The 137121-nt window shown below is 37.8% G+C and overlaps 18 protein-coding genes and 1 non-coding gene across 34 annotated transcripts; 11 read left to right on the top strand and 8 right to left on the bottom strand.

Annotated features, from left to right (window-relative positions):
- Positions 1–107: 107 nt before the first annotated feature.
- On the top strand, positions 108–3472 carry LOC137944703 (putative pentatricopeptide repeat-containing protein At1g69350, mitochondrial). 2 transcript variants are annotated; one of them, XM_068790424.1, is made up of 3 exons: positions 108–2504; positions 2722–2787; positions 3238–3472. In XM_068790424.1, exon 1 carries the CDS (start codon positions 233–235, stop codon positions 2003–2005), a length of 1773 nt encoding a protein of 590 aa, XP_068646525.1. In that variant the 5' UTR covers positions 108–232; the 3' UTR covers positions 2006–2504; positions 2722–2787; positions 3238–3472. The 2 variants fall into 2 exon arrangements, with proteins under 2 accessions (XP_068646525.1, XP_068646524.1); XM_068790423.1 differs by having other exon boundaries at positions 2710–2787.
- A 772-nt stretch (positions 3473–4244) lies between these two features.
- On the bottom strand, positions 4245–14890 carry LOC137944218 (pentatricopeptide repeat-containing protein At5g14770, mitochondrial). 10 transcript variants are annotated; one of them, XM_068789814.1, is made up of 10 exons: positions 14696–14890; positions 11057–14216; positions 10052–10158; positions 7289–7393; positions 5472–5686; positions 5324–5395; positions 5136–5213; positions 4953–5043; positions 4616–4682; positions 4245–4502 (listed from the first exon to the last, which is right to left on the bottom strand). In XM_068789814.1, the coding sequence occupies exon 2, from the start codon at positions 14163–14165 to the stop codon at positions 11121–11123; it is 3045 nt and encodes a 1014-aa protein (XP_068645915.1). In that variant the 5' UTR covers positions 14166–14216; positions 14696–14890; the 3' UTR covers positions 4245–4502; positions 4616–4682; positions 4953–5043; positions 5136–5213; positions 5324–5395; positions 5472–5686; positions 7289–7393; positions 10052–10158; positions 11057–11120. The 10 variants fall into 10 exon arrangements, with proteins under 10 accessions (XP_068645915.1, XP_068645916.1, XP_068645914.1 ...); XM_068789815.1 differs by having other exon boundaries at positions 5324–5392; XM_068789813.1 differs by having other exon boundaries at positions 5324–5427; positions 5543–5686.
- Positions 14891–16807: 1917 nt separating this feature from the next.
- LOC137944628 (serine decarboxylase 1-like) lies at positions 16808–20618 on the top strand. 2 transcript variants are annotated; one of them, XM_068790328.1, is made up of 6 exons: positions 16808–17114; positions 17199–17623; positions 18380–18611; positions 18738–18931; positions 19012–19148; positions 19571–20618. In XM_068790328.1, the coding sequence occupies exons 2-6, from the start codon at positions 17353–17355 to the stop codon at positions 20147–20149; spliced, it is 1413 nt and encodes a 470-aa protein (XP_068646429.1). In that variant the 5' UTR covers positions 16808–17114; positions 17199–17352; the 3' UTR covers positions 20150–20618. The 2 variants fall into 2 exon arrangements, with proteins under 2 accessions (XP_068646429.1, XP_068646428.1); XM_068790327.1 differs by having other exon boundaries at positions 16808–17623.
- Positions 20619–21198: 580 nt separating this feature from the next.
- LOC137944516 (pectin acetylesterase 9-like) lies at positions 21199–24919 on the top strand. Its single transcript, XM_068790201.1, has 12 exons — positions 21199–21343; positions 21471–21553; positions 21679–21808; positions 21914–21993; positions 23024–23110; positions 23199–23323; positions 23416–23476; positions 23571–23627; positions 23740–23817; positions 23928–23982; positions 24451–24596; positions 24824–24919. The coding sequence occupies exons 1-12, from the start codon at positions 21199–21201 to the stop codon at positions 24917–24919; spliced, it is 1143 nt and encodes a 380-aa protein (XP_068646302.1).
- A 1858-nt stretch (positions 24920–26777) lies between these two features.
- Positions 26778–30438, top strand: LOC137944514 (pectin acetylesterase 9-like). The gene is made up of 12 exons (XM_068790199.1): positions 26778–26922; positions 27009–27091; positions 27880–28009; positions 28103–28182; positions 28567–28653; positions 28719–28843; positions 28944–29004; positions 29086–29142; positions 29232–29309; positions 29634–29739; positions 29927–30072; positions 30249–30438. Exons 1-12 carry the CDS (start codon positions 26778–26780, stop codon positions 30321–30323), a joined length of 1173 nt encoding a protein of 390 aa, XP_068646300.1. The 3' UTR covers positions 30324–30438.
- Positions 30439–35025: 4587 nt separating this feature from the next.
- On the top strand, positions 35026–35585 carry LOC137944513 (major pollen allergen Ole e 10-like). The gene is made up of 3 exons (XM_068790198.1): positions 35026–35104; positions 35201–35437; positions 35548–35585. The coding sequence occupies exons 1-3, from the start codon at positions 35026–35028 to the stop codon at positions 35583–35585; spliced, it is 354 nt and encodes a 117-aa protein (XP_068646299.1).
- Positions 35586–37262: 1677 nt separating this feature from the next.
- Positions 37263–37823, top strand: LOC137944512 (cell wall / vacuolar inhibitor of fructosidase 2-like). The gene has a single exon (XM_068790196.1). It carries the CDS (start codon positions 37263–37265, stop codon positions 37821–37823), a length of 561 nt encoding a protein of 186 aa, XP_068646297.1.
- A 388-nt stretch (positions 37824–38211) lies between these two features.
- TRNAP-UGG (transfer RNA proline (anticodon UGG)) lies at positions 38212–38283 on the top strand. The gene has a single exon. It is a non-coding gene; the product is annotated as a tRNA-Pro (tRNA).
- An 814-nt stretch (positions 38284–39097) lies between these two features.
- On the bottom strand, positions 39098–42922 carry LOC137944266 (protein TIC 20-I, chloroplastic-like). The gene is made up of 3 exons (XM_068789896.1): positions 42677–42922; positions 40398–40587; positions 39098–39859 (listed from the first exon to the last, which is right to left on the bottom strand). The coding sequence occupies exons 1-3, from the start codon at positions 42677–42679 to the stop codon at positions 39210–39212; spliced, it is 843 nt and encodes a 280-aa protein (XP_068645997.1). The 5' UTR covers positions 42680–42922; the 3' UTR covers positions 39098–39209.
- Positions 42923–43409: 487 nt separating this feature from the next.
- Positions 43410–44155, top strand: LOC137944511 (uncharacterized). The gene is made up of 2 exons (XM_068790195.1): positions 43410–43765; positions 43909–44155. The coding sequence occupies exons 1-2, from the start codon at positions 43488–43490 to the stop codon at positions 44153–44155; spliced, it is 525 nt and encodes a 174-aa protein (XP_068646296.1). The 5' UTR covers positions 43410–43487.
- A 1726-nt stretch (positions 44156–45881) lies between these two features.
- On the bottom strand, positions 45882–48134 carry LOC137944709 (5-amino-6-(5-phospho-D-ribitylamino)uracil phosphatase, chloroplastic-like). Its single transcript, XM_068790431.1, has one exon. The coding sequence runs from the start codon at positions 47425–47427 to the stop codon at positions 46288–46290; it is 1140 nt and encodes a 379-aa protein (XP_068646532.1). The 5' UTR covers positions 47428–48134; the 3' UTR covers positions 45882–46287.
- Positions 48135–48358: 224 nt separating this feature from the next.
- LOC137944616 (uncharacterized) lies at positions 48359–51374 on the bottom strand. Its single transcript, XM_068790311.1, has 3 exons — positions 51078–51374; positions 49246–49300; positions 48359–48929 (listed from the first exon to the last, which is right to left on the bottom strand). The coding sequence occupies exons 1-3, from the start codon at positions 51321–51323 to the stop codon at positions 48577–48579; spliced, it is 654 nt and encodes a 217-aa protein (XP_068646412.1). The 5' UTR covers positions 51324–51374; the 3' UTR covers positions 48359–48576.
- Positions 51375–55143: 3769 nt separating this feature from the next.
- On the top strand, positions 55144–57032 carry LOC137944510 (cytokinin hydroxylase). Its single transcript, XM_068790194.1, has 4 exons — positions 55144–55438; positions 55574–55803; positions 55879–56496; positions 56604–57032. The coding sequence occupies exons 1-4, from the start codon at positions 55144–55146 to the stop codon at positions 57030–57032; spliced, it is 1572 nt and encodes a 523-aa protein (XP_068646295.1).
- A 4353-nt stretch (positions 57033–61385) lies between these two features.
- Positions 61386–68730, bottom strand: LOC137944107 (ASI1-immunoprecipitated protein 3-like). Of its 2 annotated transcripts, none has more exons than XM_068789637.1 (8): positions 68392–68730; positions 67195–67257; positions 66204–66947; positions 64674–64808; positions 63930–64013; positions 62882–62941; positions 62699–62788; positions 61386–62609 (listed from the first exon to the last, which is right to left on the bottom strand). In XM_068789637.1, exons 1-8 carry the CDS (start codon positions 68725–68727, stop codon positions 61536–61538), a joined length of 2586 nt encoding a protein of 861 aa, XP_068645738.1. In that variant the 5' UTR covers positions 68728–68730; the 3' UTR covers positions 61386–61535. The 2 variants fall into 2 exon arrangements, with proteins under 2 accessions (XP_068645738.1, XP_068645740.1); XM_068789639.1 differs by having other exon boundaries at positions 66213–66947.
- A 754-nt stretch (positions 68731–69484) lies between these two features.
- Positions 69485–100461, bottom strand: LOC137944002 (tripeptidyl-peptidase 2). 2 transcript variants are annotated; one of them, XM_068789491.1, is made up of 34 exons: positions 99915–100461; positions 99449–99527; positions 99238–99311; positions 98928–99046; positions 98754–98834; positions 98002–98088; positions 97766–97908; positions 97179–97329; positions 96962–97084; positions 90154–90237; positions 89849–90036; positions 83051–83225; positions 82792–82913; positions 82597–82676; positions 82275–82333; positions 81499–81653; positions 80081–80259; positions 79833–79945; positions 79576–79746; positions 78341–78469; positions 78145–78245; positions 77931–78048; positions 77728–77807; positions 76782–76854; positions 75228–75313; positions 75090–75141; positions 74880–75011; positions 73956–74024; positions 73766–73858; positions 73497–73592; positions 71228–71326; positions 70843–70935; positions 70380–70556; positions 69485–69750 (listed from the first exon to the last, which is right to left on the bottom strand). In XM_068789491.1, exons 1-34 carry the CDS (start codon positions 100294–100296, stop codon positions 69592–69594), a joined length of 4122 nt encoding a protein of 1373 aa, XP_068645592.1. In that variant the 5' UTR covers positions 100297–100461; the 3' UTR covers positions 69485–69591. The 2 variants fall into 2 exon arrangements, with proteins under 2 accessions (XP_068645592.1, XP_068645593.1); XM_068789492.1 differs by having other exon boundaries at positions 98937–99046.
- Positions 100462–102131: 1670 nt separating this feature from the next.
- Positions 102132–106517, top strand: LOC137944555 (photosystem II stability/assembly factor HCF136, chloroplastic-like). Its single transcript, XM_068790238.1, has 9 exons — positions 102132–102146; positions 102357–102749; positions 102999–103234; positions 103513–103643; positions 104140–104272; positions 104462–104584; positions 105242–105316; positions 105504–105619; positions 106328–106517. The coding sequence occupies exons 2-9, from the start codon at positions 102419–102421 to the stop codon at positions 106392–106394; spliced, it is 1212 nt and encodes a 403-aa protein (XP_068646339.1). The 5' UTR covers positions 102132–102146; positions 102357–102418; the 3' UTR covers positions 106395–106517.
- A 424-nt stretch (positions 106518–106941) lies between these two features.
- On the top strand, positions 106942–115484 carry LOC137943950 (lysophospholipid acyltransferase LPEAT1-like). The gene is made up of 9 exons (XM_068789400.1): positions 106942–107187; positions 108800–109409; positions 110303–110422; positions 110572–110587; positions 111233–111331; positions 112077–112145; positions 113975–114108; positions 114883–115023; positions 115210–115484. Exons 2-9 carry the CDS (start codon positions 108924–108926, stop codon positions 115312–115314), a joined length of 1170 nt encoding a protein of 389 aa, XP_068645501.1. The 5' UTR covers positions 106942–107187; positions 108800–108923; the 3' UTR covers positions 115315–115484.
- A 952-nt stretch (positions 115485–116436) lies between these two features.
- On the bottom strand, positions 116437–123778 carry LOC137944666 (uncharacterized). Of its 3 annotated transcripts, none has more exons than XM_068790380.1 (9): positions 123692–123778; positions 123422–123460; positions 122723–122814; positions 121877–121944; positions 121311–121383; positions 120182–120300; positions 119988–120092; positions 118998–119097; positions 116438–116751 (listed from the first exon to the last, which is right to left on the bottom strand). In XM_068790380.1, the coding sequence occupies exons 3-9, from the start codon at positions 122804–122806 to the stop codon at positions 116575–116577; spliced, it is 726 nt and encodes a 241-aa protein (XP_068646481.1). In that variant the 5' UTR covers positions 122807–122814; positions 123422–123460; positions 123692–123778; the 3' UTR covers positions 116438–116574. The 3 variants fall into 3 exon arrangements, with proteins under 3 accessions (XP_068646483.1, XP_068646481.1, XP_068646482.1); XM_068790381.1 differs by having other exon boundaries at positions 123706–123755; XM_068790382.1 differs by lacking the exons at positions 123422–123460; positions 123692–123778 and adding an exon at positions 123524–123610 and having other exon boundaries at positions 116437–116751.
- Positions 123779–134192: 10414 nt separating this feature from the next.
- On the bottom strand, positions 134193–136596 carry LOC137943987 (probable acyl-activating enzyme 6). Its single transcript, XM_068789465.1, has 2 exons — positions 135974–136596; positions 134193–135841 (listed from the first exon to the last, which is right to left on the bottom strand). The coding sequence occupies exons 1-2, from the start codon at positions 136172–136174 to the stop codon at positions 134360–134362; spliced, it is 1683 nt and encodes a 560-aa protein (XP_068645566.1). The 5' UTR covers positions 136175–136596; the 3' UTR covers positions 134193–134359.
- Positions 136597–137121: the final 525 nt, after the last annotated feature.

The raw sequence follows: 137121 nt of genomic DNA, 5'->3' as shown, positions 1-137121 counted from the left end.
TAGGAGCCAGAAGTAAAATTCATGGTTTTTACTTTTTCTTTTATCACTTTCAAAGTAGTCAGGACTCGGAATCCGTGGCTTCTTCAAATCCGATATTACCGATTTGATGAACTCCCCGTGGTGAGACTCACGGCTGCTGCCATTGTTCGACAATATGCCTCAAAGAAATTTGGCATTTCAAGCAGTACCCACTTGACGAAATTTTGGCAATCTACAACGACCCATCCATAGCATGACTGCAAGAAATGTTATCTCTTGGACTTCGACTATTTCTAGCTTGGTGAACAGTCGTAGATATGTTGAAGCAATTGGGTCATTCAAATCGATGCTTTTAGCAGGGAAAAGACCTAATTATGTGACGATTGTTAGCGTTGCTCGAGCAATCAGCTTGGTGGATTCAGAATATCTTACACGTGAAGTTCATAGCTTTGTGATCAAAACGGGGTTGGATTTAGAAGCTTCTGTAGTTACTGCTATCTTGGGGCTTTACTCTGTTAATGCAATAACAGATGCAGTTCGGCTGTTTTATGAAACCCCCAGAAAAGATTTGATCTTGTGGAGTGCTATGGTCTCAGCATGTACAAAGAGCATGAGCTTTAAACAAGCAATTGAGAAATTTCGGGAGATGCAATATTTTGGTATGCTACCCAATAATGTGACTGTTGTTAGTGTTCTTCCTGCCTGTGCTCATCTTGGGGCTCTAATGTCTGGCAAAGAGTTGCATGCATTCTCCATCAAGCAAGAATTTTATTCAGATACTAATCTTCAAAATGCCCTAGTAGATTTCTACTCAAAATGTGGAAATTTGTACAGTTCAGTTTTTGTTTTTGATAGGATACCACAGAAGGACTTGGTGTCATGGAACACCATCACTCGTGCGTGTTTGGAAAATCAAAATCCAAGAAAGGTATTGCATATTTTCAAAAGAATTGGAACTTCTGATGTAAAACCTAATGAAATCACAATTCTGAATGTGTTGCTGGCTTGCCCAAAAACGAAAGAAGTTCATTTTGGATTGGGTTTGCATTGCTTTATAGTTAAAAGTGGATTATCTTCTTCCATATCTGTTGGAACTACACTTTTAATGATGTACTCAGGTTTTGGAGAGGTAGATTCATGTCGACATTTGTTTGATATTCTCCATCCCAAAGATGTTGTTGCATGGAGTGCAATGGTTTCAGTTTATGCTCAAGCAGGAAAACCAAAGATAGCACTGAACACTTTCAAACAGATGCAGTCAGCTAATGAGAAGCCAAATGAGATCACCTTTGTAGGCTTATTACAAGCCTGTTCATTGATGGGAGCTGAGGAACATGGCAAAAGCATTCACGGCCATGTTTATAGAAAGGAGTACAGCAAACATCTCTTTTTGAACTCAGCTCTGATTGACTTCTACAGCAAACTTGGGCGGCTAAGTCAAGCGAAAGCAGTGTTTGATCACATGGACTCAAAAGATCTCATCTGTTGGAGTTCAATGATTAATGGCTATGGTATAAATGGGTGTGGTAGAGAAGCCCTTGAAGCTTTTTATAGCATGTTACAGCAGGGTTGGAAACCAAATGATGTTGTTTTTGTCTCAGTTCTCTCTGCTTGTAGTCACTGTGGTATGCTAGATGAAGGATGGAAGTGGTTTAGTTGCATGAAAGAGTATGGTGTTACTCATAATTTGGCACATTACTCTTGCATGGTGGGTTTGCTTAGCCGCCAAGGATCAATCAATGAAGCTATGCAAATGATCAAATGTATGCCCATGGAGCCTGATGCCACTGTATGGGGAGCATTACTTGCAGGTTGTAGAGCAGGAAATGTTGAAACTGAGGTTATGGAACTAGCAGCAAAAGAACTTATAAGATTAGACCCTAATAACATGAGTTACTATGTAATTTTATCAAACTTATATGCTGATCGTGGCCTTTGGGAAGATGTTGAGAGGCTGAGGAAGTTGATGATGGAGAAGAAACTGAAAAAGACTTCTGGGTATAGCTTGGTTGAAATCAATTACTAAAGTGGTTCTCTGCTGTTTTATGTTTATTCATAACTTAATTGTAACAAAATGGGTCATCATTGAAATTCTTTGTTGGGGTGAAGGGACCCAAAGATCCATGGCATTGCCCATGGTCATAATCTTCTGTGTTGCTCACTGTGGGTTTAGTAGGTCTCATAAAACTGTATTCTAATTGAAGTTCTTGAAAAAGATTGAAACTGTAACGTGTGAGTTAAATTCCCATTAGTCTAAGCACTGTAAAGTGTAACTTGTTTCCATTAGTTCCATTCAATGGGAGAAAGCAGTTCTTTCTAGTTTATTGGAACTGAGAAACAGTAACTGTAGGATTTAAAGATATTTGAAAGCCCCACCTTACCTGTCTTTTTATATTCTCCTCTCTGCATTATGTCCTCTCCAGCTCCTCTCTCCCTCTCTCTCTCTCTCTGGTTCATAATGAAAGGGGGAGTCCTGGAAGTGCTTCTGGTGAATGCTGAAGGCCTCAAACACACCAGCTTCTTGGGTACTCTCTCTACCACTTTTAACTGTTGAATTATCTTTATATGTTCTAACACAAGTTTTTGAATTATCACTAATTAATTATAATATTTAGACACTTTTGATTCACAGAAGTGCTCATTTTGGAACAGCTTAGGCTATTCTCTGTTGTATCTTCTTTCGGTTCTTAATTCTAAATCAAAAGGCTAATGAGTGATTCTGATTGAAAGATCTGTTATTAGGGAGCTCGGGCTACTATGTGGTTCTGCAACTTGGGAAGGAGACCCGCACAAGCAAAATCACCTCAGGTTTGTTTCCTTTTCTTTTTCTTTCAAGCAATGTGCAGAAATCATAATGATGCCATGAAAACTAGGAGCTCCGTTTGGAAGACACAGGGGAGTGAATATTTGAAATGGGTGTTTTTGTCATCAATACTCGCTTAGAGTTATCTCAAGACAATGTTTTCAGAACCAAAAGAAATTCTAAACACAGCTTCTCCTCCATTTCTGTTGATTCATATCAAATAGGCCATACATTCATGGTGATTCATATCGTATTTTGAGGCCGATTACAAATACTTGGGTGTAATTTTCAATCACAATCCTTTTCATCCTTCTTTTTCTGTGCAATCAATTGATTTGGGAGGCCTTAATCATCCAAAATAATTTTTTCCAATCTATTGCTGGTTCATATTGACAAATCAGAGCAATATAACCTATAATATTGAGAGATTTATTGATGGAAAATTTCAAATACAGGTAATGGAAAGCAAACTTGCTGGAATGAGAAATTCTCATTCAACTTATCATTGCCGGATCGGCGGTGGAGTTCGACGCAGTTGAGCTTGAGGATCTTGGAAAGGCATAGGTTTGGGGAGGATGAAGTCTTTGGAGAAACCATGTAGGCATCTCCTTGAGTAACCTTACTTGCATTTGCTCCTTACTGTGCAGTATTGTTTCACTGCATATGAACTGTTTCATCATTTTTTCTCAATTTTGGACAAGACTTTCAGTTTCAGGTGAAACATCATTTCTTAAAATTTAATCTGATTTTCATGTGATTTTACCAAACTCTAGTAAAAAATAAAATTGAAGAAAAGTAAAATCCTTTTTACTGATAAAAACATAATAATTTACAAAAAAAAAAAAAATGGATGATTACCATTAAAAGATTAATTCAAATACCTGTTTTTTGCCCACCGGTCTTAATTATCAGTTGTAACAAGGTCTAAATGCATTATTTTTTGTGTTAATGTGTTCAATGAAAAGTACAGTGTAAAAAACTTTCTTGTGTTAGTGCGCATAATAAAAACTTTAGTAAAAAGTGAAGAATGAGTTTATTAATAAAATACTTTGATAGGATTTAACTTTATTAACATAGTTTTATATAAATTTTTAATTATCAAAATAAGATAAATAATTTAAATTTGTTAAATAAAAATTAAATTAATTAAATATAAAAATAATATACCTAACTAAACATGGTTACTTTTATAATGTCTAGACACTTGATCAAATTCTTAATTTTAGAATATCTAAATTATCACTCTTACATTAATAATTTAATTCAATAATTACTAAGTAAAATAAAAAAAATTAATTTAATTCATTATAAAAATAGAATACTTAAACAAAAATGTTTACCTTAAATACTCGATCAAATTCTTACTTTTACAATATCTTAATTTATCATTCTTAAATTAGTAATTTAATATAGTATTAAAAGTCATAAAAACAATAAATAAATAAATAAATGAGGTATTTTATCAATAAAATAATATGAATATTTCCATTAAAATGTTCAAATGTACTAACAGGCCCTAAAGGCTGAAATGTTCTGTTGGTATTTGCAAATTAGGGTTCATCTTGGAGGGCTCCTGATTGAAGGACATGAAAGAGGTCACCTCGAACAAATGCCAGCTCCCTACAACATTGTGGTTGAGGATGGTGCCTATGAAGGAGAAGTCAAAGTTGGTCTCAGATTCATAGCAGAAGTATGTATACCTCCAGATATGCATCTACACCTGCAGGTATTGCAACTTGCAGGTTCACTAATTCTGTAGTTTTGCAGGGTGAAGAGACACAAATGGAGAGAAAAGAAAAGCCTAGGGCAGAAAACCCTCCAAACTCTATTTACCGCACCATCTTCAGTTTGGTGCAAGTCCCATGGCTGAAACTCTATTTTTTCCCAAATGTAGCAAAAGCTGCAGAGACCCAGAAACAAAAGTAGAACCAGAAGATTAGGTTAAGCTTTGGTTGATTTGATCTACTATGAATCCATGCACAATTCTACACTGCGCATACCAATATTGAGGTCAGCTTAAGAATGTAAAAGGGCATGCAGAATATGAGGAGATCAATCCAATTTTGCTCTTCAAGTACTTTGCATAAATATAATATGTTAACTAAAAAGTCCTGCATGCAATCGGGTCCTACTGAAAATTTTCAAGTAGTAAAAGTAATGATCAATGTACTTCCACGTTTTGGTTCTTCAGGATGTTAGATTTCTGCAGCAACTCCTATGATATGGCTTTCTTTTCTTCTTTCTCAAGTTTTTTCTGTATTCTGGAGAAATTCGAAGGATCAAGAAATGATTTCATTAAATAGATTAATACAATGTACTGAAACAAATGAAAGAATCTCTATAAACCACTTACCCGGCCATAAAGCTATTCCCTCCCTTTCAAGGAAGAGATAACTTCACATTGACACCCTATCTCAACCAATAAAGGTGTCTGCAACAAGAACCAATCATCATTAGAAGCAATCCTGCCAGAAAAAAAGGGTTGAGATATTAAGAGCTCATCCACATGCATCTAGATCTGCATTCACTTGAAAGGCCTACCTGATATGTATGTACCGAGTACATCAAGCACGTATCTGCTTATTGATTTTTCTGTTCTCCGTTCACGGCCTTCTGCAAACATTGTAGTCAACCCCGACCATGACCTATTGAACGTGTGGGTAAGGAGGTGCTCAGATCAACCTACTACCTTCATAGATCATTCCGCCAGAGAAAGCGACTTTTTGTACATTTGGGTACGGAGGAAACGTCATTTACCACCTCTAGGAACTCAGCATGCAACCTCTGGTAGTGGCCTAAAGAATGTGAGAGTTCAAGTGAACCATTGCTTACCATACCCCGTAGGCAACTGCAGAGATGCTGAAGACCATGCAGTAGTGAACTTGCGATTCAGACGGTGTCTTCCTGCATCATCAAGAAATGGCTTTCTCAGCTCAGACTGCAATCTAGGTAACTCAAGAGAGAAGTGATTCACCTCAACTAGTTCTTCAATAATGCTTCTTCAGTTTTTTCTCGTTCTGATTTTCACTTAAAAGTGTCTAGAACTTGGGAAGATAAGTTGCACTTGCTTCCAGCAGAGCCATGCAATTTCTCTTCACTTACTTTTTTAGCAACTATACATTTTCTGACCTGTACATCTTTAATACAGATCTTGCAGCAATTACATAATAACTATGAAACCGATTTTTTTTTTTTACACTATCCCCACTTTGGCTCCTAAGAAAATGAGAGATAGGAACAAACGAGAAATGGCCCATTGTTTTAAGGTTTTTATGATGTTGAAGGACATTGTCAAAACACACTAAGTTTTTCTTTTTCCTTTTCTTTTGTACTGACTCAATTCCTCCATTACACCCACTAGGTTCAGTAAAGTGCAAGAGGCAACTTTACTCTCAGAGATACCAAGCTTCAATAAGTTGAGAGAACAGAGTTAAAGAAAAAAAATGCACTAAGCAGTGCATAAACAGGCAGATCAGAAACAAACAAAGGCTTACAAATTCTAATACAATAATAAGATGGCCGGTTCTGCTGCTGTTATATGCATCTCTCAACCTTAACTTCATGCACTAAAATTGGTTCTAATGATGGTATTCAAGTACAAAAAGAACCCACATGATTAAGGATATGCATTTGTTTAATCAGCTTGGATCAGGTGAGTACATGGATTAGTGCATAAAGGCCTATTCACTATCATCTTGGTAGAAAAATATGCCTAGTGTAAAGTATGAAAACATTTGACATATAACGCTGCCACATATTTACTATATTTCAGAGACTAGAGAAGTGAAAACTACTCACTGACTACAGAAAGGTCTGGTAAACTTGCACCCTAGTATTTTAGATGCAGCTAGACCCAATAGAAACCCAAAACACCAGCTAATTTTCCATTTTCACACTTGGCCATTTTAAATCTCAATCTTCCCAATATAGAGCTCCATCCTTTTTATGATCATTATAGATGAAGCCCTATCTGCCCAACATGGTAAGATTTTTTGTGAAATGCTTGACCTCAAGATTAAGCAGATGATTAAATATGAATAGTATCTTCCATACATACTAAATTCCATAGTTCATTCTTAACTAGACAAACTTAACCTTTCAAACCACGTTTTGTCTTATCACTGATGCATATCCAATTTTGGGAATGCTGGTAAAGTACATATGAATATATCTGATGTTCAAGTAGCTGAAACAAATATGCAATTCATTACTTGAACTGCTCAAAGCAACACATACCTTTCCACATACAAAAAGTCAAGGACCTGACTGACAGGCCATTATTCTGAAACCGACTATCACCATAATGAAAATATGCAAGTCTTAATGTCTTAAACTGTTTGCAGAAATGGCACACAAGATAACAAGAATGAAAGACTGTGCCACCAAGGTACTAATATCTGGAAGTTGGATGGATTTTTGCAAAGAAGAAAATCAAGCACGGGAAAAGGGACGGAAAGAAGAGTAAAAATATTAGTCTCTACTCAGCAGAGAAGTAAAAAAATTTACCTCGCTCACTTAAGTTTGTGTATGTCAATTGCCTAAGCAGATGTCCTCATTCCTTTAGATAGTGTCCGCATCCCACAGCTGAAACCTACTCATCAGGAAGGATTTCTGCACCAGTGTTGGAGTTAATCAGAGCCAATTAGACATAGGAATCTTAAAAGAAAAGTTAACTTCAAAACAAACAATACATACTTTATATGATGCATTTAGAGCAGTGCAAAACAAAGTGGACTTCAACATCAGGAGGACAAAAAAAAAAAGACAAACAGATTTTTTTTTCTTTTTTATGAGGGGAGAGGGGGATTAATTTTACTAAACTAGAAGAGGGCATGGTCGTAAAATTACTCAGTGCCACCACCTTCTGTGCATGATCTCTCGTAGAATGTTTTCTATTCCATTCTTGTTAAATACCACAAAAATGGCTAGAATGACTAAATTTCGAACGAACTACCCCTTCTTTAGGAACTGGCCACCATGGAAGAAGAAGCAATAGCCAAAATTTGTCACAAAGACAGCAAACATCAAGCCTGAAGGAGCAGCAGAAAAAATGAAGTCACAACAAGAAATCTCTAGGACACTAGTAAGCATGTCAACTCAAACATGCAGGGGTACTAGAGTCATTAAAAATATACTCTTTAGAAGAATTGGGGCCTCCATTTCAAAAAAGAAAAAGAAAAAAAGGAATTAAAGCCTGTCCATGACAAGTTTGAAGGAAATACTTTTAAGGAGTTTGTTACGGTCCCAGATCTGACACAAGGATTCGTAGAAGAAGACGAAGATCAAGCCAAAGGGAAGCTTGAAAACTCTGGAGCTTGTTGAGGAGAACTCTAAGCCTGTTTACACTAGAATTAACCTAATTCTCAATACTTCAATGCTTCAATGCTTGTGTTTCTCATTACTCTTACCCCTTAAATAGGGTTCACCATATTAGGGTTTACAATAAAATATTCTAAAAATACCCCTATAAATAAAATATTAAAAAAATATCCCTATAAATAAAATATTCCTAAAATACCCCTGTAACCTAAAACTGAAATAAAATAAAGTAAATTAAAGAAAACAACTAAAATAATAATGTTATTGCATGCATAACATTACACCCCTTGGAAGACGAGTTTGTCCTCAAGCTCGAAAGCAGTGTCTGCGCAAGTGTCAACCGCGGTATCGGAGAGCCTCCAGCCAGAGAAAGATTTTTTTTTCCCGAGTTGGCCTGGGTTGACTCGGTTCTGGAAGCCCGGTCCCACGCGCGACTCAGCTTCCTGCGCTGATCAAATTTTCCTAACTTAGGAAAATTTGAATCGGGAGTCATCTTCCTCCTTCGGCGGAAATTTCGCCAACGGGTCTTCTGGGGAAATCGGAAATCTTCCTCATCCTCATGCCGATCCTCGGCTCCTTCCCTCACGGCACCGACTAAGGCGGGCGACAGTCATATGCCGTCCTCACGGCACCGCATAGTGTGGAAATTTCGCCGACGGAGTCTCCTGCTGCTCCGGCGGTGAACAACAGCCCTTGGAGGCTTCGCCGCTTGGAAATTTGCCGAGACAGAGTGCTCGCAGAAATATTTCCTGGTCGGAATGGCCGAAAAATTTTCCCTCTCCGGTTCGGAACGGAGTGTGGTTTGCCGTGAGCAGGGGAGGTTTGATTTCGGCTTTCCCATATCCTTCTCGGCGATTTCCATGGTTTCCAGTGTCGGATTTGAGGTCGCCCCCAAACCTTCGGCAGGTGCTTCGGCCGGTAAACAGGACGAAAATTTTGATTTTTCCAGCCCGTGGTTTGTTTCCCCGTCCGAGACTTTTGCTGCTTTCCCAATTGTGCTTACGTTCTCCGGAAATCAAATTTGACGGGGCCGTCGCTGGAGTTTCCTGCTCGGCCGGGACAGCTTCTTGATCGACTTTGGCAGCGAGATCCCTATTAAATGTAGAAACTTCAATTGCAGTGGAAGATTCATACGATGCGTGTATTTCTCCCATATCTTTGCATATTTTTTCCATTCTTTGCAAAGATTTTTCCAGTAAATTGCGTACCTTGTCCGGAACAATCCATTCTTATGGGGAAATTGAATAGCCCATTGTGTTCCTGCTCTGATACCAATTGTTACGGTCCCAGATCTGACACAAGGATTCGTAGAAGAAGACGAAGATCAAGCCAAAAGGAAGTTTGAAAACCCTAGAGCTCGTTGAGGAGAACTTTAAGCCTGTTTACACTAGAATTAACCTAATTCTCAATACTTCAATTCTTCAATGTTTGTGTTTCTCATTACTCTTACCCCTTAAATAGGATTCACAATAAAATATTTTAAAAATACCCCTATAAATAAAATATTTCTAAAATACCCCTGTAACCTAAAACTGAAATAAAATAAAGTAAATTAAAGAAAAAAAATAAAATAATAATGTTATTGCATGCATAATATTTAATGTTATTGCGTGCATAACAGAGTTTAGACTATTTGTGTCAGAAACTTCCAAAAGAGTTAGTAAATGTGTATGCTGAGCTTGCCTATGAACTGGAGTTAACATGGTGGAGATGCTCAAAGCAGAAATACAAGAAACGAAAGATGGCCATTTTTTTTAAAGGTTAATACTCTGGCAGATAGCTCAAGAAAATGAAAACATAGGCAATTAGAATCCAAGTGAGAAGCATTGGATTACTCTGACCATCGTTGAGGATACATTAACCAAAAGCAATATCAATTTCATTTATGTGAGAATCAACAACAAACAGAATAGACCATTAATGAATTTTTTTAAGAGAAAACAAAATTACTTGGTTCAATGTTGGATCAAATAACCTAGAGTCCATCCAAGCAAACCTGACAAAGAAAACTTCACTGTAATGCCCGCTTGTACTAATTGCCGTTCTTGCTTTCCAAGCTGTGAATGAAAAGGCAGAAATTTCAGAACCAGAAAATTATCTGATTGTGCTATTCCACAGAATATATCAGCAGCTCAGTGTAACCAAGAGAGAATAATGTCCTTCAAGGTTAGAAATGCCAAAGTAAAATGGATAAAAAAATAGAGAGTAACCAAATACAGCCATATTTTTTTGGCTAATCCTGAGGACAGCAACAAGTTTGGGCCTAATTCCAGATATGTCTAGTTTGTTGTATTTCCAATAATAGGCAACAGAACCCTATCCGAACTATTTATAAGAGCATCACACCCTTCGTCACTCCTATTTTCTCAACTTTTTTAAAATAAATAATTTTATTTTAAAAAAGTTTATAAATGCCAAGAGAGATAACTGAGGGGGGGGGGGGGGGGGGGGGGGGGGGGGGGGGGGGGCATCCTTGCCCTTCTTCATAGCATGGACAGAGAGCTCTTTTCATGGAGGGGGAAGTCATGAGAGAGGAAGCAAAAGCAGGGGCCTTGCCCACTTTTTTCTCTTAGAGTGGAAGAGAACTAAAATGCAGGGAGAGCATGATGCTCTTCCCTTCTCTCTCTATGCAGGAAGAGTAGTCAGAAGGGGGCAGGAAATTGAACCCTCCTCTTTTTCTTTTTCTTTTTGATAAAAACTCTCCTCTTTTCCAAAAATATGATGAACAAAGAAGTGGACCCCCCTCTCTTTAATTATATGACTTTTCTAAAAATTTATATAAACGAAAAAATAGACATTCTACACAACTTCTAGTCTCGCTAATTTTATCCATTACATAGAACTAACAACAATTTCATTTCATACAGAAAATTTAAATAATGGCCAAAACTTAGACTTATATTTGGAAATCCACTTAAAATGGAAGAGTAATTAAAGATGTCAAAAAACATATACCACAAATTGAGCAAAAATGGGTCAGACATCTTCGTGATTCGATATAAGTCCAATCAAACATAATTCATTTGAATGGCTGTCTCTTTCTTTCTTCATAAGTAGACCACCTTCTCAATAATTTCCGTGCCTCCGCCTTCTTCCCAGGTTTTGCAAAGGCAAAACCAAGACAATCAAGGGTGCTTTGACATGGAGCATATCCCTTCGCATTCATTTCTCCCAACAACCTCTTCACCTCTACTTCATTTGATAATGCACACCAGCCGCAAATCAAAATATCATATGTTGAGGAATTAGGTAGAACCCCTCGTCTCTGCATCTCATTCATAAATTCTCTAGCTTGTTTCATCATACCCGCTCTGGCAAAACAACCAATGAGTGCATTATAAGTTCCTACTCTAGGTACAAATCCTTTTCTCACCATTTCACAGTATAAGCTGACAGATTCCTTCTTATTACTCTTCTTAGCATGGCCTGAAACCAAAGCTTCATAACTGACAGCATTTGGGAGGACATCTCTGCTTTCCATTTCTCTGATCATTTCACTAGCCTCATCCATTGACCCTGAATCTGAAAGCCCCCAAAGTTGCGAGTTGTAGGTCATGACATCTGGAGAAATTCCTTCAACCAACATCTTTCTATAGAAAATATGGGCCCTCTTCAGAAATCCACACTTGCAAAATCCGTGAATAAAAGCATTATACGTAATTATATCTGCTCTAATTCCTCTTTCTATCATCTCCTCCAACATATTTGTAGCCTGTCTAGTCAACCCAAATCCACATAAGAATTTAATTACACAATTATAAATTGTTACATCAGGTTTAAGGCCCATCTTGAGCAGCCTCTCATACATTTGAAGGACATTAACTGCCTGATTGACCTCAGAACCCCCACGAAACACTGCTTTTAATGTAGAAGAATTTGGACAAAGCCCAGATACTTCCATTTCATTCAACACATCAGCAGCCTTTTGCCACTCCCCTGCCTCACATAGACCACCAATTAGTATGTTGTATGTGATTATATCAGGGGACAACCCGTTAGTTTTCATTTCATTTTTCAATTCAAAAGCCTTGTCCAGATTCCCCTCTCTTAGATGAGCATTAATCATTGTGCTGTATGTAACTTGGTCAGGATCAAAGCCTCTGCCTCTCATCTCTAAATAGACTGCCTCAACTTCTGACAGCTTCCCAGATTTACAAAGACAATTAATGAACACATTATAAGCTACACCATCAACTAAGTTTCTTTCCATCATTTCTTTACCAACTTTGAAAGCTTTGGATGTCTCACCCATTTTGAAGAGGCCATCCATAAGGGAAGTGTAGTTTACACAATCTGGTGACAACCCTCTTTGTTTCATATCTCTAAATAAGCTCTCTGCATCCTCCATCCTTCCATTTTTTCTCAATCCATTTACAAGAAAATCAAGTACATAATTGTTTGGCTCTATGTTTTTCCTCTTTGTCATTTCCTCATATACATCAAAAGCCACATCTATTTTACCTTCTCTAAGGTAGCCATTAATTAAACTACCATATGTAACAACATTTGGTGAAATATGTTTAGCTTCCATCTTCTTTACAACATCAATAGCTTCAACAAACATACCCTTTCTTATATACCCATTAACAATGGAGGTATATGAAACAACATTGGGATCCACACTGATCCTCTGCATTTCATCTAAAGCAAATTCAGCACCTCTCAAGTCTCCTGCCTTGCTGCGGCCATCAATTAATGCAGAGTAAGTGATATGATTTGGAACTAAAGGAAGATTTGAGATTGTTTTAAATACATCCTCTGCTTCACCAACCTTTCCTGCCTTGAAAAAACCATCCATCAAAGCTGTGTATGAAACCAAATCAAAGACAATGCCCCGAACAACCACTTCCTTCAAAACAAGTAGTGAACAAATTTCTTTCTGTGCTTTAAAATAAGTGTCCATCAAGACAGAGTAGCAGACATGGTTAGGACATACGCCCTTGTTCTTCATCTCCGCAAAAAGCTTTAGACCTTCAGCTACCTTACCACTCTTGCACAGACCAGCCATAAGAGATGTATAAGTAACAACATCTGGCAGTAAGCCACTCTTAATCAACTCATCATACAATAAAAATGCTCCTTCCAGTTGGTTCTGCTTGCAATATCCACTTATAAAGGTAGTGTATGTGATAAGATTGGGGTTCAGATCTGAACTACCTACAGCATTCTGACCAGAAATAGGGTCAACCTTTCCATGACCCAATGTCTCACCCATCAAATATTGAGCTGCAGTAAAGTCACCAACTTTACAAAAGCCACTGATCAGACTATTATAACTAACTGTATCTGGAGAAATGCCTTCCTTTTTCATCTGTTCCAGTAAGTGAAGTGCCTCATTCATCTTCCCTACTTTAGAATATCCATCAATTAAAATATTATAACTGAAGTGATCTCGACAAGGCACACCAGCATGAACCATAGATTCCAACAGTGAATTTGCAGCTTCCAACAATCCTTTCCGACAGAACCCCAAAATTAAAATATTACAACTAATCGTATCAAACCCAACCCCTCTCTTCACCATCTCTGACAAAAACCCATAAGCCGTTTCCACCATTAAATACTCACAAAAACCCCTCATTATTGTATTGTAAGTAACTGTCTCAGTTTCTATTTTTCTGATCAAGTACAAAGCAAATTTGAGATTGCCTATTTTACATAATGCATCAATGAACACTGTATGAGTGAAAATATTGGGAATTCTGTTGCGAAGATGCATTTGTGTGTAGATAAACTGCACTTCAGAGACCAAACCTGAGCTGTTGAAACCGTACAAAATTCGATTCCATAAGTACAAATTTGGGTTGAGATCATGTCTCATCATTGATACAAATGCCTTTGAAGCATCTGAAAATCTCTTGCAATTTAAGTAGAGCTCTATTAACGTACAAAAGAAGGAAGAGTACAGTTGGGCCTTTGACGGAGGGATTTTTTGGTGGGTTTCAAATACATATTGGGACGTAAACATAGAGGGAGGTTCTGGCGGGAGATTTAAGATGGAAAAGAAAGACTTAATGCACAAGAAGGGACTGAACTTTGAGGGCCGTGTCTGGACTTTCAACATTTTCAGCGGAGAGATATGAGAATGGTTTTTCGTAGTGGCATTAGGCTCCACCTAAACAATCATGACAGTTGTTCACATGAGAGATCAATTTTGAGCATAACACAAAATAAATAAATGAATAAACTAAAAAAAAGAAGAAGACCCAGCAGGAATGCAGTTCAGGAAAACTTCCAAAGTCAACCATAGAAGAATCATGGAATCCAAACTTAACGACTGTAAAACAGAGAACACATAACGACAAATAGCTCCAAATACCAGGCCTCCCCACAATATAATAGAAACAACAGAAAGCACTCAACCACCGCTCAGTAAATTCTTCGCTACAAACGAAGAGAAAGTCCCAATTGAGGTGTGAAATTAACAAGTCACAAAAGTTTTTCAGAGTAAGTAAGAATTAAACAAACAAAATAAAAATCAAATTAAGCTCATGGAAACCCCAAACAAAATAAGACAGAGAACGCATGCGCGCATTTGAAATTGAGAAGCAGAAACCCAAAATAAGACATGAAGAGAAGGAAATGAACAAGTACCCGCCATCAAGGCCAGGAAGAAGTTAAAATATCCGATACAAGAAACGAATAAGATGCGGCACTTTCGGATCAGTTTTCCATTCTCACTCTCGTTTCTACCTATCTATTGGAAATTTCTCCAAAATTTCACTTTTTTCTCTCGGCCAATTCCTCGACATTGGTGAGAAAGAAGATGGAGGGATCAAGATTAGCATAAAGAAGCCACACGACTGACTAGAGCATCAGAGATTCAGAGCAAGGAGCTGAAATAGCAGTCGATCGTTTTCTCTTTCTTAATCGCTCCCACCCACAACAGATATTTTAATTATTCGTACACCCCTAAGAAATAATAAATTATTTAAACCCCCAAATTTTAATTTTAATTTTCTCTCACTTGTTCTCTTCTTTCTTGTATATCCTTAGAAAATTTAAAATTTTTCTAGGGAGTTTAATTGAGGGAGCCAACAAAGCAAAATAATCCCATGTAATTTTAAAATATGGAGCCAACAAAAAAATAATTTCATCCAATTTTAAAATAAGGTCCATGTCGGATTAGATGTGGTATTTTCATTTTAAAATTAAAATTTATAATAAAATTATTAAATTAAATTAATTTGAATATATAAAAATAATAATGATGATGAAAACAATAATCACAATAATAATAAGAAAGAGTTAGGACATGCATCGGGGCCTCTCCCCTCCCCTGCCCTCCCCATCACTCTAGGATGAAGTCCTCCATTATGCAAAAAGGTGGGAGGACACCACCCCTTCCTCTCAAAGGAAGAGGATTTTTGGACATAAAAGGGGCTATCCCTCCCTTACTTTGGATAAAAGGAGGAGTTTTAGTCCCCCTCCTATCCATTATGGGAAGAAGAATGAGCTACCCCCACCCATCTTCAGTCTCTGATCAATGTCGCAACCCTTATCATCTGGCTACTCTTGAAGATGGAAGAGGACTTAAAGAGGGGATTAGTGCCTTCTCATTTCTAAAAAGAAGTCCAATTATAGGTTTATTATTTGAATCAACATTTTAGTTAAAATTTGATCGAATACCAACTCGAGAAAGTGATTGAATATTGAATCTTAAATCTTATGCCCTAGGTGAAATGACAAACTACCCCGACTGAACTCAATTGGGTTACAACAAATTCCCTTAATCTATGGTTATAGATGTAGTTTTGGTTGTTGAGAAACTCCACTAAATAATATATTATATTTCACTAAATGGGTGAGAAATTTCCTAAGTGGTTGACCACTTCTTAACCCTAAGATGACATCATTGAATGTCATCGATTCTTTCTTTAAAAAAATTAAAAAAATTTGGGGAAGCCCTCTCCTTCCTCCTTTTGGTATTGTTAGGGAGGAGTATTTGCCCTTGCTTGTTGTCAGGGAGAGTGAGGATAGTTGAACCAATAAACCCGACTTAGTTTTGGGTCCATTTTTTAGGTCTTGTCGAGTATTCGACTCTATGGAGGCAATGGATTTAGTTGCATCTAAAGTATAACTCCTATTTGAATCTATATCTTTTTTAATACTAGATAAATAAAATAATTTTTTAATAATTTTAATATTTTTTCTCTTTGGATTTACTAGACAGAGATTTGGAGAGGACAAAAGTATTTAAATAAGGTATCTTACACGCCTAAACGCAAACAACAACAATTTGTTCAGTGGCCAAAAGACTAACTATTTGCGAACAAGAAAAAAATTAAAAATCCAAAATTGTAATCCCACCATAAATGTTAGTAACATATTGTTGCACCAAAGAAATTGATGTGTCCATTTACCTAAATCTTCTCTCACTTTGTGTTCTTGTGAATTTTTTTAGAATGTTTGAAATTAAAGTTGTGCCACTCTTATAAAGAAGGCATCAAACCATTGAATGTGGCACAACTTTTTTTGTTAGAAGTGGTAATACATAAAACTCAAGGTGTCCAATTGAGGATAAGATTTAATTTCTTTGAAAATTTTATGTTTTGTTGTAGTTTATATTCCAATCAATATTCAATAGGACACACAAACACATACACACTAAGACACGAACACAGAGACTACTACCATGATTGTGACTCCTTGCTCAAAGACAAAATGAAGCTTTAGGATGATTGGATCCAATAAAAGGGAGGAAAGGAAAAATCCTCCAAAAAAAAATCAAGAATCTCGAATGGAGCCCATGGAATCGTTATCCTCCTCGACCCGCCAATCTCCACTTCACCACGTTGTTCTCTTCTTCTTCGTTTTCTCAATTATTTGCTCGTGGTGTATCAGAGAGCCTGGAAGACACGTGACCTCTGAGCAAGAGAACTAGGAGAAAAAGAAGGGAGAGACCCACGTTGTTCTGTCTCTTTGTCTCTTTCTCTGCTTTCATTTCTGCGAAGAGAAAAGTGTATCAGACATCTGGGGGAGAAGACAGAAGGGGAGGATTTGGCGCTTGGTGGTAGATATTTGCCTGTGATATTAATTATACTTGTTTGCTGTTGTGGAAAGAGCGACCAAATCCAGTTGTTTTTGTGATTTTCAGCTCGCTCTTTGATCTGGGGTGGCGAACCCTTGATCTTTATGCGTTTAGAAGCGAGGTGAAAGAGGGGTGGTACGATTATTGCGTGTAAGGGGGAGGAAAGGTCGGTGGTGAAGGAGATCTAGAGTGAGGGATAAGGTGCGACGGTGAAGCGATCATGGTGAGAAGTGTGGATGTTGTTCCGAGCGGGTTGAATGAGAAGGTGGAGCAGTTGCCGGAGGAGTTCAGTCCACAGGATAATGGTGGTGCTGCGGGGGAGGAAAAGGGGAAGAGGGAGATTGTTTTGGGGAGAAATGTACATACAATGTCGCTTGCTATCACAGAACCGGAGGTGGATGATGAGTTTACCGGGGACAGGGAAGCTTATATGGCTAGTGTTTTGGCGAGATATAGGAAATCTCTGATTGAAAGAACCAAACACCACTTGGGTATGCTTTTGGAAACTTAATTTACTCAATTATGTTTCTTGTTTTCTTGTATAAATTTCTGCACTTTTTATTTTTGCATGGACTTCCTGTGAGATGTGTGGCTGTTAAGGGTGTTACGGATTCGAAACTACTGTTTTATACACCTTCAAACTGGTTTGTGCTTTTAAGTGGGAGATGAATCTGAGAAAATGTCGTTGAAACAAGACTCAGATATTTGCAGAGTCATCGTCAGGAACCGGAAGTCTTCCTCACAGTCATTTGAAGTTGTCTTTTCTACTTTGTATATACCATCTGAGCTGTTCTGTCGCTATTGTTATCCACTTATCCTTCATCTCGTGTAGTCTTGTTTTGCCACACTTAGTGAACCTGTAAAACGATCAATGCTAGTTTCTCATGATTGAGCAGAGAAGGGGCTCTTCGTAGCTTCAAAACGAGTCAGTTATCTTGCTCTGGAAAATTCTTTTTCTTAGTAATATTAAGAAACTTCTTCTGTTAGTTATTGATGCAGGATTATTCTTGTAAATCTTAGGTCTTAACCTGTTGATCACTGATTTGTTGTGACCAGTTTTGAATTAAACTAAGCATGGAAGACTTATCAACATCTTTTCGTGAGGTGATTTTATTATATGCTATCTTGTGCTTCATCTTTTATGACTGGTGTAGCATCTCCTAATAACTTTTTATTATTTGCACACATATGATAGTGTTGAAATTTGCCAGTCTGAGATCCGTGAGTTTCCTGTGGATGTGTTACAGGTTACCCTTATAATTTGGACTTTGATTATGGTGCTCTGGCACAGCTTCAGCTTTTTTCTATTAACAATCTAGGTGATCCCTTTATTGAAAGCAATTATGGAGTCCACTCCAGACAGTTTGAAGTTGGTGTGTTAGATTGGTTTGCTCGTCTTTGGGAACTAGAGAAGAATGAATACTGGGGTTACATAACAAATTGTGGTACTGAGGGCAACCTACATGGTATCTTGATTGGGTAAGCTGAATTACCTTGTTTTACTTTATATTTTACGTCATGTGATTTTTCTTTGTTTTTGTTTTTGGCACTGAGCTTCGTGTACTCATGTAACACAATTGATCTCTTTATATTTTCTTAGAGCAGGAGGGAAGTGTTTCCAGATGGAATCTTGTATGCTTCAAGGGAGTCCCATTATTCTATCTTCAAAGCAACACGGATGTTCAGAATGAAATGTGTAAAAGTTGAGACACTCAGCTCTGGTGAGATAGATTGTGCTGATTTCAAATCTAAACTTCTTCAGAACAAAGAAAAACCTGCAATCATAAATGTGAACATTGGTGCGTACCCATCCCCTTTCCCTCTCTTGCTTATTTTCTCACAGGATTGAATTCAGCTTACCTTCTAAATTATGTTGCAGGAACCACGGTCAAGGGAGCTGTTGATGATCTTGATCTGGTCTTAGAAACCCTTAAAGAAACTGGATTTAACGAAGATAGATTTTACATTCACTGTGATGGTGCCCTATTTGGGCTTATGATGCCTTTTGTCAAATGTGTAAGCTTCTCATTTTCTTTTATATATTTTTTTCTACCAAACTCTTTTTGAAAAATTATTCCTGCATGTAGAGATTGATTGGTGTATTGGCAAACTTTAGTTGTTGATAGGCCCATCCAGTTTTTCCATGTTTCATGATGCCCATGATTAATTACGCCCCATGGGGGAGTTTCTTCTGTAAGGTCTAGGGTTCAAGTCTCACCAGGGGATATCGGAGGTGTGTGTCTGTATAGTTAACATTCAGAAATGAAAAAATCCCCCCATTAAATGATATTTGCCCATATAGTTTGTGTGGAACAATTGATATTCAGAATAAAAAAACCAATTTAACCGTTTTTGTAGCTTGCATGCTTTGTTGCTTAAACTTTTCATCAGTTGGAGTTCAAAGTTTAAATGTTTCTACTTGGTTTTTTTATTAACAGGCGCCAAAAGTTTCTTTTAAGAAGCCTATAGGAAGTGTAAGCGTTTCTGGGCACAAGTTTGTAGGATGCCCGATGCCTTGTGGTGTACAAATAACACGGTTGAAACACATAAATGCCTTGTCAAGGAATGTTGAGTATCTAGCATCCAGAGATGCAACCATCATGGGCAGCAGAAATGGTCATGCCCCAATCTTCCTCTGGTACACCCTGAACCGCAAAGGATACAGGGGCTTCCAAAAAGAAGTTCAAAAGTGCCTGAGAAATGCCCATTACCTAAAAGACAGGCTTCAAGCAGCAGGGATCGGAGTCATGCTGAATGAGCTCAGCAGCACAGTCGTGTTTGAGCGGCCACAGGATGAGGAGTTCATTAGGCGGTGGCAGCTCGCTTGCCAGGGGAACATAGCCCATGTGGTGGTGATGCCGAACATCACCATTGATAAGCTTGATGACTTCATGAATGAATTGATCGAGAAACGACCCAGTTGGTTCCCAGATGGAACTGTGCGGAGCACCTGCGTTGCAGAGGAGATAGGGAAGGAGAGCTGTGCCTGTCCTCAGCATAAATGTGCCACCCCTTAAATTTTGATGTTTGTTGTCGTATGATACCACTTATTACACAGACTGAGCAGCAAAGACAGGAGATTTCTGTCTTTGATTTCTCTTTGTTCTTTAAGCATTAAGACATCAGTGGAAGGTCGAGCTAGGAAATAATAGAAGTGGTAAGGTGTCAATTCCAGTTTACCAATTGTGTTGCATTACTCAAGACTCTACCTGCAAATTTGAGAAAGATGAAAAAGTAAATAGAAGCTGCAGTATGAAGTATACTCTGATTCATTTCAGTTGTCACTGAACCAAACTTCCTACCAAAACTGCCTCACAACTCCAAAGCTTGACAGGTGACCAAAGCTTCAAAAATCAAGTAGAAGAACAAAAGCTTGACAATTGGAGGCTTTGGCTTTGGAGATCCAATCCTCCCTTCTCCTCCCCCCCTTTACTGACTTGAGAAATTTTAATCAATAATATTTATGAAGTTGTCATTATTTCTGTTTTTCCTTCTCCCCTTTAGAAAATTCCAGGTAATCCATTCGGAATAGCAAATTGTTTTGCGCATTTGTTTCAGAAATGGAAAACCAGCTCAGTGAATGGCTAAAACAAGCAAAACCCATTGAAAGCTTATATCTTCACACGCTCAATCCAGTCGTTGTCTCTCCAAAATATAAAATTCTGGATCAAAACAGCGGGGCTTTCAGATGAAAGTCTTGATCCATCAGAACCCAGAAGATGTTTTCTGTAAATGACACGGGTTTCAAGATTCATCTTCTGAATCAGAACTGTAAAGGGTGTAAAGGTTCTTTAATAGCTACTCCACTGCAAAAATAGCAAAACCACCATGAAAGGTCGTGTCATGCCCGTGACAGATTATTAAATCCCCTTGCAAAGCTTTGATTGGTAAGATAATCTCCAGACGGAGAAGATTGACTGTCCTTCCCTCAAACCCAATTTAAGAAAATTAATGTCTTGATACCACCCATTCATCTCCAGATTCTTTCATATCATATATATACGAGCTCGTGTTTCTCTGCATGCATGTATCGAGCCCAGTCTCCTCTTGACACGTAGGTGAGATCATGGTGAAGCTCTCACAGATGAGGAGATACTTCACCGGGATTTGGATAGCTTCGGTGGCTTTCGCCGGCGGTCTTGCTGGAGTTTCGTCGCAAAGTCAGTACGTGAAGATGACTCTAGTCGAGGGAGCTGCGAAGATGGGTGCAGGCAAGTATCTAATATCGTGTTGGGATCTGCTACGAACATCTGACAAACTACAAATCGTCTCTTTATAATCTTTTCGATGTTATAATGTAGATTTGAAATTGATTTTGTTCAATTTTTTTTTTTACAGTTTGCTTAGATGGAAGCTTGCCTGGGTATTATCTGGGTAGTGGTTCTGGTTCTGGAGCCGACAACTGGATTCTTGATCTTGAGGTAATATTAAAGGACTCATTGACCAACTCTGTGATCTGATAAATAAAACAAAAACTTCGTAAACAGATTCCATTAAGATTAATTTTGCCTGTTATTGTTTAATGAATGCTTATGATGTGTTGAAGGGTGGAGGATGGTGCAATGATCTAAACTCTTGCTTGGAAAGGGCTAAAACTCACGGAGGATCCACCACTTACAAGAAAAAGAGGGGAGGATTGTCTGGTATATTAAGCAACATGTCTTATCTAAATCCTGGTATTACTCTCTCTCTCTCTCTCTCTCTTTTGTGATTTGGACTCAATTAACTTTGAAACAATGTAATTAGATGTTAAATTGCTTTTCTATCTCCTTCTTGAGCAGATTTCTACAATTGGAATCGTGTGAAGGTTTTGTATTGTGATGGGGCTTCTTTTGGTGGAGACTCGGTGTTTACAGATGGGGTTTGTTGGTTCCTCTCCTTTTTTCGGTGTTGGCATTATTTTTCGATATATGTTATGTACAATATTTGGATGTGAACAACATCATACTTGATATCGTTATTTATTAGATATAAATAGTTTTTATTTTAACTTTAATCGTCACTTGCTTGATGTGGTTCTGATACATGAATCACATATCAAGGTTGATTTGTGTCATTTGATTCATATCGAAACGACAATTGGTTCTACTCTCACAAATTTCAAAATAAAAAGTGAAAAATTAATTTTGTTTGATTCTCATTAAACATTAGTGCCTTTGTCTGGAAATTTTTATGATTGAATAAGTTAGAAATATTTTTCTTGATTAAATTTTTTGAAAAAGTCTTTAATTACTTTGATATCTTGTTAGTTCGTTCATATAAAATTACTATGAATAATATGAAAATTTTTATAGCATTTATAAGCATGATTTTAAAAATAGTTAAAAATATCTTTTAATATCAACTCAAACAATTTAGGTTGTAGGACCAACTCAATTAACAACAATCACTCTGCTTGATTTGGCTCTCACTCAAACAATTTGAGCAAACTGGATTTGACTTAGTTAAACCTTGTCATAGTTGCTCGACTCCATCGAACCAACATGTTGATCAAGTTAATACGGGTTTTGAAGGCTCCAGTACAAGGTGAAATTTGAGCCAAACAACACCGAAAAAATAAGATATAATAAAATATTAATAAAATACTCAAAATGTATAAAAATTAGGGTTTGATCATTTTCTAGGATGAGGATTAAAATGACCTAATTTTTTGGAGGTTTTTAAGGTGACATTCCATTGTTGAAAATGAAGGGGCACTAATGATCCCTATTAATGAAGTATTAATAGAGCACTAAGTGGAAATGGAATTCAGTCTTTTTTAAAGGGCAATAATAGACTTCGAATTTTTGTAAAATAATAATAGCTTCCAAAACTAAGCTGGCACAAGCCTACATCTTTCATCTCTCTAACTGTGTATGAACTTTTTTGTTTTTGTTTTTGTTGTTAACCAGACAACTACACTACATTTCAGAGGAAAAAGAATTTGGGATGCTATTATTCTTGATCTTCTTTCCAAGGGACTAAATGTTGCCCAAAAGGTGATACTCTTCTTAGAACATTAATGGTTTCTCCTTTCATAACCATGAAATTGCATGCAACTCCATTCTTCTTCTTCTTCTTCCTCAGGTTTTGCTTTCAGGAACCTCAGCTGGAGGTCTGGCAACCTTTTTGCATTGTGACAATCTCAAGCACCTTCTTCCTAGTACTACCACTCTAAAATGCTTGAGTGATGCTGGCCTTTTCCTTGATATGTAATCTTCATTATCAAAAGAAAAAAAACAGAATTTTATTTTTAAAAATTATTGAGCATTGATATAAGCTAGTGTTTGATATTTACTTTCAGAGAAGATGTTTCAAGGATGAACACGGTAAGGCCAATTTTTGAAGGTGTAGTTGCTCTTCAGGTAGCTCTTTTGCTTATCTCATTCATTTACAAAAGAAACTAATTCTTTCTGTACAAAAACCTAAGAAGAGATTCAATTCTTGTAACTATTGCAGGCTGTAGAGAAAAATTTGGATAGAAGATGCACTACATCTCTTCAGAACCCTTCTTTGGTATGACAACAATACCAAGACATTCTCTAAAGTCTACCTAGTTATTTTGGCATGTTTCATATATTTTAAACTTCTTAATCTTGTGATACCGGAGTTCTTCACTTTCATGCAGTGTTTCTTCCCCCAATATGCATTGCAATATATTCAAACTCCTTACTTTATTTTAAATGCTGCATATGATGCATACCAGGTGAGATTTCTAGTGTTTTCACCTATACAAATCTTGAATCAATCAAGACTTCCATGAAGGCCTTTTTATCTATATTTTTTTATAATGTAGATTTTTTTTTTCTTTTGCAGTTTAATCACATATTAGTTCCTCCGTCAACGGACATTAACAGAACATGGCTATCATGTAAGCAAAACCTGGTTGCATGCACTCAACAACAACTTACGAAATTGGAAGGTTGTATTTTCCTAATCCTTTAGTTTCTGTTTAGAATAATAATGGTCAAATTCTCTTTTTCACTAACAATTTTTGGGAACAATAATGGTCGAATTCTCATTTTTGATTTTCTTTTCTTTTCCATGGGGTTCTAAATAGACCCTTAGAATAGATTGTCCTCCTTACTTCTCGGTTTAAATACATTCGGTTTGGTTCGACTTTTGAAGGTTTTTTAAGTAATTTTTTAGTCTTTGGTGTCAAATGAAAAAAAAAACCTAAATTTTTCTTTAAAATTTTAATAAAAAAATGTTTAAGTTTAACCAAACATGCCCCATGGTACAAATAGCTAGTAGAGTTTGGCAAGTTGTATATTCATCTTAAACTTTCGAGTTTGGAGTCTCAAGACAACTAATACTAAGGTTTTGTACTTTGTTATAGTTTTTAGAGGAAAAATGCTTGCAACTCTTGAACCTCTAAGAGGCTCAAGTAGTGGTGGTTTCTTTATAAACTCAGGCACCAGACATGGCCAAAGTGAACGACAAGCTGCTTGGTTTTCACCTTCCTCCCCAAGGCTACACAATAGGGTGAATTTCTAACCCACAATTATAATGGATTTTGTTCTTCTTTTGAGGAGGTTTCAATTAAACAACCCTTTGTTGTAATCTTGAACTTCAATTATTTTAATCCTTTCTAGAATGAAAAATCTTAAGTTTTTGATGGATTTAATTTTGCAAACAATTGTTAATTTTCTAAAAAAAATATTTTTGTCCATTGAAGATGTTTGATGTTATTGTGTGGTTCTTTCTTTCAGACAATTGCAGAAGTTGTAGGTGATTGGTACTTTGATAGGAAAACAGCCAAGGAAGTTGAGTGTCAATATTCTTCTTTAAACAGCTTCATACATTAAAGGGTCTTGAAGGACAAAATAAACTTTGTCATTTTGATATTTCTTCTCTGAATATTTTAGAACTATAGCCTAATGTAATCAGTGATTTAATACTAGTTTTTTTTAAAAAAAATTATATCGATATTGGGCATCAGAAAAATATAATAGGGGATGGCCATTACAAGTAGTACTACACAACCATTTTTTCTTTTAAACCCGACTTGGAAAAGACCAATTTTTTCTCCACAAAACCCTAAATTAGTTAGTCTGGAAAACAAGATGAGTTCTATAATAATTTCTATAATATTAACTGAGAAAGAATAGGGTTGCAATTGGTTTTGATTGGTTTGGGGGACTATTTGATCCACATGCAAGTGACGAACTAACCATGGGTTGAGTATAAAAGATAGATCCAAATGCAAAAATGAACTAGAAATTAATAGTTTTTATTTATCCGCCGCTACTACATATTGGAATCGGTTCATATTTTATTGGGGGACTATAAAAATCTGTATACAACCCTTTTGGGACGATAAACCAAACATTATTGTAGATTCTTTGTTCTTGATTTAATACAATTGATATTATAATTTTTTCTGTCTTCGTTACTGTTAAAAGATACCCACGTGTATAGGGTGACATTATGGTAAAGAGGGTAGCTTTCTAATAAAATGTTGCATGACTTTGTAATTATATAAGTCGGTTTATATCTCTTTGTATTTTTTTTCTTTTAAGAGATATAACCCTAATGGTATTAATGTAGTGTACATCATTCTACAACTATAAATAAAACTAAGGGGCATGGGGATTATTCTCTTTTTTCCTAGTTCCTTTCTTGTGATTATTCTCCCTTCTCTCTCTTTCTCTTTTCTTTTCCTTCTCTCATGTTCTCATCTTCTTAGAGCATGCCCACCTTATGAAACTTAACAGAAACTAAGTCACATTCATTCGTATATAAAAAACGAGACATATACAACATACCCTGTTATGTTGAAAGGAAAAACTGAATCCAATATAAATAAAAAGTAACAAAAAAAATTTGCCAGCCCCTTTGAAATATTTGGTATGATATAAGATATGAACCATAGAATAATATATATAAAATAAAAATATATATATTTATAAAATATTTATAGATCAGTATCTGATATCTATATATCAAGTAGTTATAATTTAAGCCATTTGAAGTAGCAAATCTGATCGATTTGGGTTAAGTTTTCCTTGGAATGCATGGTAATACTAATCTATATGAACTCACCTTGCCTTTCAGAGCTTCACTCTTATAATCTTTGCTCATGAAAGACTCTAAAATAAAGAAGTTCTTAGCTTATTCTGAATAAATCTCCTGCCTACATTCATAAGACTCATTCCTTACTTCTAAATGATTGAGTCATCTCTTCTTCGTTCTCCTGACTTGCAAAACTATGGATCGAACCAGCAGGATTAGTGGGTTCTGCTGTTTGCACTGATGTTCATCTCCTCGTAACCGAATTTCTTGACAGCTCTGGGCATTGGATGCTTAAACGGTTTTATTAGCACCCACAATTAATTAACGTGTCTTCTGTAAATGAATCGGTTGCAACTTTTCATCTTCTCCATTAATGTTTTCGGACAGCTTTTCCACTACAGAAAAATCTTTCTGGAATGGCAAGCCAGCCATGATAGTCAATCACATGGTTATTACGGATTATTTAATTCCCATGCAAAGCTCTGAATGGTAACAATATTATCGTCAGACAGAAAAAAATTAACTGTTCTTTGCTGCAGCCAATTTAAAGAAATTTATGACATTCGGTTTCAGATTCCTTCATATGTAAACGAGTTTGTTTTCTGTTCAGGTATCGAGCTTGTTCCCCTCTTGAAACTCCGTTGAGAGATGATGGCGAAGCTCTCACAGATGAGGAGAAGCTTCGTGGGGATTTGGATGGTTTTGGTGGCTTTGTCCGGCAGTCTCGCCGGAGTTTGCTCGCTAAATCATTATGTGGAGATGACTCTCGTCGATGGAGCTGCGGAGTCGGGTGCAGGCGAGTATCTTCTATCGATTGACCAGGGATGAAAAAAAAATCCAAAAAAAAATGTCTTTAATCAATTTATGGAATTTTTTTATCAGTTTGCTTGGATGGAAGCTTGCCTGGGTATCATCTGGATAGAGGCTTTGATTCTGGAGCCAACAACTGGATCCTTGATTTTGAGGTAATGAAAGGAAACAAAAACATACAATTTTAGTAAATGAATAATACTTTTTTTGAAAAACTTAGAGAAGGAAATGTGTTTTTACTAAGATTATAAAAGAAAGAATTATATCAAGGGTAGTGTAGTGTACTGTTTCAATACAATCTTCAAATAGAATTCCATTCTTTCATATTTTCAAGTATGATCTTGTAATAAAACTAGGTAGAGATGATAGAACCCAGTTTGTTGTTAATGACTAAGGAGAACAAGAAACCTTCCAAAAGTTCTTATGTCTGTGTAGATTTGAGTAGGGAGTAAACTTGGAGGAGGAAGAACAGACAAAGTATACCTGCAAGTGAAAGGTTCCTAGTATAAAACTCATTGTTCCTCATTGCAAAAGGATACCATTTAATAGACCAGAGAGCTCATCCAATTTGAAAAGCCATTTGGTACGAAACACTATCTCAGCTCTCCGATCATGACTATCTCAACCGTCCACTATCTCAGCCGTTCGATCATAATCGAACGGTTAGGATAACCATTTCATATGTTTCGTACCTAATAGTTTTTCGTATTGAATCAGCCCTAAACATTCACTTATGCAGGTTTCTGCTGCAAACAAATCTTGGATTTCATCGAATCCCTGCTAAAAATCTTAGCCATATTCAGAAATACAGCAAAAACTTGCAGTGTTTATATATAACCCAGAATTTAAGGTTCCAGATTTGAAAATCATCTTGCTATATCTTTTCAGTGGTTTTATAATCTTCACAGCAAAATGGGTTTAATGAATCTTTAATCTGCTGAAGGGTGGAGGATGGTGCAACGATTTAAACTCTTGCATAGAAAGAGCTAAAACTCGACGAGGATCCACCACTTTGAAGAATAAGTTTGCTGTCTTCTCTGGTGTTTTAAGCAACGATTCGTCTCAAAATCCTGGTCTCTCTCCCTCTCTCTCAGACACAGACACAGACACACACCATTGAATCAAAATAATCAGATTTTATGTTTCTTTTACGTCTCCTTGAGCAGATTTCTTCAACTGGAATCGGGTGAAGCTTCTGTATTGTGATGGAGCCTCCTTTGTTGGAGACTCCGAGTATAAGAATGAGGTTTGTTCATTCCTCTCTTTTTCTGTTTTGGTTTCTGCAAGCTTCTGTATTGTGTTATGGCCTCTCTTTTTCATTATCCTTTCAGATTTTAGAGGCTCGATATAGCACCTGATACTGATCTGGGCACTCGGAAGAAGAAGGCTGACTTGTCTTTTTATTCATATAAAAATGAAAAAATAAATTATTTGCATTCTCCTGCTAACAAAATTAATTAAATTCAAAGAAAAAAGAAAAGTGAGAAATTTTTTTTTTTGGCTCCCATGATTAAAATTTTAATTTTCTTTAAATAGATTAACTTTCAAAAATCAACATAAAATTCTACTTCTTTTTATTGGCTTAATTACAATTCAACTATTTATATTTATTTTTTTATTTTTTAATCAGACAACTTCAATACAATTCAGAGGGAAAAGAATTTGGGAAGCCATCATTCTTGATCTTCAATCCAAGGGACTAAATGTTTCCCAAAAGGTAACACCCATTTTATAACATTTTGGCATCGCCATGCGAAACCCTAAATCCTTCTTCTTCTCCAGGTTTTACTTATGGGGGTCTCAGCAGGAGGTCTTTCAACTTTTCTTCACTGTGACAATCTCAAGCAACTTCTTCCCAACACCACTATTGTTAAATGCTTTAGTGATGCAGGCTTTTTTCTCGACGAGTAATCTTTGTATTTCACCAAAATATTTATGAATATTTTTCAAATTTTATTGAGAGGTCACAAAGATTAACCTTACCTGATATTTGGCATTTGTTTTTAGAGATGATATTACTGGGGCAAACTCCATAAGGCCAATTTTTGAAGGTGTGGTTGCTCTTCAGGTAGATCTTTTGCTCATCTCATTCATTAAAAATAGTTTTTTCCCTTTCTGCTACTAAAAGAGTTTTGATTTACAATTATAGGGTGCAGAGAAAATTTTGGATAGAAGATGTACTAGTTCTCTTCAAAACCCTGCTTTGGTATGAAATAAGTAACAAGATATTCTCTAAAATACCTAGTTCTTTAACTTCCCAATCTCATGACATTTGCGCTTTTCATTTGAATGTAGTGCTTCTTCCCCCAGTATGCATTGCAATATATTCAAACCCCATTTTTCATTTTAAACGCTGCCTATGATATATTCCAGGTGAGGTTTCTTTACATTTTTATCACCTTTAGAAGTCTCAAATTATCCAAGGGGTTGTTTGGAACCCCATAGAAAAGAAAAGAAAAGAAAAGAAAATAAGAATTTGACCATTATTGTTCCTAAAAATAATTAGTGAAAAGGAAAATTTGATCTTTATCTTATTTTTTATAACTATTTTTTAGAATAATAATGGTAAAATTCTCATTTTCTTTTCTTTTCTAGGGTTTCCAAATAGACCCTATGACTTCCACGACAACTTTATTTATTTCTATGACAAATGTAGAAAACCAACAGTAGCAATAAGATTTTTTTGTTTTTCTTCAGTTAAATCACATACTCGTTCCACCCTCGACGGATAAAAAGGGAAGGTGGTTGCCTTGCAAGCGAGACCTAGCTGTATGCACTAAGCAAGAGCTTCTAGAATTGAATGGTTGTGTTTACTCTTTACTCTAATATACCCAAACGTTTACATATCCAACTTGTATTCACTAAACCCCACTTAATACTCTGATTTGTAATTCAAGATAGGGCTGGAAGGTTGTATATTTATCTTTAGAGTTTAGAGTTAGGAGTTTCTCAAGAACTGATTTAAGAATTTTTTTCTTTCCTTATTGCAGTTTACAGAGGAAAGATGCTTGCTGCTCTAGGAAATCTAAGAGGCTCAATTACTGGGGGCTTTTTCATAAACTCCGTGACTACTCATGGCCAAAGTGAACTGCAAGAAGCCTGGTTTGCTCCTTCCTCTCCAAGGTTGCACAATAGGGTAAATTTCTAAACCACAATGATAATTAATTGGATGAGTATATCTACTGATTTTAATCTTCAAGTTCTCAACCAGTCACAACCATTGATTTTATCTTGGTTCTAAGTTATTCTAGTCATTTTGTAGAAATTATAATCTTAAGACCCAATTATGCTAATGACTGTTGTTTCTTTCAGACAATTGCAAAAGTTGTTGGTGATTGGTACTTTGAAAGGCAAGCAGGCAAGGAAGTTGGATGTCCTTATTCTTGATAATTGAAACAACTTTATAACTTAAAGAATTCTTGGAGATCAAGACTAGTTTTGTCATTTTGATAGTCTTCTTTTTTTTATAGATACTATATATATATATTACTTATTGGGTGAATTTACTTATTAGGTGAGATGGTTGACCCAATTCTTTAATATATGTGTGAGAGCTTGATGTTCACTTCATCACTCTAACATATTTCAATTCTTAATTCTATGAGGCTATGCCTATATGCTTTAGAATTCATGAAGTAAGTTGGAGTAGGCCTGTGTAAATAGTCATAACTAGACGTTTACCTATGATTTAAGTGATTGACTACATGAAGAGTAGTCGATTACTTTTTGGTCAATTCACTTTATAACTCTAGTGTATTTCAATTCTTAATTCTATGAGCCTATGCATATATGCATTAAAATTCATGAAGTTGGAGTAGGCTTGTGTAAGTAGTCTTAACGAGACAAGTACAATTTGACATTACACTGAAACTCTTGTTTATGTACACATTTCAAGATTTCTAGATCTTGTCCTAGAACCAATATACTTTGTAAAGATCTACATAGATTCAACTGTCTAATCAGGATCTTCCTTAACACTACCTAGTAGTCATTTTCACTTTATAGGTTTTCATATAGATGCTTGACCTAACTAGGATAAGTCTAACTCAAACTTACTGGTTGAAGAAATGATTATCGATATGACAATCTTCTTTTGATAATGGATATGACATTTTGAATTCAGAGTCAGAGGTTCATAGCATACAACCATATCCACATTTCAAGCATATGATTTCATTTCATTTCGATTTGTCAAAATTAACAATAACTAAAACTTAGTGCTACATGTGTTATTCAATATGGATTATGATTATTATAGTTCCACAAGATAACTCGGTAAGCTCACATCTTATTGATTTTTGAATTTAGATAACCTATGTCAAGCTTGTAGTAATTTTTTCTCCAAGTTGACCATCGGCTCACAGTCAAATTTCTCAAGCTTAAGAGTATCAAAATCAAAGAACTGATCTTTGAGCTTCAAGATGCTACTTACCATGGAATATTTCAACCCTTCAAAGATTACTATTAATGATTCTTCACTTTAAAATTTTCATCACTCTTCGATTTGCATTTGCCAATCAACTAGAGTAAAAATGAAACATAAGTCTATGTTGAAGAGATTTTTAAGATTTGTAAGGTATAAAACCTTAAATCTTCCCATGATCACTTCAATCCATGATCTAAAACATAGAGGATTAGTCAATGTATCTCACATTGACTTATTTACACTTGTAAGTCAAACACCCCAAACTAAGTAGTTTGAAAATATGTCACATAGCTTCGGTTGGAGACAAGTTCTCCACTTTAGAAGATTATGTGATCCTGGGCACCAAAATTTATTTGGGTTTCACAAACTTCATACTTGAAGTCAAGTTTAGTTTACTTTTGGGTATCCAAACTTGCTTCACCCCTTTAAGCTCATATTTTCTTAGTAAGCAATCAAATGCATAGTTTGACGTTTGCACCTACAATAATAACATGCATGTCTATTCAATTGCTCTTTAACTTAAAAAATATTTTTCATTTTTTCTTTCTTTGTTGTTTTTCAAGGTAGATTCTTCTTCAAGAATGGGTTTTGCAAGAGTCCTTTTTCTCTAAGATAGGGGACACTCTGTGGTTGTTCTTTCAACCAACAACTTTTGTGACCAAGAGGGGGGTGAATAAATTTTTTAATTTTTTATGCCAATTTTTAACTTCTTTTGGTTTATCTTAGTGTGTTTATTTATTTTATCAATTACTATAAGAGTAAGGTCAATATTAAAATTTATGTGTATACACAATAATCAAAATATGAATGGAAACAATTAGATATCACGTACACATAAGATTTTTAGGTGGTTCACAATCTTTCTATGAATTGCTAGTCTACTCCCGAAGATGTTTTAACACCTTAAGGTTTCACTAAGTTCGGGTTACACTGGAACATCTACAACAAATTTCCACATACCAATTAAAATGTTTCCCACACAAGGATTTACACCACTCAATGGACGACAACAACCAATTAACAATATAACACTTTCAGATTATAACAACTAATTAGGCACACTAGCTTAGACCCACAAAGGAATTTTCCAATAGCTCACTAGGCTATACAAACCTAAACCCACTCAAATATTTTTACCAGCTGACTAGGCACACCGACCTAGACCCACAAAGGGTTTTTAGCATCACCTACCTACACAAGGTCTTACACCTTTCATAACTGCAAACTCAATTAGCCCACCCATACTGCTCAACCACAATAATTTTTCTCAAATTCCATAGGGTGTAAAGCCTACTCAAAACTTGACCCAAATTACAAGGATTACTTGCTTAATGTAACCTAGTGTAATATGTCTCTCAATAGACAAATTAGTTATCTAAGATCAAACAAATAAGTACACCAATCCTAAGTACCTACTCAATGTAATCAACAACATAAAATATTCCCCAATGACTTAATATGAAAGTGTATGCAACTCAAGATGAATTCATTTGAAAATATGGACTCAACGAAAACCTAGGATTTGTTTTTCAAGTTAGGGAATGCGCACAAATCAACTCAATGTAATATTTAATTTCAAAGTATAGCCCACGAGTAGTAATCTAAACATAAACGAATGATTTCAAAATGTTAAGGCTCTAGTAAAGTGTACATGATCTAGTATAATCAATCTATCTCAAAGTATGAGCATGTAAATACTTGGATTTGAAATCTTATCCCCAAATATCAATGGTTTGTAAAATTTCTTTTTTCAAATCCCCTAATAAAACATTATATGAATATGTGAGAAATGATTTGAAAAATGAAGAAGGCATCAATGCAGATTTTGAGTAGTAAATGATCACACAACTACTCACAATACAATGATTGAATCAAATTTGATCTTAAAAACTCTTGGCCCACGTTTAACAAACTAATATCTAAATAATATTCAATCAATATTTCAAAGGATAATCACCGAAAAACTTAACTTAATGAAGAAAGCCTTCGAAGTTGGTTGTCTTTCAAAGTTTGAAGGGTTGTAAAACTTCTCAAAACGAATGTTAGGCCTTGGGAGTCTTGTATTTCACTGTGGCAAGGGGAGGATTTCGTTTGGGGCTAGTTTGGGTTAACTATAGGATTTTCAACGTGAAAAAATTAGCTATTATGAATAGATAAGGCTATTTTATCCTTTTGTAGTTAAAACCTAGTTCTAAAAATTATAAAAAAAATCAATAAATTTTATTTTTCATGTTGAACATTTTGGTAGGTTACTTACAAGATTTGGAGACCTACAACTTCCGAATGTAAGTCTTATATTTTAAAGTTTGAATTTTTTGTAGAGAGTGGTTGACTTCTTTCCAAGTGGCCAACTCCTTTTTTGTTCACATAGCTTGATTCTATAAGAAAATGAAGTCAACTACTCCAAAGTGGTCAACAATTTTTCTTTTTCTCCCTAGTTCTTGTAATAATAGTGGTTCACTGCTTCTTTTCTACTATTTCTTCATGTGGTTGACTGTTTTGTAAAAAGATTTTGTTTTATTGTTTCTTCATGTGGTCGACTGTTTTCCTTGTGATCAACTACTCTTCTTCCTTGTATCACAGGTAGTAGACTATTTTCAAAATGTAGTCAACTACTTTCCTAGTGGTTGACTGTTTTCTTCTCAATATCTCATGTAGTAGACTGTTTTCAAAATGTAGTCGACTACTTTCCTAGTGGTAGACTTTTTTTTCTTTTAATCTCAATTAGTCGACTCCTATTTTCTTTATATTATAACAAAATCAACTCCTTTTACTCTTCTTGCCTCTCCAGGCTAGTTGTTTATTTCATTTTCTTCTCATGTCGTCAAACGGTATTGTTAGACATCTTGGATGGTGAGTTTTATGACACAAACTAATTGTTCCCTTCTTGAGTTAAGCGCAAGAATTTTGTTATGGGGGTTTATGGAGTTGCACAATATACTTTAATGCACGTCTAGTAACTTAAATATTGTTCTTATCAAAACTATCTCAATGAGAATTTTTAAACCAACATATCAACACACTAGAAGGTGTTTGTTCTGTTGTAGTTTGAGTAATGAATTCTTAATTTTGAGGTATTTACACCACATTTCGTCGTCCCATGGCAACAATGATTAAGGTTGCCTTTCATTTACATAAGACCACTCCAATTGTGGTTTCGCCCTACATAATCGGGGGAAAACAACAACATTACTACTTCCTTTTTGTGTAGTACATTGGGTTATACCCAACTACCCCTAGAAACTTGAATTGGAGACCTCTATCTTAAAAGAGACTCCTCATGAGACCATTAAACCAATGCTTAAGCCTTATTAAGGAGCTGACTTTGCAAAGTAAATTAAAATATCATCATCTTGTCATAATACATTAATCTAAATCTATTTTCCTTTTTTTAGGTAATCCCTAGGCTTGGCTACTACACTAGAATGAATCAAGATACCTTATAAAAAAACCCACTTAGAAACCCACTTAGAAAACCCAAGTTATTTTTTCAAATTCCAAAACGTTTTCATCTGAGTTTAATATAGATTCCATTCACAGCTAAACACTCACCCATGACAAAAGATACAGCCAAGAAGCTCGATTTGCTAGTTTTGCATTAAAGCCTCTTGCATACAAATACCTGTAACCCATCTCTCCTTCAGCAAGAACTCACTCAAAGCCATGGCCACTCTTCACAGTGCTTTCCCCATCTTTTTCCTCTTCCTCTGTCTCGCCTGTCAGTCGCTCTGCCACTCTGCAAGTAAGTATCAACCCAAAGACCGAGTTTCCGCAAGTATTCGACGAAATGCCCAAGTGAACTAACTGTGTAAATCAATCTCTTGCTTGGTGTCGACAGGGGCTAGCTGGTGCATAGCCAAAAAGGGCGCTTCAGAAACACAGCTTCAATTTGATATCGATTACGTGTGCCAAACTGTGGACTGTGGACCGATTGAACCAGGGGGGACTTGCTTCATCCCTAACAATGTCGTCTCCCACGCCTCCTATGCTGTGAATGGGTATTATCAGACTCATGGCAGGCATGCGACTGACTGTGATTTCTTTGGTTCAGCTACCCTCACTAAAACTGATCCAAGTACGTTCTTCTTTATGATTTCTTTATCCAAATGTTCGAGTGGATCTCAGTGGGAAAGGTTTCATTTCTATGCTTCGATCTAAACTTCATCTTTGTCCACCCTTTTGCAGGCTATGGTCCGTGCTATTATCCTGGGATTAAAAGCTGAGAAAGGGAACTCAAGCCTCATTGAAACTACTTAAGAAGGACTTTTCCTGTGGCATCTTGCAAATCATTTAATCATCAAAATAAATATTCTACCTCTCATGAAATTCCATTTTTGCTTAGTAAATTTTATCCATCGGTTCGACTGTCAAGAACTAATCTTGGTATTATTGGTACTAATCAATTTTTCTCTATTCATCCATGAACAATTTCGATATGGTTCGATTGTTTCATTCCCAAACTACATTCTATTTAGTTGACTTATTTAACTAAGTTATTCGTATTAAGGCGAATTTCGGAAGATATTCGGAAGATATCCAGGGACGTAAACGATCTTGAATCCATCTCATGCTACGTAAAAAGAAAAATAGGGTCTGTTAGATTACTCAACCTTAGAGCAAATTTGATTCCCACACACAAACGCGCTGTCTTTCCAGAAATGAGCATAGAATAACACTGGGGAGACCATGCTCCTTGTACAGACTACAGAACGCGAAACAAATAGCCCCAGTTATGCATGAAAAAACCCAGAAGAGGAGAAGAACATTAATCATCCAAGGAGGTGACTGATGAAATTATACTGTTGTAAATGATTCAGATTATGAACTACTATGGACAAATAAATTATATTTTGTTCTTGTGAATTGGAATTTGGTTAGATAACCACAATTTATCAAACCATCAGCTTGATGATTTTTGGATTCAATCCATATGAGCCTTGCAGTTTAGAAACTAATATTGCATTAAGCAATTTAATCACCAATTTCAACACCAAACATATAAACTTATAAGAACTTTTCAATCAAATCATTCTTACTGATATCAACCAGTTACTCTATGGGTTTACAGTTCTTCATTCCATTTTTAAAACTCCAATTTGTTTAGACAAGTTTAAGGAAACCGATGCTTATAACACCGGTTAGAGTTTGGTCTTAGGTATGATTCTTGTTTTAAGTGCGAGCAGTATTTTATTGCAGCTTAAGTGTTTGTTATCATCCAAATTATATGTACAATATCAAATTTTAAATATTCTGGTACTAGGCTCAATACAGATACAGACCACCAAGGTTTTCAGGTCCTAGGAAAAGGAGGAAGGAGAAAGCCAGCCCTCCCCTTCTCCATTGAGTTCTATTGAACTTAGTTTAACTGGCTATGTTGGATAGTTAAATGAACCATCCTAATGCCCAGGAAATCTCTAGGGCAACTAGGCTTGGAAGCACCCAATTCCATATTTAGTGCCCTCTGGCACAAACAATAAACCTTTATTTCATCTCATACTAAGGAAAACTAAGGGCACCCAGTTACACACTCAGTGCTCTCTAATAATAGCAAGTATTCAGTTTGCTTGTTCCCATAAAAGACCCTGATTTTGTGCCATGCTGAGACAAATAAAAGACCCTTATTCTGTAGAATGTAAGGAGGGGTGCCCTCTAATAATAACAAGTATTCAGTTTTATCTGTTCCTATAGCTGAGTAATGTATGGTTGTGAGGCACTTTTGGGCAAGCCAAAACAGGCTTGCTACAACAAAAGATCAACCAAACTGCTGATTTGCCCATTTGGGTAAGCCAACTCCAATTTATAGAAGGTATAAATAGATGGCACAAATGAAGTTCTGCACAAGGAAGAAGAGGAGGAATAGAAAAAGGAAGAAGAGAAGGAAAGAGATATTCTTTACCAAAATGGCCAAATCCTTCGTCCCCACCTTGTCTCTCCTGTGCTTCTCCCTCTGCATCCTCAACTTCCCCACCAACTCGCTCGGGCTTTCCAGCATACAACAGGCCTGCAACAACACTGCCGATTACAACGACCTCATCAGTTACGAGTTCTGTGTCAGCGCCTTCCAATCCGTCCCCGAAAGCGGCGTAGCAGACACAGCAGGGCTGTTGTCGGTCGCCACCCAGTTGGCCAGGGACCATACGACGGCCGCCATTTACGCGACCAAGGAGCTGAAGGGCGCGGCAAGCGACGAGAAGCTGAAGGCGAAACTGCTAGTCTGCGAAACCCAATTCGCCAAGGCGGTGCTTTCGCTTTCCATCTTCAATATGGAGCGCCAGGAACAGGAATACGAATTTGCCGAAGATCTGGAGGGGATCATCCAAGGCAGCTGGAAGTGCGAGCGGGCGTTGCAGGAGAGCGGCAACAAGGATCGAGAACTTTTGGCGAATGAACAGAACACTGTGCAGCAGCTTGTCTCCATCGTCCAAGCTTTGGCCCATTTTGTCGCCACGAGCAAGCAGTAATGGCCCATAGGTGGATTTTTTATCTTTCTTTCTTCTCTTCTCCTTTCTTTCTCCTTCCTTTCTTCTTCCTTGAGCAAATAAAATTGGAAACCTGCATGTTGTTCAATTTTTGGATTTTCGAAATTTAACAATCCAAAATTTCAAAATGATCCAGAGGTTGGATGCCCAATACGACAGGAACTTTAGATTCAACACAAAAGAACCTATATATAATAGAGATGTAATCTGGTAAAATACAGTAAAATAATGGTGCTTCGCCGTCCATTTGCTTAAGCTCCACATGATTGAAAAATGCTGACTCTATTAAGAAATCTCAAGTGTAATTAAGAAATGAGAAAGAACTTAAGATACCAACCTTGAACTTCTCTTTTTTATCAGAGTACATATAGGGCGTTTGGTCTAGTGGCATGATTCTCGCTTTGGGTGCGAGAGGTCGCGAGTTCGATTCTCGCAACGCCCCTTATCCCTTAGTCTGGTCTTTCATATGAATACTAGGCCAAGGGATGAGAATTTTATTTTTTCTCATACTGAAAGAATTTCAGCTTCTGTAAGTGAAAGGATCTCATTCACAAGACCAACCAGTGAACACAGTTTCAAAAGCTTCCTTCTTTTTTTTCCCCCAACATATCTAGTCTGTGAGGTGCACAAAATGCTGCTATAATCAAATAACTTCTCCAGTCTCCAGCAGCTTCTCCTCCATACATGAATGACCAGATCAGTTTATGGGGTGTGTATGCCTTGTGCAAGGCTCAGTTACTGTGAAATTAAAAGAAGAATCCTGGAACTTGGTGAACAGCCTTACTTTCACTTCTGATGCTTGCTTCTCCATACACCTATGAACCATATATATAAGGAAAAAGAAGAGCATTGCCAAGGTAAGCACAATCAATCAGATTCCACAGAATGGTGCTTTTATGGGGTTAAGCATTGGCCTTAACATTCTTGTGTCCTCTATGGCTAATGTCAAATGTTGCACCAATACAAAAGGAATTTTGCATTGACAAACCTCACCACCAGTGTTCCATACCCTCAATCAAATTGTCTTGGCATGACTATGAAGATGAAGATGTGCCGTTTTTCGGCAAAAGATACACATCCAGGTGCCATCAAAACAATAATAGGTCCAGCAGAATGCCTTCAAAACCCAGACAATAAGAAACATGGAGAAGTGTACCTGCCCAACATAATGCTTCCTTCTACCTCAACAAACACATTGTACAAAATCTACTGGAACACAAGCTAGAAGTTTTAAAATAGCTGGCCTCAATGATAAATGGAAATTCAAACACTGAACTTGACATTGAAACAAGGTAAAAGTCAACTCGAGAATCAAATACATCTTAAAATTCACATCCGACAAAAACTTGCCCTTATTTCTCTGTATGATTAATCATACGGAATCTGAATATAGGCAGCATCACATACAAATGGAATGTCTGCATACATGCCCCCAAGTGCACATCTAATACACTCTAACACAGTAAACAAGTATGCAAATGCCACAGCTGTCCAAAAATGCATCCCTATCTTGCCCCAGTAAACTGACAAAGGCATCCAACGGCTCACTGTGCCAATCACCTGGAGTGCAATTTCAAGAAGCATTCCCATCACAACATGAAACCGGAAAAAATGAGGCCACTCTTTCTTCCTTACCACTCCTAGGTATGCAGCAAAGAAATAAGCCATCAAGAACCAGCTTGGTAGCCTTCCAATGGATCCTAGAAAAGGATAAGTGAGAAACTCAAAGTCTTCTAAGAAGGGGTGAAGATGGTATGCTGTTTCAGCATACATCCATGTCTCATGAAGAGGCATAAGATAGGGGATGCAGGCTAAGGTTCTCCACCACCATCTTGGTTTTTTAGTCATTGGGGGATAGCGAAAGCTGAATGGAACGTCCTTGGATGCTCTAGGGGTTCTGAAAGACCTATTCCCGCCAGAGGGAAGCCGAGGTAGAGATGGAATTGTATGAACAAGGCTCCCATGATCACCACATAGCAAGGGAGTCAATTTGGTAGACAGCGCCAGGTTTTTTTCTTCTGCAATTTGAACAAACACAAATATGTTATAACGATTTTAATTTTTAAAAATCCCAACAAGTGATCTTCCTAGAAAAGTCTGTATCTGATAGATTCAACAAGTGCAACTGAAATATATTATTTTTCTTCATTGAGAAGATGAGACAAAATCATGCAAAGAAGGCCTCTATTCATAGTTGTAAGCTGCTCCACCATGTGATCCTCCTTTGGAACACCGACAACTCCAATTTTCTCAGACAAGACAGCTTTTTTTCAAGAGTTGTTGTCGCATGTTATTGTTAGAACTATCTATCAAATATTATTACATGGAAATTAAAGCTGAGAATTGTCGTGTGGATTTTCAAGCTTCATGCAAGCTTTCAGACCAATTGTAGGCTTGCCTTCATAAGAAGTAAAAATCTAAATAAACATATCCAATACAATAACCTCGAATTTATCTCCCTATGGGCCACTCATAATATTTTAATTCTAATTTCCTTCTGGCCTAAATCAATCATCACTTCAAATGAATTAAAGCTACAGAGAACCTTGAGCCTACCTCTCAAAGGCCAGTGCCTCCCTATTTCATGAGCTCGCCAACAACTTCTGATAACTGGAGATGAACCAGTAATGGGCACATGAGAAAACCATGTGTGTGAAGATACTTTTGAGTAGGGCTTACGCAGGCCAGGTCTCACAAACATATTTCCTGGGGTCATGGTGCATGTCTGCAGAATGACATCCAAACCCTGCACAAAAATATGCTATTAATGAAAAACTGCACCCAAAGGCAAGGGGTATAATGAAAAGCTTGGAAGAAATCTTATCTCCACAATTTTTTTCTAAATTAGCAACTAGAACTTTTGATCATTTTCCAGAGAGGATTTTCAACTAACTGGTTGTAGCATGAAATAGAGTAAAAGGGAGCTCCTTCTCTACACATTTTACTCAAACATGAAATTCCTAGTAACTGGAATATGCATGCATAGTCATAGAAGTTCTAGAAATACAAGTTTGCAACATTATAGAACAACAACGTTAATCAATTTAAAATTCATGAAAACATAACTACAGGTTGTGAGACCTACATCATAAAGTTATAACACTTGATCCAACCTATGTAAAACAGACTCCAGAAAATACAGAAACTGTCAGTGCAAAGAATCCCGAAATGAAATGATTAAATGACAAGACAAATTTCAAAAATAATGTACATCAATCAATTTTACAGAAAACTTCTTGTCTACTTCCAACTTTACAAATTGGTCAAGAGCCCAAAATAGTAATCTATTACAATAAAAGAAAAAAATGATAGTTATTTTTCCTGTTATAGTGTCAACTAGTTCTTTCAACTAAGCACACTAGTGATGCTTCCATTAAGCCTCCCTTCAACTCAAATCTACTGCGATCTAAAACATTGCGTCTCCTCAATCTTTCCTGAAAGATCTACAACAAGGCTTCTACAAATCCGAAGGGCAGACCCACTGATGGAATCCAGTAACAGCTTCTCACCAATTTGCCCAATCACGAATCCATGCTAGCCACTAAAGATCAAGAACAACAATTGGTGAAGAAACACTCGAAATTCATCACTTGCCAAATTTACATCAGGATTAAGAGACCAATGAGAAAAAGGAGAGTGATGATAAAGAGAAGGAAAAGAAAGAAGAGGAGGGCATGCTGAGTATGCACAAAAGGAGAAAGATACCAATTCTACAAAAAAGGAGGAAGAAATATCTCGTGAATGGTCTTTGATTCACAAGACAAAACCAGTCTAGCTGCACAAACCCCGAGTGGTCACCAAGGACGAGTATGCCTCTTGCTACAAGAACCTGATCAATGACAAGGAGTACCTCCTTGCAGTGAACCACTTCTCTGTTGAGGGGCAACTAGGGTTTAAGGCAATCATATTTTCCCAAGACAATCTTCATTTAATTTTTTTTAACACAAGGAAGAGCTGGCTATCTTAATGGACAATTATGTGAGCTAATTCCAGAGTGTCAACCTTGTTGCTTCATTTTTTTATTTTCCCTTACTTGAACTTTACTATCCTCTATGGCCGCCTCCACCATGGCCATGAGAACATGGTGTCTCGAATGGAAAGGGAATGTTACAGTTGCTGACAAAGCCTTGTAAAGACCCCTCATCAAGTTTGTTACAGCCAACACCCTCCTTGCAACAGATGACAATAGATATTGTGACGAATGGACAGAAGTTTGTGCATAAAGAGCTGTAAGTAGCAACAGAACCATGAGAGGAGGTAGACGAGTATGAAGTCATCTTTCAAGTTTTCATTTAACCTTTTTCTACATCTTGTTATTGTATAAAGAAATGCTGAGAGGAGATCAAACATGAGCAGCTTCATAGTGTTCTTTCTCTATTTTGCGATGCTCTCTTTGCGTGATGTGTAATTCTTTTTCTGCAGAGTAGTTAATCTGTTAATTTTCCTAACTTTCTTCCTTTCGGATGTTTTTTTCTCTACAATTCCTCTGAGAGTCTATAAACAAGCAGCAGCATCAGCAGCACCTATTTTTATCTTAAGATCATATCAGAGAACCAATGAAATCGACAAAGAAAAGGCACAAATTTGCAAATCAACGAAGGTGTGATTACCTTATCCTCATCGAATGACTACCAGAGTAACACAACACACTCTGACAAATCACAATTCGAAGAGTCATAAAAATTGTCTCAATAAGAAGGGAAAATAAGAGATTTTCTCAAATTATTCACCATACACAACATCAAACATTTATCCCAAAATGCAACAACCAAAACCGAGAGCATCATGCATCAGCTAGTACAAAAGGGACACTGGATTAATTCGTAGTGGATTACCATTGATGAGCTAAGGAGCCACTCTGGTTTCCCAACTCGCACTACAGAAGAGACAAGTCCTTCCTAAAGGTTTCCCACCGTCAACAGCAAATACGCCCTAGAAACGAACCAGCATGGGTCATACTTCTTCAGCGCTGCAACGACCGTCGTCCTCTTCGTGGATAAAAACGCAGTTGGAGCGAGAGAATGAGCGAGAGCTCAGGGTTATCGACCAGTCCTTCACCAGGCAAAATGGCAAAATGGGATGTTCGGATAGGGGTTTGGAACGAAAACTTCGATATCTTAATTATCACTCTTACATTAGAAATTTATTAAAATATATTAACATAATAAATAATTAAATAGGGTATTTTATTAATAAAATAAGATAAATTTTAGCTTTGTCTAAATTAATATAATAATTACAAGTTAAAATTAAATTATTAATTTAATTCATTATAAAATATAGAATACTTAAACAAAAATATTTATTTTTATAATATCTTAATTATCACTCTTAAATTAGTAATTTAATATAGAATTAATATTAATAAATATAATAAATAAATATGATATTTTATTAATAATATAAGATAGATTTTAATGTAATATAAATTAATAAAATAATCACGAAGTAATTAGATTGAACTAAAAGAGGGAAATCGAAGTCGGAAGGGGAAATTGAAGAAGAGAAAGAGAGGGCAGCTGAGAGGAAGGTGTTGAGAGCAAGGCCAAGCACGAGAGAAGGAATACGACAACACGTCGATACGGTAGAGAGCGTAACGTTGAGAGAGACGAGGGTTGGGAAGCAAAGAGCGTTCAAGAGAGATGGATGCAGAGAGTATTGAGAGAGAAGAGGAAACAAAGAGCGCAGAGAATCATGGACATCTTCTTCATCATCTCCAAAGACGAGCGGTTTTCCATCGAAGTGGGGTACTTCGACACAGTCCTGGCTATCAAAGAGAAGATCCAGAAATACCAAGGTGTCCCCGTCGCCTGCCAGACCCTCATCTTCAATGGCCAAGTCATGTCCGACCAGCGCGATACCAAGTTCTACGAAGTCCTCAAGTCCAGAGCTCCGAGGAATCATCCCTCGCCCTGTAGGTTCAAGTGATGATAGAATCGTCGAAGCGGCAGTTCACGCTGACACTGGAGCCCGAGACAACTGCAGCCGGTTGAAGGAGCGGATTCAGGAAGCCGAGGGAATACCCACGAACAGATTCTCGGTTTTTCTAGGAAACGTCGAGTGGCAGGATCCGTCTCTCTTGGTCGGCGAATGTGGGGTGTTCGAACAGTCGGAGATCACGGCTGCAGCGAGGCTGTTGGGGGCCTGGACGGCGAACGGTGCACCGCCATCTACTCCTTCATCTTCCCTATGATGGGTACTACGTCATCTACAAACAGAACGTCATGGAGGACGATCAGACCTTCCGTTGGCATGTGGTGCGGCAAGGGGATACGGTCGAGATATTCAACGGAAGAGTGACCGGTGAATCGTGACTGCTCTGGGATTCATCCTTCATTGATTTTCGTTCGAAATTATTTCCTGTAACGAATTTTTTCTTAACATGCAAATAACAACGAGCACAGTCGCCTTTTAGCAAATTTAGTTATTGAAATTTTCTTCTTATTGATCAATCAGCTTGCTAGTGGCCATTAAAGCTTAATAAGAGTTTTTTGAGACATCTCAGCAAAACGCCCATCCTGACCGCAATACTGGTATTTGAGCAATGCACGAAGTCCATGGAGGCAAACTCCCTTACCATCACCGTTGTGATAAACAAAAAAAAAAAAAAAAAACCGGCAGCCATCACAAAGGTAATTGAAGCCACAAGCTCAAAATTGTTTCAAAACTGATTCATGAAAGTCATTAGGTTCTGCTGCTAATTGTTGTTCAAAAAGCACACAAGCTGTCAATGAATCCATGCCCACACAACAGACTTCTTTCCGGAACTAAACCCCAGGAGCTCATCTTCTTTCATGGGGCTGGTTGTTGAAGATACTGTTAAAGATACGTCGCCTTGATTCAAGGCTGTTGAAGATATATCGCCTTGATTCAAGGTTCCATTTTTGTATATTCCGTTGAGGATAATTAGCCCTAATTACAGGTTAATTTTTTGTATAATTTCTGTTTCAGATTGATTGTAATATTGTGTATATGGCATTGTAAAGATTATAAATTCATCATCAACACCACCTTCGAGGTGTGGTGGTTTTTATCAAATCTTCTCATGGTATCAAAGCAAGCGTTCTACCCTATCTCTGCCGAGCGATTCTATTTTTTTTTTCTTTCTCCGTCGAGCTTCACTACCCCTTTATTTTTTCCGTGGCGTCGCTGTTCATCGCCTCTGTCATCGTCGCCGTTGAAGGAAGACGACAACTTCGCTTTCTTGGAGGTGCATCCCGTCGCTATTCATCTCCTCTGTTCGTCGTCTGCTCTCTGCCATAGCCGCTTGCTGTCAGAGATCACGTCCGACGCAAACCTACAACTAGAGACATTATCTCTATCGTCGTTCGTCCTTCACTCGTCGCCGCTTGCTGTCGCAATCTGCCGTCGATCGTTGTTCGATCGTCGTTTTCCGGTTTCTCCTCCACCGGTTTATTTTTAGCTTTGCTGCTTCTCGCTTTGGTCTTTACAGAAGACGTCGCCGCGCATCCTGGTGAGTCAGCTATCGTCCCTTCGGGACCCATCTTCGCCTTCGGACTGAAGCCCAACTTTTTCTAGTTTATCTCTTAGATCAAAGTCAAAGTCAAAGTCAAAGTCAAAGTAAAAAAAAATCACTTTGCGTCTCCCATGGCTTCCGAATCTTCTTCTCATCTTCTCCCTTTTAACACTCTAATCTACATGATCACCATCAAACTTTCTTTATCTAATTATCTTCTCTGGAAAAGTCAATTTCTTACTCTCCTAGAGTCAAGAACTATTAGCTTACGTCGATGGTACTCTACTTTAGTTATTGTACCACTCTTGTCAAATGAATCCATGCCCACTCTACAGATTTCTTTCCAGAACTAGAACCCCATAGAGCTCATCTTCTTTCATGAGGCTGGTTAATACCACTTCTGCTTTGGTTATTTACTACCCCTGTCAAATGAATCCATGCCCACACTACAGATTTCTTTCCAGAACTAGAACCCCATAGAGCTCATCTTCTTTCATGGAGCTGGTTAATACCACTTCTGCTTTAGTTATTTACTACCCCTGTCAAATGAATGCATGCCCACACTACAGATTTCTTTCCAGAACTACAACCCCATAATGCTCATCTTCTTTCATGGGGCTGTTTGATACCACTTCTCCCCTGTCACATTAATCCATGCCCACATTACAGATTTCTTTCCAGAACTGGAACCCATAAAGCTCATTTTTTTCATGGGGCTGGTTAATATCACTTCTGCACAAGTTTCCAGCAATGGACACTGTTAAGAGGTTCCAATGCAGACTACTTGGTGTCTCTTGTACATGGATAACAGCAAATAAAGATTAAAGGCTTTTTTGTAGGGATGAAAACATATACATCAGGTTAAATGGTTAAACGATGACCATTGAACCCTAACTACATGCCATGAGCTGAAGATAGTCAACTGTATCACTGTACACATATACTACATATAATTGGCAGGGCAGCAGCTCACCAGAAATTATCATCTAATCCTACTGAGCTAGATGGAAATGAGTCCCTTTCGTCCTCTTCTTCCACTTCCATCTCAGGTTCTGGAGACTCAAACTCTGCTGAATCAATGACCGCGAGATTCTTTAAATCAACCACTGAAAGCTCATCGAGTGCCCGAACCACCATGTCTGCTGCCCCAAGCTCGTATATCGGATGCTTGCTTGCAACAGCTACACACTTCATTCGAGCATCATGAGCTGCCTCCACACTGGAATTTGAGTTCCCAAACACAATACACCTTTCAGGTATAAAATTCAGTTGTTGTGATGCGCAAATAAACATCTCTGGGTCAGGTTTACCCCTATAAACATCTTCTGCTGCCACAATTACATTAAAGAATCCTTCAAATCCAATCATCGATATTGCTGTTTCAAGATTTTTCCTCAGCCTGGTTGAAACTAAAGCCATTGGAATTTTGTAGTTTATCAAAGTGGTCACAAATTCTTGTGAACCAGTTCTTACTCTATAGAATCCCCCTAACAAAGACTGGTAGATCTCCTCTTTTCGATCAGCCATTCTTCTCAACTGTCCCTGATCCCTTGACCAGCAAAGCACTTCAGAGATTGCTTGTTCGTTCTTCATTCCTTCGATTCTTCTCAAGATGAAGGTGGGTGGTGGGGATTTTCCTTCCTCTTGGGATAAGACCAACCAAGCTTGTTTTTCAAGTTCAGGACGATCTTCAACAATTACTCCTTCCCATTCAAAAATTGCACCCAACCACCCACAACCCATTCGTTCTTGTCTGAGCAAAGGGTTGTGTAGCTTGGGATTATCAGCCTTGTTTGCCGGCGGCCAAGAACTGGAAATCTGGAAACCAGTATCGATAGAGTAATTTAGGCCCCTGGGTATTTTATCTTCTTCACTATAAGAAGGGGTTTCTTTCGTGATCTCCATGGCAAAAGCTCGGATTGGAGAAACCATAAACTGATGAAATTGACTTCTGGCTCTTGATGGAGTCGAGCAGACTTGACGACCCTTGAATTCATTTGCCAGGAATCTGCAAGACCCGAGTTTTGGCCTTTGAGTCCTGCCTCCGTAACAGGAGAACTGGTATGATGGCACATGGCTGAGAAGAAACGTGGAAATCGAATCTACCATTTTGCACAATCGAATTCTCAATTAAAATTTTGCACACACTTGCTTTTTAGCAGAAATCTTTCGAGTGTGGCCAAGTAATCCAAAAACCTAAAAAAACAAGCGGATTCCCTCCAATATCCCCCAAATCCACAACTAGAAATTCCCTCTTCTCAAACCAGAATTTCAAGAGTTAGCGATACCTGTTTCGTACTCATCCGAGTATCCCTCCCCACCGAAACCAACCCCCTCCGAGTAGAAAAACAACAAAAAGGGAAAGGAAAAAAAATTACAGCTTCAAGTCATCAAATTCTCCACAACAGGAACAGAAACTCTGAAATTTCCCTGCTAATCTCCAATTCCAAGACAAAAAATTCCCATCCACCTTCCCGAACACACACACACACACAAAAAACACGAAAAAGCCCAACGAAAATTACCTTATACAGCTCCAATCCCTCTCCAAATTCCTTCCAAACAAAAAATCGCCAAACTCAGAAACCGATTACAGAACCGGAAGTGAAAAAACTGTTCCTTGTGTGTATCGGATTACGCAGGAAAATAGATACGCATGAGGAGATATATCTATCCACGTAAACTATTGGACAAAGAGAAGGAAGGAAGGAACCCGGACAATTCGACCGTGTAAAAGGATCTGGCGGCCAGAAGAGGGCTACGTCGAACACGTAACCAGCACAGAAGCCAACCGAGGAGACGCACGCTAGATTCTTCGGAAGGATCTTTGGAATGACTTTCCTTTTCAATATGTATTTACTTGATTTATATGTAATACAGATAACATACTCTTCAAACAAAATCAAGGTCATCCATTCATATAAGACCAACATAATCATTACTTGTTTATCGCAGAATTTGCTTATTTCGGCAGTAATTTCATTCATGAGATGTTAACGAGTTTTCCCATCAACATTTTCTGTGGACTAACAGAAACCATTCAAAGAAATTAGATCAGATAGCCCCATAAAACTGATGCATATTAGTTGGAAAAACTATTAATGGCTCAACAAAACAATTGCTAAAAGATAGCAAATATCACCAGTGAGTTCACAGATAAGACCACAAAAATATTGATATATGTAAAGGACTAGCACAGAAGGAACCTCTCCCAGCCTGTATCAACTCCTTCCTGCTCTCTGTATACAATTGATTATGTTAACCTTTCACAGACTTCACTGCTTGGCGAGATCTAAACCTCGCTTTCGATTCACCATAATAGACTGAAAAAGTTCCAGGAAACATGGTGAAGTTCCATCCAAGTGGGGAACCACCAATGACATACGTTCCCCCAAGCGCAGCTGCCTCAACCTTCAACTCCTTGTCTGGTTTCTGTGCGGATTTCTCATGTAATGGTGGACGCGTTTGTTTGTCTTCTTGTTTCCTCTCCATGGATTCTGTATTGCTTTCACCAGCAAGAGGATGCTGATGCTCTGTTGGTTTCTTGGAATTTTCTATCTCCTTCAGTTCCATCTGTAGTTGCTTTGTCAGCTCCATCATATTTTGCATCTCTGGATGTGCAGCAACAAATGAGAAAGCCCTTTAGCAGCTTGATTAGCATCTGTTGTTTATTATCTAATCTAGTTTGTTATATGAATCATTTGCAAAGGATTGGGTCTGAGTCATATGGACCAGCAATTTGGTCCATTTACAGGCTCAAGTCAGATTTTAACATCAAGCAATTTGAGTCATATACAATGATCAGAGAAACTATCTTATTCAGGCACTTAATCACCAGAACTGAACAAGACACACAGAGTGGGTCAAGTGCAGGAATGGGAGTCCGATGAGTGACAGAAACCTATGTTACCCCACTAGAAAGCTTACGTTTTAGAATCTCGTCAGCAGCTTTGCTCTCTTGAAAATTTGGGGCATGCATAACCTTCAACAAATACAATTTTTCACTATTGTCATAACTCAAGCAAATTCAATATCTGAAAAGATGAAGACGGAAAAGATGACATGCTCCCAATGTTTGAATATGGTTGAAATATGCTAAACAAACTCCAAAGCAAATGATTTTTTTATATGTTTATGGTTCGAACTCATCTTATACATTTCAGCAGCTATGTTGTCTCTGGATGAATTCCCACAAACTCATTCATAAATGATTAATGTCTTCATGTGTTCAACTGAAGTACTTCCTTTACTTCCAGTTGTGAATAATTTATTACTGCAGAGAGCTAATAATGCACAAAGTAGGGCAAGACTAGTTAATACATACAGATAACCTCCGGAAAACATTTCATCAGATCCAAAACTTTCTGTCAGTGCAGAAACATTTTCTTCCTCATAATCACCAGCATTTGCGTAATACAGACCTGTGGCATCGGATCAGTAATGATTCCAATTTCGGAAACTAAAATCCATGAATACAGGAAGTTTCAGTAAGCTGCAAGCTCCTGAATATGGAGACATTTGTGGAAGCTAGAAGATGGACTCTTGAACAAGAAAAGAAACTGAAATTTCCTTCTAGTTAATTAATTTTTTATACCTAGTCATCAGACCAGAAAACTGGGATATAGATGACGATTTCTGCGAATTCTTCTGACCTTGTTCTTTGCTTCAAATGAATTCCTTGATGAGAAAAAAGCAAACATACCAGAGAGCTTCCGGAAAGAAAGTATCCACCTAAATCTATCAGACAATTCTTTGATTCCCCCCAAAACTTCCTACCTAGACCACTTTAAAAAATCCTTATTTTTCATCTAAGAAAAAGGACTTTAACCACCTGAAGCTCCATTGATGCTAAAAAAATGAGAATATTTACCCACCCAATCTCCACACAAACTACTATCTGCCTCATCAAGCCACAACATCAACGTCGATTTAAACTGAATTTCTATAGTTGAAGGAGCATACCCAACCAAGTGTCGAAATGAAGAAAAAACTGAAAAATCAAATCAAAGTAGCATGGAGCAGTTGGGATCAGACACCCCAGATAAATAAATACAAGTAGTAAAAACCCATTAATCGTGCATAGTTTCTTTTATTGCCCAGTAGAAAGTACTGCCTCAGAACCATATTGAAGAAACCCAATTTCCACTCAATGAATCGTGGGCGAGCTGAGACTAACAATATTTTGAGGATTGAATCATCCAACCAGAATGAAGAAAATCGGTGTTACATTATATTAAACAGAACAATAATGATGATGAAAATTAGAAAAAAAAGTCCTGAGTTTTGAAGTTCCAACTGGGTAAAAGAATGCGTAAGTCAGTCACTCAACAGAGAAGGTAATATAATGCAGCAATTTGAATCATTTTAAACAAGACCCAGTAAATCACAGGGGGCATGAGAAGTCGACCACACCGATAGAGACAAATCACCAGAAATGCGAAGGCCTACTAGCCAAATCCCTGCAGGTATAAAATACGTACGGTTGCCCATGAAAAAATAGAGAAACTTGCGAAGCAATTGACTGCTTTATTGTTATTAAACACGATCAAATAGCTCAAATCGCAGTTACCCATAAAGGAATTACAAGAAAATTGGAACTTCCACATGGAAAGAACTTTTCTTCAACCAAAAAACCACCCGCACTACTGAAAGTTACAAAAACCCAGAAATCAAATCACACCAAATTTGAAAATCATAAAAGAAAGCGGGAAACCCAGAAGGAACCTCCACCTCCAGATGATATCTGTCATCAGTGTTACCTCGATGAAATACGGCCGGAGGTCCTTGACAATTTTCCGGATCTTGAAGAAGGTGGAGTTTCGATAACCCCCATTCTCGACCTTTCTCTTCTTGGTGGTTTGGGGGCCTGAGGATGGAGGCACCGCTGCAGTCTCTGTGGGTTCTAAAGCTGGGGGTTTTTGGGTTTCGGCTGCAGGTTCGGTTCCGGGGTTTGTTAGGGTTGGTTTCTCGGCATGGTTCTCGGACAGAGAGGGGGCTTCTTCCATGAGGCCGGCCTGGAAGAACGGAGCAGTTTCCCTCCCTCACTCGAGCGGAGATCTGCCACCCCACAGGAAAATCTACGGTTTTCAAGTTTTTCAAACCTTTCTTCGAGTCAAGGTGTCAATTTTTTTATTCACTATTTATTAAATTGGATAAAAATATTAAAACATTATAAAATTTTAGGGTATTTAAGTAATTTTACTTAGTTGTTAGTTCAATAAAAACAAATATAGTCTAAACCCTAAACCCTTATATGCTTTCTCGAGATTTTTTTAAGATTTTTCTTTGAGTCAGGGTGACAATTTTATTTGTTTATCTAATTTTTATTTATTATTTATTAAAAATAATAAAAATAAAATAAAAAATTTATAAGATTTGTATTCCAACAATTTTGCTCAATTATCTTGTTAAATAAAAATAAGTAAAGGTTATTTTGTACACAATTACATGATTTTCTATTTATATGTAAAGGATAATATAGCAAATTTGATATAAGAGGCATAAAAGATCACAAAATCTTTATTTTTTTTCCCTCCTTCACTTTAGTTTGTCATTGAGATTATTGACCCCCTAGATTGATCCCTATTATCTACTTTGTCATGGCATTTTTAACCTCGATGGCTAATCCAACAAGCGATCGACCACAATATTCTTGTCTTTGTTACTTTCCCATTGAAATAGCATGTTTCACAATTCAATTTTGGTGTCACGATTTCAAATTACAAGAGACATTTAACCAAAATTTACATATTGTAGACCAAAGTAGGTCTCCAACTCAAGTTGGGAGGTAACGATAGTGATCCCAGCTTGAACATAAAAAATAATAATCATTTCCTCTATCTCTTTCTTGATAATCTCGAGGTATCCCAAGAATAAGCACTAAAGCTGACATGGACTCTTAAAAACCCTAGCTAGAAGTAAAAACCAAGAAAATGGGAAAGTAGCAAAAAATAAAGGTAACAAATAAGAGGTCTCAAAATAAAAAAAAAAAATTGGTATAAAAAAAAAAAAAAAACTAAGAGAGAGTCCATAATAAAATGAGATGGTAAGGGGAAAAGGTAGAGAAAAAAAGTTATGGGAGCATAAAACATCAAAAGTGATAGAAATATGACAATTTAAATTAATGAACAATGAGAATCACTAGTTTGCCATAAAAGGGAATGAATTGGCTTAGAGACCAAATTTTATATGGCATTTGAAATTTTCTCAAAGGAAAGAAGACATATTAGCTATGTTCACTAGTAAGAGGAGACACAAGAAAGATTTTGTTGCAAACACTGAGTATGATTGATGAGATATAATGTAGTAGACAAGGTTTAAATATAAAGTATGATCGATTGGTTAGTGTAGTTTGATAGATAATAGACCGAGTTCTAAAGGTACGATCAATTAGACAAACTGATTTGGAATAAAAAAAATTATGATTTTGGATTCCATTGTTAAACATAGTTATGGATTGGCTAAAGGAGGTTCCGAAATCCATGAAATAGTAGGAAAACCTGAATTTGCATGAATAAAAAGGAATTTTAAGCAAAAAAGCTTAGTGGCAAAGTAGGGGTTAATAAACCAAAGAACCTGTTTGTCCTCCTGATCTAAAACTGTAATCATCCCATTTGTTTTTGGATCCTAATCTCTGGATTCTAAGTCTAATCACAGAGATTCAAACTAGTGATAAAAAATGACTTTTCATGGACTTAGGTTTGGGCTACAAGCCACAACTGAATTGAACTCCTTATTCAGATACAGTGACTTGATTTGAAATCACTTGTCATTTGTTGTAATCTGATGAGAGTGATGTTAATCTCGGTTTGAAGTAGTAGCAGAGTTTCTTTAAGCTTGATCAGAGTTTTTCTTCTTTTGGAAAGTTTTCCTCCTATCTGTAGAGAGTTTCCTTCCTGGTTGCCCTAAAACTCAACCCTATCTGTAAAGAGTTTCCTCCATGGTTGCCCTAAAACTCAACCCTAACTGTAGAGAGTTTCCTTCATGGCTGCAATAATGTGATCTCTGAAGCAATTCCCAGTGTTTGCTTGAAAGACCTTTGTATGAGTAATTTCTCATGAGTCCTGATTTCATATGACAAAAATTTGAATCTGCTAAGCATAAAATGGTTCTTCACAGGAAAAAAAAAGTACTGTTACTACTGAAACCCATTACTTGAACTTAATCCATTGCTGCAACCCTTTCTTTGTTTTACTGTTGCTACTGAAAGTCAGAAACTCCATTGCTTCAATTTGTCTGGTTCATGAACCCCCAATACTTCCCTAACAGAGAAGAGAGACCTTCTGCTGCTGAAAGTTAGAAATCACCAAATACTTGTTTAAACCCATGGCAGCAACTTTTTTCTTTCCTGTTATTACTCCTGAAAGTTATAAACCCATTACTCCATTTTCTGTGATTCCTTGAACACAGAAGAGAGCGCTACTGCTGCTAAAAGTTAGAAACCACCCATTACTTCATTTATAGCCATGGTCACGACCCTTTTCCTCTCCTGCTGTTACTGCTGAAAGTTAAAAACCCGTTTGTTGGATTCGTCCATGGATGGGACCTGCTTGTTTCCCAACAGAGAATGCATCATCCGGTACTCATCCCACCGACTGGCCGGTGGTTGACGGTTTCAGCGCCCAAAATCCTTTCATGTAACACGCGACGTCTTCAACAAACCAACCCTATTCCTTTCCTCTCTCTGTCGAGGGTTGAACTCATGGCTGCCCTCTGGTTATCATCTCCACCGCGTTTCTGGTATTTCTGCACGTCTTTTCCAGATACACGGCCGATCATAGAAAGGAGGTAAACTTTGACTGCTATTGGGGAACTGCCAAAATGCCTCAGAGAGCTGCGCAGTCGAACTGCCAAATGACAAACACGTTTGGCATGTGGGATCGGAAGTCCGAGTTTGGGATCTTGCATCGAACACGGGCCATGAACTGCGATGTTTTATTTATCATTTTCTTCCGCAGATAAGGTGAGCTTCACTGGGCCCTCAAGAGCAAGCTCATGTGTGATGGAGACTTGGAGAATGTCTCATGGTGTTTGCTTATTTGCCTTTTCCTTGTCTGCCCAAGAAAGACCATAACTACCCACTTCAGCCAGTCCTCTATTGACCACAAGAATCATTTTCTCCATATTATCAGGAACGGATTCCTTGAGATTCATGTGGTTTCATCCAAAGATTTTTTTCTTTTATTTTATTCATGTTCTTGTGATGTTTGAGGATCCTTTAACGTATATATGTGTGTTATATTTATAAGAATATCGTTCTATGTTCTTCATCCAAGCTCGTAAGAAACTAAAAATTACAGTGAATGGATTGTAAAATCACAACTGGTCAATAACGTACTCCTTGCCTGGTAGACTCACTGCCAACCCCAGCCGAGTAACAGGAAAAGAAACGACATACGTCTCCAATGAAAGAATGGGAAAAGGAATTAGAAGCTTCTCTTTAGAATGAGACCAAGGAACAAAGCGTGTTGAAAACTAATAGAAAACTAATAGAAAACTAAGTACGATTTTGTTGACGAAAAGGAGAAACACATCCAACTTGAATAAAGAAGGAATTGACAAGCAGATATTTCAGATTCACGACTGTTTTCGTCCTGAATCCAACCTTTAATTAGAAAAATGATAGTGGGTCTTTTTTTACAATCGTGGAATGTGAGGGAAAAAATGAGTTTCCCTTGAATTCCCACTTCCGTCCTCCTGACAGAAACTACAAGCTGAACATTTTTGAGAAACTTGTGAGTTGAATGCTTCAGTTATAAATATCCATTTCATCCCCTTCGTTTCTGCACCAAGAGTCTCAGCAGTCAGAAATATACTTCTCTGATGATGGGGCTTGTTCCGTTTCTGCATCAGGTGAGCCTCCTCACGGCAGTTCTTCTCCTTTTGGCTGCTATGGCTGTTGTCTTCCAGTGCTGGATACGACCGATTTGTGCGAATCGGAAGCTTAAGAAGAATGGATACTCTGGGCCACCTCCGGTTTTCCCTTTAGGAAACATGAACGAGATGATGAACAAGAGGAAGAAGATGAAGGGTGGCGGTGGGTCTGACCTGTCTTTGAACATCAGCCACGACATTCATTCGACTGTCTTCCCCTTCTTTGCTGAGTGGCGACAGATATATGGTTAGTGGGAGCTCATTACCTGGTTGAACCATAAACTGGGTTTGCATTAACGATGGCTTCTGTGCCGAGGATGCATGTCTGAGAGCTTTAATGTCGTTGTCATTGAGATCTAACGCAGGAAGATGTGATTTGCAGGGAAAGTCTTCGTTTACTGGCTTGGCACAGAGCCATTTCTGTACATTGGAGAGCCGGAATTTCTGAAGCAAGTGGCCTCTGGTGTCGTGAGCAAGACATGGGGTAAGCCTAATGTGTTCAAGTGTGACAGGGAACCCTTGTTTGGTAAGGGTTTGGTCATGGTTGAAGGAGACGAGTGGGCTCGCCACAGGCACATCATTGCACCTGCATTTTCTCCAAACAACTTGAAGGTGACCCCTCTCTTTTTCTAATCTTCTCTCTCTTTAATAATGACCGTCGCCATTAACGATTTTCTTTTGATGCAGGCTATGATGAGCATCATGGTGGACTCAACAAACCAAATGCTGGACAAATGGAGCAGCCTAGTGGCGGCCAACAGAGCAGAGATCAATGTGGAGAGAGGACTCACAGACAATGCAGCACAGATCATAGCCAAGACCAGTTTTGGCATGAGCAACCAACATGGGCAAAAGGTTTCTGAGAAGCTGCAAGCCATGCAGCTCGTGCTGTTCAACTCCAACCGCTGGGTGGGGGTCCCCTTCAGCAAGTACATTCACCCTCTGAACACCCTGGAATCAAAAAGGTTGGGGAAGGAGATAGATGATCTTTTGCTCTCTATCATCACCTCTCGAAAGGCAGAGGCAGGTCAGGGCAGCAGACTGTCCGGGAACGATCTGTTGAGCCTTCTCATGGCTGAGAATGAGAGAGATGGAAGGGTAGGGAAGAAACTGACTGAGAGTGAGCTTGTGGATGAGTGCAAAACCTTCTTCTTTGGAGGGCATGAGACCACTGCTTTGGCTCTCTCCTGGACTCTGCTTGTTCTAGCTCTACACCCAGATTGGCAGAACAGATTGAGGGAAGAGATCAAGGAAGTAACTGGAGGACAATCTCTGGATTACAGCAAGCTCTCAAAGCTCCAAAAGGTGAGTCTCTGTCTAGTGCTTACACCTTTTCTTCTGAAAGGAAGACAAGTACGATAAAAATCTTCCAAAGGTGACTCGTAAAACTTAATCTAATCTCTCTTGCACAGATGGGTTGGGTCTTCAACGAAATCCTCCGACTGTACCCGTCTTCACCAAACGTTCAACGGCAAGCAAGGGAGGAAATCCAAGTCGGCGATCGAATCATCCCCAAGGGAACCAACATATGGATTGATCTGGTTGGTCTCCACCATGATCCAGGTCTTTGGGGGAAGGATGTGAACGAATTCAAACCAGAGAGGTTTGAGAAGGATCTCCATGGAGGGTGCAAGCACAGGATGGGGTATCTTCCTTTTGGGTTTGGGGGAAGGATGTGTATAGGCAGGAACTTGTCCATTATGGAGTACAAGATCGCATTAGCTTCAATCCTTACTAGGTTTTCCCTCTCAGTTTCTCCAAATTACTGTCACTCCCCAGCCATTAAGCTCACCACTAGACCCTCTCATGGTGTGCTTCTGATCCTTGAACCTCTTCAGTGAAACAAATATGTGATGGGGCCTCTCGATCAAACAGTCTAGGCTGGTTGATCATTAAGGTTTTTGATATGGCCGCACGCAGAAAGACCACGAAGGTAGTGGCAATACGTGGCTAATACAGTTGTTGTTTGTAGGTTGTTCAGGTAGTTATTATCAGTTGTTAATTAGTGGTTAGTTTTCCTGTAATTATATGGTTTAATTATTATCAGTTGTTAATTCGTGGTTAGTTCCTGTAATTGTATGGCTATATATAGCCGGGATGAAATGGAATGTAGGGAGGGGTTTTAATTTTGAGTTAATCTCGTCTTACTCTATTCTCTTCTTCTTCTCCTAAACTCTTCGTTCTCTTCTTCCTCTAATCCTCACTTTTCTTAAATTCATCGTATCAGTGGTATCAGAGCGCGGTTACGCCACCGGGAAGATATTCCATTCCGTGACCTCTCGTTCCGTCGCTGAAGAAAGAATTCCTCTTCCTCTGTTGTCGCTACAGACCTTCTTCCATCCTTCCCATCTCTCTGTTTCTCTCTGCCGTGAAATAATTTCTTTTCCATATCTTCCGTGAAGCAATTCTGAAATTAAAGTCACATCAAACCTTCCTCTATCGCCGAGAAGAAATTCCGAAAAAATGTATCGGAAATCTCTGTTCGGGAAGAAAACAGAGCCACCGACTACCTCAACGTTGTCGTTGCTGCTGCCGGGACTCGAGCTCTGCCACCGAAGCCATCATCGCCTCCTCGCCGCTGCCGTTGCCGCTGCGAATCAGACCCGCAGATCTTCCTCAACGCTGCTGGAATCGACTTCCTTCTTTCTGTCGCCGGGAATCAGAGAAAATCTCTATTCGGAAAGGAATCAGAACCATCGCCTCCTTGCTGCTGCCGTTGCACTTGTCGCTAGATCACCCCCACTCTCTGCTCTGCGCTCTCATCTACCTGCGCTCGGCGCTAATCTACTCTCCGTTAGTGGCCTCTCTTCTTCCTGTTAACTCTCTCCGATTGTCCTATGTGTCTTCGTCCCTCTTCGACTTCTCTTCCTCTCTGTTTCAACCATCTCTCTTTCTCTGTGTTTTAACACCTCCCTATCTTCGCTGCTGCCATTTTTTTCTATTTTCTGCAACCACCGCCTTCCCCTTTCTCACATAACTAGACCCGAAAATTCTATCAGCTCACCTCGTTCTAACTCGAATTTCTCTCATCCCATTCTGGTTGCTCCTTATCTTGAACCTTAACCCTAAATCTCTCTCAATTTCTCTTTATCCTACACAGAGCTCGATCAATTTTTTCGGAACTCGTCGCTGCAGAAACAGAGGTCTCTGTTTACATTTGTCGTCGCTGCTAAGTCGCCCATTTGAGTTTTGAGTGTCACTGATCCTCCCAAAAAAAAAAAAAAAAAACTGGTTCCGTCCATGGATACTCGCGGCAAAACGAATGCAGAGTTCCGCAATGAGGTTAACAAAATCTTGGCACGACACGAGTCAAGTTTCGATCAAGTGAACGCAGCCTTACAAGCCGTGTTAACCGAGCTCCAGGCTCTTCGAGCCTTCCGTAGCCAAAACACTAGCCCTTTTGAAACCAACCCATTTGCACGTGATGAATCCTCACACCCACATATTTCTCGCTCAAACACTATAAATGACCACTCTCATCAACACCTCAAGTTTTCCTTTCCAAAGTTTAACGGAGATGACCCAATTGGATAGATTTACAAGGTTGAGCAATACTTTGAATTCAAACACATTGCACCAGAACTACAAGTTCAGCTAGTCTCCTTCCATTTAGAGGGCATCGCCTTGCAATGGCACAGGTGGTTGACGAAATTTCGCGGACCATTCGCATGGGATGAGTTTACCAAGGCTATACAACTTCGATTTGGTCCAACCGACTACGAGGACTCTTCAAAAGCTTTGAATCGCCTTAAACAAACCACAACCGTAGCAGCTTATCAAGAAGCTTTTGAAATGCTTTCCCACCGAGTGGACGGCCTACCGGAAATGTTTCTAATTGGTTATTTTATTGCAGGACTTCGAGACAACATTCGCATCGACGTTAAAATTAAACAACCTAGAACCTTGGCAGATACAATAGGAGTGGCTCGGCTCATTGAGGAACACAATCAACTGCAGAGGCAACCAAATCACCAACTACTTTCCCAACCAACTTTTGAGACACCAAAGGTCTCAGCCAACCCAATAGCTGGGGTGTTAGGACCTCCACCAACCCAGCACATAAACCAAAGCTCTAATACTCAACCAACAACCTTCTGCTGAATAACCAACCAAGAGGCACGAGAACGTCTAGAGAAGGGGTTATGCTATTATTGTGATGAGAAGTTCGTTCCAGGCCATCGTTGCGAACGACCACAATTATTTATGATCGAGAATTTTCCCCCTACGGGCATCGGGGATATTGAGGGCAATCAACCAGAACCAGACCCTCCATGAAGTTTGCCCAACATTTCTTGGTTCCATACAAAGTCATTACGAAAGTTGGTCTGGTGGCTTATATACTAGCTTAAGGACAAGGATCTTATCCTGATTTCATCCTTGAGGACAAGGATCTTAAGGGGTGGGGAATGATATGGCCACACGCAGAAAGACCACGAAGGTAGTGGCAATAAGTGGCTAATACAGTTGCTGTTTGTGGGTTGTTCAGGTAGTTATTATCAGTTGTTAATTAGTGGTTAGTTTTCCTGTAATTATATGGTTTAGTTATTATCAGTTGTTAATTCTTGGTTAGTTCCTGTAATTGTATGGCTATATATGGTCGGGATGAAATGGAATGTAGGGAGGGGTTTTAATTTTGAGTTAATCTCGTCTTACTCTATTTTCTTCTTCTTCTCCTAAACTCTTTGTCGTCTCTCCTTCCTCTAATCCTCACTTTTCTTAAATTCATCGTATCAATTTTCTTCTTCCAAATGGAGTTGTTGTACCAGTTTTTGGGGGTTCTCTGTATGCATTTATGCCTAGTTGAAGATGAACTCCTATAGAGTAAAATTGAATTTATTTCTTTCAATTTTTTCTCTATCTTGAAGTTTTGAGATTTTTTTTCTCCAATTAAAGAGAGAAGAAAATCAAGTGTCACTAAGAGCCTTGTAGTAATAGGAAGCTGATCAAAATGATTTCGAACGGCAAATACTACCACTGCTGCTACTATTATTTGTATTGAATGTTTAAAAAATATTATTTATAATAATTTTATTTACTTTATTAAAACTATGTTATTATCCTTAATTTATCAATATAAATTAATAAAAATATAAATTGAACGTATATTAACCATGAATGCATGCTATAATAAATAAATTCAGAATTAGAAGATGTAAAAAATTTAATCGTTTAATTTAAAATTAATCACCTTGTTTGCACCAATTTTTTTTTTTTTTTGGAAAAATTACATAATTTATAACAATGTTAATTAATTTATTATATTTATGAATATAAGAGGTTAATCCAATTTGAAAAACTATTTGGTGTGAAACATATGGAACACTATCTTAGCCGTTTGATTATGGGAAACGACTATCTTAGCCGTTCGATCAATGGCATGATCGAACGATTGATATAGCCCTTTCCCTTGTTTCGAACCAAATGATTTTCTATATTGAATTAGTCGTGTATGACTGTATCATTATCTTTATTTTATCAATAAAATTAATAAAAATAAACATATAATCAAATGAATGCATAGGATAAAACACAAATACAAAACAAGAACAAAGAGATAGACTTTTTAGTCATTTGATTCAAAATTAATAATTAAATTAATAATTAGATATACCTAACTTATATGGAATTAGTTCAATATTTTATTATTTTATTTGTCATTAAAATAATACAATAATTATTTTATTATTTCGTCATTCATAAAAATATTATTAATGCATAGGATGATTATTATTGTATTTACTATAAAGAGGCACAATACCTAGGGAAGGGGAAGTGGAAATAGACGGGTGGGTTTTCAATTAACGTTAGTCCCACATCGTCTGTGTTCATCGTTCGTTCCACTCTATAAAGGATTCCTGATTGATATACACCACGAGAGCAGCAAGACTAAGTGGTTTGGACATTATGAGTCCAAGGAAAGTCCCCGGGTCAAACTCTGTAGAGATACAGCCCCCGCGAGGGAAACCTTCGTGTGCTCATCTGGTTCGCTTTATTGCGAGGGCTGAGACGCGAGCGGAGCCTAATCACCAGATGGTCACCGAAAACTTTGGCCGATTTCACAGATATCCACTTGATCCTCAAAGAGGTATTAACAGAACGGGGCTTATGTTCTCTAGCTGCTCTTCTTTTTTGGATGTTCAGAGAGAAACTTGTAACTTTCATTGATCTGTCGGACGTTCATACGGTAAAGAGACCGCTTGTTGGAGCCAAACAAGCCGCAGATATGAAGCAAATGGAAAGCGAAACACCATGATGAGATACAGGATTGATGTACAAAGATGAATTTTTTTATCTAACTGTACATGATTGATTACAAATGCGTATCTGGATACGTCAGGTTCAACTCAGTTTTCGGCTGTAGAGATTGATGGTTCTTCTGCTTTGATTCTGTCTAAATGGGCTCCTGCGGATTTCTGGTAACTGTCAGTTGATGGTTCTTCTGCTTTTGCTCTGTTAAAAGACTTCTGGGTTTCCAACACGGCGAGCTTATGGGCGGATTTCTGGTAACTGTCAGTTGATGGTTCTTCTGCTTTTACTCTCTTAAAAGACTTCTGGGTTTCCAACACGGCAAGCTTATGGGCTGTTGTCGATTTCTGAACATTCTCTGTTGTTGGTTCTTCTGGTTTTATTCTGTTTAAAGACTTTTGAGTTTCCAACACGGCTGGCTTCTGGGCTCTTGCAGATGATGGTTCTTCTGGTTTTATTCTGTTTAAAGACTTTTGAGTTTCCAACACGGCTGGCTTCTGGGCTCTTGCAGATGATGGTTCTTCTGGTTTTATTCTGTTTAAAGACTTCTGAGTTTCCAACACGGCTGGCTTCTGGGCTCTTGCAGTTGATGGTTCTTCTGGTTTTATTCTGTTTAAAGACTTTTGAGTTTCCAACACGGCTGGCTTCTGGGCTCTTGCAGATGATGGTTCTTCTGGTTTTATTCTGTTTAACGACTTCTGAGTTTCCATCACGGCTGGCTTCTGGGCTCCTGCAGATGATGGTTCTTCTCGTTTTATTCTGTTTAAAGACTTTTGAGTTTCCAACACAGCTGGCTTCTGGGCTCCTGCACATGATGGTTCTTCTCGTTTTGCTCTATTAAAAGACTTCTGGGATTCCAACACGGGTTGCTTCTGGGCTGTTGTCGATTTCTGAACATTGTCTGTTGTTGGTTCTTCTGTTTTTACTCTGGTAAAAGACTTTTGAGTTTCCAACACGGGTTGCTTCTGGGATGTTGTAGATTTCTGGACATTCTCAGTTGATGGTTTTTCAGAATCTCGGGGACTCAGCATCCTCTTCTCAACATTTTCGAACTTGTCAGTTGCCCACGGTGCGGTCCCGACATTGCTAACAGCATTTGGTGTGTCAACAGTCAGCGACGAGATGACATCTCGAGAGGCGTACCATGAATTGCCGCATGCAATACACTTCAACTAATTCGTGTAGAAAATAAGAACAGCAACAGTAAGCACAGTGTTGTAACAAAGCTTTAAGTATTCAATGAAATAAAACAAAAACATACCAGATAACGATCAGCAGATCCACCTGCCTGAATGATATCCGCAACACCCACTTTTCTCTCGGTGCATCTTGTGCAGACAACATCAGTCATCTGTTTCATGAAACATCAATATAAACAATCTAGGAACTATACTTGCAACGAGATACATATACATGAATGGAAATATAAATGAAGATAATTAACCTGCATGCTTTCTGCCTCCTCAGGTTCCTTTGCCGATTTCTCCTCAGCAGTTAGGCCATCCTTCAGCACCACAGATATAAATTTTGGTCAGACATGCTCATAGTTTTTTGCCTAGGATACCCAATCAGAACAGATAGTTGTTTCTCCAAAAGGCCATATTCCTGGATACTTGATAAATAGTGATCTTTTGTTTTGGGAATGAATTCGTTAAGCAAGGCAAGGTGAAAATAGTGAGAGGGATAAAAAAACTACAAAACTAATCAAATACAACGGAAAAGGAAAGAGTTGTCCAATAGGCATTAATTGAAAGTTCCTTCTCTACCAAGCAAGTCTGCAACCAAGTTTGCAGGTTTCAAGTGATGAAACCAAAAGATGCTATAGAGGCAGAAATTCCTCTTTCAATAATCAATAACATAGTTAAAGGTCACACTCTATGTTGCAGTCTTCTTGATTGGAAAATAATTTCTATGGTTAAAAGTGGAACAGGGTGTTGAGAGGAAATAATTCTACATTGATAAGTGCCAAGAAGTGTTATTGGTTTTAAAAAAGTGAACAATAGGCTTCCAGGAGGTTAGTCATTTAGGAATGGAACCAAGCACAATCTCAGGGCCGCTAACGTTGAAGGTTAGGGGAGAGTTAAGTGGGAATAACCTCTCACAGATAAGTGTTAGAAAGTGTTATTGGTTGAAAAAAGTTATAAAATAGGCATCTAAAGTAGCTAATTATTTTGGGAGGAAATTGAGTTTGATATAACACAAGACGAGCCCTGACTCCTTATAATTCCCATTCACAATACTTCTAAATTTACCAAGTAAAGCCCTCAGCTCCATCCACCATCCACCATCACACCAACCAAATAAAATCAAAAGCATAAATTTTATATAAGGAAAAGGGCACAAATTTCTATAAAGTACAGAAAGAACATCAAGCCCAACACCACAAAACCGCATTTCTTTTCACTGGCTCTAGACAGTAAAAATGTGCAGCTAATTGAGATAGGATACCAGAGAGAGAGAGAGAGAGAGAGAGAGAGAGAGAGAGAGCATACCTTTAGTTCAATTGGTGACATGTTCAAAACAACTGACGGCTCCAACTCTTTATTCAGTAGGCGCCGAGCTAATAACTCATTCTTCTGCAATAATATTACAAAAAAAATTATTAGCTAACAGTGATGTAGGCACACAAAAAGAGTTGGACAAGTGATGTACCGGGTCTTAGAAAAGTTACAGAAGAAAGTTTCATCTGTCCACATCTTTCAAAAAAAAAAAAAGCACACAAATTAAATAATAAGAAGTGTCAGGTATGTGAAAAATTAAACCAAGAATGTTGTGACACTTTGTGGGTGCTGATCGATCATTTCTACTTATCCATACAAATATTAGCAAATTCATATGCAAATTAAGAACTGGTCGCTCATCTTGCTAATTCCTTTAACTAGAAATACAAACTTCCCACCAACATCCTGTAGTTGTGGACTCCCTCCAATTAGAATAAATTGTTATTTGTTTACAGGTTTTTTCCCCTACTCCTTTGGGAACCCCACAAACTTCTCTATTTTAGTCTACTTTGTTTCTTGCAATATTCATTAAAAAATGATTGATCCTTTTTTTTTATACTTCATAACCTGTAAAACCAATGGAAGATACAAAACTTAATGAGTGGTGCTGATTTCCATAAAAAATGGGACTCAAAACAGAAAACAGCCAAAGCATATAGACAACATGCCTTTGCAGGTTACATAAGCCGTTTTGCATTAGCTGGTAAAATTTAAATTACTTATAACAAGGACAACCTTGAGGTTAAAGCACATTTGTCTCATCTTCTGGTTATACTTCTGAAAGTCAGAACCAAGAGCATCATGAGAAGCTTGTTCAAGTGCAGTAACTGCTGGCACAACACTATCAGGCCAAAGAATGCCACCACCACCCTAGTACAAAAGGCGTAATATTAGAAAGGTGAGAGTGAAGAGATAGAGAAGCATAAACCAATTACACTAATGATAAAACCTAACATTATTATTATTATTACTATTAATATTTGAGCATGCTACCATAAAATGTTACCGTTATATTCATAAGACTAGAATTACTAACTAATTATAGAAAATAAAATCAAAACTACCATAATGACAAACAGTGCAACGAATGATATTTGAATTATTAGGCCATAAATTCAGATAAGAAGAAAAACTATGAACTACTAATGAAGCAATCATGTTTATCTGTACATAAAAAGAAATTATGCTTCGGTTAGTTCCAGCTGAAAGAATACCATATCTGGGTTAGCAAAAGACAATTCAGACAGTTGAACCCTAAATTACTTTTTTTTTTTTTTTTGAAATAAGGCCAAATTTTATTATCATATGCAAACCCTAAAATCCTTTTTTTTTTAATATGGAATTTTTTTATTAACATAGGCAAAGTACAAAGGGTCAAGCCTCAAGGGGATAGAGTCCCCAATACAATGCCTAGATTTTGCTAGATCACACAGACCATGTTCAGGTCAAACCAACCCATTTGGAACAGACTGAAAATAAAACATCAAAGTTGAGTTATGAATTTCCTTTATCCAAAGATGAAAGGAATGAGTTTTCACTCAAAACTTTTTTATTTTGAGTAAAAAAGAAGTTTTGAGTGTATGCCCAACATATTTGCATTAACTTGACATTTAATCTTAAGACGAAACTTGATCAGTTTTTTATCTTAACATGAGTTTTCTTTTAATATCTTATTTTTTAATGGCAGAAGACATTATATAATTCTATAAAGTTTTTTTAAGGACAGTATATTTATGTGTACAGTAAATAAATGTTGATATATTTTTTATTTCATGTTATGTTGTTATAGGTTTTTTTGTGTTATTCTTCTTTTTTTTAAGGCGGTGATTTTATGTTATGTTGTCATATTTTTTTGTTAGAAGTTTTTTCTTCATAAAAAGTTTAAGTTGTTAAAAAAAATTTTAAAATTATTAAATATTTTTTTTATTAACCTGTTTGTTTGCCATTTATCATTTACCCACTTACTAAAAAAATTATTAAATATTTTTTTATTAACCTGTTTGTTTGCCATTTATCATTTACCACTTACTAACACGAAAGAGGGTAGATAAAAGAAAATGGAATACTCATACAGAATAATTGGATGGAATGAAAACAGAATAGACAATTGGCAATCAAAACAGCAAATGGAACATTTTACTTGCATTCTGTTGTTACCCACTTCCATGTTTAAAAGCAAATAAAGCATTAGGAAAGAAAGCAATGAAAACACTGTGCATCTCAATGCTTTCAAGAGGATCACATAATTCAAGAGAGAGAACATACCCCACTAACCTTAAAGCTTCTTTGAGATTCCTCAGCTGTTTCTGAGTTGTTCTTGGCAGCGGGATTCTGATCAACATGAACTGCTTCATTCTTTTCTGCATCATCAGCCTTCAAATTACATGCAACCTGGATGGCCTCCAGAAGCTTCTCCACCCATTTATCCCTATGCAAATCCCCAGTTAATGCTTTAAAACTTGCCAGAATTTGGTAAAATTCACTTGAACAGCTTCCAGGTGTTTCAGCCTTTAATTGCTGCTCAGATCTATTAGTTCCATTTTCATGCCTTGTAACATCTATTGGTGTAACTGTTTTCTTTCTTAGGGTTCTTTTACTCTTTAATTGCTCCTCCTGCTCAACAACACCATCTTCAGGCTCAACATCAGCAAGCTCTCCCAATCTTTCCCGAGTTTTTTGAACAAGCAGATCAATTTCATGTTGTTTACTGTCCTCGTAATCTTTATCAGTTAGTTTCCAAAGTTTTCTCTCCACGGTATCATAAACCTTTTGCACAATGAAACCTGGATGTTCTGAACGAACTGGAAGCTTTTTGTTTAGGGGAACAAAATGGACAACACATCTGTGCATTACAGATTCGGCTGGGACGTCATCACGGTGAAAACTGTAAAAAAGCTCCCTGGTGTCATGAGCTTCCCAGTTACCTCCTCCTTTTTTCTCTGCTTCCTCAGGGCGGTAAAACCACTGACCAGTGACCATCATACTGCCATCTCTGGATTGTGTAATATCCTGGTCAAAGGAAAAAAACATTTACAAATAATCAATGGCAAAAAACTAACCAACACGAGGACAACAAGCAAACAACAACAAAGTGAAAAAGGTTATGACAGGTTCAGTTACTCTTGAAAAGTCTTCCTACTAGTGGCAATGACACCTCATGACTGGAATAACGAGTACGCTCATGAATAAACAACAACAACATGTAAAGAAATTGGGGAATAAATCATCGAATAGGAAAACTGCACAAAGAGATCACCTTGATAATTGCTACATATGGTTTCTGTGCCTTCTCTTCTGGAGTTAACAGCACAGGGTCCTCCTGCTTGACAACAATAAATACCAAAATATGAAAAGTAGAAGCTAAAGTTAAATGTTCAAAGCATATTATTAAGATTTAAATAAAGATAATAAGAAATACAATAATAAAAAAACAAAGAGACGACAAAAATAGTCAAGGAAGGAAAAAAAGCCAAATGTAAACGATAAGCACTCATGGTAACATAAACCACAGAACTTTGCAATAAATTTCAGGTACGAACCAATTCTCAGGTCAAGGGGTAAAACTAAATAAAATAAGAAAACAGAAACCAATGAGCAATTAACCGAAGAAGAGAGAAACCAACAGACGTAGAATTCTCTTCTGATACACTCTCAATGCCATAATTAAGCCATATAAAAGAGAGCTACCTTCACAGACGTAGAATCACTTTAAATCCAACAACTAGATACAAACCAAAGATTCCCAGATATTGGTAACAGAGAGAAACCAAGAGGAACAAACTTTGAGAGAGTCTGCGTGCAACGAAACTATGTTCGAAGATACTGTGCCACATTCAGATCCAATAAGAAGATGCGTACTAATGATGAAACCTTTGTTTCATGTAAGAATGAGATCAAATCGTGCGAAAATCAGTATGTCATCAGAAACGAAACATAGTTAAAAGACAGTATGTCACATTTAGTTACACCAAGTAGATTAGAACGTGAAATTTGTAGCAACGATGACAAGCAGACAAAACCAAAAGAAGCCAATTTCGAGAAAACATGCATGGAAAGAACAATTTTACAATAGAAACAACAGCTCCTCTGATAGACATCAATCCAAAAATAATTAAAAAACCCTAAAGCATCTCAAAATAGACCAGAGACCGAACAAAACTTCCGAAGGAAATGAGTAAACGGTGAGTAACAGCAAACGGAAGTCTGAACACCAAGCAAACTTCAGAATTCACCAACTTATTCACTAACAGGGAAACAAAGAAAATGCAGAAAAAGATATAAACCCAAAACAAGTCCAACGACAACCAAGCGAAGCAGAAATTCCCAATTCCTCATTCCTAATTTCTAACCATTGACATCAAAGTGAACGAAAAAGAGAAAGAGAACAGAATTACCACCACGAGAAAGAATAAAAAGAATCCAAAAAAAGGAGGATAGGAGAAGAAACACTCACGAGATCAAACCGGTTCCCGTCGTACTCAAACGAGGCAAAGTGACCCTTCTTCCATTTCCCTTTACCAGTCGTCCTTAAAACCTCCCCAATTGGTTTCGCATCCTCCTGCGGCGTCTCTTCCTCCTCGGCTTCTTCTCCTTCGTCAGCACCATTTGCCTTCCCATTCTCTTCTCGTTTTTGCCGGGTCTCGGCCTCCTCTCGCCGGAGACTCTTCCTCTTCGACCTCCGCTCGTCGAAGTTGGACGATGACGACAGCCGCGCCGGAGGAGGTGGTGGCGGAGGCGGCGCTTCCTCCTCTTCGTCTTCGCTCGTCGAAATGAACCGCCTTTTGCCCATCGTTGGTCGCGGCGCGTGGTAGCTTCAAGAACGTCCGTTCCCCGCCAACACGAGTGCATTTTATAGGGGAAAAATGCAGAATAAAATGGGCTCGTCTTTTGCCATATATTACGGTTATGACACTACTCACTAGAATCTGGTGAAGCCACCATGAAGGTAGAAGTGTAATTTTATCAATTAATTATATCTTTTATTTATTTTTTATTACACAAAAATATAAATAGAATCAACATTTTTACTTGATTATTGTATTCAGATAATTTTATCCAATTGTCTATTTATTATTTCATTAAATAGAAAAAAATTAATTAAAGTGAATAGCCTATTTAACTTAATGATTTTTAATTTTAAATATATATATGGGATAATATTTTTTTATTTTTTACATTTTCTATAATTTTTTCTTAAATTAATCTATAATTCCATTTACTTACCTAATTGCAGAAATAGAACGGAGTTGGCTGAAATAAATTTAATTTTAAAATTTTTACAAATTTTAAAAATTGAATAGGGAGTTGTGACCATTTTTTCAATCGATGAATCCATGACATCATTTGAATCGGTTCAAAAAAAGAGATTCGTTTACTAGTTTCTCTGTGGTTGAATCAATCAGACTTGCCATCGTTTTGAGAAGGCACAGAAACTCTAATTATGATGCTGTTCTAATTACCTATTTGACAAGAATGTGGCTAGTTAAAAAGCCTCTACGTTGATGACTTGATCTTCTGCTAGTTTTATTAAACGACAAGTTGCGAAGTTTGAAAGGGAAACTTACAGCTATTTATTTGACTTTAACTGAGCATCCTGCTTAACATAAATAGAGATGTGATGGAATGTCATGATCCACATAAGGAGTTGAGGATATCAGAAGAGAGGCAGGGAGGAGGGAAACCGCACTTGCATCCACTGCTTCTCATAAGCCACAATGTGTGGCCAACCAATCTCTTCAACTAAACTAATCTTCAAGTTGTACAACTTCGTCTTTGGGAGGTCTGAATCGTTTTGAATGACATCATTTAGCACCTGTTCAGGAAACATCTGAATTAGAACTGAAATGGTGTTGGACTAAAACCAAGTCTAAATCTCAAAGTGTAATGGCAATGATGGACAACCATGGAGAATGAAAAAGCTGTTTGGCAAAGAAGTGAATTTTTTCTCCTATATTTTGATGGGTTAGTAGGAAACAGTAAGAGTAGATAGGTGAGTTTTTTCTTCCTATATTTTGATGGGTTAGAAGGAAACAGTAAGAGTAGATAGATAAGCAGTACATAAAATAATACCCATTATGTAATTTTAATCTAGATAGAAAAGCTATTGTGTATTATTAGTGGGAAAAAACACACATACATTAATGTTAGGAAAATCCTGAAGCTATTAGTTAAGGAAAGACCTCCTAACTTCTATTAATCATATTGGTATAGACCTAGACCCAACTTTAACATTAAGTAATGTGAAGTATTATCACAATAAACCAGCAATCAGAGCCCAAGTAGCTGTGGTTTTTAGAAACTTCCATCCATTTCTTCGTAACTACAATCTTTTCTCAGAAATAACTTTGAAGAAATGTGTTTCAAAAAAAAAAAAAAAAAAACTCTTAAGAAGTGAAAGAACACATCATAGTACTTCGATCTGTGCAATGAAAGATTTTTTACCTTGAGAGCTGTTCCAAATCGTCCACAGCGTTTTTCACGCAACACCAGGAGTAATCCATGCTTAGAAGATTTCACATCAACCCATTTTTGTAGTTCTTTGAAATTCTCTTCAAACAAATCTGAGTCTTTTGAGGGCTCAGATGTAGAATCTCCAGTTAGTGCCTCAACATCTTGCTGCTGTTAGAAAGTTGAATTAGAAGTTGACATCATAGAAAATTGAGCCTCAGCATCCCAAATTCCATGCAAGACATGTAAAAGAGAAATTCCCTTATTTTTTAAAAAAATTGGAAATTTCTAAACAAGAAAATGGGCGAAGAGCATGGCAATAAAAAAGAGATCCAACAGAAGTCATATTGAATGAAATTCCAGAGTTATTCATCATCACATGCTGCAGAGGTTACTTGATGAGGATTTCATTGTGATGCAGATCACGTATGCCAACATAAATCAAAACTAATGTAACCTTTAAGGATTCAATTTCAGCCAGCGCTAGTCCCTTCCTGTACAATGCCTCCACCAACTGGTCTCTAGTTGACTCCATCTTCTTCTTGATTTTCTACAAAATAGACGACAAATATTTAAGAATTTAGATAGGGGTCATTTGAGCATTTGGATATCTTCTCAGATTCCAACCAAGAGAATTTAAGAAAGGATACTTTTTTTTTAAAATACTCCAAAGTCATCAAAGTGAAACGTATTTTGAGCAACAGTGAATAAGAGATAGCAGAGGGCTTAACGCAAAAAGACAATTTCATCATTACATTTATCCAGTGATGACCTGAGCTACATCAAATATACATTGTGACATGTAAATCCCATATTTAAACACTAACTATAGAGGTCCATACCTCAGATTCTGGATCCTCAGGATCAACATTCACCGAGAAATACTTTGCCAATTCATCTTTGTCAACACTGCCAATTACCTCATCAGCTGCTTTTACAATCTGCATGATTTGAAATTGAAGGAAGCATTAAAAGAAACAAATGATGATTAATAATGCACCAACATACAGGACAAATACTTATTAAACAAGAAATTCCAGAATGAATACTTGGCTAATGGGATTAAAAGTGAATCTCAAATAAATAAATAAGATCTTAAAAATGTAGAAGAACCTCCAAGCATCACCACATAAGTTTGCAACAACCTCGTCTCTTAATGCTTCTCGTGTTATTTTAAATCTTGTTAAAAGTACATCTAAGTTTATAGGTGTGTCAGTTAACAGTTCATTATCCGGGCTAAGTGCTGTGCAAGGTTCTACTTTTGATTTTTTTAAATTTCAATTTAAGCCAATGATATAGCGAGTGATGGGGTCAACAACCTGATTTCAGCCAAACATTTCTCACACCTCTCTTCTTTCTTGTTGTTGTTGTTGTTGTTGTTGTTCTGCTTCTTCTAGCTCTCATTGCTGACTTCTCCTTTTCATACCTTTCTTTCACTTTAATGGCCTAAAATAATAAACTGCACAGGTATTGTTGTTTTGCATGAAGCTAAGGTGTGCTCTCTGGCTAGTTGGAAGAATATTTGACTTTAAATCTGTTTTGTCAGCAGAATAATTATGGATTGGAACTTAATAGATAGAAGTTAATTGAATTTGAAATATGGCCAATATTAAAGAAGACAAAATGTTGAGTCAGACACCTCAATCAACTCATGACTCTGTCAACCTTTTGATCATATCAATAAAATTAAATGGCAACCACATTTTAATTTTAAAGAACTGTGTCCATGTACTTTATTAATCATGATTGTTGGTGCAGTACTTTAAGTTACTTAAAGAGAAATAAAATTTAGAACCATGCATCTTAACACAAAACAGAGTATGGTCTGCAAGACCAAAAAAGAGGTATCAATAGATCAGAAGAAGGCCTGTTCCCTGATATAAAGACCCTTTCTCTTGCCTAAAACATGTACTTAGAGAAAAGATCAGACCAAAAGCCACATATATGAAGGAAAAATCGAATCTCAAAGAGAATTACAATGTCTCAGGTCAATGCAGTCAAAATCAATCTACTGCCAAATCGACCAGTTGCAATGGAACCCTAAAACCCTGCTCTGATACCATGTTGATGTAGGACTTGAACTTGAAGTACTACATCAACAATGGTAAAGCTATAGTTTGGAGGATGCATCTGCTAATAGATTAAATATGGGGCCAGAACTTTATGTATCATGAAACTGCTAGTCCATGTGGAAAGTTGTTTGTGAGACAAGTTCATGAAAAGAATATGGCAAGGATCTATAATTTGTATCAGCATGCTATCATTTCCCAACAAGGTGAAAAGGGGAAGAATAGACAATGTTCCCATTCTGCTAAGACAAGCTCAGGAACCCAGATTGGGCTAATATAACAAGTGATGGTTTCGGGATGTCCTCTCAGCCTTATAGAGTTGTATAATTCATGTGAAATCAACGGCTCCAATGCCCAAGTTTCTCACAGCCTATAACATCAATGAAATTGAATAACATATGAAAAGATATAAGCATACCCTCATTGTACAACATGAGAAAAGACGAGTAATCTAACCAACTAAACCAACCCCACATTTATACATTACTATTCACTTATTGTAACTCAAAGTTCTCAGCACTTCAGTTGATGTTTGCCTATCATAAAAAAAAAAAATTAAGAAGGCTATTTAAATGAAGAACTAGAAGACCTTTAAACTTATAGACATCTAGTTTTTTTTTTTTTTTTTTTTCCGAGGGTAGGAGGGCCGGGGCTTCTGAACAATCTCCAGATGCTCAGTACCACCAGATCTACTCTTCTTCTTGCTTTTCTTTCCGGCCTTTGTATCTTTTAGCCTCACCTTACCCTCTTCTTTCCCTAGTTGACAGGGTAAGATGCCCATCTTCCCCCCACGAACTCAAATTAAGTTGCTTTCCCTTCTTTCCAGATGACAAGTTTTCTCTTCACACATGACATTATCATATTAAGTAGTTCTCACTCAAAATTCTCACCAGGGGATTCTAAGTTATCAAAATTAGTTACTTTCCGTACATTGTTCTACTGTCTCACCACCCATCTTAACTTTCATCATCTCGGCAACCTGAACAAGTGGCTTATATACGAATAAAATAAGGAAATTTTTTTGAGAAGATGGAAACATCACCTCTTCATTATAGCTGATCTTATCTCCATCAGAATTCCTAGAAAGCAATCCTTCCAATATCTTAGCAAGCAAAGGAGTATACTTAGGATATTCAGACTGCAAAAACACACAAAGTAGGGTCAAGTTTTGATTATTAAAACAAATAACAAATACTTTCATGGGATCAACATCTTGGTCTTAATCCATGTTAGACTTGTACCGTTCCTTGTTAGACAATCTCAATGTAGTTAAAAGCTTGCTCCTACAGTAGCAAAAAACAAAAGATTTACCTTCAGAGAAGTACACAGCTCCTTCCAAGCTGCAATTTCCTCATCCGTTCCTTGCTTCAGGCTTGAAAGCAGCCTTATCTTGGCATCTCGAACCTGTAAGTACAATGAGAATGATGGCAATAGAAACTTTAAGGCATATTTGCAAAAAGAAGTACAACGAAGAACATGGGTCTAAAGTTAACTGTAGCACCTCTTCTTCCAAACGTTGAGGGACACTTTCAGTGCAACCAGGACTATCATTCCCTTTGTCCTCATCAAGCTGCCACAAGAAAATTAAAATTGTTTAGTTAAGACATAATTAAGATGTTCTGAAAATCTGTTTCATAAAAACATGCTGTTGCCCTTTTGCACTTGAGGTACGTAACCACTTCGCTAACAGTAGACTTGATGGGTCCAACCAGATCATGGTGCTTGTGGTTAGACACCAGCAAACACTTTACTGAAAACAGCTTTATCTGTCTCAAATAATATAAAAAATTTACAAGATAATCATCTTAAGTGCAGCAGTAAACTTAGAGCTGTTGAGTTGCCCATTGCTTCTGTAAGAAATCTTTGGCAATCCACTGTGAAGAGGAAGGCAGATCACACTGAAAAGAAATAATGTTCTCTTCCAATTTCACCTGGGGTGTAGCTCTCAAGAAAATTCAGGTGCTTCAGATTTTCAGACTCCTTTAACCACATACAGGCAACACGAGCAGAAGCCTTATCTTCATTATGGCACTAAGATTGAACATAATCCATTAAGGGCAGATAGGTAGAATTAGACTGTTCTCACTCGTTGCACTTATCATATATATTTAAGGTAGCCATGGACTCAGCTGACTTCCCACAGAACCTGCTTGCAAGTCTGTATATTGGCCAAAATTGAAGGTTTATTTCCTATCTACTGAGGGGTCTATTAGAGAGAAGTCGTTCTACCACCTTCTCTCATCTGAGGATTTTTCTTGTCTTTGTATCATTACAAATTTTGGTGCTTTTTTTCGTCCTTCTAATGAGCTTATCCTTGTCCCCCGTAGGATCTATAATTGGTTTCCCTCTTACATAAAGCAGTGTTATTCAAGAATGTAAGAGAAAAAAAATATCCAAAGGATGAAAAGGGAGTTATTCCTCTGACCTTGGCTGGTGGCACCAAAAATGAAATTTCGTACGATACAGGTCGATCTTTTGGATTATGGCCCTCCTTTATTCCAATAAATGGCTTCCCGTAAGAAATTTCCCCAACTAACAAGGAGCCGGTTGGACAACTCTGCAAATGTCAGGACCAAACTTATTAGACAAGAAATTAAGAAATGCTTCAATGTACTAGAGAGAGAGAGAGAGAGACCTTTGGGAGTTTGTCCTTAGGTGGTGGAGCCACATAAAATGCTTCCATTTCCCTAAAAATGCACATAAAATCGTATCATTATCACTATGAATAATCACATGAAACATAATAAGTTCATGATCAGAATGTTCAGCCTACCCAGGAAGCAAGATTGTGGATTTAAAGCCACCATTTCCTATTATGGGTCCATCTGGTTGAGAGAAAAAACTCAAACGAATGACTTCCTGCATCAAAATCACAACCAAAATTCTTATTCCACATAATGTTTTATTTGAAAACAGTTAAAAGATAGGTAGAGGGAATGCCCCAAAACCTCAAGCTTACAACAAAAGGGAATTCCCAACAACAAGTGCTGCTGGGCATCTCCCTCTTTGGCAAGGTGGTCTTTAAGTCATTTGTTATAATAGCACAAAGAAACATCAAGAACGGTCCCCTCAGAAAATGAAGAAAATACCTTGAAAACTGGCTTAACTATCAAGATGTGACTTATGACTTGATGAACGAACATTTTTTTTAAAAAGAGAAGATAAGGATAAATAATAGATCATACAAGCAGGAGAATGTTTGGTCTGGTTTAATGCGTAAACCATCCCATTGTATAACAACTTGCTGCTCTCCAACTCTACATCTCTTAGTCTGGTTTGAAAGATAAATATTTTTCTTGTATTTATTTGAAATTATCAACATAAAACCAAAGGAAGTGTCAAGTAGATAGCCTACCTCAACAAGAACTCTCTTTCCTTCTATCTCTCGACTCCTCATCCTTTCATTTTTCTCTCCTCTTCTTCACATCATACCTCCTCTCTAAAGTACAAAATCTTAGTTATTTGCCCTCGTTCTGTCCTAAGTTCTGCATCCCAGTTTCTCTTTTTTGACATCATAAAGCCTTAATCTTTATAATCAAATCAACATGGTACCAGAGCAGAAACTTACAATGGACAAGTGCTGGGCAGTTATACAAGAAGCCAGATTAGTCAAAGGCATATCAAGCTTCTGTAATACAAAACTAAATCGGATGTTCTAACTTCATCATTCCTAGATTCCTTAAAATAGAAACATATTCTGGCAAATGATGAATATGGGGCATTTCTAGAACTAAAGAGAATATTTACTTCTAGGCCATATTGCCTGCTTACAATCTAAGATTACTTACTTATGCTTTTATCATGAATTCGGAATTTGTAATAACCAAATCCGTTGATTTATAATCTTGTGAGAATAGGACAGGCTAAAAATTCCTTCAAATCGCAAAGGAGGAAAAAATGTAACTTCTAGCAAATATAAATATATATAGGGATGATCCAATACAAAAAGCCATTTGGTGCGAAATATTCAAAACGCTATCTCAGCCATCCGATCAATGGCTATCTCAACTGTCCGATCAATGGCTATCTCAGCCGGCCGATGATGATAGGACGGCAGAGATAGCCGTTTCGCATCAAATGGCTTTTCGTATTGGATTAGCTGTGTATATGAGGGCTGATCCAATACGAAAAACCATTTGGTGCAAAACATGCGAAACACTATCTCCGTCTGATCATGATCGGATATATATATATATATATATATATATATATATATATATATATATATATTTGAAAAATTCAAGTTTAAGCAATGATCCTTGGGGTTGCAAAACTTGCAATAAATCTCCGCGTTATCCATGTGCCAATTGAAAGGATTGAAGTCTACCTTATCCTCCAAACTACGATCAATGAACAAGACTAATTGCTTCATCTTCTCCAAGTACTGTACATTATCATGCCTGAAATGGAAGACAGTCAACTAAAGAGCTTCATGAAGAAAACAATGATCATATAGTAAATCACATTTGTACATTAACAATTAACTTTCTGCCTGCAGAATCCTTTTTGTTTTTTGTCTTCATTTTCTTTCAACAATAGTAGCTTGAAACAATGGTAAAATCCTAAAAGGTTTTCATCTAAATGATTTGACATATAGACAAATCCTTTCTTAAACAGCTTCTTCAACAGCTATGTTCAGAATAATTCCACTTGGATCCAGGATTAGAAAAATTTTGTGCATATTACTTGGGAAGAGACCAACTAACTGTGGCTAGTCATTTTGGAATACACCTAAACCCAATTTTAACATAGTATCAGAGTGAATACTTGTACATGGGCTTCGACCCAAAAATTATCGACATATAGGAGCCAAAGAAGACCCACATGTGAGGGGGAGAGTTCAAAATAAACCCACATGGATCCAGAATTAGAAAGATTCTGTGCTTATTCACTTAAAAAAATAAAAATAAAAATTTGTGCTTGTTACTTGGGAAGAGGTTTTTCAACTTTGGCTTGTTGTTTTAGGTTGAACCAAGACCCAACTTTAATAAAAATATTAAATGAATATAAAAAGATTCATATAAAGAGCTGTCAACCTAAAAGGGTACCAACGATTTTCATTTTAATTTGCACTTCAGATGTAAAAAACATAAATGTTTTACCTATTTCCTTCTTTACGGAAACAAAGAAACATATACAGACAAAGATATGTACATCATTCACCAGTGTTGAACCAAATCAACCAGAATGTCTACAAAGGTTTTTCGTTTATATTTAATAATTATCACAGCTCTCAAAAAATAGACCACTTGTGAACAAGAAAGAGAGGGTACCTTAAATACAGTTGTAAATTGTAATCTCCCTTAGGAAGTTTTACAGATTTTGGATAGACATCCCCCATTGAATATACACGCTGTAAATGACAGCAAAAGTAATTTAAAAAATAAAATGAAATTAAAAAAAAAGCACTGCAATGAGTAGAGGACAACAAGGAATCACAAACAGTAGACTGAAGAACCTAAAAGTAGCATTTAACCTTGTTCAAATCCGAAATGATGTAAAATTGTGATTCAAATTTAGTATCATATATACGGTTATTAAGCAATGGCACTTGAGGCATCACTTGAGCACCATCATCCAATTTGAACTTGTAACTGTAGATCGGAAGGGAACAACGGCAAGACTCTGTTATATACAAACATACTCAATTGGAAGTAGGCAGGAAAAAAAGTATTAGGTCAAAACCTCACGTTAATGTTAATGCAAGTATCTGTTTTCCAGAAGGTAACTTATCTCGGTGCCCAGACAGAGGAGACAGATTAGAGTCAACAGGGCGATAAGGTATCCTTATCTGCATATTATGAGTTTATACTTTTTTATTAAAAAAAGAAAATAAAAATGGTAGGTGTTTATATCTTATTGAAGATAGAGATGGAGAAAATATACCTTGTTCAAGACAGCAATTGGTTCAAGATTTTCAGTTGACGAGAGAGCTTTTGCATCAAGTCTTATAGGAGCTTCACTTCCATCAAATGTCAGCTTCTCTTGGTTGATGTTTACACCATGGAATTGAATCTAAAAAAATCCCATGGCCAATAAAATTCAGAAAACATGACTGAAAGGAGCACAAGAAGACAAGCATAACATACACTTTTCCTCTCAACTTTAAGATTGTGCGATCAATTTCTCTCCCTAATCTTCAATTCTCTTGACTTAAACCTTCAAGAACGGGACTTTACATGTAATCCCAGCCTAGTGCAGCAATGAGTAATTAGATTCCTTGTTTTTATCAGGGATTAGGTTCTTTGTAAGATTCTTCAACCCATTACAAATAGTCAATGGCAAAGGAGATTCTAAAGCAGTCATACAAGTAACGCAAGCAGGAAGTGGGGCCCCATTGCTTTTTATACACTTCATCAAATGCAAAAAAATTGTGCTTTGTCTCCATGTATGCTATTACATTTCACTTTATGCAATAGCCATGTCGATTCAATAGAAATAGGAAGCCAACAACGCCAAGCTGAAGGAAACTCCACCCCACTAGGTATACTCTTTTGGTTGATGTTCTAATTTTCTTCACACTCTTGCTGTTAAATGATGAGCTAGTATGTCTTTGTATCTCTTTTTTTCAAATGAATGTCTTTGTATCTCTTATTCATTTGTTTTTTTTTAAATGAATCTCTTATTCATTTGTTTTTTTTAAATGAATCTCTTATTCATTTGTTTCAAATACGTTACCTGGAATTAGGAGAAAAAGTCTTGCTGAGGGCATCACTCAACAGAATCTTGCATTAAGAAGTTAGCTCAGGAAAAACTACAATAGATATTACAAATGATTCCAAATGATATTTTTTTGTCATGTAAATTTAGTTTGATATGAAATCATTAGAACATTTACCCTTATATTAATTTATGTTAGACATTACATGGTTTAACTCCCATAATAAATGGCAAAGTTAACTTCCACGCAGAAACATCCTTTTCCTAGGATGCTCAGATTTCAGTTTTGGATGCTCTTTGTTTCACCTAAATTAACTATCAAGCAATAAACATGGAAAAATAGAAGCTAAAGTAATCTAGTGTTACTGGGAATAATAGCACATAGGTTAATATCAGGAAAATGCAGTGGTTACAAGTGATTATTGGGATTAACCTAGCACCAACATTGACATCTAGGATACCTCAAAATCTACAGTAGTGGCTCCACTGCTTCCGATTCCACTTGACCAGAACTGGGCAATTGCTAGCTCAATTGTTTGAGCACCTTCTACTGGAAAGGTAAAGTTCTTGAGAGAAGGAAATGAGAAGGTCACAACACTTTCCCACTTTATTGGCCTCTTCAAAGGACAAACCTGCATCACATTACAACACGAATGAAATGAATTTTTTTCACAAAATGTAATGATATGATAATCAGGGTAGGTTATGTCTTTTTTACTTGCACAGTGTCAACAAAAAACCTTCGTGAAGTATCAAATCCTGATGTCCTCATAGTTGCTTCAGCCCAACTAGCTCCTAGTGGAACCTTTATAAACTTCCTTTCAATATGACCTATTAAAGCAATATAATTATCCTAGTTAAAGATAATTGAATAAAACGAGAAGCTATCTCTGCTGTTCCAAAAGACAGGCAAAAGAAAAGACAATCAACTCAAACTCGCAGTCAAATGACATTGGATATCAGTACCTGGTACGAATGGTAGTCCAGAAAAAGATATAACTGGGGGCTGATCTTTTAAAATCTTAGGCTTTGTTATAGTGATTGGCACCCTGAAAAGAGGACCACGCCATGGAGCTTTGCAATCTATGCCACAGACTTCATAGTAGTGCACCCCATCATGAAGACTAGTTGGATCCACAACAATGCTGCAAAGTGCAAACAGTGGGTAGAAACATTAATTTTAAAAAAAAAAATACTTACATAAGATTTGAAAAACAAAAGCCAATCTCTAAAAAACTGAATACCTCTGAAAAGAGGAGTGAAGGAAATGGTCAAATGTGGGAAGCTTCTTATCTTCATTACCACAAAGTTAAGTAAAATGACTTGGGCTTTTAGCTCAATGGTATATTTGAGTTTCCTAGTTTGAAGCCTTGTGTTCAAATCTCACCAATGGATTTTAACATTCAAAAAAAAAAAAAAAAAAGTTGAGAAAATAGAAAAAATATAGTTGCTTCTGTTTAACAAAGAACCATCTAGACGAGATTTTCTGCAAACCAGCAGGTCACATAGTGTTTTGGAAAGGACGAAAAAGAAAAAGCAATTAACTGATTATGTTTTAGTCAAATGTCATAAGCAAAGCTATAAACCTTGGACATCTCATTCTGACTCTTTATGTTTTAGTTACATGCACTACTTTCTCAGACAACAAATAGACGATTGCTCACAGTTCATTGAAAAAAATTTATTAGAAAGGACAGTACTTGGTGAACACCGGGGGGGGGGGGGGGGGGAAGAGCGGGGTTTCCATAAGACATGCAAACAGATCATTTTCATCTGAAACAATGGGTCAACCTGGTGGTCACCACATTGCTAGAGTAGAAATACTGTGCTCTGGTCACTGAAAGTGGCCTGTGTGAAAAGCTGTATCTTTATAATGTACAAATTTTCATATATCAAAGGTGTTCAAGTAGATTAAGTCAAGCAATTCAAAAAAATGGCAGTAACTAAAAACTCACAGCCTTTTCTTACAACAGGTAAAACATAATTCCTAAAAATCAAAACTGATACAGAAGAATAAAACCGCTTTTTGTTTCCATAAGTTTTCAACTTATAAAATTCTGGAGCCATGCCATTGAGCAGTGCTTTAGGAGCAGGTGCTGCACCCGGCAAGAAACTTCAGCATACCACGGGCAAAATAAAAGGAGAAAAATATTTAGCAATATATTATTCACCATTTCATGTAGAAAATTTAGTCTAAGATATTCATAAACTCTTTTGGGAACTTCTAGTATCCTAGTTTAGCATTCAAAAAAAAATAGTATTTAAGTTATATTAGCATCGCCTGATCAGAGTGAAATGTGTTTCCTGGTTTTGGTCGAATTTTGAACAATAGGCATAAGTTTACACCGTATATAGAAGTAAAAGAAGGGATCAAGAAAACCAACTTGAAGCTACGACCATTATGAGTCAGCAGAAGATAATCTGGTGCACGAACAACTGATTTTTCAGTGGAGAGCAACTGAATACACTCCTCAAAAGGAACCAGCTGCTCTAAGTTATTGGCATCTTCATGGAACTTGGGCTCAACTTGCACAGTCCACTGCAAAAGTATATACCTTGTAATTTAAGTGCCAGTAAAAGAAATGCAAAGCAGAGAAAAATGTCAGCAGCACCTCTAATCTGAGTTTTAGTTGTAAACATAAAATCAAACAGATGATATTTTTTCAAATGGATTTTTTTTTTTTAAATGGAAGCAAACATATGATATTATGCAACCTACAAAGTATAAACCACCAAACCAGCCCAGTAAGATGCTGCCAAAAGTGCAAGGAGCACAATTATAGAATTAGTATGTGATGGTAGAAGTACATGTACTAGCAGACAACAGGCCTGGGACTATGCTGAGAGAAATTCTTCCAACTATGTTGACTTCTCTGGGGGGCCCACAAATTTTATACCATCACAAGGATCACTCAAATTATTGTTTGTTCATAACTTGAGCAGTGTTTGTTTATCCAACCAGTAGGTCAGCCATAATAACCATGAATCTATAGCTAGAATTAAACCAACCTTATTATCTCTTTATCCAGTAACTATCCATGCACACATATCCACACACACACACACACAGAGGGAGAAAGAGAGAGAGAGAGAGAGAGCACAAGTTCATAAGTGAAAATAGTCACTAGAGACGCATTTCTGAAGTTAATGCAAACTCAACCTCAGTAGTCTGATGACAGCAACTAGCCTCCCTCAGATAAACACCTCGAAAGGACGGAGCTGCAAATAGTAGAGAAATATGAATGTAAATAAATCACCTCCATGACAATTTTAAACATTTCAAGATAATTTATCTTCATAGTATGATCAAGTATCTTACTAAACCACAAAAGTGACATTTTTCAAAAAAGATCCCTGCAAAAGAAGCTTTTCCACTGTTATTGAAATGAAAAAGTCCTAGCCAGGCACAACACTTTCAGTTCAAGGAGTTCAAATTTGCAGAAATAGCTACAAAACGCTAGAGAAACCAAAAGTTGACTAACTTGATTTCCCTGCTCGAGTGACTGTAACTTGATACCGAACACATGGAAGACCCCTACATTGTCTGATATACTCATGTGCCCTGTAGTGGAGATAATTTACAAGTTAGCAAGATCCACAGACACCCAGGAATCCAGAACTATCGTAAACAATTCAACAGAGGCAATTTCTAGCATGAGAAATTATCAAACACTAACCAGTCAACTTGCATAAGCCCTTGGCCAGTAGATAATTTATCTTCAGGCAAATCACCTACATGGGCAGCAGTGTTTTCAAGTGCCCTACGCACTGTATATGGGCTAACAAAAATACCTTCTGCCTACAAATATTCATTAATTACAGACAGATTCAAACACAGGAAATTTCAATGAAATTTAGAAAACTAAATGGAAGTGATTCACTTGCAATTATAAGTGCAAAAAAAACAACATTTTTTTTATGAGAAGTGTGACCAACCTTCATTGCACTAATGAGCAAAGCAACACCACCACAAGCAGATGGAGAAGCCATGGAAGTTCCATTCATAAGCATGCGCCGCTGTAAGGTCCATGTAGGAACAGGAGCCACAGCCCCACCAGGAGCACTTATACAAACACCAAGATCACCATCAGCTGTGGGCCCTCGGCTTGACCTGCCAGATCTTCAAAATTTATTATAGTTCACAACAAATTCAGAAAATGGGTATGTTTATATATTTGAGAGGGTAAAGAATGCAGGACAACATAATTATAAAGAAAAGTCATTGTTCACTGACTTTTCTTTTAGATGAATTACTGCCTATTATAAATTTTCTGCTTCTAAATCAAGTACTACCCAGACAGTCACATAGTAACTTGTCACTATTTTGACATTATTAAGAAGGTTTTAGGTAGAACCATTTAAGTAAAATCCCCTAATCTAACAAAAAGTTGGCAATGATAGTGCTGATGTTCCACCTGAGTGATCAACAAAGTTGCAAGACCTTTACATACAAAGGGTTTCCACCTCACAAAGTAAAACAACATGGTGGGTTAAAAGTAACAAATAACTTGTGCCCACATCCCAAACTAGTTGTCTATGAGTGGGACTTATTGTGGGATACTAGTCCCACACTGCTTCCGAGTTGACAGATCATATGTTTATTAGTTAGCAAAAGGCCTCCTAAGTTCAGCTAGTCATTTTTAGATGGACTAAGACTCAAACTAGTAAACAATTGAAGATAAAAATTGAAACATCAGACTTAATCAAGACATAAAACATGATAACCTAATTATTGCTTCTCCTTCTATCATTTAATTCATTTTATTCCATTCCCATTTAGATATTTCAAAATACAACCAAATCATTCCCTTACTAGAGTCCAAAGGCATAGCCAAGGGAGTTCTGGCCCCATCTATATTTGAAATTCTCCATCTAGATAATGTTCAGTCCCACTAGCAACTGTTTGTGCAAAACAGTACCCTCCTGCTCAGTACCCAATAAACTGGTAGCCCAGCTTGTAGAAGATTTCTAGTTCTGCCCCTACCCAACCTTAGCTTGATCCCAATCTCAAATTCTTTCCCGATGCAGGACAAGGCATGAATTTTTAATTGACGTATGCAAAGTCGATTAGCTGTTGGATTAGAGAGGAAAAGGGAGAGAATATAGAGAAGAAGAAAGAAGAATTGGGGGAAAAAATAGGAGAAATGAGAAGAATAATTTAAAAGAAGAATAGAAAAGAAAGAAGAAGAAATGGAAGAAGAAAAGGGAGAGACCAAAAATAGGGATTTTATTAATTCATCTTCAAAACTACCTTCAACAAGCTGTTACAACCTATAAATAACTAAAATTGAAATTTAAAATTCAAAATAGATAAGACCACTATCTGATCAAATTAAATAAAATAAGGAAAGATAAACTAAAATATATATATATATATATATATATATATATATAATAATAATTTCAACCATAATTGGTGGGTCCATTGGGGCCCGATGGGCATACTAGTGTCCCTACCAATTCTCCCTATGTTGAAAAACTCGACCCTGTTGAGTTTGGCTCTTGGGGTTTGGATAGTACCTCAACAAATGGGATCCCGATTTATTTGAATGCAAAAGAAAACTCACAAAAGGGGGAGGCGCAAAAATTTTATATATATAGTAGATATGTGTGCTTTTGTTTCTTTTATTCAGAATTTTTGTTTGTACATGTGAATTCATGCACATGCACGAGAGTAGTATCAGGGCAGAGGGGAGACTGCAGCGTTGGCGAGAAGCGTTGGGAATAGTTGTCGAGGTGGCCTGTGGAGTTGACGACAGCAACGAAAATGGTGGCAGACAGAGAAATCGTGGATTTCAACGAATTGTGGATCTCAGCAGCATCGGTGAGAGATGAAAATGTCCGACTGTATCCTGCAACAATGACCGGTGCAACAGCGAAGGCTGGAGACGGTGGAGGCAAAGGGAGGAAGTTGCTCAGTCGTTGGCGAGATGCTTCGGAGGACTGCGTCATTGGTGGACTGGTGCCAGAAAACGACGGCTTAAGGGCGGAAGAAATGGCGGGACAATCTGATTGGCTGATCGGCAATGGTTTTGCGGAAGGTTTTGTGACTGATCCCTCTCGGTAACGGCAATGGATCTGGCTGGAGAAGTCCCCGGCGTGAGGTTCAGTGACAGATCTAGCTGGACGACTAAGGAGAAACGTCGACTTCTCTGTAGCCGATGCAGAAGAAGAAGGATTGGTTGGGTTGGGTTGCTAACGCAAGTGATTGCTTGTCAAAGGTGATCGTCAACTCTGACTTGTGGGGGAAGTGCTTCAACGGCAGTTGGGGTAGGGAGGGAGGTTTTGTTGATGCAGGAGATGGTTGAGCTGTCAAAAGAGAAAAGAAAGAGAGAGAAAGAAGAGGCAGGATTTTGGCTCTAATACCAAATTGATGCAAGACAAGGTGCGAATTTTTAATTGAAGTATGCGATGTCGATTAGCTATTGGATTAAAGAGGAAAAGGGAGAGAAAAGGGAGAAGAAGAAAGAATAATTGGGAATGAGAAATGGGAGAATTGAGAAGAATAATTTAGAAGAAAGGGGAGACAGAGGGAGAGACAAGAAACAGGGACTTTATTAATTCATCTTCAAAACTGCCTTTAACATTGTTGTTGCAGATTATGAATAACTAAAATTGAAATTTAAAATTCAAAATAGATAAGATCACTATTTGATCAAATCCAATACAATCATGAAAAATAAACTAAAAATAAAATTGAAATTTAAAATTTAAAACAGATAAGATCACTATCTAATCAATCCAGTAAAATCAAGAAAAATAAAATAAAATAAATTATAAAATAACTTCAACCATAATTGGTGGGTCCACTGGGACCCGATGGGCATACTAGTGTCCACACCAATTCCTTTCTCCCACTTTCCCTAAATAATACTCAATTCTGTCGTTAATTACATAAATGACCCAATTACCACTTAAACACGACAAGAAAGAAAAAAACATCAACTATATTTTCAAGAATTGTTCGCAATTCTTTTTTTAAACTTCCTGCACTTTCAATGCTTAAAACCCAAATTCCAAACCTCATAATCTAACATCTCTTCACATCATATATCAGCACGTTTGGATAAGTTGTGACATCAAGGCAAGTTTACATCTTTTCCTTCGAAAATAATGAGAATTCTATTGCAAGGAGAAGAAGAGAGTACAAATTACAAAGGGGCCACTCAAACAAAGGCCAAGCAAAAAGGGAAACAAAACATAAAAAGGCAGAAAAATACAAGCAAATAAGCAACCCAAAACAAAAAAAAAGTCAACCAGTTTCAAGCAGGTAAGTATGACTTTCAATCGGAAGGGAGAGAGAAACACTCATCCTAGTCAAAGTATCAGCCAAATCATTTGCACTCATGCTATGAACCCATTGTAAAGAAAGACCACAACACCAATCTAAAGTTTCATATTGAAGATTCCAAAATCTTCAAGGAGGCATGATGCCTACTGAAAACCATCTAATGACTACAGCTGAATCACCTTCAACATGAACAACAAATCAAAATTTCACCAGTAGACCTTCAACCAACACAGCAAAGCCCAGAGTTTTGCCTCACTAGACCCAAACTCACCAACCGGATCAGAATATACCAATCTAAAGTTTCATATTAAAGATTCCAAAATCTTCAAGGAGGCATGATGCCTATTGAAAACCATCTAATGACTACAGCTGAATCGCCTTCAACATGAACAACAAATCAAAATTTCACCAGTAGACCTTCAACCAACACAGCAAAGCCCAGAGTTTTGCCTCATTAGACCCAAACTCACCAACCGGAGCAGAATATACCCTCATAACATGTCTCAGATAGTCTCAAAGGATACCCCCACCCTTTGTGGAGCCTGGATTGTCCTTTTGAACTTCCATCAAAATATAGCCTTAAGCACCCCTCTTAGGGAGGCTACCAAGCCTTACTTGATTACCTCTAGAGGCAACAAAAGTAGGTGGGCATTGGGTCTGATTTTTGCAGGGAAGCCCACCTGACCCAACCCAATCTAGAAAAACCCAAGGATGTCCGAGTTCCACCCTGCGGGTTGGGGACGGGACAGGGAGAAAACCCCACTGGGTTTTGGTTAGAGAAATTCCCCAAACCCAACTTATAGGGACAAGGAGGGGGTGGGGCAAGCATATGGGGATGGGGATGGGGACGGATTTGACGAAAAGGAAAATGGGGTGGGGACAGGTTGGTCTCAAAAAGTAAAAGGCACTCCCTATAGGCTCTGTCCCTATGCTCACAAGAGGACGAAACTATCTAGCACCTGCTGCTTCAGTGCTAGTTCTCATGGCAAATCTGGACCCGGATCCTTCACCAGATTGGCATCACATTTTGTATGCCTCAACATTTATCGGAAGTCTGTTTGTTCCTCCAGCACTTTCCCATGCCCAAGCTAGGTCGTATGATGGCTCAACCTGCCTCGGGTACGTCCCTTGGCTCATTTGGCAGGAGAGGAATAATAGGCGCTTTAACTTAAGCTCCTCTCAACCAAGGCGATCACTGACCTGATTGTGGGACACATCTCAGCATGGCTTCACACCAAGGATGATTTCAACACGTTCAGTGGCTCCTCTCTGAGAACCAATTGGTGGTGCATCGCGCAAATGGCTGGAAACCGGCGCCCTCCAACTGCATTCCCTGGTCCCCCCCATCCCCAAGTAAACTGAATTTTGATGGTTGTGCCCATGGTAACTCGGGTTCTGCTGGGTTTGGTTGGGTTATCAGGAATGCCTCTCTTAATATTCTTCTCTCCTATGCTGGCCCGATTGGCGATTCAGATTCTACTGCTGCAGAGCTTTGGGCCTTATACCATGGGCTAGCCACCTTCAGAGATCATCTTCATGGCCCCCTCATTGCTGGAGGAGATTCTGGCGTGATCATCCACTTGTGCTCTGTTGTTACAACTCCTCCTTGGAGACACTGGCATATTTACCACCATGTGTCTGACCTTGCTGCCAACCTTACTTGTACATGGTTTCATGTTCCCCACTCCACCAATTCTTTGGCCGACGGGCTTGCTAAACAAGGGACCTCCCTCCCTGCGATGGAGGTCATGGGAGGCCCTCTTATTTTGTAATTTTTTTTCTCGGTTAATATATTATCACTTTTATCCAAAAAAAAAAAAAAGTAAAAGGCAGTTACCCATAATTTTTTTCAAGATTTTGATAATGACCTTGCAACAACAAATCCAGAAAAGAACTAGGAATGAAAAAAGTAGTTAAATCTTCGCCGCATAGCAGACATTACAGCATAAGCGAAAAGGCAATACATGAAGATATGATCTATAGACTTAAAAAAGACAAAATTTGCACCCACTTTCCTGAACCACTCAAACCTGATGATGCAATTGGTCCGTTGTGAGGAACTTTATACTTAAAAACACACCACATAAAATGCTCAACTTTAGGAGGTGCTACCAAAGCTGATAATGGCTGACTTTGAACACTAGGTGAAAGAAAATGAGCATAAAAAGAAGCATCATTCAGATTCAACTGCCTGCCAGCTTGTCTGGTCCACTACAGGCTTGACATTAGTTTGCCAGAGAAGGTTCCTGACTATCTGAATTTATAAAATTACCAAGGAAGGCCCTTCACTACCTGAAGGGGTTGTTTGTTGATATGTATTGTAGTCTCATTTTATCATTACTTTACCATGTGATTTTCTGGTTTTCTTTGGCAGGTGTTGCCTCATCTATAGGGGAAGCCTTCTGTTCCCTCCCCTTTGCTTAATAAAATCTCACTCACTTTTCAAAGAAAATATAAAATTACAATAAGAGTATTGTCAATGCTGAAATAACATTTTCGAATATTTGTGAGTAATTTGTGCTCATTAGTCACAATTCCACTACTGATCATTTATTTTCCACAGGCTTTATTAAAAATATAAAATCCAAATATGCTTCTTTATCTGCTCCTAAATTCCTCATTACATCCTTGCTTAACAGCACCATAATATCTTTTCAACTAATGGTCTCCTAGAAAATTAATAATTTTTATTAATTACTGTTGAGTGGGAAATAGTCCCACATTGAGAAATGTTAAGAAAAATCTGGAGTTTATTCATTGGGAAAGGGGCTTCTTAGTTTGGCTAGTCATTTTGAGATGGGTCTTCAACCCACTTCACAACTGCCAAACAAATTTCTTACCCCCGAAGTATCAAAATTGCACTCTTCTTCTTTATGTTTTCTTTACAACTTCATGAAAGGAATTCACTAGGAGTAGACAAAATGCAAAAGGGTCATCACAGGGGAAAACATAAAAATCTAAAAAGAAAGAAAAGAAGCACGAAAATAAATGCATGAGCAATAATAGAATTTCATTGTCTTAACCATTGCCATCTTTTATGTTGAGAGGACAAAAAAAACCATTATCAAACTGAACTACGTTATATTTTGACTTTTCCTATCCCCCGTCCCCCTCCTGACCATAATTCTTTCTAAAATTCCATTGTTAAATTAAGTAGAGATCATTAATAACACAGTTCTTTTAATAAGTGAATGATTGTCTTATAAAGGAAAAAGGAAGGAAAAGGGGGTGACATTAATGAAATTTTCACAACTAGGGTGAAGGTATTATTTTGCAATTTCAGGGAATTGGAGTGTAATTCACCCTTATTTTAGTTGTAGAAATGAGGATTTTACATCAATAAGAATGTTCATCCATATTAGGGTCCACTTGGTAATGAGATCAGATCTGCACATGACACCCAACAATTGCACCTCTGCATGCAACTCACAAATAGAACATACCAAGTGTACTCCAACCCTTGTGAAGGAGCCTCAACCACGCAATGGGCTCCAGCAGCCATTGCAGGGGATACATATGCACCAACTCCTATAATGCTTGAGCTTGTACCTCCAGGGGCACCCACCGTGCTCAATGCAGGACCACTGTTACCAGCGCTACTAATAAATATTATGCGGTGCTTGTTAACCACCTGAAAGTTCACTTAACAATTCAACTACCAACCACTACAGATAAAAACAAAATTGGAACTTTTTTGTAATAAAAAAGACAGAATAAGCAAGTAGATCAAGCTAGTGGAGATAGTTACTTCATTAACAACATCAACAAATCGTCCATAATCTGGCAGCAGAACAGGCTCTCCGAAGCTCATGTTAATCAAATCACATTTGTGCTGCAATAACATTCATAACAGGCTGTGACTAAGAATGGAGAACTTTGCAGAGAAATCAAAATCTTGCATAAAGTAGAATTACAGAAATAAAACCGCAATCCAGTCTTTCAGGGAAGATGGACTTCGTTTCCCACACCTCTAAGAAACTTCAATTAAGATGAAAAAATGCCTACTAAGAAAGTTGATACCTTGAGAGATAAGTCAGGATTTTGAGCGCACCTGTTTGATCAATTCTCCCAAGGAATTCACCATGTAATAATTCCATTGTTGTAGGATATTTTATGGGTTTTTCACATGTCAAAGTCTAACGAATTCTAACAATAGTTGTATATAGGTAATGAGATAATATCATAAGGGGTGTAGGTATTAAAACCCAAAGATAGGTAAGCATTTCTCTTAAAAAGTAAAGTAGACTTTCAGCTATATTTCAGAGGTATGTACCCTGAACACATAAATGAAAGGCGATAAGCAGCATCCACGATTATAGCACCCTATTCAGAAAAGTTATATCTAAACTTTATGAAATAATTCATAAGTTATTTTATTAATTGAGAAAGAGATTTTCCCAAGAAGAAGACAAAGCAATGTTATCAAACTCAACACAGTCATAAACACAGTAAGATGACCAGGTCTGGTTGAACTTGTCAAATCAGGGTAACCACCTATTAAACTGGTGGTGACATCATCATACATCATAAATGTTTTTAAAAAATTCAAAAAAAAAAAAATATCTGGGGAAAGCCTTCTCTCTTAGTCTTCATAAAAGAGGGGGTGAAGCCCCAATACTCCCCTCCCATTTGCCCCAATTACAGTGGCAGGACTATAACCAACCATACCCCCTACCCCACCACCCAAAGCTGCCCCCTCTCATTCTTGCAACATTTCTGCAACAAGGAAAAGGCAGGTGATCCCTCCCGTCATGTAGTGAAAGGCTACCCCTCTCCTCCCCCTTTTTTAGCATTACCAAGGGAGAGGCCCCCACCATCAACTATAGAGAGTCTCCCACCGGTACTAAAAGCACGGGAGAAACGCAACCAAGCCTCTTCCTGATTCTCAATAGCACTGGGAGAATTGCCCAGGCCTAATCAGCCAGTTCATCGACTGGGTCAGCCAGGTTTGACCTGTTTTCAGGTCCATTTAGAGAATGTAGAAAAATGCAGTAAAATCATAAATAAATTTTAAAAATCGTTTTCATAACATGAGTATGGTTGAAAAATCTGTAAAATGGGTATTTTGTTCATTTACCATGTTCATATATCCCTCATAGGAAAGCTGTTAGCGTATCTTTATGTTAGAATTATATGGTTAAATTTTTTGTTTCATTTCAAAGGTGAGCATATATGTCATTTTGTAACCCTAATTTTAAGTGACTTTATAAGAAGGTTTAGGGTCATTCTCTAGACCCAACAGTAGCTGCTCTATTAAATGCAGCCTTCTCAAGTTCTTATCTTCTCCTTTTCCTTCTCTTCCTCTTCTATTTCTCCTAATTTCTAATATTTTACATAGGATGAGAGCAAACGATTTGAATGTTGTGAGGTTCTAACAAGAATCTTCCTCTCCTCAAGTCTACAAATCCTAGAGGATTGTTTGGGTTCTTCTCTCTCAATACTGTGCCTGCGCAAATCTTCCAAACTTATAGATTGCCTACATCATCATACTCAGAACTGATGTCAGCCCTAATTGACTTCCTCTACGGTTGTTTCTCTCAGATTACTGGATAGTAATAGTCTGATCATGACAATGTGGGACCCAACTCATATGCGCAAGCATATACAGTCCTTTTTTTATTAATTTTTTGTTGTTGATTGTTTTGGTAGCCAACATGTATCTGTCAAAATTCTAGTGGTTGTTGATAGTAAATGGTGGCTGATTCAAGTGAAGTGATTACACCAGCCAAAGAGTCTGGGAATTTGGATGGTAAGAATATTATTGTGATCTCCACAGAGAAATTGAATGGACAAAATTACTTGGGATAGTCCAAATCTATCCAGATTTATCTGAAGGCAAGCAAAAGACAAAATACTTGAGGGGCAAAAACTGATGATTGGAAGGCAGAGGATAATTAAGTCATGACATGGCTTCTAAATAGCATGGAGTCAAATTTTAAGAAACAGGTAATGAATTGTGAAACCTCCAAGAAAATATGGAAGTCGTTGGGAGCTTCGTATGATCAAGAGAGCAACTTGTCTCAAATCGCTGAGTTGTATACAAGGTTCTTTGGATTAACAAGGGAAACCTATCAGTTATTCATTATTTTAGTGAGTTGCAAAGTATTTTATAGGAGTTTGGGACTTGTTATCCCTTCACCACCAAGGAATCTGAAATTCGAGAGCATGTGGCCAAATTGCTCGATGGTTTGAGATCAGAATATGATGCAATTTGTGCCCGAATACTTACAGATGATATTGTTCCTACACTCAAGAAAGTTTTTAATAGAGTAATGCATGCAGAAGTAGTTGTAGTTCCACATGGCAGTAAGGATAACAAGGGGTAAATGTTGCTGCCCTCCATATCCAGCCAGTTCAAAGTTGCTCGGAGACACCTCATGGAAGTGGACATGGTTGGGATGGACGAGGTCAAAGCAGAGATACATCTAGGCATAGAGGAGGCTGTAGTGATGGTGGTAGCAAGAGAGAGTGCGTCCACTAAACGTACTAACCATTTTTCAGACAAATAGTGGGATAAATTTGGCACGCCTACCTGGGCTAACTTGAATTTTTCTAAGAGTGGAAAGTCATTTGTTAGTGGCGTAGTTAGTATTGCTCCTGGTGTGCTAGATGAACTTCAGCAATTGGTTTAACAAATGGCACAATTGACTGCATCCTCCACATCCATGGCCAAGAATGCTTTCATTCCTACAACTACCATGGCAATACAGATAAGTCTGCACTACATACGTCTTCCATCTCTTCGTGGTTATTGACACTGGTGTTTAAGCATGTGTCAGGTATGTCAACATTATTTTCATCCCTCACCCAACTCCGCAAACTTTGTCCTCATTGTCCCTATATTTCCAGTTAACTTGTTATTTGTAGTCAAATTACTAAATCATTGCAGCGTTCAGTAACTGTTTATTCTACTTGTTGTGTCTTTCAGGAACTCCAAAGGAGGAAGACAATCGGTTCAAGTTGTCAGCAAGAGGACCTCTACCACTTGGAAGGTATGGTACAGCCATCTTCTTCAACATTCAATACAATTTTCTCCTTTTCAATGACATCCCTCCTCAACCAAGCTACTCAAGTTATTTCCAGATCTACCTTCTACTTTATCATTTCAGAGTGAATCTTGTCAACTCAAGAAGCACCATAACTCGTATTTTCCACCTAGCTCAAGTCGTAGTAACAGTTTATTTAAAATAGCTTATAGGGTCCTTATCGAATGCCTAGTATCTTTAGTTTCCAGTTTTTTGTTTCATTTATTGATGACTTTAGTCGGTTCATATGGGTGTATCTTTTATAGGAGAACTCTGAGGTCTTTGATGTATTCTTGAATTTTTATAGTGAAATAAAGAAGCAATTTAATTTTTCACTTTGTATTCTACATACTAATAATGGGCTTGAATTCATGAATATCAAATTTGATGCATTTTGTTGTGAAAATGGCAAAACAGAGTCACAAAACAGAAAAATCGCCACTTGCTTGATGTTGCTCACACTATGCTCTTTCAGATAATGGTTCCCAAATCCTAATGAGGAGATACTATCCTCTCTACGTCCTTTTTGCTTAATAGGAAACCCTCATATGTGCTTGGTGGGAAGATTCCTTTATAAATTCTCAAGCCAACAAGTGAACTGTTTCCCTTTTGTCTTCGAGTGTTTGTACGTGTGTAATATGTCCATGTTCTTGGTCAATCTCCTAATAAATTATTTCCTTGATCAGTCAAATGTGTCTTACTAAGTTATTCCCATACTCAAAAAAGGTATAAGTGTTACTATACAGCAACCAAAAAAATGTTCGTGTCTACAGATGTTAGCTTTTCTAAGATGTTCCCTATTTTTCACAGTCTGCTAAGTCTGGTATTTCTCTTTCACTTGAAGTAGATGGTTGTGTGCCTCAACCTATGGAGGATGTTCCTAGCATTGTGCCAATTAGTGATCTGCCAAAGCCACTGCAGGTTTATAAACAAAGGACACCTTCCAAGGTTATCACACAGAGACCCTCTCCTCCACCCATATGCCTCCCTCGTCAGCAGTTTCTCTAAGGTAAATGATTTACATCTACCTATTTCACTTCCTAAAGGTGTTTGAGTTTGTACACAAAGTGGTACTAAGCATCATATTTCTAAGTTTGTTTGTTTTGATTCATTGTCTAGTTCCTTCTAAAAAATTGCATTATCATTGTCTTCTTGTTCTAGCCCTTCTTCCATATATGAAACCATGTCATGTCCTCTTAGGAAACAGGCCATAGATATAGAGAAGGAAGCTTTAGTTGATAAGGGAATATGGAGGTTATGTGAGCAACAACTAGATGCTGCCATAGTTTGATGTCATTGGGTCTATACAGTGAAGAACAAAACTAATGGTTCTAAGAAAGATATAAAGTCAGACTTATCACCAAAGGGTACATGCAAACTTATGGAGTGGATTTCTTTGAGACGTTTTCCCTAGTTGCACAATTGTCCTCAATTCGAATATTGATTTTTGTAATTGTCAACAATAGTTGACACTTGTTCCAGCTGAATATTGAAAATGTTTTTATTTGTATGGTGATCTAGCCGAGAAAATTTATATGGAGCAACCTCCTGGGTATGTTGCTCAAGAGGAGATAGGGGGAATAAGCAGATTGCATAAAGTTATCTACAGACTCAAGTAAAGTCTTAGAGCTTGCTTTGAATAATTCAGCCAAGTAGTTATGTCATTGGGGTTTATGAAAAGTCATTGTGACCACTTGTTGTTTTATCTTAAAAGAACTTCTAGAGTTATGGTGCTCATTGTATACATTGATGACATTATCTTCTTAGAGAATTATGTGAAGGGCATGAAGAAGTCAAAGAGATCTTGCGAAACACTTTCAAAAGAAGGATTTAGACCCACTTTAAGTATTTCCTTGGGATGGGGGTAGCATGGAGTAAAGCAAGTATTGTTCTGACACAAAGAAAATATGTTAATAATATGCTTTATGAATATGGGTTCTTGGGAGCTAGGCTTGCTAAGACCTATGGAGGTAAATCACAGTCTCCTTGAAGATGATGGTACCAAACTTAAAGACAAGACTATATGCAAAAGGTTAACAAGCAAACTTATTTATGCTACAGTGACTCAACCTAACATATCATTTGCAGTGGGTATGGTCGGCTAGTTTCTGAAGCACCCGAGGATGATACATTTGGAAGTTGCCAACAAGATATTAAGATATTTGAAGGGCACACTAAAGAAAGGGTTGTTGTATGCACCACATAACCACTTGCAAATTGGAAGATATTCTGATGTCGATCATGGGGGGTGTTAAATTGGATAGAAAATCTACCTCGGGGTGTTGTGTTTTTGTTGGTGGAAAGGTAGTTAGCTGGAAGAGCAAGAAATAGAATGTAGTAGCCACTCAAGAGCAAAAGCACGGTACCGAGCAATGGCTCACACAGTTAGTCAACTTTTGTAGGTGAGGCCAATGATACAAGAGTTGGGTTTTCCTACTACAAAAGCTACGAAGTTGTTTTTTATATAATCAAGCTGCAATATTAATTGCAAGTAACCAGTGATCCATCAACGAACTTATAGAAGTTGATTGTCATTATGTACATGAAGTTGTAATGAGTGTTGCTATAGTCACTTCTTATGTCAAGTCTATGGATCAGCTTAGTGATGTCTTTACCAAAACATTGGGAAAGAGAGATTTTGGGAAAAATTTTAACAAGTTGGGTTCATTGATATATAAACTCCAATTTCGAGGAGGAGTGCTGAAATATCTGTTAAAAGGTATTTTGGTCATTTACCATGTTCCTATGATTCCTAATAGGATAGTTGTTAGCTTAGATGTAAGAATTATACGGTTAATTTTTTTTCATTCCTAGGTATAATTAGGGAGATATAATGGTTTATATGTAGATGGGCATATATGTCATTTTGTAACCCTAATTATAAGTGAGTTTATAAGAAGTTTTAGGGTCATTCTCCACACCCCAACTGTTGCTGCTGTATACAACGCAGCCTTCTCAAGTTTTTTCTCTTCTCCTTTTCCTTCTCTTCCCTCTTCTATTTCTCCTTATTTATGATGTTTTACAGTCTCCTAAGTGGCTAGTCATTTTCGAATGGAATAGGGTTCAATCCAATAGTCATATAAGAGCAAGATGTGTGCATGGGCCAAGGTCCAATTTGTGCTCCCCAGGTTATCTGCTCCATGAGTTAAGAGTTGTGTGTTGTAGGAGCCATGAGGTGAGAGACTGTGTCTTTATTTGCTCCATTAGGAGTTTGCGTCTACATCTCAAGCCCGTTATATGTAAGTCTAGACATGAGAGGGAGTGTTAAGTGGGAAAAAGTCTCACATTGAAAAAATGGGAAGAAAAGTTAATAGGTTATAAAATTAAACAATATGTCTCCTAAGTGGCTAGTCATTTTGGAATGGAACCGGGTTCAGTCCAATAGTTATTATCAGTTTAGTAGTAAAATAATCCCACCATGTTCATTTTCTTGTATGATTGTCAATTTGAGAATAATTGTTATATGATTTGTTGATCAATTTGGTAACAACAGAATAGATTTTAAAGCAAATAAGAGGCACGTTAACCAACCTCCACTGCAGCTATTAAAGCCCGAATCAAGCCAGTACCCGTTTCCATTGATTTCAAGCGAGAATCTCCAATTTTACAAGAAATTAGCTGGGCTCCAGGTGCAACGCCATTTAGCAATGGTTCCTGTACAGAAGACAAATGGATACAGATATTGCATGGTTCGTGATAGAGTTCAAACAAGACAATATTGAAATTTATAACAGCAAAGGCAGAATACCTTGGGGTGGTAAGCTGTAGCAATACCAGCAACGTGAGTGCCATGTGGAGAGCAGTCAGTTACAATGCTTAAGACGTTTCCTTCATCATAGATATTTGTTACAAATGAGCACGCATCTAATTTGCTAAATATTCCATATTTCCGTTCAATCCTGCAAAATTAGAAGCCTAAAAGTCAGTCTCCAAGACTTTTTTACATCCCAATATGTGACCTTACATGACAAGCACCAGATCTAACAAACTAAAACAAAAGACTAAATTAAATTAAATGGAACACCAAGGGGACAATAAAGGGGGGAAATCGACTCATTTGAAAGCCAACTTACCTAACAATCAATAAAAAAGAACATCACATGACATTTTGACTGCAAGTATTTAATAAGACTAGGACTTTACCTTGGGCAGAAAAAGCATGCAAAAGAGCAACAAGCAAAGGATGATTTATCTAACTAACAACAAAAATTGAACAAGCAAGCCAATGAGCATTAAGTCAGTTGTGTAACATATCAGATTCAGCTACCATATCGGAATATCTCATACCCAAACAAAACATGAGAAAAAAATAGCAGATATATTTGGAAAACGAACTTGTAATTTGTAAGAGGAATAAAGTCAGCCAGTTTCCCATGTTCTTGATCATCTTCAAGACTTTGTGTGTCTAGAGCAACCCTCCATACATGACCATCATTCCATACTACAGCATCTATAACAGGTCCCCTGTCATCATAAGTCTGACAAAAAAAAAAAATGAATGATTTTAAGAAGATTACATGCTAAAGAACAAAAACTTGTCCATAGAAAGTTACCACAAACTAGGCACTCACTTCAGATTGTTTACGAAGAAAATCAACCTGATTCTGAAGGTCTTCACGAAGCTTTTTCAAATCATTTTCTTCGGGTTTGTTGTGTTTCTGCAAGACAGGTCAATTGCATATAAAAAGATGACACAATTATCTTTCTGAATATCCTGCTAGGAACTTAGACAATTCACCACCGTATGTCACTACACAAGAATTCTGATAACAAGACTTCCTTATTTCCTGATTCAAACTTACGTAACCAAAAAAAAAAAATTATCATTTTTATGTGCCAAACCTTAGGCAATCTCAACCTAAATTAGCATTGAAAAAAACGATTATCCTTATGTAATGGAATAGCTTGTAATTTTTTTTTTCTTTCAGCCCTCGAATATACATTGTGAATAAGGGCATTTTAATCACTCTTGTAATAAATAAAGAAAAGAGGAGAGAGCTCGACCTATGCAAGGGAGCATTCTCTCCTCTTTTTGCCCTACCTCCTCCTACTCTACGTGTCTACCTCCTCTACACTAGAAAACCCTTTGTTTCTTCTTCTCTTATCTTCTTCTTCCTCCACTTTCTTCACTTCAACCAGCCTTCTCCAAGCGTGAAACTCTAGAATCTAACAATTAGCACAAAACATGCACCTAAAATAGAGTTTTTAACCGTCCCAATAAAAGAGAGGGAAAAAAAGAGAAAATAAATAATGAAATTATCATAATGAAGAGAGTGGTACTTTGTTGTTTTAAGTGTAAAAAAGGAGAGAGAAATGTAGTAACCTTGTCAAATTCATTAAGATGTTTTAGGGCCTCCGAAATGGCTTCCTGATTTTTCTCATCCCACTTCTTTTTTCTCTCTTTCTGCCATGTTGGAGTTAGACAGTGTATTAGCTATCAAAAAAGTTAGGACAATTTCAAAATACCAGCTCTTAGATTCCATTCTACCAAATGTACATTTGGCACCTTGACACGAGATGTCAAATCACCAGTGAAGAGTTCATAGACCAATTTACAGCCAACATGCCACTCGCCCGAAGGGTTTTCCCATTTTGGATTGACCAGCAATGATGCCCCTAAATAAATAGGAACAAAGACAAACAGACACAAAAGGAAAAGCAGAGTGAAACACCAAAAATAATAGATTAACCATGCGATAAAGTTCATATCTCATGATGTAACTTAAAACATTAAAACTCATGAAGAACTTCTACAAAAAGTGACGATCCGTTCATGCAAGTAACTCAAAATGTGGTCGTTGACCGACCTGACGCCCCCTTGATATAACCATCTGCATCAGCCTTCATGACCTTGGAAATGTCAATATCACCACTCCCCGTGCTACAAGGAGAAAATTTATTTCTTTAGAGCTCTTAAAAAAGTCTAAAACAAATCCGTAAACCACCAAAGTGCCACGTAGATTCCCTTAACGAGGAGTAGGATGCAAAAAGTGAGATGGCTCAGAGTTGCCACATTACCAATCAATGATATCTAAGATTTTAGGTTTCCCGTCCGATGTCACTTCTAAACCTGCAGCAGCTGGGTCCACGCCGGTATCTGCAAAACACCAATCAGTACAAGTAGCATAAAAAAGCTGTAACTTGACGCAAGACAGCAGAAACGAAAGAACTCCATTTTCCCAACTTCCGTGGAAATAAATATCCTCCGAATGTCTCTTCTCTCTATAAACTACCCTCCTTGCGGTTGCAGCCGCCAAATATCATCCGCAAAAAAAAAAAACGACAATTAACTCGTATGCTATCATAAAGACAACAAAAATACACTCCACCATTACTAAACTGATCCACTTCATCCAAGCAACAACAGGAGCACACAAGCAAAAGAAAAACACTAACTTGTCAACTACATCGAACTCCCTCCCTACTCAACAAACAGCAACACTCCCAGACAAGTCAAAAATTCCTTCCCCAGAATCAAAATTACCAAAAATCGCAATCACGACGCCTCTTCCATCATACTCCGGATGCGCTTCAATGAAGCGATCGGCTCCAATCTCCTTCTTAGGCATGAGCGAAGCTAAAAAAGTCGACTCGTTCAAATGAAAGCCGCCAAGAGCGCCATTCTCTTCCGAAAGAGAGGAAGCCGCAGCGGGTATTTCCGCATCATACACCCGAGAGGAACCCGAAGCGGGCATTGCCCTAACCTTAATCCCAATTCTCCCGAGACCTCGAGCACAAGAGGACGAGACAAGGCTAGTGAGAGAATACCGAGGAGAGAGAAACCGCGTCGGAGGAAAATGAGATGATGACGGCAATCTATCAAAAGCCGCGAGTAAAGCGGGTATATATAGTGTGACGGTTAGCATCGTACTTTACGGCTTTCAAGTTAGACCGGGATTTGTATTCTTGATTTCCTGGTTTTTTATTCCTTTTTTAGCAAAACGGGAATCCGGAGTTCCGTCATCGGCAGCAGGCAGAAGCGGTAACACGGCTCACGGCCTACAGCCCCCGCGCCTACCGGTGGAAAACCGTTTTCGTTGGTTCTCGCCTCTCCGCCTATCCGGCAAAGATATTTCTATCATGGAAAATCAATATTAGAAAATTAAAGAAATGAAGATATTCTTATCGGTTTTCGGTGGCCCGGCTAGGGTTTGTGAGTAATTATTTTAATTAAATTAATTTTATTATTACTAAAATTATTATTATTCTCATGAATACTGGCAGGGGGGACTTATCCAACATGGGACTAGATAGAGATCACATATTGGTGTCCCTCTCTCTTATCCTCTATAGCATGAAGGTAACTTCCCCACACAATAAAACAACCCGATTGACTAAGGTCGGTCAACTAGGTTTTGACCCATCTAGTTCTAAGTGAGGACTAGAAACTTGAACAAAGGACTAGGTTCAACCAGCTTTGAGTTCACAATAATCCTCTCCCCCTCCAGGGCCAACTCCTCCATTGCCTCCTACTTCCCCACATTTTGGTTATCACCCTCCTACATCTCAAGATTACTGTAGGCCACAGCCACTAAGTCTCTCTCTCTCTCTCATGGACATATGCATGTTACATCTTCTATGAGACATTATGAGTGTGTGCTCTTGTTAAGGCTAACTTGTACTTTGGTCTGCAGGGTAATCAGATCATTCCAATGGAGGGAAATGCTCCCTTACAGGGACATGTTGTAGCTGCTTCAAAGACTGAAATGGTTCAACACTCTCCATGCTTTATGAATCCAGCTGCGCAAGATGCTTCATGTGGTTTTGGTTCTTCAAGATCATTTGAGCTACCAGGACACAATAACGGAATGTATTTACTTCCTCCACGATCCTTTCATCCTCCTCTACCACCACCACCTACTCACCATCACCATGTTCCAAACCAGCAGCAATTTCAACAACCAGAGGCACAAAGACCACCTTTTCATCCTCCCCATCCTATACCCCCACCAGCTCAACCGCCTCCACCACCGCCGCGGGTTAGTCATCACTATTCTTATGGCAAGCCTCCTGCAGTACCACAACAACACATGCAGCAACAGCCATTCCATCCATATCCCTTGCAGCCTATGTCCAATGGTCGTCCTGATAATCCACCACTGTTGTTGTCCTCCTTTAATATCATTTCGGGTGTGGCAGAAGTGACATCGCTATCAGCTTTTTGACGCCTACGAACAGAAGAATCATTTGACCTCTCCCCCTCACCACCATCTCCAGCCTCAGAAAGCAGACAATTCTAGAAATTCACCATTTTCTGACAAAAACCCATTGACCGAGCTACGAGATTTGTGATGCCTGGTTGGTGGTGGCTCAGAGATGGGTGATGGTTTGGAAGTTGTTCTGCATCTAGGTGTTTTGTAATCCCTCTTCTATAGACTGCCATTTCGGTGCCCTCTGCTAGATTCTTATTTTTTGATGGTGCGAAACCGTAATGGCCCTGCAGACTGCTCATGGCGGATGACAGTCTTCTTTGGGAAGCCTTCAACTTGAGTGGCTGGAATGACTCCAAGACATCAATATGAGGTCGACGAGTCTCAGTTTTTCCATTACTGCTTTCTCTGAAAAAAACAAAAATGCAGTTTATTTGACTACCTCTGGTAAAACTTGAGTGGCATTCCACTCAGGCAGGAATGCCGGACCTCTGCAATAGACGGATTCGATTCCAACCTTCGTCTCACACATCAGGGTTAAGCTAGTAGAGCCACCGGAGATTCCGGTAGGTTAAATCAATGCAATTGAAGTAAAACTCTTCCATTTGATATTAATAAATCAATTAATTAAAAAAATTATGAAGACTTGGGTCCAAATGTTGAACCCTCCAATGATGCAAGTTTTCTAGTACACCATAAATTTTTCCTTTAATTTAGTCCACTAGCGATTTGAGAAGCTCAAAAGGGCCCACGAAGCAGATTCTGAACAACTGCAGATAACAGATAAGAGCGAGAGCGCGCGGGAGAGAGAATTTTCTAGAGAGGAAGACGGACAGCAATGGAGTCGATGTCGACTCTGCAGCTCACCAATTCGAGCGCCCTCCGTCTCAAACCTTCATTGGATAGTTTTTTCCTAAGGAGAAACGGTCATTTCCGGATGTCTCAATTCCGATTCTTTCCTTCTGCGTCTCTCGAAAATTCCTCTGTTAACCGAAGAAGGTTCGTTGCGGACACTGCTGCTGTTTCAGTATCTCTCTTTTCTCTCACTGCTCTCGAACAACCGGCGAGGTCAGATGAAGGGCTATCAGAATGGGAGCGAGTTTATCTTCCCATTGATCGGGGCGTCGTACTTCTCGACATTGCGTTTGTTCCGGACGACACGAAGCATGGTTGGTTCGAATTGCTTTTTTTTTTTTTTTTTTAGAGTGAAATTTTAAGATGTTGGGGATGGACTTGGAGGATGTTATACGTGAAATGTAGGGAAGCCACTTGGGAAGTGGAAGTTGTGTTTGTTTTCAGTTTTTTGCAGTTAGTGATTCTTTCCTAATGTTCTTTCTTCCTTTTTTTTTTTTTTTGTCGATTGTAGAGGTGTTTGGTAGATTTGGTGATTTTTATGAGCAGGGTTTTGATTGTTTCAGGCTTCGTTTTGGGGACGCGGCAAACAATTTTGGAGACAAAAGATGGTGGCACCACCTGGTTTCCACGTTCAATAGCTTCGGCCGAGGATGAAGACTTCAACTACCGATTCAATTCCATCAGCTTCATGGGCAAGGAAGGATGGATAGTTGGGAAACCTGCTATTTTGTTGCACACCTCGGATGCTGGAGAAAGCTGGGAAAGAATACCTTTAAGTGCTGAACTTCCGGGTGATATAGTAAGCTTAATCCAATTGAAGCACTAGCATGTCTGTCACTATGTCACTTAGCATGGGTTTCTATAAGAACCCAGAAAACTGTACCCTGATATTATTATTGAGCACAAGAGGATATGCTTTCAGCGGACTAAGATTACCTATGAATGGCTGTAGTGGAACAAGCTTAAATCACTTCAAAACATTTGTCAAAATAAGAGAAGTTCAAAACATTTTCTAAAAAGAGGTCATAAATGAAATGTTATTCCAAGAGTTTGGAGATGATTCATTGACTTGCGCAGGTTTACATAAAAGCAACAGGGGAAAAGAGTGCGGAGATGGTAACGGATGAGGGAGCAATTTACGTTACATCAAATAAAGGATACAACTGGAAGGCTGCTGTTCAAGAGACCGTTTCAGCTACGCTCAATCGGTATACTTCTAATCGAGATTCTGTTTGACAGTATTGCAACCTTGGGATTACAGGTTTCCTAGCTTGTTTGTTATATATATGAGAAACATGTTATGGACACACATTTTACATTATGGGCACCGAACTGACATTTGTCTTCCAATGTAGCTTCATCATGGACTACTGATTTAGTTCAAATTTTCTGTTTGCTTTGTATGAGGGGAAGAGAGTCTAAGAACTCATGAATCTGCCACAAGAACTCGGATACCTAACTATCATAGATATAAGTTAGACACAGAGGTTTGAATTCTTGAGCCTGATTTCACCTCGCTGTAGGTTATATCAGATGTTGAATACCATTTGGAAATTCTTGTTCTCTACACCATCAGTAGTTTTAGATACATAACATTTGTTTTTTAAGTGAAAATTTTCCATTTGATCCACCCAATGATTACAGTTATGCAAAAAAGATATTTACCGGTGTCTTCGAACTCACTGTTCTTCATTACTTATGCAGAACAGTCTCTAGTGGCATCAGTGGTGCAAGCTACTACACAGGAACATTTAATACAGTAAATCGCTCCCCCGATGGCAGCTATGTCGCTGTCTCTAGCCGTGGCAACTTCTACCTGACTTGGCAACCTGGGCAGGTACGCTTCATTTTGTTGCTTCCTCCTGGATCCTATTGTGAGGACTCTTACACAATATTCTAGGAAACTACATAAGATGGAATTGTTTTCCAAGACTGTCAAGTGAATGCTGTAATTGCTAATTGCTGCAATCTGCTGTACCATTTTTATTTCACTGGTTGTGTTCTCAGCTGCCTACATCATTGGCAGGCATTCTGGCAACCACATAACAGAGCAGTGGCACGAAGAATTCAGAATATGGGATGGAGAGCTGATGGTGGTCTGTGGCTTCTTGCGCGTGGTGGTGGGCTTTATCTGAGTCAAGGCACTGGTGTAAGTTCAAACAAGAACTTTTCCTTGTACTATAATAGTTTCTTTGCATTTTGTTGCGTCTCACTGAAGTTATTTCATGATGCTTGGTATGAGTCATATGCTCTGCAAGCATGCTGCAATCATTTTTTGACTATTTTTGGTACCATATATTACTTTTATAAAAGACAAATTGCTTGAACTATTGGCTAAGCTGTTCTGAACCCTAGCTGTTTGATCCTAGTTTGAAACTTTTTTGTTGAATGGTGAAACTGTTCAAAGAATGAATTTTCCCTCTAGTTATGACTGCTGCAAATGGACTGCCCGTCATTCCAGTTGTCATTTTTACAGTGAATTTCCTGCATATTTTGTTTCCTTTCTATTTCTGCACTCTCCATGGTTGTCTTTCTGAGAAGGTGGGTTGTTGGCTCTTGCCCCTGCCGCTTCCCTACTTGCAACTGATATTTTCTTTATTTAGTGTTTACTTATTATGGTGGAGGAAGAGAACACTTATGTAACTGACCCTAACATCATCAGGGGAAGACTTTGATGCTGGCAACTTACTATAATCCTTAATCATCTAGCAATTCAGAAAAAAAAAGTAATGGCCATGTGATGCATTGATTGTTATTATTTTTTAGCTGAACTTAAAATTGGATAATTTTTTTGTTTCATCGACAGATATCTGAGGACTTTGAAGAAGTTCCTGTCCAAAGCCGAGGTTTTGGCATTCTTGATGTCGGATATCGTTCAAAGGTGACTACATCTCTTTAATGAATTTTCTCTTTTAAAAAGAATTTGCTTATATTTCTCTCATGCTCAAATATCCCTAATTGTATTTCTGCCATGTTTGAAATGCATTGTGCCCAAATCCGGAGTGATGGCAATGAAGTCTGTTCACAAATTTTTACCATCGGCAATTCTAAAAAGTTTGTGATGCCAGGATGAAGCTTGGGCTGCCGGAGGCAGCGGGATTCTGCTGAGAACAACTAACGGTGGCAAGACATGGTTGCGCGATAAAGCTGCTGATAATATCGCTGCAAATCTCTATTCAGTAAAGTAAGTTTATTATCACTTCCATATTAAATATTGCAGCCTTCTACACTGTTTTCAGCCTATTACACTTATCATTGTGGGACTATTCCCAATGTAACAATGCTTAGCTTAGGTAGAAGAAGAGGAGTGTACCAGTTTTATGCTTTTTGTTTTAGACACCTCAAAATCCGCATGGTATCTCATACTTATGTATACAGAGACACTGCACCAAAACTTATTTTGAAAGAATGCCCCTGTGGGGTTTAGTAAATGATCTTCATCTTCTCATTGCAACAATTTTTTTCTCTTGAATTTCTTGTTAAAGAATAGTCTTACATGGATTAATGAGTACAAAGATCTTGAGTTTATTAGTTGGGAAAGAGGTTTTTTAATTTTGCTAGTCATTTTGGGATGAGCCGTGGACCCAACTTCACATGGTATCAGAGCAGGTACTCATATGTGGGCTTACACCTAAATTATCCACTTGTAGAACCGCAAAAGAGAGCCTATACCATAATTATCCACTTATAGAGCCACAAAAGAGGGCCTATACGTGAGGGGGAGTATTAAGGAATAGTCTCACATGAATTAGCGAGTCCAAAAATCTTGAGTTTATTAGTTAGTAAATAAGCTTCCTAATTTGGCTAGACCCGACTTCACACTTCTTATTTAACCACACCTGGATGTACTTTATGGTGTATACGTCTTTTACATGTTGATCTTTTCTTGCAGGTTCATCGATGATAACAAAGGTTTTGTTCTAGGAAATGACGGTGTCTTGCTTCGATACCTTGGATGATGAAGATCCTCCATTTTTTGAGAAAATCGAGTCTCCTTACATATGTAATTATGTTGTACTTTATGATTGTTTTAGCCGAATTTTTTTCTTTTTTTTAAAAGGAAATCTATCAATTTCTTTGAATTCTCTATTCCCTTCTTGTTATAAGTTCTATGATATTTGACATCTAGAGCCTAACCCCTTGACTAACAATTCTCTTAATGCTAACTTGGGCAGACTCTTACAAGAGAAATCATAGCTAAAACTATGACATCTAAGGAGGCTTTTATGGTAACTGCGTTTTAAATCAGTAAAATGCAAGAGTTCCTGATGACACCGTGAAGTTATATTTCTCGTCTTATCCTAAGACGCATCTGCTTCCGATTTTAAAGCGGGTCCCATTTCCACGTGTGCAGATCTTGACTATGCGGACTTCTCACCCGCAGCTCATAGGATTTTGTCTTCCAGTGCCGTTTCCCATCGACTCATGATTCTGAGATACTTCCAGAAATCGATCTCCTTCCCTACCCTACCCGGAGCTTTTTCTTCTTTCTGTTTCACTCTCTCGGCTACTCTACGTTCTTGCCATCGTTGCCATACTTCTTCTCTTCGATCTCGCTTTCCTAAACAAATTTCTTTAGTTTGTACTACTTCCCTCCCTTTTCTTCCATCTGGTATCCTCTATCTGGCTTAATCTTTTTCTTGCGCTCTCTCCGGTTCTCCGCGTGAAAATCTCTCTCTTTGTCTGTGTCTTGCGGCCGCAGGACCGGCGTCACTCGTGTTCTCACTGACGGCAACCTCAAGGGTCTGCATTGTGCGCTTCTCTCTCTAGTCTTTATTATTTATATCTTCTCCTTTTAGATGTCGATGAATTTTACCCACTCTGCTACATTTCCTCTTTTTTTGTTAGTCCTTTTGAGTTAATATTTATTTTTGTTTTCCTGATCTCTCTTTCAGTAAGATTACCTTGGAAATTGACAAGGTCACCTGGATCCTGGAGCGAGTCCCTTAATAACCAATTCAAAGCTACTGTTAATCCAGACAGAGAAAACAAATTCTCCATTATCGCTATAGCCTAGCGAGTTGTTTGTTATAAAATTGTTTTTGAAATTTATTTACTTGAAATATTCAATATCATTCTAAGATTCTGATATTGGTATACCTCGTCTTGATTAATCATTGTTATTGTATTGTTTTGTTAATAAATTGCTCGTTTGATTTTAAGCTCAAGTTTAATTCGTAATATTGAATTCATTAGTATCTCAAATGTTAAGTGTTAACTGTAAAAAAGTACCAAATGTTAGTAAATCCGTATGATTCCCTTCACATAGGTTCCTGCATGATATAAATGCTTTGCCTTTTCTTTTATGTAAAAACAATAAAATTGATCTCCATTTCTCTAACGATCTATTGCGATGTAATTAGTGATTTTCTAAATTAATTGCTTTATGATGAAATTTTGGAGTGGTGTAAAAAATCACTTAAAAAATTTACAGGTATATCTGCTTCAAAGTTCCTAACTAACCCAAAAGACATCCTTTGATTAGTACCACAGTTATGGATTATAAACCTATAGAGCAAAATGACTGCTTTTATGATATAGATGAGTTTCTACATAATGTATTTAAAAATTGTACTTCACTGGGCATTGTATCGGCAGCATGGTGGTTGAGATCTTATGAAGTTCTATTGGATTTTCGTTTTTGTTACCATCAAGCAATGGGTCTTAGATAGACAAGCCTGAATGTGGTATCCAAGAACTATGTGGAGAGCTGTTGGAAATTTTGAAGAATCTGGAACTACAGTTAGACAGATCTTTAATACTCGGCTTCTATACATGTATACAACGTTTTTTCACATTTCAGTTATTTCCATGGTACTAGATTGCACCCTTATTCTCTGTGACCCTATAATAGGACTCAATCAATTAAAATTGGGTTTTTGGATTGAGAAAAATGGGCCTATGATTTATAAGTAAAAGGGGCTGCGGAATGGCAGCCATGCAAATATGACTATGTAAGAAACAGCAAAGAAAACAGTTATATCAACCAGACCTATGTGCCTCTTTTGGATATACTTCTATAATACTTCAAGTGAAGGTCTTCAGCCTTCGAAAGGGAAAAGTTAAGTTTTTTATGTTTTTGATTTTGCTGCCATTTAATGTGTGATGAACCACATTTCTTGAAGCTTTGTATACACTGTTTGACTTGTATCTTTGATGTCTTAAGCTTAAACAGCCTTATGGTTATGGAAAAGTGTGGGAATGGTGCTTCTTTGATGTGGCAAGACCAAGGACTGTTTCCTGCATCGAAGTGGCTTTTGCTGAATCCAAAAATTCTGTCATAAAAATTTCCACTTATTGCTAATTTATGATCATTGGTGTGGTGGTTTAAAATTATTAATAGTACTGAGTTGCTTCTGTACAGGGTCCAATCTAACTCCTCTGGACAAATCTCATATAACTTATAGGGCTGCGACCCCTTAGAAGCTTTCATTTATGGCCACCACTTGGTGATTGGTTAGGTTAGATAATCTTCATTTCTGTATGCCATGGGCACTGAAATGAAAGATTTCGCCAAAGATGGCATGGATGAGTCTCATCATGGTGAATCTGGCAAAGACGTGCAACCTCTGTTGAAGTCGAATTCTTCAGTCAATGCCTCCTCGAATCAGGTTAGCTCTGAGAGTATTGAAGAACTGGAGAAGAAATTCGCTGCATATGTGCGGAAGGATATCTATGGTACAATGGGGAGAGGTGACCTGCCACTCAAGGAGAAAGTTCTACTTCCAATAGCACTTGTTACTCTCTTGCCCATCCGGCTGATTGCAGGTTTTGCTATTTTGCTTTGTTATTACTTGATTTGTCGGTTCTGCACTCTTTTCTCTGCTCCAAACCGAGAGGATGAGCAGGAGGATTATGCACATATGGTTGGATGGAGGAGAACAACAATAGTGCAATGTGGGAGGTTTCTTTCTAGGGCGTTGCTCTTTACTCTTGGGTTTTATTGGATCAGTGTGGAGGATCGGGGTTCAAATGTAAGAGTCAAAAACATGGATATCAATGAGGTTATGATTTGTGCAATTTATTATGGCATGAAATAATAATGATACTCAATTGGTTATCTTTTTTGACATTGATATTCTTGAGTGCGTTGTTCTTTCAACTTTACCTACTAGACTAGTTATGTGATGGTAGAATGATAAAGAATATAATAATAACAGAAATAGATGCAGGTAACTTATTAAGTCATGTTATTATAGTTTTGGTGTTTCAGTGATTGTGGATGAAAAGCACATACTGATGTTTATAAGAACTAAGTCGGCTATACAAAATATTTGACACTGATGTTGTGTTGCACTTTGTGAAATCATCACAGGAAGTTAGACTGAGCAGACCATGCTCCTAAAGTATAAAGTTTAGTGGATTGTCTTTTTCATAATACTAACATAGTTTGCTTGCTGCATTTGTTTGATAACAAATTTAAAGTCTGGCAAGAGTGGGTTTGTTCATTTTACTATTGGAGTAGTTTGCATGTTTTACTGGATTGAAGTCAGACCCTCCAAGTCTCAAACTCAATATGGGAAATAGGTAGTTAGGTTCAGGAATTTGCATAATAGCTATCAATACATGTGGGATGTAAAATGCACCATGCCTTTCTGTGGTACTTTGGCTTGTTTGCATTGATTGTACCGTATATAGTCCAAGCTATGCCACTGCTGCTGCTTCCCATGTTCTATTTGCCTTAGTTCTGGTGATGATTTGAACCCTTTAGTTTTTTTTATCTAGAATAATTCATGCCTATTGTCTGGTTTCATTGAAACATGACCTTCTCTTCCTTCTGGAATGATTTTATCATAATCTCCTTATCTAGGCTCTTCAAATGCTTAAGCATCTCTCTCATCCGTAACTGTCTGTGTTTGATTTCCAGAATGAATTGAACAATCCCTCTGAAGAATCTGGAAGGCCCGGGGCAATTATCTCAAATCATGTATCTCATTTGGATATTTTGTATCACATGTCATCTTTCTTCCCTAGCTTTGTTGCAAAGGTAGGGGTCATCATATTTATTCAAGGTCTTGTTCAATGTTTTGGTTCTAGTAGTCATATTGTTTGGGAATTTCAATATGTTATCCTCTTACATGCATTTTGTCTGTCTGTCTTGTATGTGATTTTTGGCCCTGGATTTAATTACCAAAGAGATCGGTCTCATCAGGTCAGTTGTCTTTTCTTTTCCTTCTTGTTGTTTTCAAATGGTTAGCATTTTCGAACAAAAAAGGTTAACATTTTGTACCATAAGAAAAAGAATGAAGAAATTATAAGTTGGTGATGGTTCAGATCATCCTAAACTGAAAGATACATTTTCTTTCAATTGACAAGTTCTCATCTATATTAAAATGTCTCTAAGGACATTTTACCGATTACTGCTGCAAGCTTTTGTGAAGTAGAAGCAAATGCATATTCTGGTTCTTAGACAAATAGATCTACAGGCTTGATGTATTGAGCGTTTTATAAGAGTTCACTCCATAGCATTATTTTCCATAACAACTGGTACAGATTATTTTTTAGTTTTGCTAGAATTCTGTGCAGGGAGCTTACAAGGTCTCATTGATGAATTCAAAAGGATAAATTAGTTCTTGAGATATATCAAGAACATCTCTGTTTGATGAGTTCGAGAGGTGTTCTCGAACAGAAGCTGCATTAGAGCTTCATTCAAGACCATAAGAAGCTGCAAATGGATATGTTGCTATCTCAGGACGCTTCACTCATTTGTTGGTTAATTTTAGTCACTTAATCTTTAAACTGAAAGATAATATAAGGCTATTCTAGCTTCCTGAGAACATCGGGGCCACCTTTTGAGTGAGTTTGATGAATTTCTTTCTCCTATTCTGCAGCAAGTGCCTCGGTTGTGTCTTTGTTCAGAGAGAGTCAAGAACATCTGACTTTAAGGGTGTCTCAGGTACATGTCAGGCCTAGAAAACAGTTTTCAATATATTATTTTCATAAAATTGGTTGAATCAATACTTATTTCTTCTCCTTTGGTCCATACTCTGCATATTGCTGGAACTAGGCCCTTTTATGCACTTTGCATGCTCTGAATTTCAAACTTGGTTGTCGTAAACAAAATTGAAGAATCATTTTAAGACATCTTGCAGTGAGATAGTGCAAAGGATTCAATTTTTTCCTCAAGATAGCTAAGATCGGCCTTCACTTATATTTGTTGTTCCTTGTATTGGTCAGTTTACTTTGTGGTGAAGTTTATCTAATTCTCTCCTTTAACCCATTTGTAGTTGTGCTTGTGTGTCCTAGGATTTCATTGTAAAACGGATCTTGAATAAGGATTGCTTCAATAAATCCTCTTGGAGTGTTGCTACTTCCCTGGTATCCAAAAACTCAAATCTCTTGTCATCCTATCATATCTCTATATCGGTAAACACCAATCTGCTCACCCTTTTCTGACGCATTACAACAATAACAAGTTGTCTAAGTGAGATAATCACCAGAAAAGAACTATCTAGTGGAGCGAAACAAATCTTGAACCTTCTTTAGTTTTGCTTGCCTCTTGAGTCTTTTTTTTTTTTGAAATAGTCTTGCGTCTTAGTCTTACCATTGCAAATTGCAAATTGCAAATTGTAAATATTCAGCAAAGTTCCTATATTCTGTGTGTTCTCACTTCATGATTGTGAACATCTCAATCGCTGCAGGGGTTGTGACAGAAAGAGTTCAAGCTGCCCATGAATCTAAAAGCGCTCCAATGATGATGCTTTTTCCAGGTGATTTACATTTCTCTAGAACTTATTGATGTGTGGCCGTGCCAATGCGATTATTTGTACTAATCTTGCTTGGGCTTGAGGTGCTTTTTTTTTTTGGTATTGTGGTGCTTCATATATTATGATTTGTTTGTTATACAAATGAATGTAAACCTATAACAAAAGGTTGTTTATGTGCTTAAGTACTTCCAGTGTTCAGCAGGAATGACTAAATGATATACATGGCTATTGTTCAGTATGTGGCTGTGTAAATGGAATTTATTTCTACATGATTCTGCACTTTGATCCATTAAATTGTTTTTGGATTAATTACCCTCACTCTTTGAAAAATGATAAAAAATGGTAATGTTTTTTAAAAGAGGGGAGGGTCCACCTCCTCTCTTACTTCGATGATGTACAAGAGGGGAGGGCCCCGAAGTAAGGTTCGGGGCCACCCCTTCCCTGTTTCTGAAAACCAGGGGGGAAGGTGCTCCCACCTGTGTCCTCCTCGACCTTCTCTGTTTACAGAGACATAAAGGGGCAGATTGTGGGGGACTTTCCCCTCTCTCTGCATGGTAGTGGGGGAGGGTAAGGCCACACTGTCTTCTTCTTCAAGGGATGGTGGAGCCCTTTTGGTCTGTCATGGAAGCGGCCCCTCCCCTCCCTTCCTCCTGAGATTGTTAGGGATACAAGGGAGGAGATGGGCTCCTCCCCCTTCATTTAAAAAATATTAACAAAATTTAAAATGATTACTTTATTAAAATTTAAAATGAGGGTAATCTTGTCATTTTTTTAACTAAATCAGTCCTTGGGCTTGAGTCGCTTTTAAAATTAGGGGATAAGAGTAATTAACTGGTTATTTGATATACTACCATTTCATTTGTATAATCATAGGTCATACCCGAATTGGCCCTGTTGGTATGATTGCTAGATAGTTTTGGAAGCCTTCAAAGACAGTGATTTTCATGATTTGGTCTGGTCTCACCAAAAGCTTGTTCTGCAGCTTATTTGGTGCTAAAAGGGCTGAACCTGGATTATATAGTTTGGTTGGACTAGATGGAATGTGATTCCTGTTCAACTGCATTATTTTGAGTGTTATTCGAAGATGTCACTTTGGAATAAGCACCGTGAATGAAATCAAACTATAAGGTGATCCTGGCTGCCTTTCATTTATCAGATCAAACTGGCCTAAACTTTTATAAACCATCTTCCTGGTCATTGGAAGCTGAAGCTTCATGCTGAGTTCATGTTCCAGTTGATATAAAAAAAATCCATATGAGATGCGGTTGAATGACAAACTATCAGTAGAGTTAGATTATTAGTTAATCTTGTGAACTTCAAAATTTCTTGAGAGTGTGAGAGTTAGTCATGTGGAAATCTTATCCTTTACTTGTTATTTTTTTTCAAGAACTATTTTAGTTTATTATTGCTATTCTTCTGGAGGGAAGGGGGGAGGTTGGGATCTTGGTGTTTGGTGGAGTTCAATTTAAATGTAGTCATATTCCTTGATATAGCTTTGATATCCAGAAATGAGTTTATCATTGATCGATGTGTATTATAAGGAACCGGATGGTGATAGTTGGTCCACTGCCTATACAACTCAGTTTGTTGTCTCCACTAGAATGGATTATTATTTAAACTACCTTGTTTAGTGTATGTGGTTGATATTGTTAGAATGGTAATTAAGAAGCGTATTACAGCTGTGTGAAGAGCCAGAAATTGTTGGGTGTATTAGACTACTAGTTTAGGTGGACTTCTTTTTGCATCATGTAGCAACTATTCTATTTATTTTTTAAATTATGTGATGTAATTTCTTGGACATGTCTTAATAGTTTCTTGATGCTCAATTGCAGAAGGTACAACCACAAATGGTGAGTATCTTCTTCCGTTCAAGACAGGCGCTTTTTTATGTAAAGCTCCAGTGCTCCCTGTGCTCCTAAGATACCCATACAAGAGGTTTAGTCCTGCATGGGACACTATTTCTGGGGTGAGAAACTGTTCAGATTTCTGTATACTCAAAGAGTATTGAACAATGTCCATATTTTGCTAGCTAATCTAGTCAAACTGGAAATCCGTTATTTTTTTTCTTATGATTGTTCCTTTGGACTTTACTATAATTGCAATCTGAAGAATTATGTATTTTAGAACTTTTGTCCATTATGTTTATATTCATCAATATCCTCTAGTACTTACTCTGTTGAAAGGTCATGTAAGGTGCTCCATCATTCATTTAAAAAAAAAAAGATGCTCAACCTCTCTCTCTCTCTCTCTCTCTCTCTCTCTCTCTCTCTCTCTAGGCCCTACAAAAAAGTGGTTTTCACTTCAAAATTAGCTTTGGACATCATTTCAAAAAAATAAAAAGAAGGCCAGGGCTTAACCCATTTTTGGAGTCTTTTTTGTAAAGAAAGGCGAAGTTTTATTTCAAAACCCGAGGGCAAAGAATCAACAAACAGAGCTATCTTAAATATTTTGAGATGACATTTCCTTTGTTCCTTTGCTATCTTTATGGAGGAATGGTTGAACCTGCTTGTCTAGAGTTTGTCTAATGACATTCTTACAATCTTCATCATCTTCTTCTTTCTTCTTCTTCTTACTACGATTGTTGTTATTATAGTTTGTACTATTATTTTTGCTTAAATCCTTCTAAAAATAATATTATTTTGTCATGCCAATTTTTAATTTCTAATGCAACTGGTCTAATGCATCATCAATGGATAGAACTGTTTTAATTGAAAAAGCTTTAAGTCATTTGGTTTTGCAGGTCCGCCATGTAGTTTTCCTCCTTTGTCAGTTTGTGAATCATATGGAGGTGATCCACTTACCTGTTTACTTCCCTTCTGATGAAGAAAAGGAGGATCCTAAGCTTTATGCTTCAAATGTGAGAAAGCTAATGGCTAATGAGGTGTGTTTATGATGAGTGCAATTTCTTTTTTTATAAAATCACTTTGGAGCAACAGTTAATTCTGGAATTTGTTTCTTAATCTACTTATCAAATCTTACCTACAAAAGAAATCCACATTGAAAATTTTTAAACTGTGTTCCCCTTGATTCTGTAAATAATCGGCACCTTCTGACTTCTTGGCTGCAGGGGAATCTGATAATGTCAGATATTGGACTTGCAGAGAAGCGAATCTACCATGCTGCGCTGAACGGTAATAGCCTACCTAGTTGTTTACATCAGAAGGCCGATTGAAAATTCATGGCCTAGCTCCCAAATTCTATCTTCTGCAGTTGGGTTGGTTGGTTTCATTTAACACTTTTTTATGATTCCGCAGAAGGAGAAACTATATTGGACACTGGCCCTGTAATTTTCACAAGTGATCACTAGTTCTGTGAATCAGTTTCTAGTTTTTAATATAAAAACTTTTGGCATTATTTCCTGGCTTGCTCTTGTGTATCTGGTCCAAGTTCATTTCATATGGCTGCACGGCTCTTTGAAGTTAATCAGAAAGATATAATCTCCATTCTAGAACTGAAACATCTCTTTGGTGTGTTCTCTGCAGGTTTATTTTCCAGACGCTAGTTTGGTGATTGTAATTTCTCTTTAGATGATATTCTATGCTTGTTAGAAAAAAAAAAAAAAAAAAAAAAAAAAAACCTCATCCAGAACAAGCATTTCCAACCATCCTCACACAGGAAAAATAACTTTAGGTAGTACTAGTATTACACAGCATGGAACTTTCTCAACAGAAATTTTTGAAAGCAAATGTGGGTTTCGGTCTCCCATTCTCAAGTCATTACCCCCCACTGTATCCCTGTTTCATATCTGTTCCATTTTATTTTATTTTTGTTTAAATGCTTATTCGGTTCCTTTATGAGTCTGTTCTGTATACTTACCTTAGTCGAAGTTCCTCTCAAATCTTTTTTAGTTAAGTGTTTTTTCAGTCTTTGTTACTATCGAGTAGTTTTTTTATTGTGAACCTAATCTACTGACAACTAGATGAAACACAGCAATTTTCAATCTCTTTAACGAGTCCCTGGTTGTAGGAACATATTTTTCATTTAAAATCATTCGCTCTGTATAATTACCCCAGTGTGCTTTGAGGATGATCTGAAACTTTATGATGGGATCCTGCGTAGGGATTTCACCGTCTCCGTCAAGTGCAGGTGCACCTAAAATACATAATAAGCAAGAAATTACAAATCAGCCTCTTGTTTCAATTATATTTACAGCTCATTTAGAGACTGTACAGACCTAGGATCGTGCTGGTAGCCGATGATTAAACAGAGCAAGATTAACAAGTAACACCAACAACAAAGGAAATACAGATTCAACTTTTGACAATCGAAAGGAGGGGGGGGGGACGAGGAAGAAGGAGGGGGAAGGGAGTGGTGTCTTGCTATGATCATTGAAAACTTAAGCAGAAGAATATTTTCAAGTAAAGGCCAGTGGATTCCTTGAAGATAGAGGACAAATTAACAAATTCAAGTCAGGTGACACACAAAACAACATTCAAGTCACACGAATGAGGAGAACAACCATGATAAAGATACAGATCATTATGAAGATCACAAGCCAAGTGAGACATGAGGTTTTCACACTCTCTGAATAAACCTCCATGGCTCGTACATTTGCACGACCAGTGCTTGCCAAGCTATGCTCCACTGCCCTTTCAGTAGAATCCAGTATCTGCAAGCGAAGGATGCAGGACAAATTCAGTTTCAATAGGAGGTGTGTGTGCCATGAATTTGGTACTCCAAATGGTCCAAAAGTTTCTGACTTCTGCCAAAAGAGCTCCAAATTAACGAAAGAACTAGTTCCTTATACACAATGACATGCTTCCTGGGACACAACTTATTTTCACGAAGATTCCAGTTAAAGTTTTAAGATTCGAAGCCTAGAAGATTAAAGCAGTTCACTCTGCATCATCTGTCCTGAATCATTTAGCTCTGAAAACAAATTATAGTATTGAAAGGACAACTTTGTATTGAACTAACAAATAAGTTGGTCAAACTATCCTCATGCCTTCACAACTGCACACAAGCCACAAGCTAGTATTTGCATTAAACATGCATGAAATTAACAGAGCACACAACCCACGTGCTTCCCTGTTATGATTTGAACCATACGTGCACCGACCCACAGTTTGGGCCAATCGACATAAGAGGATCCAACATCAGCTATCCTTGTGGTTTGTTCCCCTGTAATTGTTTGAAAGTCAAAGTATTTCTTCCAAAGCTATAGGCTGAGGAATACAGCTCAGAGGGCTCTGAATATTGGGATGTCAAAATTGTGGATGGTCAGATTAAGTTAACCTTCAAAAAGTTTTTTCTTTTAATGTTGTGTAATTGTATGAACAAAAAAGTAAAAGTACAATGGAGATCAGATTTTTGGGCGGCAGAATTACTTTAAAAATAAAAATAAAACTAAGAATGATACAGTTTTTAAGATGTTAAACAATACAAATTAGAATATTTAAACAGTTGCAAGCCCTTCCCTCTTCTTGCTTTTTGTTAAGAAAAAGGAAATTATGAGAATTTCAACAAGAGAAGAAGATAGTCCAAAAGATTACATGAATCCAGAACAAGCAAAAACAACCAGCTAAAGAAAAACAAAAAATCAACAAATCAAAATGAATCTCATACAACAAGATGTTAGAGCGAGACACCACCCCTAACCAACATGTCCATTAAGGATTAGCAATTCAAACCCATTGCAACCATTTGACTCGCAGATATAACAAATTTTATCGTATTTGGAAAGAAGACTTCAAGGCAGTCTTTTTCCCCAAAGAAAAACAACTTTTGATAACTTATAAATCACCCTTCACCACAAGCCAAAGTTAACTATATTTCAAAAAAAATTGCAAACCATGAAGAAAAGCACAAAGTTTTGCCACATTATAATTTACAACATCCCAGTGGAACAAATGGCCTTCCATCTTATCGCTCATGAACAAAAGACTATTGCTAATACTTCTGTAGCTTTTTTATTGTGTCTGTCTGTCTTTAAGGTGCTCATGTGTGTTCAGTTCCCTCTTTGATAATTGTATCGTGTCAAGCTCATTTTTTCATACCCCACCTTGACATGGATACTAGTCTATGCCACTTATTACGTAGTTGATCCAAAAAGTAATAGGAATCTTAATGTGAATACTCTCACAAACTAATTAATGTCAGGGAAAATCCTATGGTTATTAGTTGGGAAAAAGGTTTCCGAACTTTGGTTAATTATTTTTACATGGTATAACAGTAGGGTGTTCCTTCTGTTAGGCCTACTTCACCCCGTTTGGTTTTGTACCCTATTTATATTGTCCACGTCTCAAACCCCTTGTTTGTTTATTTAGGTCCGGACATGAGGGGGAGGGTTAGTGGGAACAATTCCTCATGTCACAAGAAATCTTGTGGTTATTAACTAAAAAATGGTAACTTCCGCCAGGTTTATTTAGGTCTGGACATGAGGGGGAGGGTTAGTGGGAACAATTCCCCTAGGTTAATGTCACAAGAAATCCTGTGGTTATTAACTAAAAAATGGTAACTTCCACCAGTCATTCTGGGATGTACTTGGACCCAATTTTTCTTTTGAAAATGATTAGTTAGTCAACACCAGTAATGCCACCATAATGTTTCTTTCCTATGCATGAAGAGATTTGTTGCTCTATATAGGAAAATGACTGCTATTAGAAACTGTAGCGAACAGTGCTAATTGTATTGCTGGTTCTCTACCTAGGTTGGAGTTACTTTATACAACACATTGCTGTAGGTAATTCAATCATTGGATATAGAATTTTTTTTCTTTGTCAGAGCGCGTTTTTGTATCCTTCTGTTCTTTCTCTTGATGAAATTTTCACTTTACTCAAAAAAAGGTTAAGTAGTTGTCAAATAACAAGGTACAAAGTATAGCAGTTAGAATTTAAGCACAAGGTCTTTTAGTACCTTTTCAGTGTTCTGCACAGATTGGCTCATCATGAGGCTACTCTCTTTTAGCTGCCGAGCCAACCCAACCATCTCATCTGTCAAGTCTTCTTGTAACTTTCTGTTGAATTTATCAAAATAAAGAATGAAAAAGAAGAAAAAGAAGCAAAACTTGAAGCATGTAAATATCGATGCAAAATCATTTGGGGTCATATTTAATTGCCAATCCGAAGGTTAGGTAAAAGAGAGTTCCACAGTGTTTACAACTTACATAGGACCTTTACCAGGCCTGCAAACATGAAACAACCCTTCCCATCATGCAAGGAAAGGTTTCAAGTAGGCAACACAACAAATTCAAACTGGTTGACAGCCCATAAGAATTTATTTTGGCTAAAACTGAGAAAGAGAAGCCTATTTCAATGGACAATCTTAAATTAATTGTTAGAAAATCTACTGAAGGCAATTTCGTCATTTTACACTTCCTACAAAGTCCAGAACAAGCATTTCCAACCATCCACACAGACTCATTCCAGATCCTAATTACTTTTCAGAACTCTATAAAAGCACTGGGGGTCAAACTTGACCATCCACACAGACTCATTCCAGAACTCTGATTTCTTTCTCTGTTCTCTACCTCTCTCTCTCCTTCTCCAAAACCTTAAAGTTCGCTCTCTTACATTGATAAGCAAGAATTTTTTCTAAAAGAAGAAACAAGGACAAACATATTATACTAAAATTCAAAAAGACAGACTGCTCACATATCCAGCAACCAGCTGGCCTTGGGATGTACCCAATGCAAATCTTATAAACCAATCTAGATCACTGAATCTGGGTAAGAAAACCAGATAACTGATCCCACTATTTTTTTGTGCTGTCAATCACACAAAATTTTTTTAACTAGATAGAAGTGGTCAGATCAGCAATCTATCTTCTATGGCTATAAAATACTCATAATGTAACAGGACAGTAATACAAATGCAAACAGTTCAAGTCAAATGATCAGAAGCCAACCTGTGTTTTTCTATATGTACTTGTGTGGAGACATCTAATTTAACAGACTTAGAAGCATCGGTGCCAGTTGCCTCGTGAGTTGTACCTCTGTCATCTCCCTGAGACCTGTGCATTCAGCCAAGTTGCTCAACCCTACATACTTCATATATGTGAAAAAAGAAAATAAGTACAAGAAAAACACTAATTTTACTTACGGTTCCACTAAGGTAAATCTCCTTCGGATGCCAGGGGAAGTGCCCACTGATTCATTTTTTGAAGGTGTTTCCTCCACTGGAGTTACATCAATAGCCTCGAGAGATTCTGTCAGAGAAGGCTAGAGGCCATATTTGACAAATGTATAAGCATGGTGATCAATGAAAAAAGCCATAAGAGAGCTATTGCACAGTTCACAAGCAAGATTGGCATAGATTCCTCAATACCAGTAGTTTAATCAGTTAGTAGCCCACAGGTAGATTTTATGCCAACTAACAAACTTTCATGTAATTTATTAAACAGCCAATATTGAGAAACCATAGACAGTTCTTTAATGGCTTCTTTAATCATTAAAAAGGTTTGGCTGTAAATGTATATAACAATTACTTGTCCAACCACTGTGTTCAAACACTAAATACACTCTGCGCTTTAGATCTTTTCATCTCTAGCTGGACCCTCAATATGTTACATCCAAACATCAACATAGTGCTAAAAGAATTGTACATGGTGGCTTGAAAAAAACTATGACAAAATAAGCCATTCAATTAGTGGGGCCATTGAAAAAGTTATGGATTACCTAATGTTTTTGGCCAGAAAATTCAGGAATCTCAGCCATCTACCCAGCTCCAAGATAACTGGAGATTGGTCATTTAAACTAAACTGAGACCTACATCAACTGGTCTCTGCCATGGCTGTCCTACTTAAGCTCAATTTTGGTGGCAGCTCCAAAGGCAAACCTACCTAGGCTAGCATGAGGAGGAGGCAGTATCCATCCGTTTGAACTGCACCCTTTTGATTATGGTGATTCTTTAGAAGCAGCAGTAGGGACCTTCCTCCAAGGAGTTAGAACTTATTTTTATAATTTCACTTGGCATTTTTTGGTTAAGGGGACTCCCCTGGAGAGAAGCAAAGGTTAAGTAGAGGGAAATACCAGAGTACTTGATTATTTGCTATTTCTTAGTTGAAAATGTTTATTTGAGATTTTGTTTTAATCTTTATGGTGTACTCTTTTCTCCCTCAGAAAGTCCCCCTGCTTCTCTCCAGTTGAACTAAAGCTTTCCCATCGCATCAGCCAAACAGGGGGGGAAAGTACAAAGTAACTTGCCTAAAATAAATAACTAATAAACGCACCGGCACAGCAGCCAATTTGGCAGCAATTGCTTCGATCCTCTCTGAATATTCATTAATCTTTGCTTTCGATAATCTGCACAAACCCATAAAATGAAAAGTTTCTATATATTGGATATCAATAGGACCATTACTAGCAATAGAAATCACACATGTTTTCATATTGGATTTCTGTGGCCCCTGTTTTGGTACATTGCATATGCTTAAAACTAGGCAAAGGGATATGAACTAACATTGAAACTTTACTAATATTATATAGCAAAGAGAAAGCTACCCCTGCTCACATACTTAACGTTTTTTTCCCATGGAAGAGCCAAGATCTAAGCAGTATAGCTTTCGTGAACTGTTATCAAGTCCTTTGTTCTCACAGGCAGGAGTAATGAGTTCATATTGATAGGCGTTAACTTTCAATGTTACAAGACCATGTTTCTAATTAATATACAAGATCAGAAAATACAAACAGTTTTGTCTCATAAATAGACAATATATCTCCTAATTTAAAATATGAATCCATAAATGCCCAACTAATGAAGACATATGAGAGAAGATTGTAGTGAAAAAGATCAAACCTTGGTAAGCCCTCGGGAGTAGTCTCCTCTCCAAGCTTTTCAAGAAGTTCACGCAAAGTGGCAACATACTGCACAGATAGTTAAATGAAGAGCATATGGTAAAATATCAATACCGGAACTTTTTTATTTTTTTATTTCAGGTTTGAAGGTTGAGTATTAAAGTTGCCTGCATATACAGAGAAACTTCTTATGCTATAGTACCACAAAGACCGGGGTTGTATAAAGATAGTATTGAGTTTAACTAATTACCCACAATAAAGCTATCTTGCATATCTGTAAGCTAGTGGGACCTTGGTTTGCATATCACCAGAGTCCTGCAGAATTTTTGAGCTCCAAGATCCAGGTGAAAGGTCATAAACAGATATGACCATTGAAGTGCTCTGATAAGGTGAATAGGGCAGTTCAACAATTTGACCAGCCAATTAACTCAGTACAGCCAAGTTCAGTGAGTTCAGACTGCTTCGCCTATTAGCAGTCATTTATACTAAGAATCATGTTAGAAGCCATAAGTTTTTGAATTTCTTCATTTCAAATGATTTAGTTAACTATTATGACAGCTCCTTTTGGAATCAGGGTCCAGCGAAAATAGGAGCTGTTATTCGCAAAGCATTTGCCTAGCATCCTATTATTCAGAGATTTGAGCAGAGACTCTCTTCGTGAAAGGTAACCTTCTAAACTTGGCAGGTAGGACTCTTTCATCAAATTCACCTTAGCAAAGATAACCAACAACTACCTTTCTCAGATCCCTTATCTTGCCAGTGGTTTAAATCAACTTGAAGCCATTAATAGAGGGTTTCCATGCAGGGAACGCTCTGTGAATTCATTTATAAGTTCATACATACTTACATGTATAAGTTTTGTCTGATTTTGTTGCTGAGGAGCAGAAGCTAATAACCTCTTCAAGTTCACTTCAGTTCTGCTAACAAGCATGGCTCAGCCTACACTTGGGAGACCACAGGAGTTAGCTACAAAGTTCACATCACAAGCACATTATACCAAAAAATGTTCTAATGACTAGCACGCAAGGAACCTCCCAAAACTATAAGTTCTCAGATAAGTCAATACACAAGGACAAAAAGAAAGGAACTTATACTTCTTCTTGTTTTGTAAATTTAATTCTACCAAAATTTTGCATGAAAAAATTGGAGATAAACAGTAAAAACTTCAAAAGATAAACGATAAAAATCAGATGTCACGAGTTCAATAAACCATAAAGGTAGAAAAGCCACAACTGAAATCTCATAGTGGAACAAAATTGGATTGTCTAATTCAATATCCAGAGGCCAAATTTGTCAATAAACAAAAAATTCCAATATCTAAGTTCCGGAAAAAAAAATAGTTAAGAGACTACAGTCAACATCATTTCAACACGAGATCATCAGCTACAGGTTTCATTAAGTTTGATTAGAAACTACAGAATAAGTCAAAATCAGTGCCTCAACAGCATCAGAAAGAAACTTGAAATGCCAGATAACAAGTTCTCAAGGTCGCGTCAATGCAATTCCAACAAACGGATAAGAAAGGAATAACTTAAAAATTACTAACCGAATTCCTTTTTCAGCACTCTTCTCTAGGCAGTAGGAACTGTAGCAGAAGGAGAACGAAAGATAAATCAGAAAAGCGATGGCAAAGTCGAACCAGGTTTACCTATTAGCCGTGAAATCGTGACAGAAAAATTTACGATCTACATATCATGTACAATCAACACAACCTAAAACCGGTCCTATTTTCATCGATGAAATCGAAGATTGACGCCAGGAAGAGCAAGAAACAGAAAATGATCCGAAACACTCCATCAAATGCAAAAGCACTTACCGCTTGAACAATACCTCGAGGAAGCGCGGTAAATTCCCGCTGCTACAGCTGCTTCACTTCCTCGCTTATAGATCAAATACACGAAAGAATGGATTGTAACAAATAAGAAAGAATCGAGGAAGCGCAGTAAATTATATATAAAATATATGGGTTTTGTAAACTAATTAAACCCGGTTCAACCCATTAGCGAGTCTAATTTTATAGAACGTATTTAAGAATAACTCTCAAGAAAGCTTTATTAAAAAACCGTTCCCTATTTCTATTGACCTACGAATCTTCCTTTCTCGTGGCCTTCACTTCCTCTGTCACGAGGCATGCATCACGTGTTCTGGTATTACGAGCGGCTACGTGTCTAACTTTTTATTTTTCCCTATCTCGCCCCTGACTATCGGCTCAAGAATAAGGGAATCTTTCGGCCCTTTGGAAAAAAGCCTGACTTCTGGTAGACCAGAGAAGACAAATTTTGGAATTCCCGCAAAAAGGTCCACAATCGCAATCTTCTGCATTTATCCTTCTTGTTTTCCCTTTGCGATCAGTGATTTACACTCTGCTTTTCGTTTCACTACTTGCTGGTTGGTTCACAGTCGCGAACTGCAGAGGCTTCTTCTGTTTGTTTCTTTATTGGGTGTGGAAACCAGGAGGAATCCAAATTTAGTTGCGTTCGGCGTTGTTGGTATTTTCGCGTAGAGCCGCAGGATTGGAGAGTTATTGGGAATTTTCTTTTTATTGGCGGAGTGTCGTCCGTTTGTATGGGCGTTTAGAGAGGGCAGGGAGGGGGAGCATCTATTGCGGAGGGTTGGGGGTTCGTGATTGTCAGAGGAGGCATGGGCTGTGGTAAAGAGTGGGCGACGGGACACGGGCTACGTTTTTTCTTTGGCGTGCTCAAGAAAAACAGTCTTCTTCCTCGATAAATTTTTTTTTCTGGGTGAAGCATAAGAACTACCGAAAAAGGGATCTGCTACCTCTTCGGCTGTTTGCGTCCGCTCGAGCTTTCTAAATAGGATTCGGACAGCACCAGAAGAAAGATAGCTTCAGAAGGAGGTGGGGATCATTCTCTGCAGTTTACTTTCCGAGTCTTACCCTTCAAGTAGCCACTAAGACGGCAAGTGGAGAGGGTAGCTCATAGGACTCAGACAATACTTCAACATCAAGGTGAAATTGTTCTCTGGCCATCTCTGTTATTGGATTGAGTTATGGGTTGTGATTTGAGATTGTTGTAAACACCCTCTGTATTTTTCTCCCTTTAATAAAATATCTGCAACAGCCTATGGACGTAGCCAGATTTGGGCAAACCACGTTAAAACAGTGTGTTGTTATTTTTGTTTCCTAGTTAAATCTGGTTAGAATTTTTCTTAACAACTGGTATCAGAGCAAGGTTGTAGAGAAAGTCAGTAACGATCCAAAAGATAACCAGATTTGAGTGGGAGCAATGGCCGCAAATGAAGGGAAGGTGAAAATTGAAAAGTTCGATGGTGCGGATTTTGGTTTTTGGAAAATGCAGATAGAAGATTATTTGTATCAGAAAAATTTATATCTACCACTTGAAGGAGTGAAACCAGACACCATGAATGATGAAGAGTGGAAACTCCTCGACAGAAAAGCCCTTGGAGTTATCCGATTATCGTTATCCCGTAATGTTGTTTTCAACATAGCAAAAGAGAAGACCACAACAGGTCTCATGAAGGCTCTCGCCAGTATGTACGAGAAACAGTCAGCCTCAAATAAAGTGCATTTGATGAAGCAATTGTTCAATTTGCGGATGACGGAAGGAGCATCAGTAGTTCAACATATCAACGAACTCAATAAAATTACAATCCAATTGAGTTCAGTTGAAATTGAATTTGACGAAGAAGTACATGCATTGATACTTTTGTCTTCCCTACCAGAAAGTTGGAATGACACCGTCACAGCAGTGAGTAGCTTGTCAGGAAACAATAAGTTAAAATTCAATGATATTCGTGATCTAGTTCTCATCGAAGAAATCAAAAGAAAATCGTCGGGTGAAGTGTCGACTTCTTCAGTATTGTCTATAGAGGCAAGAGGAAGAACTAGAGGAAATAGACCTGGCAGGTCAATCCAACGAGGCAGATCTCAGAATAGAAGGTCTCAATCCAAAAATCCAAACAATTCTCAAAACTCAAAGATCATCAAGTGTTGGAATTGCGGGATGACCGGGCACTACAAAAATCAGTGCAACAATGCACCGAAGGATTAGGTGGTGAAGGTAGAAGCAAATGTTACTTCCACCTCAGGGAATGATAATGCATTGATATGTTCTTTGGAGAGCAAAGAGGTAACTTGGGTATTAGACTCTGAAGCATCGTTCCACGCTACCTCGTAGAAAGAATTGAAAGTACAAGGGTACGTAGATGCAAATTTTGCTGGAGAAGTTGATCACCGGAGAAGCACCACTGGTTATGTGTTTACTGTGGGCACATCAGCTGTTAGTTGGATGTCGCAGATACAGAAGATCCAAGGTAACAAGAATCCTGCGGATATGCTAACAAAAATGGTAACTATTGATAAACTGAAGCTCTGTTCAGCTTCAGTTGGCTTGCAAGAATGACGAGACCAAACAAGAGTTACTGCATTGACATGTGTGAAGACAGATTGATATCAGTCTTCAAGTGGGAGATTGTCAGAGGAGGCATGGGCGACGGGACACTGGCGACGTTTTTTCTTTGGCGTGCACTGTACCCAAGAAAAACAGTCTTCTTCCTTGATAATTTTTTTTTTTTTGGGTGAAGTAGAAGAACTACCGAAAAAGGGATTTGCTGCCTCTTCGGTTGTCTGCGTCTGCTCGAGCTTTCTGAATAGGATTCGGACAGCAGTAGAAGAAAGATAGCGCCAGAAGGAGGTCGGGATCATTTTCTGCAGTTCACTGTCTGAGTCTTGCCCTTCAAGTAGCCACTGGGACGGCAAGTGGAGAGGGAGGAGGAAGAACAACAGCTCACAAGACTCAGTACCATCGCCGGCAGTAGCAGTGACAGTACTACAGCATTAAGGTGAAATTGTTCTCTAGCCATCTCTGTTATTAGATTGAGTTATGGGTTGTGATTTGAGAGTGTTGTAAACACCTTTTGTATTTTTCTCCCTATAATAAAATATCTGCAGCAGCCAGTGGACGTAGCCAGATTTGGGTGAACCATGTTAAAACAGTGTGTTGTTATTTTGTTTCCTAGTTAAATCTGGTTAGAATTTTTCTTAACAGTGATCAGGTCAATTATTTTCGCTTCTTAGTTTACATGAATTCTTCTCCTTTTCTTTCTTTGTGAATTTTGTTGTGCTATTTTTTTGTTGCGTGTCATTGGTTTCAGTGAGATGATTAGTGGGGTTTTTGTTTTTTTGTTTTACTTTTTCTTGAGGTGTGTTTTAACTGTACGGCGGGGTTGAGCCGTACAGTACCATTGAAGTGATTCTGGGTTGGCTTATTAGGGGGGATGCTTCGGGGTTGGATTAGATTTTTGGCCTGTGCTCGTTTGCTGCAATGAATTTATTTGTAGTGTGATTTAAGGTATGGTAGTCGTTTGTTTGTTTTTTGTCTTGGTCCTGCCGCAACGATGGTTTTTTGAATGGGAGAAGTAAAGGAAAATTTCTTGTGATTAATGGTTTATCATAGTTCATAATTGGCTGACGAGGTTGACCTAGTGAGTCGCGGTCAATTTTTCTGAATTCTGGATTGTTTAAACATTGGTACATTTTTTTTTTTTTGTATCGTTTAGAAGTGAATTGGAGAGGAAGTCTGCTGGTAGAAATTTGTGCTTCTTGTTGTTTCTGTTGAACGAGGTGTTTCTAGTTCAGTACTTTGGGTATCAATATTGAAATTGACGGTTACATTGTCATTGAGTTTTCTCTAATAATATAATTTTGGAAAATTATAATTTCTTGTTATATGTTAGAAATAGTTTTAAGGGAGGAGATTCTCTCGCATAAGATTGGTTTCTGTCTGTATTCATTTGACTTTTTTCTTTTTTGGTCTTTAGTTTTGATCTAGTAATTTATCTGCTAGGCTCTCTGATATCAATCCTGTACAGGTTACTAGTTCAAGATGGAATGAATACCCTAGAACTGGTATATTGCTCTCATAATATTGATGAATATTGTGGTTTTGTTATATCTTCATTTAATGTTCTGATCCTGCAAGTTTTTTTTTTTTTTCTGACATATTTATGCATTGTTTCTTTCTTAATCATATGGGTTGAGTCATATTTTGACTTCACATTATAAATTTATTTTGGTTGAATAAAGATAACAAAATCATGTAACCTGACAAAAATAGTCACCACCAAGTTTTGTGTTCATTCTTCTTTTTGCCATAAAATAAACAGTAATTGCTTAGATTTGAATTTCAATGCCTGTGTTATACATTGTCTTCTTCTGCTGATCACCGTGTAAGAAAAAAAATGCATGCATTTCCAATGAGGCTGCAAAATAATGCCTAGCTAATGCCTTCTTATTTGAGCAACAACACAACCTACAATGAGATAACAATGATTTGTTTTGACAAAAAATCATTGTTATCTCATTGTAGGTTGTGTTGTTGCTCAAATAAGAAGGCATTAGCTAGGCTCTTTTATCATCGTGCAATTTATATTTCCTTTTTCCCTTGCTACTTCTAAATTTAAGGACACTGACAAAACACACTGGACATATTTATGGGGTTGTAACTATCATCTTATGTCTTTGAATTGTTTGATTTTTTAGAGTAGGAAACTAGAGCTGCTTCATTTATGATAAAGAGTTAAAAAAATTGAGGGAAAAACTGAGGGGAAGTCAAGAGATATTATGGGGAAGAGAGATCGTGAGAAAAACATAGAGAGGATCAAACATGACAAGTAGGTGCAATCTTCTATCACTTATTGCTTATTAGTAAAAGCACAAATAACCCATGTTACTTAAATTTTTGATAAATTACTATTAAGGGGCAAATTTTTGAAAATAATCACTCTTATCCTAGCATGACTATAATACTAACTTGCTCTAACTTTCTAATAAACACTGCTTTATCCTTCAAGTACTCTTTTTTTTTAAAAAAAGATGTGTATATATATAAACAAGAAAATATAGAAATTACAAAAGAGGAGAGCATGTCCCTGACAACCAGGGATTGTAGGGTAGCTCCGTTTTTAGCAAGCGCATTGGTTGCCGAATTTGCGGATCTTGGAATGTGAGACCAAATACAAGATAATAATGAACAAATTTCAATAATCTCTCAAAAAATGTCCCAATAATGCCACGGGGGAGGGGATGTACGCTCGTACCATCCAATGACCACCTTTGAGTCCCCTTCGATATGGAGAGGGCCGAAGCATTTGTCTCGGAAAACGTGTAGCCCATTGAGGAGACCGTGAAGCTCTACCGACTTAGAGTCTGAGATTCCTAAAGGACCGGCATATGAGTAAAGTTGGTTACCTAGGTGGTCCGAGATAACCCCGCCGAATCCTGAGAGTTTGGGGTTACCCAAAGAAGAACCATCAAAGTTCAGCTTAAGGTAACCAGGATCAGGAGGGGTCCATTCCCGCATAGTCCGAGCATTTGTCTTCAAGTGCAGCCTAGCCAAATGGAACCAGTTATCACGGGCAGGAGTCCCCACAAATGAGGTGAAAGACTTATCCTTCAAGTACTCTTTCTCAAGGTAGAGTATATAGATTTTTAATGTTCAGATATGTATTAACTGAGGAGAAACTAATCCCTTAGTAATTTTTTAGGCGAGAAACTAATCCCTTAGTAATGTTTTGTATAACTGGCCTTTCAACTACCTTTCCTTTCTTTCTTTCTTTCTTTTTTAAAAAAAAAAATGAAAATTACCTTTTCTTCGAAGATATTTCAATCAAATATCAAATATGTCTTTTCCTTTCATGAAAAGCTAGGTTCCTCTGCTTGGTTGGTAACTTACTGCATGAAAAATTGCTCTGTATTCTACTTCAGTATTTGCTTTGGCCTCTAAATTATGTTTCTTACTTTGCCATGTAACTAAATTTCCTCCAAATGTGTGGGATCTAGAAGTTAATTTTCTGTCATCTGGAGAACTAACTCCATGCATTTGCATATCCTGCAATATGGATTTGACTATGAACATTATAAACTAACCCATGACTAGGAGCCTTTCTTCCAGTATTTGAGCATTAGTCCTATTATCATCTAATAGGAATTACACGGTGCATGCATGTATTTGACTTATAACTCTGTGAAAAGGACATATAACATTAATGACCTTATCAATTAGATGCTGAAATTAATGAGGTGCATAGTAGAGTTTTTCTACTTGTACTTTTTTTACCCTACGATATCAGTGGAATAAGATTGTACTAGTTTTCATTTTAGAAACAAACTTCTGGACCAAGGGTAATCTGTGTATAATGTTTCCTCTTTCTTTGGCAGTGCACATCTCCTAGAAGCTGTTATGAAGCTTTTGTAGATACCGTGTACCCAATAATATTTTGAACAATTGTTCCAGATGTGTTTTGCAGTTTTTCTTGAATAACATTGTCTCTTTCTCTTCTTGGAGGGTTGTTTGGTGCCACATCCCCAGTCTTGCTAACAGTATTGCATATTGTTTGGCTAGAGAGGATGTTTCTTGAGCCCAGCTCATTATTAGTGGTACTTTTCAGTTGTAATCCAGGGGTTCCTTCACCCTTGTAAAGTATATCATTTTTCTTTGATGAGTTCGATAATAACAAAAGTTTCTATTTCTTATATTTTTCTAACTAGGTATCTTAGTGAAATTAACTATCATTTAGAAAAGTTATCTGTTTCTTTCATGCTGTTTGTCATTCAACTAATGACTAATATATCTTACTTAAGCCCATACACCCAGGATCTGTATCTTTTAAGGTGGGTCAGTCAGGTGTTCATGGCTGTTTTAAGAACTAAAAAATCTCTGAGAATTGTGCTGAAGTCATGTAATTTGCAATTTCAGCTACAGTGATTTTTAATACTTTAATTTTGAGTATGGGCTGCAATGGACCCATTCATTTTGATTGGACTGTTGAAATTTCTGTCTTTTCAGCCATATGTTTCCCACAGTAGGTGGGACCAGATATTTTTATGAAATGTGAGAGAGAAAGAAAATGGAAATCAGGTTTTGCTTGGAAAAAAGTAATGAGTTGAGAATCGACCAGTAGAGAAAACCATACAAGGGTTACACAAAAATAAAGTGTGTGGGAAGCAGAGGTAATCCTTTTAGGGTCATGATAATCTTTTCTTTTTCTCTTTTTTTTTGTCCTGCTGGATCTGGACAGAAAAATTAGGGCTATTTGAGTGTCATTAATAGTGGCTGCTTGAAGGGAAGGCAACATATTGGGATAGAGAGGCACTACCCATAACATCCCAAATTAGCAAATTCAGCTGATTGAGCCGAAGGAATAATCTTATATAGGAGATCAAGAAGAAGCATCAATCTCACCTTCCAGGAATCTGAATTTTTATTTTGTCATCGCTGGAATTGTCGGGTTAATAGTTTTATTAGAGTAAGCAGTCTCTTCTTGTTCAAGCTGCCTTTAATTAAAAAATAAAGCTTCAAGTGATAAGTAGTCCTAATAATCTGCTTATATATCATGGTGGTTTGTTAGATGAGGAAATGAGGACTTCATTGATGATAAACTAAGTAGAGTCAGCAAAAGAAGTGAAAGAAACAAAGAACAAATTGAGAGAGCTAAGGAATTAAGTTATAGGAGGCAATTGAGGTGTTATGTAGCTGGCACTGTGGCACAAGGATCATACCTCTGGTTATGGTGATGGGAATGAGAAAAGGCCAAAATAAAAATTCAGTAAATCTATCTCACGTCCTCTCTGGACCTCTGTCCAGAGTTTAAACTATGGAAAGAAAACACATATCATCATCATTCCATAATAGCACTTCAGAAGTGAAGCTCTACCAAATGACTCTATAAAGATTTTTCTGTTGCTATTAACTATTGAGCAGCTTCTTGCCATAGCTCAGAAGTTAGATTCTTCCATGTAGATCTTTTCCAAATATACTTTATGATTCTTTTAGTTACTTCAAGTTAACTGAAATATCAGGGAGTTGCAAACCGAAATGCTTCTATTCTCATTAGTCGTGACACTGAGAAGGCAGGCAAAGGTGATTACTTTCTTCTTGAGCTTTCCTTTCCTTCTTGTTTTTTTTATAACAAACTGTTATTTGAGGCTAGATAAGGAATTTATACTTGGCTAGACTCCCCAAACTCGCTAGCTCTAGCCAGAATGAAATAGGAAACAAGAAAGGCTCAGGAAAATCCATCTTTGCCTTGAACCCAAGCAGGTTTTTCTTTTAATCTGCCCTCAACCCATGGGGTAAAGAGTTGACTTATCCTCATAAGAAGCAGATGAAGACGGCTTCCCTATTTAAAGCACCTTATTGCCACCCTGCTTGTCAACCTATTACCCATTATTGAGCTCAATTGAAATTGCTGACTCCATTGTTTGATCTATTTGTAGGTTACTTTGAAGATAGATGACCAGCATCAAGACCCATACTTGGTCACATCAATGATTGCAGAGACAACCGTTCTCTGGAATTCCAGTTTAGAGCCAAATGGGAGTAAAGGATGAGGGCAATCTAGAAGACGTCCGTCAACAGGAGCTTTTTCTCCATTCATGAGCAGTTACTTTCTAGACATAAATGTAGAATCATTGTTGAGCAGTTACTGTTGCATGGCTAATGCTACCTTTGCAGATTTACTTGGAAATTGGATGGCACTTTCCCCTTAGAAACTAATGTTGAAATTGCCTCTCTTTGTATTTGATGACAATTCCACAGTTGCACTTTCCATTGGCATGACCTTAACATTCAAATGATAGGAGATAAGCTCTGCCTCTCCTCTAGTTTTACAAATGATACCAAACAACCCAATATGTACTATAACTACCCTCAAGATTGGTTCCTTCGAAGCTTGTATCTATGATTTTCTTTTTGAAATTAATAAAATCCATTTAACTGATCTAAAGTTCTAAACGGATGTATAGTTGCATTACAACTAAAAACTGCACAGTTTAATTTGGAATATAAAATGGCAAGTTTGCACTGCTACCCACAGTTTCTTAAACTTCGTTTCTGTACGAGAAAAAATCAGAGTAATTCAATCATGAGTTCATAAGAATAAATGACCCTTGTATTGTGAAGTTGATTTTACTAATCTATGTGGGACTATTCTTTAACACTCCCTTTCACGTGTAGGCTCTACTCTAATACCATGTGAAGTTGGGTCCAAGGCCCATCCCAAAATGATTAATCATCTTAGAAAACCTCTTTCTCAACTAATAAATTATCCAGAATGACTTCCGTAAGAGGGATTTATTCTGACTTTCATTTGTTTATCTATCCATGCATAAATCTTTTGTACTTACTGCAGTTACTGCAGTGGTTCAAACAACAGTGCTCCCCCAGAAAGGGTGAGGACGTGCATTGCACTCCTTAAATGTCAACAATAAAGTGAGCTCCCCCAGAAAGGGTAAAAGGGTAAGGAACTGCATCACACCTTAAGGGCAACAGTACCCTTCCATTTCATCACTTAAGAGTTACCCAAGAGATTCAAAGATGCAACTCTATTTGATCAGTTCTATTGATTTTGTAAAAGTTTAGAATAGCCCAAGAGAAAAAGGTTCGGTATATCATAATGCAGAACCAGTATTAAGAAAAGCAAAACCTACAGATTCTAGAATTTAGCACATTGATCACTCTTTTTTTCTTTTCTTTGAAAGTGAGCTTCCCTAGAAAAGGCGAGGACCTGCATCACTCTTCTCAGTGGCATCAAGAAAGAAAGCTCCCCCAGAAAGGGCAAGGAACTGCATCACACTTCTTAATGGCTACACTACTCTTCCATTTCATCACCTTCAATCACCACTACTCTCTCCTTCAGTGGAGTAACCTTTGATGACAGAGTCTCTTCTATTCTCTGAAGCTTGACACAAAACAGTAATGATTGAGAAGTGAGACTGGTCTCTCTGCAAGCTGAATGGCCTTCCACTATGAGTAGGTATGGGATTCTGCCTCATTTGCTGTAGTGCTTCATTTGGGAACAAGGCCTGCTAAGCTTTCAATTTAAAGCCATGGAGATAAATTGTTAAGCCCTTCTCTGCTTCATATTTTTCCATTTAGTCTTTTCATGGGGGGAACAACTCTATTTCCATGGGCTTATGTCATATTTCGTCCCTTCTCTTCCTCTTTTGCCCAGTACTAATTCCTATTTAAGGAATTCATGTGTGGAGATCAGAATCGGAGCAGTTAAAACTGAAAGTAAGACTCTAGCTACTCTTATTCTAATTCACTGGACCATGTTAGTTGCATCGAACTGCATATTCTAATTAAAAGATCTGTCGCGGGAAGGTTCCTTCAACGAAGATGGAAAGGCAGGGACAAGGCTGTATTCTGACTGCTCGTCTAAAATCCTACTCCTGTTGAAAATATAGGCACCCCTGATCAGGGTTCACCTAGAGACGTTCTATTGGTTCATATCTGCTGATTCTGATAAGTATTGATCAGGAACAAAGCAAGGCCGGATAGTCAAACATCTCATATCATTTATTTAGACTGCCCAAATTTGCTTGAAACTACTGCTAACATGTGATGGAGAACCATTGACTAGACTACATTCATATCCTGATATACTCATGCAAGTTCAGGTTGACTGTAACTGGATTGGCTTAAGAGTTCAACTCAACTCAGAGCTACAAGCCACTGAAAATGGAGGGAGTAGTCGAAGAACCCAGTTTCTTGGCCATGTCTCTCAAAACAAATTTCTGGATTTTGCCTGTAGATGTCTTTGGAAGGTCGGAGAGAAAAACAACAGTTTTTGGTGCTGTGTAGTGCGGCATTCTTTGCCTGCAGAAAGCTATAATCTCCAGGTGGGAGGGCCTCTTATCCTTTTGTCGAAATTCCTCTTTCAAACTCAAAAAAGCACATGGAGACTCTCCCCAGAACTCGTCCAGCCGAGCAACGACTGCCGCCTCATTGACAGCCGGGTGCTGGTATAGAACCGATTCCACCTCGACACTGCTTATGTTCTCTCCTCCGCTGATGATTACATCTTTTGACCTGTCTTTGATTTCTATATATCCATCCGGGTGCATCACCCCCACGTCTCCGGTGTAAAACCAGCCATTTCTCATGGCCTTCCGAGTCCCCTCGGGGTCTTTCAGATAACCCAGCATGATACACCCACCCTGGAGAACGACCTCGCCGACCGTCTCCCCGTCGCGCTTGACGCTTGCTCCTGTCTCGGCGTCGATCACGTCCACCTCCTCCATGCCGAGGGTTCTCACCCCTTGCCTCGCCTTTAGCCTCGCGCGTTCTGACGCAGGGAGCCGATTCCACTCCCCTTTCCACGCGCAGGACACGATGAGCCCGGCCGTCTCGGTGAGTCCGTAGCCATGGCTGACGGAAAAACCAAGTGCCTCCGTGCGGAAGAGCACCGCCGCAGACGGCGGAGCTCCGGCCGTCATGATCTGGACAACGTGTGGCAGCGGCTTGCGAACGCTCTCCGGAGAGTTCGCCAGCATGTTCAGCACGACCGGTGCGCCGCACATGTGGGTCACTCCGTGTTTGGCGATGGCGGCATAGATGGTTCCAGCGTCGAATTTCCGGAGACAGATGTTAGTGCCGCCCGTGGCGGCGATCCCCCAAGGGTAGCTCCAGCCATTACCGTGGAACATCGGGAGGGTCCAGAGATAAACGGATTGTTTCGGGACAGACCAATCCAACAACGAATCCATGGTGATGCTGAAGAGACCCCGATGACAGTGCACGACTCCTTTGGGGGCGGAAGTCGTGCCGGAAGTGTAATTCAGAATCATCGGTGCCCACTCTGTTTCCGGTCTCACCCATCTGAAACTCGGGTCTCCTTTCTCGATAAAACTTGTGTAAGTGAGATGGGTCTCCGGAGAGGAAACCCGATCAGCTACTTCACCTTCTTCGTCTTCATCTTCGATGATGATTAAGATGGGTTTCGTCTCAAGGGCCGCAACGGCCTCTTCGACGAGGGAACGGGACTGGTAGTCGACGAATACCAGCTTGGCCTCGCTGTGTTGGAGCAGCACGGATATGGTCTTTACGTCGAGGCGAATGTTGATGGTGTTTAAGATCGCTCCGCTCATCGGCACCCCGAATTGCATCTCGTACATGGCTGGAATGTTTGGCGCCACCACTGAGACCTGGAAAGGGAAGTAGAAGAGAGAATCCGATCATAAAGACTCAGAATTTACAAATCAATCAACAGAATTCACAGAGAAATATCGGAACAGAGAAGAGAGAGAATTAAAAGGGGTCCGCGCTTGATTAACAACCACATCGTGTCTGGATATGCCGAGGGTGGAGAGAGCAGAAGCTAGCTTGAGGCAACGCTGATGGGTCTGCGACCATGTGTATTCTCTATTATTGTACACCACAGAGCGGCAGTTCCCATATATCGTGGCTGCTCGTTCGAGAAATCCAAGCGGGGTGGAAGGGCTTGAATTTGCTTCACACGGCATCAGCAGATCCATCATGATCGCAGTCTCTCTTTCTCACCCTTCCCGCTCCTATAAATCGAGGAGTTCTGCGCGGATTTGTTTAAGCTTTCCGACATGCAGGACGACTTCACTTACTGATTTGTTTCACCTCACTCAGACAACTCCACGTTTTTATGGACGACTTCGCTTTCTGAATTGTTTCACCTCACTCAGTCCTGTTGTAACTGTTGTTGTAACATAGGCATACCTTGGACGTTGTCACGAGACAACGCCGTTCACTCTGTTCGCCGGAGACGAAGACGAGACGCAGCTATCACGGAAAAAGGAAGCCATGTCACGATTTCGGTTTATGAATTTCATATATGCTTTCGAAATTCATTAAAGTTTTCGTTCTCTTCGTCTGTGGGTACATTTCTCTTCCTCAGCTTGAATCAATTTTTTTGCTCCAAAAAAAAAATTCGAATTTTTTTACTCTAGGGAATTGAAGAACTTTTCATCGATGTACGATTCCTTAAAAACTTTGTGTGCATTCGAGAGCTATTTGGATAAAAATTTGTGCGCTGAAGAGTTGAATCTTCTTGTCGTGATCTTATTCGGCATTGGACATGATCACGTTCGATGGTTTCCTCAGAAAACCATTCTCTTGCGAAATTTGCAATTCCTGAACCACTTCCTTTTTTTATTATGTTTCTTAAGATTTGTGGATTTTGTCTTCTTTTTCGTGTGTTTCGGAAACCATTTTCGAATTTTCTTCCGTAGAGAATAAGCATGGATTGCAATACATATCATGATCATAGTTAATTTTTGGTGTTTTTGCTCTACATCTGCCCTTTTTGTTTTATTGAAATTAATATTTTTATTAATACATATTAATGAATGGATATTATTGATGTTTTTATGGAAATATCTATGTTATTTATTAATAAAATATCATATTTATTTATTTAATATATTCATGACATTTAATATTATATTAAATTAAT

This window comes from Aristolochia californica, unplaced genomic scaffold (genome assembly GCF_029961685.1).
Source record: "Aristolochia californica isolate CCGP_79_NKW_82.1479 unplaced genomic scaffold, dmAriCali1.0.hap1 SCAF_11, whole genome shotgun sequence".
Taxonomy (NCBI): domain Eukaryota; kingdom Viridiplantae; phylum Streptophyta; class Magnoliopsida; order Piperales; family Aristolochiaceae; genus Aristolochia; species Aristolochia californica.
The sequence above is the reverse complement of the archived record's forward strand: the minus strand, read 5'-3'. Positions and strand labels throughout refer to the sequence as shown.

Excerpts from the sequence above, each read along its gene's own strand:
- LOC137944107 (XM_068789637.1), bottom strand. The coding sequence starts at position 68,727 with ATGGGCAAAAGGCGGTTCATTTCGACGAGCGAAGACGAAGAGGAGGAA. Across the intron at positions 64,014-64,673 it reads AAATGTGCTTTAACCTCAAG|AAGAATGAGTTATTAGCTCG; the intron begins GTTGTCCTTGTT and ends ATATTATTGCAG. Across the intron at positions 62,942-63,929 it reads TGTCACCAATTGAACTAAAG|GATGGCCTAACTGCTGAGGA; the intron begins GTATGCTCTCTC and ends GTGGTGCTGAAG.
- LOC137943987 (XM_068789465.1), bottom strand. The coding sequence starts at position 136,174 with ATGATGGATCTGCTGATGCCGTGTGAAGCAAATTCAAGCCCTTCCACC. Across the intron at positions 135,842-135,973 it reads GCATATCCAGACACGATGTG|GTCTCAGTGGTGGCGCCAAA; the intron begins GTTGTTAATCAA and ends TTCCCTTTCCAG.
- LOC137944510 (XM_068790194.1), top strand. The coding sequence starts at position 55,144 with ATGGGGCTTGTTCCGTTTCTGCATCAGGTGAGCCTCCTCACGGCAGTT. Across the intron at positions 55,439-55,573 it reads TGAGTGGCGACAGATATATG|GGAAAGTCTTCGTTTACTGG; the intron begins GTTAGTGGGAGC and ends TGTGATTTGCAG. Across the intron at positions 56,497-56,603 it reads AGCTCTCAAAGCTCCAAAAG|ATGGGTTGGGTCTTCAACGA; the intron begins GTGAGTCTCTGT and ends TCTCTTGCACAG.
- LOC137944616 (XM_068790311.1), bottom strand. The coding sequence starts at position 51,323 with ATGGAAGAAGCCCCCTCTCTGTCCGAGAACCATGCCGAGAAACCAACC. Across the intron at positions 49,301-51,077 it reads TCCGGCCGTATTTCATCGAG|GTTATGCATGCCCCAAATTT; the intron begins GTAACACTGATG and ends TATTTGTTGAAG. Across the intron at positions 48,930-49,245 it reads TGCTGACGAGATTCTAAAAC|AGATGCAAAATATGATGGAG; the intron begins GTAAGCTTTCTA and ends CTGCACATCCAG.
- LOC137944703 (XM_068790424.1), top strand. The coding sequence starts at position 233 with ATGACTGCAAGAAATGTTATCTCTTGGACTTCGACTATTTCTAGCTTG.
- LOC137944002 (XM_068789491.1), bottom strand. The coding sequence starts at position 100,296 with ATGCTAACCGTCACACTATATATACCCGCTTTACTCGCGGCTTTTGAT. Across the intron at positions 82,677-82,791 it reads GGGCTTATGCAAGTTGACTG|GGCACATGAGTATATCAGAC; the intron begins GTTAGTGTTTGA and ends TCTCCACTACAG. Across the intron at positions 74,025-74,879 it reads TTTTGGTGCCACCAGCCAAG|CTTGATGAGGACAAAGGGAA; the intron begins GTCAGAGGAATA and ends TTCTTGTGGCAG.
- LOC137944709 (XM_068790431.1), bottom strand. The coding sequence starts at position 47,427 with ATGGTAGATTCGATTTCCACGTTTCTTCTCAGCCATGTGCCATCATAC.
- LOC137944516 (XM_068790201.1), top strand. The coding sequence starts at position 21,199 with ATGGTGAAGCTCTCACAGATGAGGAGATACTTCACCGGGATTTGGATA. Across the intron at positions 21,994-23,023 it reads ACTCGGTGTTTACAGATGGG|ACAACTACACTACATTTCAG; the intron begins GTTTGTTGGTTC and ends GTTGTTAACCAG. Across the intron at positions 23,111-23,198 it reads GACTAAATGTTGCCCAAAAG|GTTTTGCTTTCAGGAACCTC; the intron begins GTGATACTCTTC and ends CTTCTTCCTCAG.
- LOC137944666 (XM_068790380.1), bottom strand. The coding sequence starts at position 122,806 with ATGCTTGTTAGCAGAACTGAAGTGAACTTGAAGAGGTTATTAGCTTCT. Across the intron at positions 120,301-121,310 it reads CCAAATTGGCTGCTGTGCCG|CCTTCTCTGACAGAATCTCT; the intron begins GTGCGTTTATTA and ends TATGGCCTCTAG. Across the intron at positions 120,093-120,181 it reads AGATTTACCTTAGTGGAACC|GTCTCAGGGAGATGACAGAG; the intron begins GTAAGTAAAATT and ends CTGAATGCACAG.
- LOC137944512 (XM_068790196.1), top strand. The coding sequence starts at position 37,263 with ATGGCCAAATCCTTCGTCCCCACCTTGTCTCTCCTGTGCTTCTCCCTC.
- LOC137944511 (XM_068790195.1), top strand. The coding sequence starts at position 43,488 with ATGCAGAGAGTATTGAGAGAGAAGAGGAAACAAAGAGCGCAGAGAATC. Across the intron at positions 43,766-43,908 it reads CCCTCGCCCTGTAGGTTCAA|GATCCGTCTCTCTTGGTCGG; the intron begins GTGATGATAGAA and ends GTCGAGTGGCAG.
- LOC137943950 (XM_068789400.1), top strand. The coding sequence starts at position 108,924 with ATGGGCACTGAAATGAAAGATTTCGCCAAAGATGGCATGGATGAGTCT. Across the intron at positions 109,410-110,302 it reads TGGAGGATCGGGGTTCAAAT|AATGAATTGAACAATCCCTC; the intron begins GTAAGAGTCAAA and ends TTTGATTTCCAG. Across the intron at positions 111,332-112,076 it reads TGACTTTAAGGGTGTCTCAG|GGGTTGTGACAGAAAGAGTT; the intron begins GTACATGTCAGG and ends CAATCGCTGCAG.
- LOC137944555 (XM_068790238.1), top strand. The coding sequence starts at position 102,419 with ATGGAGTCGATGTCGACTCTGCAGCTCACCAATTCGAGCGCCCTCCGT. Across the intron at positions 104,273-104,461 it reads TGACTTGGCAACCTGGGCAG|GCATTCTGGCAACCACATAA; the intron begins GTACGCTTCATT and ends CATCATTGGCAG. Across the intron at positions 105,620-106,327 it reads GCAAATCTCTATTCAGTAAA|GTTCATCGATGATAACAAAG; the intron begins GTAAGTTTATTA and ends CTTTTCTTGCAG.
- LOC137944514 (XM_068790199.1), top strand. The coding sequence starts at position 26,778 with ATGGCGAAGCTCTCACAGATGAGGAGAAGCTTCGTGGGGATTTGGATG. Across the intron at positions 29,005-29,085 it reads AAGGTGTGGTTGCTCTTCAG|GGTGCAGAGAAAATTTTGGA; the intron begins GTAGATCTTTTG and ends TTACAATTATAG. Across the intron at positions 29,143-29,231 it reads CTCTTCAAAACCCTGCTTTG|TGCTTCTTCCCCCAGTATGC; the intron begins GTATGAAATAAG and ends ATTTGAATGTAG.
- LOC137944628 (XM_068790328.1), top strand. The coding sequence starts at position 17,353 with ATGGTGAGAAGTGTGGATGTTGTTCCGAGCGGGTTGAATGAGAAGGTG. Across the intron at positions 17,624-18,379 it reads AAGAACCAAACACCACTTGG|GTTACCCTTATAATTTGGAC; the intron begins GTATGCTTTTGG and ends GATGTGTTACAG. Across the intron at positions 18,612-18,737 it reads CTACATGGTATCTTGATTGG|GAGGGAAGTGTTTCCAGATG; the intron begins GTAAGCTGAATT and ends TTCTTAGAGCAG.
- LOC137944218 (XM_068789807.1), bottom strand. The coding sequence starts at position 14,165 with ATGTTGAAAGTCCAGACACGGCCCTCAAAGTTCAGTCCCTTCTTGTGC.
- LOC137944266 (XM_068789896.1), bottom strand. Across the intron at positions 39,860-40,397 it reads GAGGCACTGGCCTTTGAGAG|AAGAAAAAAACCTGGCGCTG; the intron begins GTAGGCTCAAGG and ends TTCAAATTGCAG.
- LOC137944513 (XM_068790198.1), top strand. The coding sequence starts at position 35,026 with ATGGCCACTCTTCACAGTGCTTTCCCCATCTTTTTCCTCTTCCTCTGT. Across the intron at positions 35,105-35,200 it reads GTCGCTCTGCCACTCTGCAA|GGGCTAGCTGGTGCATAGCC; the intron begins GTAAGTATCAAC and ends TGGTGTCGACAG. Across the intron at positions 35,438-35,547 it reads CCTCACTAAAACTGATCCAA|GCTATGGTCCGTGCTATTAT; the intron begins GTACGTTCTTCT and ends ACCCTTTTGCAG.